At 45.4% G+C, this 144,179-nt stretch overlaps 1 protein-coding gene and 2 long non-coding RNA genes across 4 annotated transcripts; 1 reads left to right on the forward strand and 2 right to left on the reverse strand.

Annotated features, from left to right (window-relative positions):
- Positions 1 to 9,494: 9,494 nt before the first annotated feature.
- Positions 9,495 to 33,013, reverse strand: LOC137571700 (uncharacterized). The gene is made up of 3 exons (XR_011031410.1): positions 32,810 to 33,013; positions 31,903 to 31,974; positions 9,495 to 10,788 (listed from the first exon to the last, which is right to left on the reverse strand). It is a non-coding gene; the product is annotated as an uncharacterized lncRNA (long non-coding RNA).
- Positions 31,296 to 112,403, forward strand: LOC137571701 (uncharacterized). Of its 2 annotated transcripts, none has more exons than XR_011031411.1 (4): positions 31,296 to 31,395; positions 98,496 to 98,598; positions 109,017 to 109,277; positions 111,804 to 112,403. It is a non-coding gene; the product is annotated as an uncharacterized lncRNA (long non-coding RNA). The 2 variants fall into 2 exon arrangements; XR_011031412.1 differs by having other exon boundaries at positions 98,531 to 98,598.
- On the reverse strand, positions 79,212 to 113,270 carry PDCD1 (programmed cell death 1). Its single transcript, XM_068281229.1, has 5 exons — positions 113,008 to 113,270; positions 98,233 to 98,565; positions 86,239 to 86,403; positions 82,776 to 82,810; positions 79,212 to 79,943 (listed from the first exon to the last, which is right to left on the reverse strand). Exons 1-5 carry the CDS (start codon positions 113,078 to 113,080, stop codon positions 79,764 to 79,766), a joined length of 786 nt encoding a protein of 261 aa, XP_068137330.1. The 5' UTR covers positions 113,081 to 113,270; the 3' UTR covers positions 79,212 to 79,763.
- Positions 113,271 to 144,179: the final 30,909 nt, after the last annotated feature.

The following is a 144,179-nucleotide window of genomic DNA, read 5'->3' on the forward strand; positions in this document are numbered from 1 at the left end:
TAGGTGCCTCCAGTATAGGTAGCCAGTATAGTTGCCCCCAGTATAGGTTAGATAGGCAGGCAGGCGCCCCTGGTATAAGTTAGATAGGTGCCCCCAGTACAGGTTAGCTAGGTGGGTGCCTCTAATATAGGTAGCCAGAATAGTTTCCCCCAGCATAGGTTAGATAGGTTGGCGCCTCCAGTATAGGTTAGGTAGGTGCCACCAATATAGGTAGCTAGTATAGTTGCCACCTGTATAGGCTATCTCGGTAGGTAGGTGCCCCCAATACAGGTTAGATAACTAAGTGCCCCCAGTATAGGATAGATAGGTAGCTGCCCCCCAGTATAGGTTACATTGGTAGCTGCCCCCCAGTATAGGTTAGATAGGTAGCTGCCCCCCAGTATAGGTTAGATTAGGTAGGTGCCCCCCAGTATATGTTAGATTAGGTAACTGCCTTCCACAGTATAGGGTAGATTAGGTAGGTGCCCCCCCAGTATAGGTTAGATAGGTATCTGCCCCCCCAGTATAAGTTAGATTAGGTAGCTGCCCCCAGTATAGGTTAGATTAGGTAGCTGCCCCCCCCCCCCCCAGTATAGGTTAGATTAGGTAGGTGCTCCCCCAGTATAGGTTAGATTAGGTAGCTGCCCCCCAGTATATGTGAGGTAGGTAGGTGCCCGGCCCCCAGTATAGGTGAGGTAGGTAGGTGCCCCCCAGTATAGGTTAGATTAGGTAGCTGCCCCCCCAGTATAGGTTAGATTAGGTAGCTGCACCCAGTATAGGTAAGATTAGGTAGGTTCCCCCAACCAGTATAGATTAGATTAGGTAGCAGCCCCCAGTATAGGTTAGATTAGGTAGGTGCCCCCCAGTATAGGTTAGATTAAAGGTAGCTGCCCCCCAGTATAGGTGAGGTAGGTAGCTGCCCCTCAGTATAGGTGAGATAGGTAGGTTCCGTTCCCCCCAGTATAGGTTAGGTAGGTAGGTAGGTAGGTGCCCCCCCATAATGGAGGAGGGAGCCGCAGCCGCGGGGAGAGCAGCCCGACCTCTCCCTCCCTGTCCCCAGGCCGCCCTACGTGCTCCCCCCTCGGAGTGCAGAGTGAGCGCGCAGGGAAGCGCTACACACAGCTACTCACCTCCCTGGTTCCAATCGCCGCTCACACGCCGCTGGTCTCCTCCTCTGCCCAGACGCTGATACACACACTGCTTCCTGTTTAGCAGGAAGCAGCGTGTGTATCAGCGGCTATGCAGAGAGGAGACCGGCGGCTAGTGAGCGGCGATTGAAACCAGGGAGGTGAGTAGCTGTGTATAGCACTTCCCTGCGTGCTCACTCTGCACTCCAAGGGGGAAGCACGGAGGGGGGAGGGCGGCCCGGCCGGGGAGAGGGAGGGAGGGAGAGGTCGGGCTGCTCTCCCTGTGGCTGCTGCCCTCCCCCTCCATTACAGTGCCCCCCTCCCAATAGTGCTCAGGGCGGCCGCCCGGCCCCTAAAAATGGTCCTGGCACCCGTATTGGAAGATATAATTGCAGAGTCAATGAAATCCATAAGTAAGCCAATGGTGACATCTACAGGTGATAGAAAATGTAGCACACTCAGGGAAATTATGGTTCATCATTTATCGGATACACATACCTAGTTAAGGTAATCTACAGGGCAGGTTTATAGATACGGTAATGATGGGACATGAAAACAGCATAGCCTGATCATCAAAAAAAAAGAAACGACACCTAGGGAGAACACCTGAACAACACCTGAAACAACACCCTTACGAGACTCTCACACTTAAGAGGGGAGACAGCTTGAGATACAGAAACACGCCCAAGGCATACATTTGGTAAATATAAAGGTTTTAATTATATTGATATTATTTAAAGAGACACTGAAGCGAAAAAAAATGATGATATTATGATTTGTATGTGTAGTACAGCTAAGAAAAAAAACATTAAGATCAGATACATCAGTCTAATTGTTTCCAGTACAGGAAGAGTTGAGAAACTCCAGTTGTTATCTCTATGCAAAAAAGCTATTAAGCTCTCCGACTAACTTAAGGTGCCCATACACTCGTCAGATTGGCAGCAGATAGATAAGAAATGCATCTGATGGTCTATCTGATGCGTTTTTAGAACATTTTTTACCAGGATAGAATTCCAACAGATTTCAGTTTGAAATCTATTGAAATTCGATCTGATGGCATTTTTTTGCCATCAGATTTCCATTAAGGCCAATGCAAACTGATAAGCAATCTCTTCAGATCGACCTAAATTTTCCACCCTGCAAGTTCGATGGAAATCCATCGAAATCGATCGAAATCGGCCATCGATCGGTCGATTGGCCAACCGATTTGCAATCGATCGATCGATCGATCGATCGATCGGGATCAATCGGTCGGCCAGAAAATCGGCTGAGTGTATGGGCTGCTTTAGTCGTGGAGAGGGCTGTTATCTGACTTTTATTATCTCAACTGTAATTGAACTGTTTACTTTTCCTCTGCTAGAGGAGAGTTCATTACTTCACAGACTGCTCTGAAAGACTCATTTTGAATGCAGAGTGTTGTGTAATCTGCACATATTATAGAGTGATGCAATGTTAGAAAAAACACTATATACCTGAAAATAAAAATGTGAGGATATTTTCTTTGCTGCTAATCTTCTAGTAATTATTCATAGTACACAACCAATTCATTATATCATATTTTTTTTTTCGCTTCAGTGTCTCTTTAAAGGGATACTGTAGGGGGTCGGGGGAAAATGAGCTGAACTTACCCAGGGCTTCTAATGGTCCCCCGCAGACATCCTGTGTTGGCGCAGCCACTCACCGATGCTCCGGCCCCGCCTCCAGTTTACTTCTGGAATTTCTGACTTTAAAGTCAGAAAACCACTGCGCCTGCACGCCCGTGTCCTCGCTCCCGCTGATGTCACCAGGAGTGTACTGCGCAGACACAGACCATACTGGGCCTGCGCTGTGCGCTCTTGATGACATCAGCGGGATCGAGGACACGGCAATGCAGACGCAGTGGTTTTCAGACTTTAAAGTCTGAAATTCCAGAAGTGAACCGGAGGCGGGGCAGGAGCATCGGTGAGTGGCTGCGCCAACACAGGATGTCTGCGGGGGACTGTTAGAAGCCCCGGGTAAGTTCAACTCATTTTCCCCTGACCCCCCTACAGTATCCCTTTAAGTAGCAGCTTGGATATTTGATTATGATATTCATTATAATTATAATACAGCCACTGAAAGGGGTGGGTTCCTTCAAAGTGCATGTTGAAAAAAACACATTTATATTGGATATTATTTTTCCTTAGATTTTTCTTTATCGTCAAAATAAAATGACATCCAAGCTGCAACTTAAGAGGAAACATAGAACATCTTAAATCGACCAGGTTTTTCTTTTCTCCTATTCGTTTTGCTTTTAAAATAGATTTTGCTTTTCTCTTATGAGGAGCCACCCCCAGGTATAACATATGTTGCCCTATGATTATTAATTGTAGTTCAAATAGGCTAGAGTGCTTCCAGCTTGTCCTTTATATTTAGGCTAGATCATACAATTGAATCTAAGTAAAAGTATTTTGTATGTTAACTTTTGGTTGCCTTAAATATCCATAATTCTATTGGTTTAAGATTTTGTTGTTTGTGGTCAATTTGTAGGAACCTGTTGAACTCAGCACATATCAAGAAATATCTTGTGAGTTTTTTATGAATCAGAGGTGCAAATTGCAATTGTTCTAATGTACTTTTGTATTTATTGATATTAAATTATTTTTTTTATATTACTGTACGTGATTTTCACTTTTATACCAGTATCTTGAGAAATACTTGATATTGAACTTATAGTTGGGCGTGTGCTATAAATAAAACTCCTCCTACTTTTATAGGAGCCTTAAATTTTTAATTTTCCATTTCTGGTTATAGTGTAAAAAACCGTTGCATAATTCGCCCTACAGGATGGGTGGTGCCAGCACTACTATTCTATATGCAGGCCGCCGATATTTAAAGGTACAGTGAGCTGCATCTATTAGTTATACAATTTTTGTTTGGGGGGCCAGTGAAAGCCTCAGCGGGCCGCTTTTGGCCCACGGGCCATAGTTTGAGGACCACTGGTGTAGACGGTGTGCAGCATAATGGGACACTTCTGCCCTTCAGCTGTTTTGTGCTTCATAGTAAGCAAAAACCTCCACTGATGTGGCGGACACAGCGTGTGCAAAGAAGCACAGTGACAGAAGTGCAGGTCTGGAGTAAGAGAAGGGAGAGATGCTCTCCCTTCTCTTACATCCTATTGGCGGGCATCACAGCAATTACTGCGGCGGCCATGTGAGTTAAAACTTGCATTGGGGAGGAGGCATAAAAGGAGCTAGGGCAGTTCTCTCATTCCTCAAACCATCTTTGCAAGTATGGGGGGGGGGGGGAGGAAGGAAGCATCAGAGGAATCACCTACAAAAGTGGACTATTCCTCTATCCCGACACTGTCAGTGTCCTCAGGGGACACTGACTTACAGGTACCTAGGAAATAAAAAGCACTATAGAGCAAGATATATGCAACGTTGCCTACATTCTTTGATTGTGTTCCTTTAATGTGAATTCCAATTTAATTGCAACAGTGAAAGGCTATTTTAGTAATATGCCTCTCTTTAGCTTCCAATAGCTTTTTGACACGATTTGGCATAGAGTCAATAAGTATACCACATATGTTTTTGATATCAGGATCATAATACCACACTAGGGGGTTGATCCACTATAACAAATAGCAAGCGTTACCTCCTGTAATGCTCGCTATCTCCTTTTGCTCCCCTTACTGTACGCTTAGCATGCCTTAACAGAGTTAATGTGCCTTATCAGAGTTAACGTGCCTTATCAGATATAGCGTGCCTTACCAGAGTAGCATAGCGAGTGTTACAAACTTATGCCTGCTAATTGGCAATGACGGGAGCTCCACTCGTCCTGCCCTGAGCCTCTGCGGGTCCAATCACTTTAACCTCTTGCTGTCTGCATAACGCCAATGGGCCAGAACGTGGCGGCAGCCCCAGGACCGTTCCACGCCAATTAGCGTGAAGTCCTGGGGCGGGGGTTTGCAGGAGATTGTGCGCGCATCTCTGCTTGAATGATGGAGCTCCGCTTTGTCATCAGTCTCCTAGCGCTGATCGCCGATAGCAGACTGTTAGATGGCGAAACCCCCATCTATTTACTCTGTACAGTGCTGCGATCTACGGCAGCGCTGTACTGGGAAAACGGCTGTCCCCCTGGGTGGCAAATAAGTGATCTCCGTCATAGGCTGAAGCCTATGACAGCCAATTGCACTGATAGGCTGGCAGCCTATGACAGCCAATTGCGCTGATAGGCTGGCGGGGGGGGGGGGGGAGGGTTAAAAAAAGGGAAATTTATTATTAAATAAAAGAAATAAATGTTTGTAAAAAATAAATAAATAAATAAACATGGGGGGAGCAATCACAGTCCACCAACAGAAAGCTCTGTTGGTAGGCAGAAAAGAGGGGGGGAAATCACTTGTGTGCTGAGTTGTATGTCCCTGCAGCGAGCCCTTAAAACTCCAGTGGCCTAATTTGTAAAAAATGGCCTGATCACTAGGGGGGTTTAAGTCTGTGGTCCTTAAGTGGTTAAAAGACATTATCCCCGCACTTTGATTGGCCCAATAGGCTGCCTGTCACTTGACAGGAAACTTGACAGGCAGCTGTAATGATCCGCTCAGCTGGCTGCACAGGCAGACAGCTGTTTGACCATTCCTTAAGTCTGTGGGATGCAGGTCTCTGGATAAGAGACCTGTCTTTGCTTTGCAAGCTTCAGACCTGCTCTGCTGCTGAGGAGTTTGCATATACTGATTATGCAAATTGCCTAGTCGCCTCCCTTGAAGGCTTGCAGCATAAATACCATGTGATCCCACAATCCTTTGCTGGTCATCATGGTTTGTTACTACTAAAACACTCCTGGAGTGCCAGCCTTGCTATTGTTTGCTAAAGATATCTTAGAGCAGGGGTCTCAAACTCGCGGCCCGCGGGCCATTTGCGGCCCTCGATACAATATTTTGTGGCCCTCGCTGGCAAAAGCTTCCTTATAGTTCGCTTAAGTGCTCCCAAGTAATCCGCCGCATCCCCGCCGCTAAACGAGGGCTGCAGAGTCCCCAAATCGCCCGGGGGGCAATCCGCCGGCATTTCCTGGAAGGGGCAGAGCTATCAGCTTCAGCTCTGCCCCTCCTGATGTCAATCGCCGCACGGATAGCCACCTCTCCCCGTCCCTCTCTGTGAAGGAAGAGTGAGAGGGGCAGGCAGAGGCGGCGATGCACCGCGATTGTGAAATTCCTTATGCGGCCCAGCCTCATCCTGACTTTGCCTCCTGCGGCCCCCAGGTAAATTGAGTTTGAGACCCCTGTCTTAGAGTATTCCTGGGGACTGCATTAGGCATCCCTCTAGTACAGTCAGGTTGTATTATTTGTATTGCCTGTTCTGTCTTCTGTTGTCTTTGCAATTGCACTGTCGCCAGCGGTTGGCGATGGTGAATCGTTTGGTCCAGTACCTGGATCGCACTTGCCCTAGCGTTAGTGGCAGTGGATCTCTCTAGTCTATGTCTTGGAGTTTTACCATAGCAGCGGTTGCTACTGGTTACTCCTTTTGTCTGTTTTGCCATGGGGATCACACTCGCTCTGGCGGAAAGAGCTGTGGATCCTGCTAAGCTCTGTTTCTGTACTTGGATCACACTTGCTCTGATGGAAAAGAGCAGTGGATCTTGCTAGCCCTGTTTCTCTGCTTGAATCACACTTGCTCTGGTGGAAAAGAGCAGTGGATCCTGCTAACTCTGTTTCCCTACTTGGTTCACACTCGCTCTGGCGGAAAGAGCAGTGGATCCTCCCTGTCCTGTCCCTGAACCCGGATTGTACTCGCTATGGTGGAAGAGCGGTAGATCTTATCTGACCTATTCCTGTTTCTATTCGTTTGTCTGTCCGGATCGCACTCGCTCTAGCGGTAGCAGGGGTGGTTCCTTTTGTACTCTGTCTGGGAGTGTAGGCCAGAGCTGCGGTTGCTGGCTGCTCCTTCTCTCTGTCTTGTCTGATACGAATGCTTGCTGTAGGCTCGGTGGGGTAACCGTTAAGCAAGCGTTCGTGTTCTCTATTTCGTGTTTGTGTGTCGTTGGTTACTTAGGGTGGCGTGCTTGTCTCTGTTGCGCTTAACGTGCGGAGACCGCGCCGTAAACGCGTTCGCTGTTGCGAATGAGTGCGGTGTTCACGTTTAGTTAGCGTTTGTTATTTTCTTTGTCATTCTCATTGTATGATTTGCTGTGCCTTTGCTCTGCTCCTGTGTTTAACCTCTGCTCTGTCTTTTGTCACTTTTGGCAATCGCCACTCTTGCGATTGCGTTCCTACTTTGTTTCTGCTGTTGTGTGTTCACCGTTGCTGGTTGGCGACTAGATTGGTGCACACACATACATTCTGTCCCTGTGCTCATTCTCATTGGCAATCGCATCTCTTGCGATTGCGTTCTCACTTGGTTTCTACTGTTGTGTGTTCGCTGTCGCTGGCTGGCGACTAGATTGGTGGACATACATACATTCCTTCTCTGTGCTTATTCAGTCTTGTGTCGCTGTTAGCAATCGCCATCTCTTGCGATTGCTTTCCCACCTGGTCTTCACGGTTGTGTGTTCATCGTCGCTCTGGCGACTAGATTGGTGGACGCACATACACCCTGTCTCAGTGCTCTCTCTCTTTAAGGGCTATCTTGCCCTGCATTGCTTCCCCTCGTACAATTCCTATCTGGCATCTGTGGCTGTGCAAAGGATCTGTTCCTCTGCACTCCACAGCTCCATCTGCCAGCAGGAATTCCCCTCTACAGGTGCATAGCACCATTGCTGGGTTCTCTCAGATTATACGCTTGTGGAGGATTTCCGCAGTGTCAGCGCGCATCCTGTGCGCTGACCACGGGAATAATTCCACAATCGTTACAGCAGCCTATTGAGCTAGTGGGTTCCAGCTCTTAACGTGCTTTTCAGCCAGTGCTGTGATATCACAAATACTTGTTTCTTTAGTATACCTTACTTACTAACGGAATGCCAAATCGAACTGAAAAAACATTTAATAGTTAAAGAGTGTCATATTATATAACTTGGAATTGACAGAAAATTATAGTCTGTGCTTTTTTTCACTGTTGCAATTAATTTGCACAAGACTGTAACTATAGTGTTCCTAAGAGTACACAGGGGGTGTATAAAAGACTATACATTCCTTCTAATTTTTACATTTCACATTAGGGAATCCTTTTAATCATAAAAATGACAAACACATAATTTATCATATTTAGTGATGTTTTCGGCAGACTGATATAATGTTATTTTTTACCACTTAAGTACCAGTGGTCTCTGCCCCCTTAAGGATCAGAGACGGCTGACTACAAGCAGGGACGGATCTAGGGGGGAGCAAGCGGGTCTCTTGCCCCAGGCGCAGTTTGTTAAATTCTTAAAAAGGCGGCAAAATGTGGATGGGGAATGGCAGTTTAGGCGCCAAAACCTGACCTTGCCCCAGGCGCAACTTGGGGCAACTTGGTCTAGATCCGTCCCTGACTACAAGAAATGGCGAAATAACGATGGAATACCAACGAATTGCCACACATACCCACTGCAACCTCTGTCGACGCTACACGCCGGAAACCTAAGGCCACCCACTCTGCTGTCTCTTATGACTGCAGAGTTCCTGTGAGTTGCTCAGGAGCCGCTTTCATTGGCTCCTGACCATGTCTATCAATGTAAGCCAATGGGAGTTGGGAAAATCGGCTCCTGACTGGTTTACAGGGCTCTGCCGTTGTAGAGACAGCAGAGCGAGTAAGCGTCAGTGGGTAGACAGCGGCAAGATCGGCAGGAGCAACGAAAGTGGCGAGAATGGGTGGCGTCAGTGAGCTGAAACCTATGCCCTGGCAGCCACATCAGCATCAAAACAGGGCATAGATTTCAACTAGTGTCGTCCTTAAAGAGAGTTTGAAGCCTAAAATATTACCTGTTTTTAATGCTTCCATCTGAAAATGGCGCCTGTGAATAATGGCGCACAGTGTTGCCGCTAATCCGTTTGCCGCTTATCGCTATTTAACGTTAAAGCCTTATTGTTATTTAGCGTTAAAGCCTTATCGTTATTTAGCGTTAACACACAGAACCCTCTCTGTACCTATCCCTAACCCATAACCCCCCCCCCCCCTGGTGGTGCCTAACCCTAACCACCCCCCTGGTGGTGCCTAACCCTAACCACCCCCTGGTGGTGTATATTGTACTGTATACCTAACCCTACTCTCACACAGAACCCTCCCTGTACCTATCCCTAACCCTAACCACCCCCCTGGTGTTGCCTAACCCTAACCACCCCCTGGTGTTGCCTAACCCTAAGACCCCTCCTGGTGGTGCCTAACCCTAACCACCCCGCTGGTGGTGCCTAACCCTAACCACCCCCCTGGTGGTGCCTAACCCTAAGACCCCCCTAGTGGTGCCTAACCCCAAGACCCCCCCTGGTGGTGCCTAACCCTAAGACCCCCCCCCCCCCAGTGCCTAACCCTAACCTTGACAGTGTTACATTAAATCCATTCACCGTTTTGCTGTTAAATAACGTCTGCAGTTTGACTTATGTAGGGCACTATTGATAAATAACGTTAGTGTGTGCCACTATTGATAAATAACGTTAGTGTGTGCCACTATTGATAAATAACGTTAGTGTGTGCCGTTTTTCTTCTTTTTTCCCTGTGCGCCATTATTATGCAGTACTAACGATAAATAGCGATAAGTGTATCTTTTTAATGCGGCGCCATTTTTATGCATCGGCACTGTGCGCCATTATTCACTGATCCCGTTTTTAATAGCCAGTCCTCTTCAGCATTAATGCCATAGCTGAAACGCTGCATTCCTGTGGCAGAATGAGGCCTTAATCCCCGGGACAAAATTTGGGGCTCCTTCCGGGTAGAGGCAGAGCTTTGTGCAGTAGCTCTGCCTCTACTCGTGTCAATCTTCGCCTCTCCCCTGTCAGTCTTCTTTCACTGAGAGGGGAGGGGAGAGGCGAAGATCCGCGGAGATTGATGCGACTGGAGGGGGAGCTACAGAGCAAAGCTCTGCCTCCCTCGGGCAGCAAAATACACGACCTGGAAAGTTGTGGGTTTTTGCCCCGGGATTTTGGGGTGATAAAACCTCATTCTGCCGCAGGGATGTGGTGTTTCAGCTATGGCATTAATGCTGAAGAGGACTGGCTAATAAAAAGAGGTAATTTGTTAGGCTTCAGTCTCTCTTTAACCAGTTAAAAATGGTATCCCACCAACTTGCAGGTTTTTCCTCCTTGATGTTCCACATATACCACATGATCGCTGCTAGTATAACAAGTGAAACTGCAGTGATAAATAAACTTCTGGTCATATCCCCATCTCTTTCCAAAGGTTCAGCCCAGTAGCTTGGATAGTGAGGTCGCAAGACGTTTTGCTGAGCGATGCTTGTATTTACTTGTTGAGTCATTTGCATTTCTGTATTATTGTCTGTGGAATTATTATGGATTCCCATTAAGCAGGCTTCACAGTTGTGTTTTTGATGAGGACCTTCCTCCCTTGTATCTCTCTCAAAGTCCCTCAGAGGACTGGATCTAGGCAAGCCATACATTTTCCTGCACATCCAATTAACCAAGTGGCTTATAACAACCTCAATATTATGTTCTTTAAATATAGGGTTCTCAAATTTCTCAGCATGGTATTTGCACTTTTGCCTTAAGATGTGCATCTTTACTCTTCCGGTTCCTCTGTGCAGGCAGAATTTAATGTGCACCTTTGAAGAGCTCCAGGAATGATTTTCACAAAATGAGCAAACAAACCTAAAAAAAATAACACTTTTATCAAACCTTTTTCAGGAAAACAAACACTTATGTGGCTGTAAAACTCATCTTTACTACATACAGGTTGGTAGCTGAATTAACCATTACATTAAATAAAAAGCTTCTTCAGAGATAGGGAAAATTGGAGCTGGCTTACTGCTATACATTAGGGATGGTCAATGAGATGCAAAATCCTGTACTTCTGAGTAAAATTTATTTCATGCAAATTTATGCACCTTAAAATGGACCAATCAAATCTCACCTTAGCTACACTTGATTAGTCCATTTTCAAGCTGCATCCATTTGCTTACATAAATTGCATAATCCTGCATCAAAACAAGGAAACACAAGGCAGGGCTTTAAAGAACCACGCCAGCAAAAAAAGTAAGCAGTTAAAATCTGACAGAACCGAAAGGTTTTGGACTAGTCCATCTCTTCATGGGGGATTCTCAGGGCTTGTTCAGTCTGCAAGAGCTTTTCTAAGTGCTTGGTGATTTTAAAAGCTCTTGCTAATGTAATGCTATGTGTGTGTTCTCACTACAGCTATGTGATTTTGTAAAAATCCTCCATAGCAGTGCATTAGCAAGAGCTTTTCAAAATCACTAGCGCTTAAAAATCTCTTGCAGTGTGAACAAGCTCTCAGGGCTCGTTCAAACTAAGGGCGTTTTTGCCCTTTTTTCCAGCGCAGGTGATTTTTAAAATTGCCCACAAAACGCTTGTGCAATGAATCTCTATGAGAAGCACGTTGCGTCCACTTTGCGCTTTCTGCTAAGCGGTGCCTGTACCATTTTTGGGGCATTTTTGCTATAACGGAAGGTATAGAAAGAGCAATTTATGCAGCGATTGCGTTCGCGTTTTTTAGAATGAATACATTGTATTTATTCTTTTCCGCGTCAAAGAGTTCACTTCCTGACTTGCGGCAGGGAGTAAATGACAAAACCGTTCTGGGAAAGCGCTTAGAAATGCGCCTTTACCAAAAATCCAGCATGCAGTGGAGTGCCGAGAGGAGGAAAAAAACACGCAGAAAATCTCGAAACGTTTGTATTTGCCGTCACGCCTCAGGCTCCGTTTACACTTAATCAGTTGACCTTTCAGTTATAACTGAGAGCAACTGATAAGTGTAAACAGGGCCTCAGGGTTTTCTTTGTTTTCAAAAGCATTTCCTGAATGGCAGTTTAACTGCCAAAGTGGTAAGATACCAGCCAGCTAGTGTTGGGCGAACAGTGTTCGCCACTGTTCGGGTTCTGCAGAACATCACCCTGTTCGGGTGATGTTCGAGTTCGGCCGAACACCTGATGGTGCTCAGCCAAACCGTTCGGCCACATGGCCGAACTAAGAGCGCATGGCCGAACGTTCCCCGAACGTTCGGCTAGCGCTGTGATTGGCCGAACGGGTCACGTGGTTCGGACCCCGAACGCGCTCTGATTGGCCGAACGGGTCACGTGGTTTGGCCCGAACGCGCTCTGATTGGCCGAACGGTCACGTGGTTCGGGTAAATAAATACCCGAACCACGTCATATCTCCGCCATTTGTCTGTGGGTTTAGCTTTGGGTAGGCAGGCAGGGTAGTTCGCGCTCCAGCCACGCTAGCCAGGGTCCCCCCAGTCATTGTGTGTCGCTGCTGGGAACAGTAGTACACCGCTCGCTCAGCCACACTATATAGCATTGTGTGTACTGCCACTGTGTACCTCGCTCAGCCACGCTATATATAGCATTGTTTACTGCCACTCTGTGTACACGGCTCAGCCAGACTATATAGCATTGTGTGTACTGTCACTCTGTGTACACCGCTCAGCCAGACTATATAGCATTGTTTACTGCCACTCTGTGTACACCGCTCAGCCAGACTATATAGCATTGTTTACTGCCACTGTGTGTACACGGCTCAGCCAGACTATATAGCATTGTGTGTACTGCCACTCTGTGTACACCGCTCAGCCAGACTATATAGCATTGTTTACTGCCACTCTGTGTACACCGCTCAGCCAGACTATATAGCATTGTTTACTGCCACTGTGTGTACACGGCTCAGCCAGACTATATAGCATTGTTTACTGCCACTGTGTGTACACCGCTCAGCCAGACTATATAGCATTGTGTGTACTGCCACTCTGTGTACACCGCTCAGCCAGACTATATAGCATTGTTTACTGCCACTCTGTGTACACCGCTCAGCCAGACTATATAGCATTGTTTACTGCCACTGTGTGTACACGGCTCAGCCAGACTATATAGCATTGTGTGTACTGCCACTCTGTGTACACCGCTCAGCCAGACTATATAGCATTGTGTGTACTGCCACTGTGTGTACACCGCTCAGCCAGACTATAAAGCATTGTTTACTGCCACTGTGTGTACACCGCTCAGCCAGACTATATAGCATTGTGTGTACTGCCACTCTGTGTACACCGCTCAGCCAGACTATATAGCATTGTGTACTGCCACTGTGTGTACACCGCTCAGCCAGACTATATAGCATTGTTTACTGCCACTGTGTGTACACGGCTCAGCCAGACTATATAGCATTGTGTGTACTGCCACTCTGTGTACACCGCTCAGTCAGACTATATAGCATTGTTTACTGCCACTGTGTGTACACGCTCAGCCAGACTATATAGCATTGTGTGTACTGCCACTCTGTGTACACCGCTCAGCCAGACTATATAGCATTGTGTGTACTGCCACTGTGTGTACACCGCTCAGCCAGACTATATAGCATTGTTTACTGCCACTCTGTGTACACCGCTCAGCCAGACTATATAGCATTGTGTGTACTGCCACTCTATGTACACCGCTCAGCCAGACTATATAGCATTGTTTACTGCCACTGTGTGTACACGGCTCAGCCAGACTATATAGCATTGTGTGTACTGCCACTCTGTGTACACCGCTCAGCCAGACTATATAGCATTGTGTGTACTGCCACTCTGTGTACACCGCTCAGCCAGACTATATAGCATTGTTCACTGCCACTCTGTGTACACGGCTCAGCCAGACTATATAGCATTGTTTACTGCCACTCTGTGTACATGGCTCAGCCAGACTATATAGCATTGTTTACTGCCACTCTGTGTACATGGCTTAGCCAGACTATATAGCATTGTTCACTGCCACTCTGTGTACACGGCTCAGCCAGACTATATAGCATTGTTCACTGCCACTCTGTGTACATGGCTCAGCCAGACTATATAGCATTGTGTTTACTGCCACTCTGTGTCTGCTGGGAACAGTAGTACACCGCTCACCCGCCACTGTATAGCATTGTGCTCTGTGTCGCTGCTGGCAATAGTGGTACACCGCTCACCCACCACTGTATAGCATTTCTGTACTGCCACTGTACTGCTGCCAGTCAGCGTGTACTGTAAGGATAAGTGAAATGAGGAAGAAATCCGGTGAAAGAGGGAGGGGCAAGGGAAGAGGTGTTTCCCCTGACGGTTCAAGTACAGGCCACAGGGGAGCACCCAAGAAAACCCACTCAATACCGCCCATGTTGTCCAGGACAACAACCCTCACAGATCCAAAAGAACAGGACCAGATAATTACTTGGATGACCTCTCAAGCGTCCAGCAGCGGGTTAAGCAGCACCAGCACATCACGCACGAGGTCCGAGTCCTCAGCCAGTTACAAGGAGCCAGCGGGCACAAAGCTGACACAACCGGCAGCGACACCACGCACACAACTGCCAGATAACCAGACGACGTTGGAGTGAGCTGCGCAGAGGTTGTTCTGGGGAGCTCTACTTCACGGCGGCGGCCCCCCACAATGACATATGACGAGTTTGAGGAGATGGAAGAGGAGGGTATGGACAATGCGGACATAGACCCAGATTTTGTTTGTGAACGAGAACATCGCCGTCGTAGCAGCAGCACAGATGAGTCTGTTGAAGAACCCACTGCTGCATGAGTTTGCCTTGTGCCACAAGGTAGGCGGCGCGCAATTTCAGGCACCACAAGCGTGGAAGTTCAAGTGAAAGGCAAAAGAGGCGCAAACAGAAATCGCCAGCAAGGCAGGTGCTCCAAAGTCTGGGCTTTCTTTGAAGACTGCACTGAGGATGTTACCATGGCGATTTGCAAGGTGTGCAAGACCCGCCTGAGCAGGGGGAAAAGTATTAACAACCTCTCCACCACCAGCATGAGCCGCCACATGCTATCCAAACATCCCACTCTGTGGGCAAACGCGGCAGGACAGGGTACCACCAGCAACACTGCCTCCCTTGGGTTCACCAGACTCACCACCAGACCCACCTCAGCAGCAGCAGTAGCCCAGCCATTGCGTGGTTCACAACATTCAAAAAAATCAGATGACGCTGACACTGTCACTTTCCGGAGTAGTGCTCTTGAGGTCTCCCAGTGTTCATCAAACACAACAACCAACAGCCCTTCGGTGTGCAGCCCTACGGTTCAGTTGTCTGTCTCGGAGATGTTTGAGCGCAAGAGGAAATTGCCAGCAAATGACCCCCGGGCCGTGGCAGTAACAGCCAGCATAGCCAAGCTTCTGGCCTGCGAAATGCTGCCATATCGAGTGGTGGAGACAAACAGCTTCAAGGGCATGATGTCAGTGGCCATCCCACGTTACGTGGTTCCCAGCCGCTACCACTTTGCGCGCTTTGCAGTGCCTGAGTTGCATGAGCACGTGGTCAGCAAAATAACCCGAAGCTTGAAGAATGCCGTTGCCTGCAAGGATCACCTCACCACTGACACCTGGACGAGTGCGTTCGGCCAGGGTCGATACATCTCCCTTACCGCGCACTGGGTGAACCTTGTGGAGCCTGGCAGCGATTCCTCACCTGCTACGGCGCGGGTGTTGCCCACGCCGCAAACACCTGCACCGCCGTCCCTCCCACTGGATAACAGCAGCACCTACCTCTCTGACTCCTTCTCCTCAAACGCATCTCAAAGCTGTACCTCATCCGGAAACGCGAACCCAGCACCAGCAGCAGTAGGATCGTGGAAGCAGTGCAGCACAGCTGTTGGCATGCGTCAGCAAACGTTGCTGAAGCTGATCTGCCTTGGGGATAAGCAGCACACAGGGGAGGAAATTTAAAGGGGAATAAAGGAACAGATGGATTTGTGGCTGGCACCGCTGGACCTGAAACCGGCCATGGTTGTGTGTGATAATGGGAGTAATCTCATTCGCGCTTTAAGGTTGGCTAAGCTGACACATGACGAAGAAGAGGAGGAGGAACAGCTGGAGTTGGAGCAGGAATTTCCTGCCACCACTGACGAGGGCCAGAGCGGTGCACGTTGGACTTCCACAATTCAGCGCGAATGGTCAGCAGAAGCAGACCAGGAAGAAGGTGACGACTATGATGCATCACAACAACTATCACAACGCTCACAAGAGGATGATGAGGATTCTGGTAGGACTCTGGCACACATGGCTCAATTCATGCTAGACTGCATTGAACGTGACCCACGCATTGTGCGCATTCGGGACAACACCAATTACTGGGTTTATATACCCTTCTGGATCCACGGTACAAACACAATGTTCCAAAACTGCTTGAAGAAAGAGTCAGACAGGTCAAAATGGAAGAATACCAGCAGGCCCTTGTGGAGACTTTAGAGAGGAGATTGACATCCTCCCCCTCCTCTAGCCAGTTGTACGCCGACAGACTGACTTCCGCAAACCCAGGACGACCAGGAGGGCAGCAAACAACACAAGCCGCAGCTAGTGCCCAAAAGGGAATGGTATCGGCAGTGTCCTTGGAGTGGGAAAATTTTCTGACACCCATGCAGCAGCAGCCCACTGAACAGCAAGCGTGCAGATCCACCTCCAACACCGATCGCCTGGAGAAGATGGTCAAGGACTACATGTCAGATGGCGTAGCTGTGTCTAACAATCCATCTGCACCCTTCAACTATTGGGTATCGAAGCTAGACACCTGGCACGAACTGGCAATGTACGCAATAGAGGTGCTGGCTTGCCCGGCAGCCAGCGTTATGTCGGAACGCTGTTTCAGTGCTGCCGGAGGCATCGTCACAGATCGGCGTATCCGCCTCTCCACAGAAAATGCAGACCGTCTGACTCAAATTAAAATGAATCAATCCTGGATTGGAAACGACTACGCAACACTCCAGGACCCCAACCAAGTAACATGACCAATGAACATCTGGGATGGTTTAGCGTTTCCGGTCCCTGTTTATTGAACCTCTCATCTGTATTACATTTATGACTGCATGGCGGCAAAAGCATTGCTGCTATATCCGCACGCTTTTTGTCCTCATGCAAGGCCTGGGTGTTGTGTCTCAAAAAGCATGGCCTTCTCCTCCTGCGCCTGCTCCTGTTCCATCACGTGTGCTGCTGCTGCTGGGTTAGCGTTGCCGGTCCCTGTTTATGGAACCTCTTATCTTTATTACATTTATGACTGCATGGCGGTAAAAAGCATGCTATCCGCACGCTTCTTGTCCTCATGCAAGGCCTGGGTTGTTGTGTCTGAAAAAGCGTGGCCTTCTCCTCCTGCGCCTCCTCCTGTTCCATCACGTGTGCTGCTGCTGCTGCTGGGTTAGCGTTACCGGTCCCTGTTTATGGAACCTCTTCTCTTTATTACATTTATGACTGCATGGCGGTAAAAAGCATGCTATCCGCACGCTTCTTGTCCTCATGCAAGGCATGGGTTGTTGTGTCTGAAAAAGCGTGGCCTTCTCCTCCTGCGCCTCCTCCTGTTCCATCACGTGTGCTGCTGCTGCTGCTGGGTTAGCGTTACCGGTCCCTGTTTATGGAACCTCTTCTCTTTATTACATTTATGACTGCATGGCGGTAAAAAGCATGCTATCCGCACGCTTCTTGTCCTCATGCAAGGCCTGGGTTGTTGTGTCTGAAAAAGCGTGGCCTTCTCCTCCTGCGCCTCCTCCTGTTCCATCACGTGTGCTGCTGCTGGTGCTGGGTTAGCGTTACCGGTCCCTTTTCCTAGAACCTCTTCTCTGTATTACATTTATGACTGCATGGCAACAAAAAGCATGTTACCTGTGCAAAGAAACATGACATTTTCCACATTTAAAAGACAGTTTTTCCTTCGAAACTTTACAATCAATTTTCTCAAAAACTATAAGCTCTTTTTCAAATATTTTTTTTCCTCTTGTACCCACTCCCAAGGTGCACATACCCTGCTAATTTGGGGTATGTAGCATGTAAGGAAGCTTTACAAAGCACGAAAGTTCGGGTCCCCATTGACTTCCATTATGTTCGGAGTTCGGCGCGAACACCCGAACATCGCGGCGATGTTCGGCGAACGTTCTCGAACCCGAACATCTAGGTGTTCGCCCAACACTACAGCCAGCCTCCCTACTCACTTTCTTTTTATTTTATTTTGGCAGTTAGGGCCCATTGACACCTAAAACCGCAAAACGCCTAGCGATTACTGCTAGCGTTTTGCGGGAGTGATTTTTCCACTATTAACGCTAAAAAAATCACTGAACACTGTAGTGGTTTGGGAGCGGTCGCAATTAGTGGTTCTATACATGCTAATCGCGATCGCCCTAGAATCGCAGGCAAACCGCAGCATGTAACACGTTTGCGGTTAGCGCTAACCGCAAACAACACTGCCATAGTGTTACATGTGTTAGCGGTTTTTAAAAACCGCTAGCGGTTTGCTTTGAGCGGAAACCGCGAGATTCCCGCTCTAGTGTGAATGGACCCTTAGGCTTGGCAACTGCTCCTTAGGAAAACACTGAAAATCCCCTATGGGCAGATGGACTAGTCCAAAGCCTGTTGATTCAGATTTTAACTGCTTACTTTTTTTCGCTGGAGTGGTCCTTTAAGATATAAACCTTTGATGCTTCTAGAAGGCATATTTATTGCTACTGGCCAGTAACTAAATAGCAGTAAAATATTCGTGCACACAAAACGCATGTACATTTTACCAGGCTTTATGCAAAACTCACCTTTTACACACTATGTAAGTTGCTTGTGTAACTCGCATTACCCACATAAACCAGTGCACCTTATACATGCAATGTGTGTATAAAATGCATTATACAAACTGTATAACAAGTAGTTTGCATACTACTTAAAAAGATTTACGTGCGATGTTGTACTGTATGTGCATTTAGATTTGACTGCTGTTTAGTGATTGTGCCCCATAATTAGGGTGTGTCAGGCAAAATACAGGTGAAACTTGAAAACTTAGAATATCGTGGAAAAAGTTCATTTATTTCAGTTAATTCAGCTTAATAGGTGAAACTAATATATAAAATAGACTCATTACATGCAAAGACAGAGATTTCAGGCCTTTATTTGTTATAATTTTGATGATTATTGTTTACAGCTCATGAAAACTCTGAGGCTGCTGTCAGAGTGGGACATTACAGGCGCATGTTAGAGCAGCCTGTAACGCAGCCCAACTCACAGTAATGAAAAATCAATGGGCTGTTCACAGTGCCCACGTTGCGTTACAGTGTAACACTGCACGTTCAAAGAAAGTGCAGCATGCTGTGCGTTATATGTGGTTTTAGCTGCGTTAGACTGTTTGCACATGCTCAGTAAGGGGAGAGTCCTCTATTGTTCCTAGCCACATGGCGAATTAATATTCACTGCACTGTAGTGTTGTCCAGATCATGAATGATTCGGATCTTTGATCCGGATCCTTTTTGTGAGTCAAATCATCCAGATCATCACAATGAAGGATTCGGTTCACAGTGGATGTCTGGAAGAAACAGGAACTGCAGCTTCTGTGCACAAACACAATCTTCCTGCTGAATCTCTCCCTTCCCCATTAGCACCATCAATGTGCCTTCATTCTCCTGCACCTCTTATTCTGCTGCACCCCTGCTTCCTACTTCCCTAGTAAAATGATTCAAAGATCCGAATCTTTTCAATGATCCGATTTGAATCATCCGAATCATTGAAAAGATCCGGACTTCCCAGGATAGCACCAAGAGCCTCATAACGCGGCTCAATCTGATGTCCAACTTCAACACCACCATGTGTTGCGTTAGGGGCACGTTATGCGACCTTAACATCCCCTAAAATGCAACGTCTTGGTGTGAAAGAGGCCTAAAATCAAAATATTAGAATATTACATGAAATCAATAAAACCAAAATTCTTGGCAATGCCCCATAGATTCACTATGGAGTTCAGGTCAGGCAAGTTTTCTGGCCAATCATCAAGCACAGTAATCCCATGATCCTCGAACCAGGTTTTGGAACGTTTGGCAGTGTGGGCAGGTGCCAAGTCCTGCTGGAAAAGTCAGAATCTCCATAAAGCTCATCTGTGAAAGAAATGATAAGGTGCTCCAAAATCTCCTGATAGACGGCTGTGTTGACTCTGGACTAAAAGAGAACCCGAGGCGGAATTTTTAAATCTTAATAAGACCCAGAGGCATGTCATGTGCACAATGTCATGCCTCCGTGTCCTTTTATCGTCGCTGCTATTGCCTCTAGAGACAGCCCGAACGGTTCACCGGCGAACTTCCGGGGTTCGCGATCGCGGAGAACCGCAAACTTTTCCGGAAGTTCGGTTCTCCCCCATAGTGCCTCATTAGGGTCAACTTTGACCCTCTACATCACAGTCAGCAGGAACATTGTAGCCAATCAGGCTACACTCCCTCCTGGAGCCACTCCCCGCCTTATAAAAGGCAGGTAGCGCCGGCCATCCTACTTACTCGTGTGCCTGCAATAGTGAGAGAAGGTAAAGCTGCTGCAGACTCTCATAGGGAAAGATTAGTTAGGCTCTTGTAGGCTTCTTAGCTCGCTCCATGCTGATTCTTATTGCTAAAAAAGCACCCCACAACACCTCTTTTGAGAGCTAATCTTGTTCTTGTGATCTATTTTTTTTTCTGTGTGTCCCACTGACACTTGTGTTGCATAGACAGCCTTGATAATTCATACTGTGTGTGTGCCACTGCCAGGCCCAGCACATTCAGTGACTACCTGTGTGTGTGACAGGTGCATATTGTAATACCCATTACTGCATATACCTACCCACCTGTTGTTCACAGTGCACCCACCTACCTACGTGAGTGCATGCAGAGTCACTCTGCCTGTCCGGTATCTGTCTGTGTGTGACAGGTGCACATTGTAATACTCATCACTGCATATACCTACCTACCTGTTGTTCACAGTGCACCCACCTACCTACGTGTGCGCACACAGAGTCAATGTGCCTGTCCGGTATCTGTCTGTGTGTGACAAGTGCACATTGTAATACTCATCACTGCATATACAGTACCTACCTGTTGTGCTCAGTGCACCCACCTACCTACGTGTGTGCATGCAGAGTCACTCTGCCTGTCCGGTATCTGTCTGTGTGTGACAGGTGCACATTGTAATACTCATCACTGCATATACCTACCTGTTGTGTTCAGTGCACCCACCTCATCACTGCATATACCTACCTGTTGTGTTGAGTGCATCCACCTTATCACTGCATATACCTACCTGTTGTGTTGAGTGCACCCACCTCATCACTGCATATACCTACCTGTTGTGTTGAGTGCACCCACCTCATCACTTCATATACCTACCTGTTGTGTTGAGTGCACCCACCTTATCACTGCATATACCTACCTGTTGTGCTGAGTGAACCCACCTCATCACTGCATATACCTACCTGTTGTGATGAGTGCACCCACCTCATCACTGCATATACCTACCTGTTGTGTTGAGTGCACCCACCTCATCACTGCATATACCTACTTGCTGTGTTGAGTGCACCCACCTCATCACTGCATATACCTACATGTTGTGTTGAGTGCACCCACCTCATCACTGCATATACCTACCTGTTGTGTTCAGTGCACCCACCTCATCACTGCATATAACTACCTGCTGTGTTGAGTGCACCCACCTCATCACTGCATATACCTACATGTTGTGTTGTGAGCACCCAACTCATCACTGCATATACCTACCTGTTGTGTTCAGTGCCCCCACCTACCAACGGGAGGGCACGCAGTGTGATATACCACTCCGTGCATACCTGTTAACTGCACCTGTGTGACTGCACATTGTATTAGTCAAGTCAGTGCATACCTTTCACTTCATCCCCCCGATATGGACAAAATGGACAAACCAGGTAGAGGAAGAGGTAGAGGCAGACCCAGAGGAAAGTCACCAGACAGGTCTGTGCGAGGTCGTGTTGATGTGATTTCGTGCAGCCCTGGCCCAAAGTACAGTGCTCAGAAGAAGGCACATGCCATCAACTCCCAAGATTCTCGTTAAAGGATTTAAAGTTAATTCATCTCATATACAGCAGGGCCTCGAAAGTCCTCCTGTATTGTTATTTTTGGTCACTACCTCGGGACGTGCATGCCATGCCTGCTGCCTTCCTTGGATGTGTGGTGGTAGCCGTTTCTCAGGCTCCAACTCCGGACCAGAATCGAACCCTGATTACCATTACCTGTGGTCACAATGACAGACTTGCCCTCCATAATAGATTCTCGTTGAAGGTACTGAACAGCAAGTAGAAAATGTAATTTAAAAAAAAAATAGATGTAAGCTTTAACAATGGTAGAGAAAGAACCATCGAAAGTTGATAAGGCAGTCAGACATTGCCTGATATCACTGAGTGAGGAAGAGCAATCTCGCCATGGTGCGCAGTAGTCCAGCACGGCCATCACTACACAAACAGCTGTTTGCGGTGCATTACACAGTGAGTTTGGTCTGTCAGTGTGAAGCAGTACACTAATTACACTCCCTGATTGATGTATACACATACAAGATGTTTTAAAGGACTTTAGGCCTGCAATTTAGCATTCAATGTGATTTCTGCCCATAAAACGCTGCTTTGCGTCAAATCCAGATTTTTCCCCCGGGACTTTTGGCATGTATCCCACTCCTCCATGCCCCCCTCCAGGTGTTAGACCACTTGAAACATCTTTTCCATCACTTTTCTGGCCAGCATAAGTGTTTCTAGTTTTCCAAGTTCGTCTCCCTATTGAAGTCTATTGCGGTTCGCGCAGGTTCGCGCATACCGAACCTTTCGTTGAAGTTTTGCGAACCCAAAATCGGAGGTTCGGGCCATCTGTAATTGCCCCCTGCGCTTTACTGTCCCCCCAGAAAATATCACCAGGCTAGCGACAGTCTGCTTGTCGCTAGCCTGCTTTGTTTACCTGAGGCTTGTCAATCATGCTCCTGCGCATTCCCGCCTCTGCTAGCTTCCTCCAATCAGAAGCCAAGCCGCGAACCAGGAAGTACTCCTGGCTCATGGCTTGGCTTCCAATTGGAGGAAGCTATCAGAGGCGGGGAGCGGCGGGTGGAGCCTGTAATGTAGGCGGCAATGCACAGGAGCATCTTTGACAAGCCTCAGGTAAAAAAAGCAGGTTAGCGACAAGCAGATTGTTGCTAGCCTGGTGATATTTTTTGGGGGGACAGCAGAGCACAGGGGGCACTAGCAGCGGTGATAGAAGGATAAAGAGGCATGTCATTGTGCACATGACATGCCTCTGGGTCCTATTAAGATTTGAAAATTCCGCCTCGGGTTTTCTTTAATGAAGCACAGTGGACCAACACCAGCAGATGGCATCGTTCCCCAACTCAACACAGACTGTGAAAACTTCCCACTGGACTTCAAGCATCTTGCATACTATGTCTCTCAGTTCTTCCTCCAGACTCTGGGTCCTTGGTTTCCAAATGAGATGAAAAATTTGCTCTCATCAGTAAAAAGAACCTTGGACCACTAAACAACAGACCAGTTCTTTTTCTTCACCCCAGGTAAGACGCTTCTGACGTTGTTTGTTGTTCAGGAGCAGCTTGACAAGAGGAATACAACATTTGAAGCTCACATCCAACATCCATTTATGTGTGGTAGCTTTTGATGCACTAACTCCAGCCTCATGTCCACTCCTTGTGAAAGTCTACAACACTTTTGAATGGCTAATTCCTGACAATCCTCTCCAGGCTGTGGTCAGCCTTGCTGATTATGCACCTTTTTCTTCCACACTTTTCCCTTCTACATAACTTTCTATTAATGTGCTTTAAAGAGACTCCATAACAAAAATGGCATCCTGTTTTTTATCATCCTACATGTTCCAAAAGCTATTCTAATGTGTTCTGGCTAACTGCAGCACTTTCTACTATGACAGTCTCTGTAATAAATCAATGTATCTTTCCCCTATCAGACTTGTCGGCCTGTGTCTGGAAGGCTGCCAAGTTCTTCAGTGTTGTGGTTCTGCTATGAACTCACCCTTTCTGGCCCCTCTATGCACACTGCCTGTGTGTTATTTAGATAAGAGAGAAGAGAGAAGCTGCTCTAATCAGCTGGATAAATCGTCCTCTGAGCTGGCTGGGCTTTCACATACTGAGGAATTACAAACAAGGGCAAAGCTGTTTGCAGGAAGAAAAGAGCAGCCTGAAACTTCAGTGCATGAGAGATGCAGGGGGAAAGAAACACACAAATGATCTCTTGAGATTCAAAAGGAAGGCTGTATACAGCCTGCTTATGTATGGATGTATTTTCTATGTGTGGACATACAGTACATCAACCTACTTCCTGTTTTGGTGGCCATTTTGTTTGTTTACAAACAAACTTTTAAAAACTGTTTTTAACCACTTTTAATGCGGCGAGGAGCGGCGAAATTGTGACAGAGGGTAATAGGAGATGTCCCCTAACGCACTGGTATGTTTACTTTTGTGCGATTTTAACAATACAGATTCTCTTTAATACAGCACTTTGGGAACATTCAACTTCTTTGCAATTGAGGCTTTCATTGCCAACCTTTCACGTTATTTTATACTGACAAATACCTAAAAATTTACTGACAAAAGATTGTTTTTACTGACAGAAAATGGGCATGGTCACGCAACAGAATGTGGGAGTGGTCATGGGTGGGGCCAAATATACATGATTTTAGTAGTGCTGTAAAAGGTCTGGCAGGGAAGTTTGAGCTCTGCCATAGTGTTTCCCCCCCTTCCCCCAAAATACATGTAATCTTACAGCATTTCACCAAAAATCCATGTAATCTGGCAGAGGTTCTTCCAAAATACAGATATATATATGGCAGTGGCTCCCTAAAAGTAGATGTAATCTGGCAGCAGCGATTCCCCCAACATACACATAATCTGGCAGCAGTTCCCCAAAATACACTTAATCAGACAGCAGTGGTTCTCCAAAAATAGGTAGCCCCAGGTCTATAGGTGTCCCCAGAATAGGTGGCCAGCGGTATAGATGTCCCCAGAACAGGTAGCCAGGGGTAGAGATGTCCCCAGAACAGGTAGCCAGGTGTAGAGATGTCCCCAGAACAGGTAGCCAGGGGTATATGTCCCCAGTATATGTAGCCAGAGGTATATGTGCCCAGTATATGTAGTCAGGGGTATATGTGCCTAGAGGTATATGTCCCCAGTATATGTAGGCAGGGGTATACTGTATGTCCCCAAAAAATGTAGGCAGGTGTATATGTGCCCAGTATATGTAGGCAGGTGTATATGTGCCCAGTATTTGTAGGCTAGGGTAAATGTCCCCAGTAAATGTAGGCAGGTGTATATGTACCCAGTATATGTAGTCGGGGGTATATGTTCTCAGTATATGTAGGCTGGGGTATACGTCCCCATAATAGGTAGCCAGGTGTCCCCCAGCAGGAGAGAAGCAGTGCAGAGAAGGAGAGCTGTGGGCACAGTGGGGAAGGTGGGGCCATCTCCCCCCTCCTTCCCTCACCTTAGGGCTCTCCCTCCCTCGCTCTCCCCTCCAGAACTAAGTGTTGTGCGGCTGTTGGCAGCGGGCGGAACTTACCTCCATCTTGTTGGCTGATGGTGTAATGGTTAAGGGCTCTGCCTCTGACACAGGAGACCAGGGTTCGAATCTCGGCTCTGCCTGTTCAGTAAGCCAGCACTAATTCAGTAGGAGACCTTTGGCAAGTCTCCCTTACACTGCTACTGCCAATAGAGCGCGCCCTAGTGGCTGCTGCTCTGCTCTGGCGCTTTGAGTCCGCAAGGAGAAAAGCACAATATAAATGTTATTTGTCTTGTCTTGTCTCGTTGCAGGCGAGGGATGGTGTAATGGATTTTGCTGCTTGTCTGATCTGGTTCAGAGCAGCGGCACCAGAACTTCCAGCGCTTGGAACGAGATGGAGGTAAGTTCCACCAGCTGCCAGCCGCTGCACAACACTTAGTTCTGGAGGGGAGAGCAAGGGAGGGAGAGCCCTAAGGTGAGGGAAGGAGGGGGGAGATGCCCCCCCCCCTTTCCCCACTGTGCCCACAGCTCTCCTTCGCTGCGCTGCTCCCCTCCTGCTCACAGGGCGGCCGATTGGCCACCCTTACGGATGGTGCTGAATTCCTTATGGAATTCACGGGTACCAAAATTTACAGTATGCCCGTAAATTTACGGGCGGTTGGCAACACTGCCTACTTCTAGAGGTTGTCAATGATGGTTTTCTGCACAACTGTCAGGTCAGCAGTCTTTCCAACAATTGTGATTCCTACTGAACCAGACTGAGAGACAATTTAAAGGTTCAGGAGCAATTTGCAGGTGTTTTGAATTAATTAGCTGATTAGAGTCTGACACTTTGAGCCTAGAATAATGAACCTTTTCACAATATTCTAATCTTCTGAGATTTTGATTTCAGGGTTTTCATAAACTGTAAGCCATACACTTCAAAATTTTAACAAATAAAAGCTTGAAATATCTTGTTTTGAATGTAGTAATGAGTCTAATTAATGTATTCGTTTCACCTTTTAAGTTGAATTACAGAAATAAATAAACTTTTTCACAATACTCTAATTTTCAAGTTTCATCTGTACGTCAAGAAGAGTTGGAGTCGACTGAACGAATGCGGAGGAGGCAAAATAAAAAAATAAATGTTGGCATTCAGCAAATACAACACGAGTAAGCAGAGCTACACAAGCACTGCATTACATTTACAAGGGACCAAGAAATCGAAGGAAATAAATCAAAATATGTGTGCTCACATTATATGCGTGCAGACATCCTACTGTAAATTAAAGGATACATTAACTGAACACAGCATACATTTTTTTTACTTACCTGGAGCTTCTTCTAGGCCCTAGAAGTCACTGTGCCCTTTGCTGCAGTTCCGCTGTCATCCAGTCTTCTGCTTTCACCTCCGTAACAGTCTATGACACGGCCAGGTTGGTGGCTTCTGCACATGCACGGGTCACAATTGCTCTCCTGTATCTGGGAGAATTCTGCACAGGCGCAATAGTGCTGCGTCTGCACACAATACTCCTGACCAGAGGAGCACGACCACCAGTGGCACGTATGCGCACCTGTGTATGTGCAGAAGCTGGTCTTTACAGAGGTGACAACAGATGACTGGATGACAGCAGAACTGCTGCAAGGGATACAGAGACTTCTAGAAGTCCCAGGTAAGTAAACTTTATATGCTGCATTCAGCTAAGGTATCCTTTCAGGCTGAGTTAACATCATGTGCACTGTGTAATGCCTATGCTACAATGTGAGCATAACAAAAGACATGCTGTACATGCTCATTAGTTTCATAGAATTAGCAGTTGTGAGATAGGATAACATCATCCATTACAACACAGAGATGTACAGAGCACACATGTGGTGGGGGCAGGAAAGACCAGTGAGCCGGGGATGAGAGAGAGAGAAACACCCACCCAGGGCCGGGACAAGGTTCTCCAGCACTAGAGGCAGAGATCTCGAGTTGTGCTCCAATCCCCCTATGGCTGGCTAACCTATACAGGAGGCACCTATGGCTGGCTAACCTATACTGAAGGCACCTATGGCTGATAACCTATACAGGAGGATCCTATGGCTGGCTAACCTATGTTGAAGGCACCTATGGCTGGCAAACCTATACTGAAGGCACCTATGGCTGGCTAACCTGTACTGAAGGCACCTATGGCTGGCTAACCTATACGGAAGGCACCTGTGGCTGGCTAACCTATACTACAAGCACCAATGGCTGGCTAACCTATACTGAAGGCACCTATGGCTGGCTAACCTGTACTGAAGGCACCTATGGCTGGCTAACCTATACGGAAGGCACCTGTGGCTGGCTAACCTATACTAGAAGCACCAATGGCTGGCTAACCTATACTGAAGGTTCCTATGGCTGGCTAACCTATACTGAAGCCACCTATGGCTGGGTAACCAATACTAAAGGCACCTATAGCTGGCTAACCTATAGTGGAGGCACCTATGGCTGGCTAACCAATAGTGGAGGCATCGATGGCTGGCTAACCTATACTGAATGCACCTATGGCTGGCTAATCTATACTGAATGCACCTATGCAGGGGCGTAACTAGGAATCGGCGGGCCCCCCTGCAGAAATTCTGAGCGGGCCCCCCCTCCCCCCTGGGGCCCGCTCAGGACCGGTTTTGGGGGGATGGAGGGCTTGCAGCATGAGGGGAGAGCTTGGTGGCACGTCAGTGTGGAGGGAGGATGGTCCCCCCCCCCCTCCCTCACCTCGAGTTCTCCCCTCTGTGCTCCCCTCCAGCATTGAATAAAGTGTATGCAGGCGGCGGGGCAGCGGCAGATACATACCTTCCGTGCGCTCCACAGATGTTCCTATCTCTAGCTTCTGACGCGACTTCCTGTATAAACAAGAAGTTGCGTCAGACACTAGAGGGAGAAACGTCCGCGCTGGAGCGCACGAAAGGTATGTACCTGCCGCTGCCCTGCCGCCTGCATACACTTTATTCAATGCTGGAGGGGAGCGCAGAGGGGAGAGCCCGAGGTGAGGGAGGGGGGGACCATCCCCCTCCCCACCGATGTGCCACCAAGCTCTCCCCTCATGCTGCGACCCCTCCAGCCCCCCAAAAATGGCCCTGAACGGGCCCCATGGGGGGCCTGGGCCCCCCGTGAGAGCATGGGCTGCATCCCCTATTGTTACGCCCGTGCACCTATAGCTGGCTAACCTATACTTGAGGCACCTACAGCTGCCTAACCTATACTGGAGGCACCTACAGCTGCCTAATCTATACTGGAGGCACCTACAGCTGCCTAACCTATACTGGGGCACCTACAGCTGCCTAACCTATACTGGGTCACCTATAGCTGTACTGGAGGGCTAAATATCGCAAATAACATTTTTGAGCCCACCGATGGGGCCGCAATTTTAACACCCTCGCCCTGGGAGCAATTTAGCTTATAAACTGCCCTGCCACTACCGCAATATAGGGAGCCAAATAAGACCCCAGTATTAGGTAGGTTACCTCCCAGAATAGGTAGCAAGATGTGCCCCCAGTATTAGGCAGTCCCAATAGTCAGATGTATCCCCCTATTAGGTAGTCCCCTCCCCAGTATTTTTAGCCACATGTAGCCCTGTATTAGCTAGCCCCCTTCCCAGTATATTAGCAGATGTGCCCCTTAGTATTAGGTAGTCCCCCCAGTAATGGCCAGATGTTCCTAAAGTAGTAACCCCTTCCCAGTAATAGTCAGATGTGCCTAGGTTAGCCCCACCCCAATAATAACCAGATATAACTCAGATGTGCCTGTGGTAGCCCTTCCCCCACCTATAGCCATATGTTCCATAAGTAGCCCCCACCTTCCCCAGTAATGGCCACATGTGCCCCTCTGGTAGCCCCCCTCCCCAGTAATAGCCAGATGTGCCTCTTGTGCTCCCCAGTTATAGCCAGATGTGCCTCTGATAGCCCCCCTCCAAACCTATAGCCAGATATGCCTCATGAAGCCCCTGTAATAGCCAAATGTGCCTTAGATAGAATCCCCAGCTATAACCAGATGGGACTCTGGTAGCCCCACCAAACAGTTATAGCCGGATGTTTCTCTGGTAGCCTCCCACCTACAACTAGGTGTGCCCCACATGGCCTCTTGCTCCTTACCCCAGTAATATTCAGATATACCTCCGTTAATCCCCCCCCCCCCCCCCCCTCATGGCCAGATGCACCTCTGTAACTCTGTAATCCTCCCGCTAATAGCCAGACGCGAGAGCATGTACACCCCCCTCCCGCCATTGAAGTACAGAGCACAGATTAAAATGCAATCCTCTCACACCCTGACCTGTGGCCTACAGTCCAGGGACTAGAGGTCTAGGCAACAGGTCTCTTCTGTCTGTTCTGTAGTGCCGCCACTCACGTACTTCCTGTATCAGTGTATCAGGAAGTACATAAGCGGGGGTGCTTCTCAGCAGACAGAAGCGAGACCTGTCGCCTGGACTGGATGCCGCAGATCAGGGTGAGAATGAATTGCATTTAAATCTTTGCCCGCTGTCCGCTGTGCTCTGTACTTCAGTGATGGAGTGGGGTAATAGAGTACAGTGACAGGAGGGGGGCCGTGGAGAGGGAGATCACGCCCTCCTCCCCACGCTCTCATAGCCATGTGCACAGAGGCTGGAGCCTGTCCAGCCTCTGCCTCGGCCCGGCACTGCACCCACCTAGCAGTATAGCAGATCCAATAGAGTTGGGGGTAGGACAAGGTGGCTTCTCCCATTGGCTGTCTCCAGTGTCTGTTAATGTTACCGCATGTCTGTTTGGCAGTTATCAACAAATCAAAGCAGGTGTTAAAGAAAACCTGAACTGAAAATTAAAAGTCGAAATAAGCATACACAAGTCATACTTACCTTCCATGTAGTCTACTTCTCAGTGTCTTTCTCCTGTCCTGCATCCTGTTTGTTTACTGTGATCAAGGGAATTTTCCGTCCTCCATTTTGAAAATGGCCATTACCCATAACAGCTTTCTGGTCAGCACACAGTTAAACTGTAACATCGCCCACTTGAGCCATAGGGAAACATGGACATTACCTGGTACATCAGCAACTGATATATTTCAGATCTGACAAAATATTGTCAGAACTGGAAGGGATTATTGTCAGAAGAAAATGGTGAGCTTCTGAGAGGAACTGATGGCAAGGTAACTATGTAATGTTCATTTGAAGTTACCTCATGTGTTTATTTTAAATATTTTTACTCAGTACAGGTTCTCTTTAAAGAGGAACTGTGGTGAAAATAACATAATTAATAAAACTGCTTATTTTTTAAATATTAATGTTTAGCTAATTTAGTCAGTGTTTTACTATTGAAAATCTTTCCTCTCCATGATTTACACTCTGAAATGTATTACTGGTGATGACATCTTTAGTTCTGCCAGGTGATCTGTACTGAATGTTAATTTACTGTGAGAGATATTGCTTGTTTGACAGTTGGAAAAAAAAAACATTGGTTCCCCCAATGCAGCAGGGTTCATGGACAGCAAACTGTCAGAACCATGGTCATGACATCACACAGTGGGAGGGGTTTTACCACAATATCAGCCTCACAAACCCCCCTGATGATCTATTCAAGAAAAGGTAAAGATTTTTCAAGGAAAATGTATCAACTACTGATTGGGATGAAGTTCAATCCTGGGTTAAAGTTCCTCTTTAAGTACCAAACTTTTTTTCTTGTGTTACCAAATGCAGAAAATGTTGTAAATGGACAAATATATATATATATATTTTACTGGAAAAAGGCGGTAATTGAAGCATACAGAATTACAGTTAGTTTAGACCCTGGATATTCTGGCAAGCAGATGCAATTTGTGTATCCTGTGCCTTTAAATTTGCCAAGAGACATTTCTGCAGCCGTTACAAGCCAGGTGCTGCCTGGTATGAGCACACACCCACTTTGTTTCTCCTTTGCAGTCCAGATTGTACATTGACCTTGAGGAATGGTGGGAAGGGGACGGAGTACTTAATTTTCTCTGCAAAGCTCAAATAAACAAGAAACACAAGTAATGCCTGGATGACAAATGAGGTAGGAACTGTAGGTCTGTTCTTAACCTGAATTTGTTTGTAAGACAGAACACTGTCCCATTGTGTCACCAGTGTCTCTACTGCCCCTTCTGTGCTCTCACTGTTCCTCTGCGCCTTCAGTGTCCCCCTCCTGTCCTTCTGTGCCCTCTCATGTCACCCAGTGCTTCCTCTTTACCCTCTCATGTTTGTGTGTCCATTGCCCCCCTTTGTGCCACCTGTGCCCCCTTCCTGTCTCCTCTGCCCCCTTTGTGTCTCCACATCTCTCTCTTTTGTCTCTACTTTGCCCCCCTTAGTGCCACCTGTGCCCCCTTAGTGCCAGTTGTGTCCCCTTAGTGCAATCTGTACACCCTTAGTGCATCACCTGTGTCCCCTTAGTAGGTCTCTTCTCCCCCTTAGTGCATCTCCTCTGCCCTCTCCCCCTGCTCCTTTAGTGAGTCTCCTCTGCCCCCTTAGTGCGTTTCCTCTACCCCCTCTGTATCTCCACAGCTGTCCTGCACTTATTACTCACCTCCAAGATAGTCCCATGCTGCTCTGAACTCATTGTGGTCGCCGTCGCACCACCACACAAACCAAGGACTACCTGTAGTGATCATAAACAGAACACTCTAAATTGAAAATCAATATCAATGATCTAGTAACTAATATATTTAATCTGTACTGTTTGAACAAATCCATTCCATTAATCTCCAATAATTTTGTCGTGACTAATTTACATCTTTTAGAAGTCTAAATCAATCATTTTAAGTCATTATTGCCATTTTGCGTCATCAAATTAGCCAATCTATTAACAGATGTGTCCCACGTAGTTTATTTTATGTGTAGCTTCAATAAGTGCCACAAAATACAGTAAATACAAATAATAGGCAGGGAAAGTTTACCTGTCAGTACTTGTACACATTTACAGCATTTACATTTCAGCATCTGTTGTTTTTAAATACTGGTGTTAAAAGAAAATGTATGAAAATTAAACTGGTTTACTGAATATATATTTGTATGTGACATTTGTATTATTTGCTTGCATGGTATATTATTGAAAGCCCAGGATTTTCCCTGGAAATTAAGGTCCATTGACTAGCATAACGGTAAATTCCCATTGTATCCGTTGCAATGCATGCAGCACGTGAGTTTACATTTGAAAGCGCAAATTTGTGGGTTTCAGTAATGCGTGCATGGTACCTTTAGTAACACAGGCAAAACATGCGCATTGTCCTAGTGCACAGCTGTGCCTGCGTTGTTACGATGGAACCTGACGCACTTCAGAGACAATGCAGATCTGAATTTGCTGATTGTGGGATCATTGAAGCACTTTGCTGTAACTTAACTTATAAAGCACCACAACTACTGTATATGGTGTAATGCACCACAACGTGCATAGTGTGAGTGCAACCTCAACCTGGCATTATGCATGGACTTACTTTGCAAAGCTATCCATGGAGTACATCAGCCATCCATCTTGTCTTTGGAAATTTTCATTCACCCAGAAGCTCCAAGCATCACTGATTCCTCTCTGCTTTAATTCTTCTTCAAATATGCGTCTCCATTTGACTACATCCATTTTTGATGTCCTTACTGAGGGAAGTTTTTCCGTCTAATGTTGGTAGGGTAGGCGGGACAGATTATGTCTATCTTCAGTCTAGTGTAGAAAGAGGAGGGACAGATTTTATTACTGTAGCTTTAGTCTATTGCTGGCAGAGGAGGAGGGACACAGTTGTTCTATATGTCTACAGAGATGAATGTGAAACGTGAGGTTTTTTTGTTTTTTTGGGGGGGGAATAGTGAAACTATTGATTGGAGAAAAGTGTTGCATTTATAACAGTAAGACACTCAGAAGCTGAGTTTATCTCAATCCCTAAGTATATTGTACAATCTACAATGAAGCCTGTTGCACTGTTTTAAAACAGAACTCCAGCAAAAAAGATTTAAGTCAGTTTAACCACTTCAGCCCGCAGGTGTTTTCACCTCTAGGACAGAAGCAATTTTCTCCTGTCAGTGCTCCTTCCATTCATTCGCCAATAACTTTATTACTACTTATCACAAGGAAACAATCTATATCTTGCTTTTTTTGCCACCAATTAGACTTTCTTTCGATGGTACATTTTGCTAAGAGTTATTTTATTCTAAATGCACTTTTAACTGGAATAATAAGAAAAAAAATGGGGAAAAAAATCCTTATTTCTCAGTTTTCGGCCATTATTAAAAAAAATCGTCCTACTGTGCATAAAACCAACACATTTTATTTGCCCATTTGTCCCGGTAATTGCAACATTTAAAATTTTTTAAATATGTATGTCGCCAATATTTTATTTGGAATTAAAGGTGCATTTTTTTCAGTTTTGCATCCATCACTAGTTACAAGCCCATATAGGCAAAATAAAACAGTAATATACCCTAGCAACATACATATTAAAAAAATATTAAAAAAAAAGTTTAGTCCCTAAGGTAACTATTTGTGTATCTTTTTAAAAACGGACATTTTTTTTTTAATTTTTTTTTTTTTAACATTTTGTGACGTTCAATTTTTATGAATCAACATGCCTCATGATTGGAGGCATGTTGATTCATTCAAAGGGGATCATTTTCCTCGAGGGGACACTCGTTCCCCTACCCCAGTCACTCCACTGTAATAGCGGTGGGGAACGACCGTGCACCCGCCGGCTACAAGCGCACACCCGCCACAACAATGCTGGACAAATACAGTATATTGGTCCAGATTACCGCTGAGCGGCCCCTGCTGGACGAATATATTCATCCAGTTAGGCTTAGGTGGTTGAAGCGGACACAAACCAAACATTTTTCTAATTCAAAATATTTAGTTGCACCACTCTGACACATACAAAGATAAATAAACACTCCTTCAAGCCTATGAGCATTTCAGTGCATGCTTTTCACCCTTCTCTTGTCATAACTAGGGTTATACAGGTGGAAGCCATTAGCAATTCCTCCTTTGCTGCACACCATCTACTTCACCAGTTTGCCGGATTCTGTCCCGGCAATATGAAAGGAAGGGAGGCGTTCCTCCAATAAATGTAAAATATTTTATATTTGTCATCATGCAGCTGAAAAAAGGCTGCTATTTATTATTACAATTAAGAAAATAGATTTTATGTCTGAAATCTTGTATTTTTAATTTGAGTCCACTTTAAGGATAAGTTCACATTGAGGACCGATTCACAATGGCATTAAAAAACGGTCCACTCGCGGATCGGAACATATGCTTTACAAATGGAATGGATGCGTACGGAACCAATGTTAACCTTATGGATCCGTTCCTATTCATCCATTAAAACGGATCCACAAGGGCACGTCACTTATTGCTTGGACAGATGCCAGATGGGGAATACCATGTTTTGGTGGTGTGGTGTGGCTGCTGCACCGCCAGTTTGCAGTCTAAAACCGGCCAAAGGCTAGTCTTACAAGTAGCAAGTATAGCATGGAGGAGTAAGTAAATCTGATGTAATTGGAATTTTATTAATTTTCAGTTTGACCTTAAAGAGACACTGAAGCCACTTTAACAACTTGATTTTACCTGTTATTTAGCTTAAAGGGAACCTAAAGCGAGTAAAATTATTTAAAATAAACACATGACGTAGCTGCAAATTAATATTACATACTAACCTCACCGTCAGTTCCTCTCAGAAGCTCACTATTTTCTTCTTACAGTGATCCCTTCCAGTTCTGACAAGATTTTGTCAGAACTGAAATATACCAGTTGCTATCAGTTATATATCAGCAGCTGTCATTTATTACTGAAGGTGCAAGGTAATGTCCATGTTTCTCTATGGCTCAAGTGGGTGATATTACAGTTTAACAGTGTGCTGACCAGGATGCTGTTATGGGGTAATGGCCATTTTTAAAATGGAGGACGGAAAATTCCATTGATCACAGTGGACAAATGGGATGCAGGAGAGGAGAAAGAAATTGAGGAGTAGACTACACAGGAGGTAAGTATGACCTGTGTATGGTTATTTTGACTTTTTATTTTCAGTTCAGGTTCTCTTTAAGGAATATGGCCAGTGCTAAAACGCCTTAGGGCATGTACACACTTTTAAAATCGCAAGCCTTCATGAGAATAGAAAAAGCGCATTGCACCAGTGTGTACAGGTCTTCACGACTTTCATTATTTTTCAAAAGACCTTGCGATTAGAAAACGTATGTGATTTGAAAAGCGCAGCGCAAGCGCAGCAGTGTGTACAGGCCCTAAAAAATTACCTGTTTTTAATAGCCAGTCCTCTTCGGCATTAATGCCATAGCTGAAATGCTGCATTCCAGCGTCAAAACAAGGGTTTTATAACCCCCAAATCCCCAGGGCAAAAACCAGGGAGCATTTCCTTGTAGAGGCAGAGCCTAGCGCTGTAGCTCTGCCTCTACTCGTGTCAATACCTGCTGATCGCCGCCCCTCTCAGTCTTCTTTTACTGAGAAGGGCGGGCAGAGGTGGTGATCAGCGGGGGATTGAAGCTAATGGAGGCAAGGCTACAGGGCTAAGCTTTGAAAGTCGTGGTTTCTTGCCCCAGGATTTGGGGGTTATAAAACCCTTGTTCTGCCGTGGGAATGTAGGGTTTTAGCACTGGCCATATTCCTTAAGCTAAATAACAGGTAAAATCAAGTTTTTAAAGTGGCTTCAGTGTCTCCTTAATGAGTTAAGGTTTTCTTTAAAAAGGTATATTGGTACATGACAGCAAAAAACAGCGGCAAAAAGGGGGCTCACATTGGGCCTCATAGAGACCAGCAAAGGGCCCCATGAATAGCACTGTGGCAAACAGGAAGGGGCATTTGGCTACTTAAGTATTTTCCGACTGCTCCACGACTGAGCAGTGCGGCAGCCCCAGGATCGCTCCACGCCGATTGGAGTGAACGGTCTTCTATGGGGCTAGCAGGAGATCGCACTCAGGCTGCGCGAGCATCTCCTGCTTGGGGGGCGGAGCTCGGAAGCTGTTAGACGGTGGTTTCGTCGTCTAATTACTTTGTACAGTGCTGCGATCTGCAGCAGCGCTGTACTGGGGATACAGCTGATCGTGTGATTGGCTGGCTGGTGGGAGGGACGGGAATGAAAAAAAAATAGTAAAATTTATTTAAAAATAAATGAAGCAGTAGAGTGTTGTACCGTGTTAGCCATCAGTAAAAGCAAGGTGTAAGAAAACGCGGAAGAGCCGCCGCCATGAGCCAGCGGCAGGCGGCTCTTTCCGCGCACGGTGGCGCCACACACGGAGAGGCAGCCGCCTTCTCTCAGCATGAGGTGGCTGTCTCTGTGCAGGGACCCATGGAGCGCGTTGGACGCGGCGGTTAGCGTGCATACCCCCGCTGCGGAGACACCGCAGAGCGGGGTTGCTGTGGCTGGGACTCGTAGTCCCCCTGGTTTCAGAGTGACGCGCGCGCGCGCACTCAGACAGAAGATTTATGATAGCCAGAAAGGAGTCAGCTGACCAGGCTGGTCAGCTGACTCTGGCTCCACTCGTGATTGGTCCAGCACTTGGGGAGGTGCTGGGGGGTCATCTGTGTATATATACTGCTGCCTGGTCATTCCTCTGGTGTCTGGCGTGCGATCACATACGTGGGAGCACCCAGATCCGTAGTCAGATCCGCAAGTGTGCCGGGACCAGCTGGAGCTGTAATCCTACACTTAGCTAGATTCTGTTGATAGCTAAAGTACTAGTTTGATTGTGATTATCTGTTATGACCTATTTGCCTGCCTGACTATCCTCCTGAACCTTGATCTTGTACCTCGATATTTCTGATACTCTGTTGCCGAACCCCGGCTCGTCCTTAGACTCTGCTTCTGCCTCCTGATATTGTACCTCGATATTTCTGATACCCTGTTGCCGAACCCTGCCTGTACCTTGACTCCGCCTTTGCCTTACGATACTGTACCTTATCTGTCCTTGTGTGTATGACCTGGCTTGTCCGACCTCGAGAGCCGACCTTACTGTAAGAGGCGGTTCTCTGTCTGGTTAGTGACACTTCCTCCAGAGTGTCACTCTCTGTTATCCTTCCTTCTCTCAGCCTGACTCTTCCCGTCTTGGAGAGTTCAGGCCTCGGAAGGAATCTGAGCAGTACTACTTACTGCTCTGAGGCCTAGTCCTCTAAGTGTTACTGTTACACCAAACACTACACTACTCAGGTGAGCAGAGGTTAGCAAGTATATCGGATTATCGGTGATACTGCAGATCACTTATAATCTGGTATACATCTGCATTCCCCGTGATTCTCTGTGCTTCACCGATCGTTACACAAGGAGTTTTGAATCAGGATGATACCATTTATTGGCTAACTTAGAGATGAGTAAACAGTGAGCAGGCCAAGCTGCAGGGCCACACAACACAGCACACAAGTGATTCCCCCCCCCCCCCCTTTTCCCACCACCAACAGAGCTCTCTGCTGGTGGGGTTTGATCGCTCCCCTTATGTTTATTTTATTTGTTTTAACAAATATTATTGTTGTTTATTTTGTAATAAAAAATACTGTTTTTTTAATCATTTATTTCCGCTCCCTCCCGCAGCCAGCCAGTCACGGCGAGTGGCTGTCATAGGTTTCTGCCTATGAGAGCCGATCACTCTCTAGTCCCCCAGGGGGACAGCCGTACCACGCGGCTGCCCCCAGTACAGCGCTGCTGCTGATTGCAGCGCTGTACTATATGTAAAGATGCCGCTCGGAGACTGAAGGCGGGGCAGAGCTCCGCCTCCCGAGCAGGAGATGCGCGCGCAGCCTGCGCATGATCACCTGCAAAACAGGGCCCCAGGACTTGACGCCAATTGCCGTTAGGCGGTCCTGGGGTTGTCGCTGCGGCCACGTCCATTGGTGTGGGGCAGGCTGCAGATAGTTAATTCAGGTATCTGAGGACCTGCAGAGAAAAGCTAGATGACATCTGTGGCAGTATAAATAATTGCGGTATCTCATTGCTTGTTGGGTTGAGATCTTGTGTGAAGAAACATTTGTGAAGTACCTGTAAACACATTTTCTTATATGTTTAAAGCTGTGTAATGTGCATTTTGGCATTTTGTGCAAATTTACAAATGAAATTATTTATAAATATGTCCCTTAACAGACCAATGGGAATCCTCCTTCTCAGGGGTTAAAGGGGACGCCCAGATGCCACCATAAACCCCCCTCCAGAGCCTGCACTCACAGGTGTGGAGGTAATTACCCCCACTCTCCTCCTGGGCACCAGAGGCAGGGATGAGCCACTTGCCCATGGACTGGACAAGGGCTTTGTGCTTTGCTGCTCCTCTTTTCCAGAACCCCTCCCCCCCCCATACCATGGTCCGCTAGCTAGTATAGTTTAGGCTGCGGAGCCCCACGCATTCCAGGCTCCACATTCTTGCTATACCAGCCTTCATGGGTGACGTGGGATTAAAGAGGCTTCATAGGGGGGACCCCACATCATTATTTATTAAAAAAATTTGTTGATCGGTGCAAACTATTTTCCAGGGATCCTTATACAGGGATATTGCGGCTGTACAGCGATCCCTAGCCAAAGCATTGCCATTTCTACAAGGCTTCCAGGCAGTCATAACGCTCTTGCACTGACCACTTGGAAACCCCATCATGAAATTAATTGCTCTTTCTTTTGATACATGTAAATTCTCACTACCGATAGTTAGATACATTTTCTGTTATTCAACTGCATTAAAAAAAATTCTTATCGTAACTTTAAAATTGAATTTTAAACTACAAGATATTTTTGTTTCCCCTTGTTCTCACTGTTCTCCTTAACATACCTAGCAAATGTGGTGATTCTAGCATATGTGGGGGCTTTGCTATTAACTGCTTAAGTTGGCAGTATTGACTTTAATGTATTCGTGAGAAAGTTTCTGTGAAATTTGCAGAACAATCGTATTCTTAATGAAATGTTTGCGATAATGTCAAAGGTGTTCTCACTCATCCCTAATAAATCCTAAACTACAGTGGGATGTGAAAGTTTGGGCAACGTTTTCATCGGTAAGGAATAGATTGTGAACACTTCTGACGACAGTCTCCAATAGGGATATGTACACATGCGGCGCGTGCAGCGCGCCACAGCAAAAATAAATGGGTGTCAGCGCGCCCCGGAACATCGGCGTGGTCATGATGAGTCATGGGCAGACTTAAAAAAAAAAACAAAAAACAAAACACAAAATAAGTAGCGGTGTTATTCACAGAGATTAGGTCCGACCAGATACATTTTAGATAAAATATTCAAGTAGTTACATGCCTCATGATAATGCATCAAGTAGTCAAATGGCAGCAGATTTTCCGACAAAATGCAATCAGGTTGGCAGCAGATACCCCCACAAAATGCAATCAGGTTGGCGGCAGATGCCCCCACAAAATGCAATCAGGTTGGCGGCAGATACCCCCACAAAATGCAATCAGGTTGGCGGCAGATACCCCCACAAAATGCAATCAGGTTGGTGGCAGATACCCCCACAAAATGCAATCAGGTTGGTGGCAGATACCCCCACAAAATGCAAGTTCCCCCCAGCTTGGAAGGGGGGGGGGGCAGCGGGCACAGATCGGCGTTGAAGCCTCCACCCCCCTTCACCTAGGCCCCCCTCAAGTTAGGTAGGCAGCCGCAGGTCTCAGCCCCCCATGCTGGAAGGGGGGGCAGCGGGCACAGAGTGGTGGGGAGGGGGGGAAGCCTCCTCCCCCCTCCCTCACCTAGGGGCCCGTTCTTCCGCGCACCCCCCTGTCCAAAATAGCAGCCAGCAGCGGCAGCGAGCGCAGGAATGACTTACCATCCGAGAGTCAGATCCATAGCTCTGCGTGCCGCTGGCTGGTCTGGCCTTCTGCACTGCCCTGTCCAATCACGCTCTCACAGGAAGTACTGTGAGAGCGTGATTGGACAGTCAGTGCAGAAGCCCAGACCAGCCAGCGGCACGCAGAGCTATGGATTTGACTCTCGGTCGGTAATCTATTCCCCGCTGCTGCTGCCGCTGCTGGCTGCAATTTTGGAGGGAGGGGGAGCGCGGAAGGGGGGGCCCCTAGGTGAGGGAGGGGGGAGGCTTCCCCCCCTCCCCGCCACTCTGTGCACAATTTCCCCCCTTCCTGCGCTTAGCCCCCTCCTTTTCAGCATTGGGGCCCCCAGGAGGCGGGGTGGCCGGGGCCCACCGATGGGACCATCGGCACTTTGGTGGCTCAGTACAAGCCTGCACACAGTGATATTTGAGAAGTGAAATGAAGTTTATTGGATTCACAGAAAGTTAGCAGTAATTGTTTAAACAAAATTAGGCAGGTGTATAAATTTGGGTACCACAAAAAATAAATGAAATCAATATTTGGTAGATCCTCCTTTTGCAGAAACTACAACCTAAATGCTTCCTGTAGGTTCCACTGAGAGTCTGGAATCTAGTTGAAGGTATTTTGGACCATTCCTCTTTACAAAACATCTCTAGTTCATTCAGGTTTGATGGCTTCCGAGCATCCACAGACACACCACAGACTTTCAAGTCTCACACCACAGACTTTCAATTATATTCAGGTCTGGGGACTGAGATGGCCATTCCAGAACGTTGTTCTTTTTCCTCTGCATGAATGCCTTAGTGGATTTTGAGCAGTGTTCAGGGTCGTTGTCTTGTTGAAAGATCCAACCCCTGCGCAGCTTCAGCTTTGTCACTGATTCATGGACATTGGTCTCCAGAATCTGCTGATACTGAGTGAAATCCATGCGCCTTCAACTTTGACAAGATTCCCAGTCCCTGCACTGGCCACACAGCCCCACATCATGATGGAGCCACCACCATATTTTACTGTAGGTAGCAGGGGTTTTTCTTGAAATGCTGTGTTGTTTTTCCCCCATATATAACGCCCCTTATTATGCACAAATAACTCAATTGTAGTTTCAGTAGTCCACAGCACCTTATTCCAAAATTAAGGTGGCTTGTCCAAATGTGCTTTAGCATACCTCAAGCGGCCCTGTTTGTGCTGTGGGTGGAGAAAAGGCTTCCTCTGCATACAGCATCTCCTTGTGTAAAGTGTGCCGAATGGTTGAACGATGCACAGTGACTCCATCTGCAGTAAGATGATGTTGTAGGTCTTTGGTGCTGGTCTGTGGGTTGACTCTGACTGTTCTCACCATTCGTCACTTCTGTTTATCCGAGATTTTTCTTGGTTTGCCACTTTAAGCTTAACTTGAACTGAGCTTTTGGTCTTCCATTTCCTCAATATGTTCCTGTATGTTCCAATATGTTTCTGTAAATGCAATAAACTTAATTTCGCTTCTCAAATATCACTGTGTGTGTCTCCTATATTATATATTTAACTGACATTTTTTATCAACACAACCAACGATTTATACAGGAAAATCATGATGATTAACAACGTTGCCTAAACTTTCGCATCCCACTGTATCTTCCTACACTACTTCAAACTGTTTTTATTCCTGTTAGTAGAGATGGTCAATTAAATGCAAATAATTGTTTATTTTATAATAAGTATATTGTTTATTGTATAATAAGTTGATGCAGGATTATGCAGATTTTGTATGCAAATATATGCAGCTAGAAAATGCACCAATCAAATTCCAACTTAATGGGATGCAATTTTTAACCCTGCATCAACTCAGATTTATGTGCCTCTCATTGACCATCCCTAACTGTGTGAGTATGGCCATTACAGAATGCCACTCAATGCTTCATCCTTTCTTTGGCAACAGTGATTTCTCCATCAGGGGCACAGACAGCAAGACAACCTAAAAAAAAAAACACAAAATCCAGGCTCCTCACCTCAAGCTAGGTCATTTAAACACTTGCAGATCAGTGTTACAAGCCCTACAGCATAGAGCCAAATTAATCCATGCCATGCACTGATGAGGATCAAACAATCCGAAACAGTCTGTATGCATGTTGGATTATTATGGCTCTGTACAAATTAACAAGCTGACACATCATTACATTCCAGCGGTTCTGGAGGTGTGTTTAGCTTCTAAGGGTACAATGGTTAATTTGCATATATTCAGCAGTGTTGCACTGGGAGACATCTCAAGCTCACTCCAACCTGAATTATCGCAAATTCTTTCTGTTTTAAGAAAGCAAACTTTTGTTTTTCAGATTTTATAAGGAGGTGCTGGAAGGGGTGTGGCAAGCAAAACAGCAAAGTCAAAGTGAACTTCTGCACACTGAAAATCCTCATGCGAATCCATTCACAAAGATCATGCAGCAGTCAATGCTGTCCCTACAGCTAAGTTAAAGGGGAACTTCAGTCTAAACAAACATACTGTCATCAAGTTACATTAGTTATGTTAATTAGAATAGATAGGTAATATAATCTCTTACCCACCCTGTTTTAAAAGAACAGGCAAATGTTTGTGATTCATGGGGGCTGCCATCTTTGTCATGGGGGCAGCCATCTTTTTGGTTGAAAGGAGGTGACAAGGAGCAGGAGACACAGTTCCAACTGTCCTGTGTCCTGATAACCCCTCCCAGCTGCATGCGCTAGGCTTCAAATGTCAAATTCAAAATGTAAAAAAAAAAATTGCACCAAAACAGCAGAACAAGAACAACAACATCAGAAATCCCATCATGCTTTGCACAGCATCAGGGGGAAAAAGCCCGGGCAGTTTTCTTCTGTGCAGCTAAAAATGAGGCTTGTGTAAGAGAAACAAAGTTCTGATGCTGTGAAACTGTTAAAGAAACACCGAGTCTTTTCAGTGCTGCTGAGTCGTTTTTTAGTCCGGAGGTTCACTTTAAATACCATTCACATACACCGCGTAGAGGTAGCCCAGGGTCGTATGTGTCCTAACTCTGGCCTAGTAACATGCATAGCACAAACATGCACGCATTCAGCACATCAAAACCTATCTAAGGAAAAGGAGCACATATCCTTTCCGTCTTCCCTGGAACAGATAGTGCATCTAACTAAGCCTGCAAGCTCACTGATATGTGCGCATGGTACATATGTAGGTATTAGCAGCTCCCTTGCAAGATTAGTTAGATGCACTATCTGTCCCACTCCCACCCAGTTTGGCAAGGCTCAGATTTTTCCCATCCGTCCAGGCAGAAGTAGGGAAGATGATCATTTTGCTTAAACACACATTGCATTGCAATATTGAGGGGACAGAACATTTAGCATCTGTTCTATTTTAGTCAGTTATGTAGGTTATCAGCACAGGCAAAGGATAACCCTATGTTGTAATAGGAGCTAAACTGAAACCTAACTCCCACCACCACCTAAGGAGCACCTGCCTCTCTCAGTATACAGCCTTCCTTTCCTAAACCTGTGTGCGGCTATGAAGCCTTCATCAGACCGATTCCTGTATCTGAAAAAGGCTTCATAGCTGGAAGTTTACTACTTTTCTTCTAAGTTAGCCAATAAATGGTTTCATCCTGATTCAAAATTTATGGCTTTTACTGATGGCTAACAAGGTACAACACTCTACTGCTACTCCTCTGCGAAAAAGAGAAGTTGCAATAATGCCGGTTTGTTTTTATTGGGGGGTTGTATAGTTTGGTTTATTATCACAAATACCGTAACTTATCTTACATTTGGTTGTTCCTCGTTTTGCAGTACTTGTCATACAGGTAAACAAATAATATTGAATGCCTCTACATGCTGCATGCACAACAGATGTGTATTCATCATAGGTTTCTAAGGGAAATGCTCCGCTTGTCTGGAATAATTATGCAGGTTGGGACTTTGCATTACATTGACTGTAACAGGCTCACAAATCTGAACAGATCCTATTTATAACATAGGATCCATCAACTGTTTGTTTTTTTTTCTGATCCAGCAAAACAGACAAAAAATAAATATCCATTTTGCACTCTATGTGAACCGAGCATGAAACTACAGATAACTGTGTGACAAAATCAAGAGCAACTGATTTGACTAGGGTGACATCCAGTCAGACCATGCTACCAGCCAGATCCCTCAAGAGAATTATTCATTAGGGCCTGTTTCCACTACACGCAAATTGGATGCAGAAAAACTGACTCCAATGAATGTCTATGGGCCTGTTTCCACTAAACGCGATTTTTCTAATGCAGATTTTCCCCCGCATCCAATCTGCGTGTTGTGGAAACTGGCCCTTAAAGTGAATGGGAACCGCATTTAAAAAAATAAGACAGATACTTACCCAAGGAGAGGAAAGGCTCTGGGTCCTATAGAGCCTTCCCGCTCCTCTCCTGGTCCCCTCGTTCCAGTGCTGGCTCGCCCGCTAGCAGTATTTGACTAATTTAGTCAAATACTGCTTTACTCGGCCGAAGGAGGCTTCAGAAGTCTTCAGGAAGCCCGAGTGCTCCTGAAGAAGGGCGGCCCTGTACTGCACCTGCGCAAGCACGCTCTCTTGCACGCTCACGCCTGTGCAGTATGGAGCCGCACGTCTTCGGGTGGACACGGCTCCCGAAGACTTACAAATACCCTTTCGGTAGGGGATTGAAATGGTGGAGGGGGGGAGCCAGCACAGGATAGAGGGCACCGAGAGAGGAGACAGAAGGCTCTATATGACCCAGAGCCTTCCCTCTCCTTAGGTAAGTATTTGCTTCATTTTTTTTTAAATGCGGTTCCCATTCACTTTAAACCAATGTCTATATCCCTGGAGTAGTGGAGCAGGCTATTCTGTTATTGTTGCTCTAAAATGAGGAGTCAAGGAAACAGCATAGCTTGGAGCCAAGGGGTTTACTAACTCCCAACTCACACAACGTCTCTTCCATACATGTTTACTGTTAAGCTGAATCAAAAGCAGTTTTTACAGGTTAGCATTTGGCTTTATGACAATGCAAGTAAATCAATAAAGGCTAGGTTTCTGTGACTGGATAAACTGCTTTTATTGTTCTATCATACCAAATGTAAGTGTAAGGTTACCAGACCTGAAATACTGGAACCTTTTTCATCACAAGATCATTGTTTTTACTGAGCTGCAGTATTGGCCAAGCTGATCCCCATGTTACTGAAAGTACTTGTATCTATTACAGCAGGTTTCCACAATCTTTTTCAGCCCGAGGACCGCTATCTAGACTTGGTTGGGGGAACAGTGGGTTGTGGGCGTGGTGTGGGGGCATGCGCGGTGGGATCCCTGGGGGGGGGGGCGGCGGCCAAACGATTTGGAGTGTATAGGTATGTAGGTAGCCAGGCACAGTATTGGTAGCCAGTATAGTTGCCCCAGTATAGGGAGTATAGTTCCCCCAGTATAGGGAGTATAGGTGCCCCAGTATAGTTGCCCCAGTATAGGTAGTATAGTTGCCCCAGTATAGGGAGTTTAGTTGCCCCAGTATAGGGAGTTTAGTTGCCACAGTATATGGATTATAGTTGCCCCAGTATAGGTAGTATATTTGCCCTTAGTGCCCTCCCCTCTAACCCTGCGGCCGCCACTCGTGCTACTTTATCTGGCGGCCGCTTCCTCTCTTATATTCCCCGGTCTGCCCCTTTCCTCCATTCACCATCTTCTATTACAGCAGTGCGTCCCGCGGCTGATGTGAATAGGCAGGAAGAAGGAGAGAGGTTCCCATGGTAACAGCGATATACATCGCCGCTACAAGAAGCCGCTCTACTGCCTATTCACAGCAGTAGGACATGCTGCTGTAATAGAAGATGGTGAATGGAGGAGTGGGGCAGACCGGGAGTATAAGAGGGGAAGTGGCCGCCAGGTAGGGTAGCACGAGTGGCGGTCGCAGGGGGAGAGGGAGCGAGAGGCCAGACCCGTAGATCGGGAGGAAACGGCCCACGAACTGGCAATGGGCCGTGGACTGGGGGTTGAGGGCCTCTGTATTACAGTAAATTAACTTGCAAATGTGCAAAGTCACAGGCACAGTCTTCCAACTAAAGCTAGTTACAAATCCTTTAATAATAATAAGAAAATAAAATACATTGGCCGTGAAGCATACTGTTAAAGCTGCAGTGTGCTGAATTGTAAAAAATAGCCTGGTCACTAGGGGGGTGTAAGCCTGTGGTCCTTAAGTGGTTAGGGTGCACATTATCTTGGTGGTAGTACAATACCTACCTAATGATTATATCTTATGTGGTTTTATTAAAGTGTTACTCCCTGTGCAATTAAGTATGTACTGACAGTGGTCTATATACCTTGGTGGCGGCCACATTAGTGATTACAGGCACCACAGAGGAGAGGTTTACACAGCCCAAGTGCCGAGGCATATAGATATTGGGCTTGATTCACTAAACCGTGATAACTCAAATATCACACCTTATCAAAGATATCACACCTTATCAAAGTTAACACGCTTTATCAGAGTAGCATAGCGAGCGCTACAAACCCGCAGGACGAGTGTCATTGCCAATTAGCAGGCATAAGTTCATGGCGCTCGCTATGCTGATAAGTTGTGTTAACTTTGATAAGGTGTGATATCTTTAATAATGTGTGATATTTGAGTTATCACCGTTTGGTGAATCAAGCCCATTCTGTGCTGTTGATCCATTGTGAAGTGGGACCTCTGGCAGCTGTTTATCTGGTTCAGCGCTTATATCATCACCTACATAGTAGGGAACTCATTTACAGTCATAAGGAACCACATACAAATGTGCATTGCATACGCTTATACGGCTGGTTTAAATGTTCTTCCTATATTTGTTTTATTTCACTTGTGAAATGTCAGTTCCATGAGTGAAACAGCTGCAACCCACACATCACACAGAATAGGGATGGGCTTATGAGTATGACTATGCAGTGAAAACTGTATCAACTGTGTCAGCATTTTGCTTATTTCACTTTCCTGTAAAATGCGACAAAGTGAGACACTCATAATTCAACAACTCAACATTTCCATTTTGATAGAACACAGAAATTGTATAATGAATGCATGTACTGACATTGTCAGATGTGGTTAATAGGCAAGTGAATGCAAATTTTACTGCAAAAAGTGTTAATCCTTTTATCCACCCCTGCAAATATTAAAGCATATGTTTTTCTACACAGAGGGTTCTGATTATAACAGGGACCATCAGCTGATCACTAGAACTGTTGCATTGTTTGCATAAAAATAACATCACATTCTGGCAATCAGCTGACCATCATATTCAAAAAAAAGTCATTATGATCTTAAATTATTTTCACCACTTTTATAACAGTTCATTTTTTGCCTAATAGGAATCTATACTATGTGGTAGAAAATACAGTTGGCTTCAATTAACCAGTTCACAAACAGTGGACATTCCAACATCCATAAACCACATTTACTGTGGCTCCGCAGCACTTTAAAAAAGTAGTGGATCCATTCTTACAATTGTGATCAACGTGAGCCTCTTTTTCTTTTTTCCTAGGTGAGCGGCCATTCAGCATGTTGGATCCAAGCTCCATTCAAATGAGTGAGGCTGGGGATCGACACTTTAGGGTAATTCTGATAGGTGATCAAAGCACTGATCCTCACTGTAATAAAACAAAAATGTTCCTTTCTTCATGTAGAAAAAAGGAAGAGGCAATTTGTAGCCAATCTGTAACTAGATCCCCTGCCGGATTTGAGACAAGGCCACAAAGGCCCGGGCCTACAGCAGCAGGAAAGCAAGAGGTGGTCTGGCACTGAGGCAGTTAACCTGCCAAAACAATTATGTGTCCAACACAGCAGGCGGCTGCCTACTAGACATTCCGAAGGCAGCCAACACACCCTACATTGTGCATTATACACTCACCCAGACCTGGCTCTTGGCCATTCTGCTTTATCAAATCCTGCACATAGTGGCAAGAGTCTATGGACTCTGCAGTCCCCTTCAACAGCAGAGGTGCAAGCAGAGGAGAAGCGATTCACCTCTTCTCCTCTTCAAGCTCCACTCCAGCACCACATCTTTAACCTCCCTGGCGGTACGCAGTTTTAGAGGCTGCGTCCACGGGAGGATTTTTTTAAATAAGTTTCGCTATATAGCAAGGAAATGAACAGCGCTACTTAAAAACAGGCAAGTGCCTACCTGCAAAAGAGTGCAAGCCCCACTTGTGGGATATAATACACACCGAGCATACACATGACCTGTCTACCACTGGAGGATGTTTGTTTCCTGTAACAGCTTGCATGCAACCTATTAAGTACTCGTCCCTCCCACTGCGAAGAAGTCAATCCTCCATGAGAGCGGCCTAACACTAACTAAATCCTAACCTATGTATATGCATAGCCTGGGTGCGGCTAATCAAGTAAAACCGAAAATTGAAAATTGCGCAAAAGGTGGATCAGCGCAACACCAGGCCGCCTCCGAATGGCCTCCATCAGAGATGCGCTGAGCCCCCCCAGGAACTACAAACGCACCTTGAACCCAAACAGAAGCTCTGCATATACACCAAAAGCTTAACACTTAACACTTAACCTCTTAACAGCCATGCTTTTGGTGTATATGCAGAGCTTCTGTTTGGGTTCAAGGTGCGTTTGTAGTTCCTGGGGGGGCTCAACGCATCTCTGATGGAGGCCATTCGGAGGCGGCCTGGTGTTGCGCTGATCCACCTTTTGTGCAATTTTCAAGTTTCGCTATATGCCTAAGCTAGCACTTTGCTAGCTAATTAAGTCCCCCAAGCCCCCCGCCACCCAACTAAACCCCCCGATCGCCGCCGGTAATATTTACCCCTCCACAATCTCGCAAGAACCGCAGCTTCACGATCCAGCTTCATTCGTCGCTATGGCGACGATCGGACATGACGTCATGATGGGGACTGACGTCATGACGGGGAGGATCGGAACTGATCCTCCCCATAGTGAAGCCTGGAGGCTGTGCCATCGCGGGATCCCTGGGGGGTACGTATTACGGCGGTGATCGGGGGCGATCGGTGGGGACCGGAGGGACTTGGGGGACATAATTAGCTAGTGAAGTGCTAGCTGAAGCCTATTGCACAACTTTTATTGAAAAAAATCCTCCCGGGGCCATGTGATCCCCTGTGGCGGCTAGCCCGACCCTAGGCCAGGCTTACCGCCAGGGAGGTTAACATCCCTTTCTCAGCCAGCCACTTTGCAACTGGTCTGATAACATCCCAATGAGTTACATGATGAGAGATGCTGTCTAGAGAGTGACAGACTGGGCGCAGAGCTGCTGACTGAGGAAAGGAATATGGAGATGCAGCGCTGTTGTTTCGAGAGGTAAGTCACTTATCTACTCATCTCTCCAGGAGGGCCACCAATGCTGGGGAGGTGTAATCTAGCTACCTATACTGAGGGGTAATATGGCCACTTATACTGAAGGGGGGTCATTGAGCTACTTATACTGAAGGTACATGGCTACATAATTTTTGTATATAGGGGGATCATGTGAAGCATCAATTCTTGAGAGACTTACAAGAACAAGAAAAAGTTGAATTGCAGTTTTGTCCAACTGAAGACATGATTGCTGACTAAATTTATATTTATTTATTTAAGTATTTATATAGCGCTGACATATTACGCAGCATTGTACAGAGTATATTGTTTTGTCACTCACTAACTGTCCCTCAGAGGGCCTCACAATCTACTCCCTACCATAGTCATATGTCTATATCATGTAGTGCATGTATAATCTAGGGCCAATTTTAGGGGGAAGCCACTTAACTTACCTGTATGTTTTTTGGGGCATGGGAGGAAACTGGAGTGCCCGGAAGAAACCCACGCAGACACGGGGAGAACATACAAACTCCATACAGATGTTGACCTGGCTGGGATTTTGAACCGGGTACTCAGCTCTGCAAGGTGAGAGCGCTAACCACTAGGCCACCGTGCTGCCCAAATGTATGTTTGTCTGTTATAAGGTGTACAGCAGTTTAATGGGAAAAGTGGCAAGTGGAATTTATGTAGCTAGCACCTAGGTTAACATATTTTGTAAATGAAAGCTCCAGTTAAAGACAAGTTTGTTTGTTTTGTTTTCTTTAACTTCTCAAGTTCTTTCAAACCAACAGGTATAGCCTGCACACCTGAAGCAATCGTTCCAATCCTTGTGGTTTATTGAAAGTCCATGGTAATGAACCCTAACAATTGTTTCATAGCTGTCCAGGGTCCCCTTTGTCAAGGCAGGATCACCATTTAGAAAAAGAATGTAAACCAGACGACATATAAATGATACATGCACCAATCAGGAAATCCCAAAAGTGATAATGACACTAATTCCTGCTAAATGCATTAAAATCAGTGTGCAATACCTCAGTGTAGAATATAAGCATGAATCAAGCAAATAACTTACTCCTATGTATATGTCTTTAGTAAGTTTGCTGCAGAGAAAAAAAAAAACAGAAATGTATTGAGAGCCAGGCCAGGGTTGCCAACCCAATTTCTAATTTTTCCTGGACAAAATGGTCAAAAAATCTGGACACCCCACGTTTTGGACGGACAGGGGGCGGAGTCAGGGGCGGAGTCAGTAGCAGGCTTTTTAGGGAACTTATTTTAAATTTCAGGAGGAAAGAAACATACTGTAGCTGAAGCAGGTGATTAATGCATGTGGCTCATGTGAAACAGCCCTCCTGAACTGAGAAGACTTGTTTCCCGATAAAAGAACATGTCATTAGGACATTATGACAATGGTAGGATTAGATTGTGAGCTCCTCTGAGGACAGTCAGTGACATGAATATGTACTCTGTACAGTGCTGCAGATGTCAGCGCTATATAAATACATAATAATTATAATAATTTGGTAGGACATTATGACTGACTATGGTATGATTAGATTGTGAGCTCCATTAAGGACAGCCAGTGACATGACTCTGTAAAGTGCTGCAGAAGATGCTGCAGTGCTATATAAATACATAATATGGGAGGACATTTAGCTATGACTATGGCAGGGATTAGATTGTGAGCTCCATTGAGGGCAGCCAAGGACATGACTGTGTACTCTGTAAAGTGCTGTAGAACATGTCAGATCCTCTGGTCCCCTGCAGCCAGGGCCGGCGCTACAATAGAGGCAGCTGCCCCAGGGCCCCAGAGCTTATAGAGGCCCCCAGTTGCTACAAGAGGAAAACAAAATTTTCAAATCGGCCTTATAGTTTTTGAGAAAATCGTTTTAAAGTTTCAAAGGAAAAAAAATACACATTTAAAAACCTGCCGACTTTAATGGTTAATAGCAAATCCACCTAAAATGCTAGAAACCCTAAATTTGCAGGATATGTTAAGGAGATCATTGGGAATAAGAGGAAAAAACAATTTTTCAAAAAGACCTTAAAGTTTTTGAGAAAATCGATTTTAAAGTTTAGAAGGAAAAAAGTTTACTTTTAAATGCGGTAACTGACACTTTTAGTAGCAAACCTAACGGTAGTGTAATTTTACATGCATCAAACGAAAGCGCAATACATTTCCTGACGGGGTTTCCAGGGGGTTCATACGCAGCCGCAGCGCTTTGGCCAGGGATCACTATACAGCCGCAATACGGCTGTATGTAGATCCCTGCCATTTTTTCCTATTTTCCCAATTTTTTTTTTATGTTTAGAGTGTGGGAATTTAAAAAAAAAAAAATTATGTGGGGTCCCCCCTCCTGAAACTTTTTAACCCCTTGTCCCCCATGCAGGCTGGGATAGCCAGAATGTGGAGCTCCGACCGATTGGGGCTTCACACCCTGACTATACCAGCTGCAACGAAGGTCCCTTAATGCCAATTTTAATTCCGGGGTATATGTTGGGGGGGCCCCCAGGTTTATTTTGCCCTGGGGCCCCATTGTTGCTTAAACCAGCCCTGCCTGCAGCATCCCACTTTTGGTTCCGGCACTCAGGGTTGCACAGGTACAGTCAGTGGCTGTTAACTTGCTATCTGGCTGCACAGGTGCAGTGGCCCATTAACTTGTGGAGTCGCTGGAACCTAAAGTGGGGTGCTGCAAGGGACCAGAGGATCCGTTTGTCACTGTGCGGAGTTTGTCGGACACAGGGCAGCTGGGGGGGGGGGGGGGGCTGGGGGGTTGTAGAATCCCCAGATAAGTTATTCTTGCTTTTTTTAAAAAATCACTTTAGGTTCCCTTTCAAGCAGACCTGAACTCTGAACACAAACACACAAACACTTTTAGGAATGAAAGAACTAGGTTGCCCTCCTCAGGGCCGCGCCTGGGCGGGTGCTGCGGGTGCATTGCACCCAGGCGCCTGTCTTAGACAGGCGCCGCCTGGCCGCCGCTCACCCCCTCTGGCCGCCGCTGCCGCCACTAACTCCCTCCCTCGCCGCCGCCGCCGCTAACTCCCTCCCTCCCTCTAGCCGCCGCCACGTCAGACCTCGATCAGGCGGCGACCAATAGTGCGGGCGCTAGGAACCAGCGCCCACACTGATATGCGGAAGTGACATCACTTCCGCATATAGAGCGGGTGCGTCCGGCGCCCGCTCTTACTGGTCGGGTCGCCGCTGATCCTGAGGTCTGACGCTGGGCTGCTGCTGGCTGCAAGGTAAGGGGGGAGGCTCCCTGTCACTCACTAGCTATACGGGGGGGGGGGCTCCCTGTCACTCACTAGCTATACGGGGGGGGCTCCCTGTCACTCACTAGCTATACGGGGGGGGGCTCCCTGTCACTCACTAGCTATACGGGGGGGCTCCCTGTCACTCACTAGCTATATGGGGGGGGGCTCCCTGTCACTCACTAGCTATACGGGGGGGGCTCCCTGTCACTCACTAGCTATACGGGGGGGCTCCCTGTCACTCACTAGTGTAGCCCTGCTACAAATAGTGCAGCTTCTTTAATTAAAAAAAAACAACAAAACATGTATTTTTATTTCTGGCCAGCATCAGCTATGAGAATTAGTGCTGGCACAGGCTGTATTTACACAGAGCAAGCAGCCAGCACTCAAGATGGCTGTTCTGCTCTCAGTCAGGGGGCGGGTGTCAGTTACACAGGTTGGGAACGCCCCTCCAGCTGAAGAGGCAAGCCCTCTCTGATTTTTACCTCAGAAGGTGACACAGGCAGCGTGAGGAGAGATGACAAAGACCAGAGGGGGAGAAACTGAGCTGACAGAGAGAGAAAGGGCATTCAGTAGCAGAGGAATTTAGCTCACTGATGACACACAGAAAGGGGACCATGAGAGACAGCTCCCTGAGTCAAAACAGGGAGACACCTCATCCACAGAGGAGTGAGAGATAGCTCAGCAAGGCCAAGGAGACCACTTCAGGAAAAATTGACAGATAAGTGAAATTTCACCACACAGAAACACAGAAAGAAAATGACAGGAGTTTTCCTAATAGTAATGACACAAAAATCAGACTGTCAAATCAAATCAGCTAAATATTCTTCGTCTGATTCTCTACAGTTAGATAATATATATACAGTGTGTGTGAGGAGAAGAAATGTTGTCATAGCAACACCAGAGTACTATATAATGTGAATCAATGACTGTGCTTCCCTACCTGTCACCACAGAGCTGATCAGTGAGAGAATCTGTGTGTGCACTCACTGGTACTGATTATTAATCTGTCTCTCCACAGTAAAGCCAGTCAGCTTGTGTTTGAATGCATTTGCTCTGTACATTGACTGTGCATATGCCTCAAGAATAATCCCCAGTGTGGCTCTGCCTGATATGAGTGGAAAAGACACTTACCTGACGATATTTTTGGAGTGTTAATCTCTCTGTGTGGAGAAAAGAGAATAACACATTAGTAAAGAAATTTATCAATTCATGGGAGAAAAAATAGGAACTTACTCGTGAACAGATCTGTTGCTGTGTTCTGTGTGTTCTGCAAGTGAAGTGATTGCATTTAGAGCTTAAACCAACCTGCAGTGAGAAGTAATAAAAGGAGAGAATTGATACTTACATATGTGACATACAGGAAAAAGAAAAACTTTGATAACAATAAAGGGAAGAAACTTACTTCAGAATTATTGAACTGGCATCTTGGAGTGTGCTGCATGTAAAGTAAAGTAAGGTTATTATAAGCCATCATCTGCTTCAGGAAAAGATCTTTCATCAGCAACTTATCATCAGTTCTTTTAAAGGGGTACCCCTACTCCATGATCATATACAGGTTTAAGTGTGAATATGAATTCATAGCCACTGTATGGTTAGATAAGACTTTTGCAAGGAACTGAAGACTGTTAGGGTCATTACCATACAGTAAGGACTACTTCTAATCAGTCACTACTTATCTACCCAACCAGAAGCATTAGTCCATTTCCTATTTGGTTTCTCTCAGGTGTATTTGTTCACATACATGTATGCATACATATTTTTAGATAGGAAAGAGAAAACTGTATCGCTATAGAGGTATTGAGAGTGAGATGAAGAAAAAGGTCTGATGAAGATTTGTGAAATGTGTATTTGCTGTGTTTTGTTCTTTGTTTTTCCTACAGGTGCAGGAACTTCAAGCAAGGTCCAAGTGCAGTAGCCTCTAATGATATTTCAGGAAGTAACCTTTTTCTTTTCAGGTGCTAGATCTTCAAGCAAGAAGTGTTAACTCTGAATTTGTTGCTTATTTTACCTCATTAATTTAGTGTATTTCAAGGGTGGTCTTGATATTGAGGATTTCAATTGGGGGTTTGTATTCTTGTTCTGCATGTTAGTGGACATTATTTCTTTGTTTGCCAAATAAAATCAATTGTTATTTTTCACCAATTTATCCTCCTGGTCAGTCGCTGTCCTTCCGCTTTAAGAGTAATAAGGGAACTCTCTCCTTGTGATAGTAATCGATTGGTCGGTTACATTTTGGCGCAGTCGGCAGGATGGACTCTGACATCAATAGACCAGGAGAGAACCTGGGGTCAGACGTACCAGCTATGGGTGAGGGATCCGCTGAGAGAGCTCTATCAAGGGAGAATGTGGATTTTACCATGTCTATGACTATGACTCCTATTGGTATTTTAGCTACCTACTTACCTAAATTTACTGGCAATAATATGCCTCTGAGAGATTGGGCAGAGCGTATTCAAAGTGCTATCAAAGCATATAAAGTTCCAGTTGATATGCATCGGGAAGTAGCCATTTTAGCTTCTGAGGGTGATGCACGGAAAACAATAATTAATGCCAGTCGGGATCTTCCTGTGAGTTTAGAAGACATTTTGGAGATACTTGAAGAAATATATGGGGACCCCTCTGACCTACACGTAGTGCGGAAGAGGTTCATGGATCGAACCCAGCGGGAGCAGGAGAGCATACCTCAGTTTGCTAATGCCCTACAAGAACTGATGAGAGCTATACAAAAAAAGGAAGATGCGGAGGATCCTTACCAGAACAACGGGATGTCTTCCTGGCTGAAAGACCAGTTTGTGCTGGGATTACGGAGCCATGTAGTAAGAAGGGCAGTAAAGAATAAGTTAGAACTAGACCCTGCAATTTCCTTTCAATCAATCCAACGACTAGCTATTAAATATCAACAAGAGGAGGAAATTACTCAATTGGCTATGCGACAACTAAATTCTGATGCAAAGGAAAAGGAAAGTGAGAATAGACATACCGCCCATACCTCTGCCAGTAAAAAGGGGGAAGAGGCCATCGAGTTAGGTCACATTTTGAAGCAGATGCAAGAAGATATTGCTAAATTAAGATTACGCCAAGAAGTCAGACGAGAAGAATACCATGGGCCCAGGGAATCTACTCAGAATAGAAATGACCAACCATTCACCTGCTGGAACTGCCGAAGAGAGGGACATTTTGCACGTAATTGTCCTAGACCTCAACGATATGCTCGCAATGGAAGCAATCAGAATTTAAACTAGAGCCTCCTAGGGTTGAAGGTCGGACGTTGGGAATGGCTACTCAGACCTATGTGCAGCAGGAGACAGGGCCAGTAGTAGGAAATTGTCCTTTGATTAAAATTAAGTTAGAAGGGAAAGAGGTTAATGGCTTGTTAGACACAGGATCCCAAGTGACTACCATTTCAGAGGCGTATTTTGCAAGGAATTTTCCTGGAAAAATTCAGGATTTGGAGATGTCTTGGATTGAGCTGGCAGCAGCCAATAATTTGCCCATCCCAGTCAAAGGAATTATTTGGATGGATGTGGAAATTGGTGAGGAACAGTTGGGAAAAAGGGGTATAATGGTGGTAAAGGGACAGCCATCCTCAGAAACCCCAATAATTGTTGGAATGAATATTCTGCAGGATCTGGATGGACGATTATTTTCGCAATATGGACATCGGTATTGGCAAAAGGTTTCCCGGCAACAAGAAGAGAGACGAGTGTTTCAAAATTTGATAAAAACATGTAGTGCTATTCGAAATGCCAAGCGTTGTAAGGGGAGGATTGGAGTGATAAGAGCACCCTGTGAGAAGGGTTTGTCTGTTCCCCCTAGGTCTGAGGTAGTCATGCAGGTGGCTGTGGGTTCCAACTGTCAAATTGCAGGTCTGACGGTGATGGTAGAACCAGTGAATCCGAGATTAGATATTACTGTAGCAAAGACAGTAGCCACGGTGAAAAATGGGCAAGTTCCTATCCGAATGTCAAATTGGGGAAAAGACACTGTACATATACCTTCGGGTGCTTGGTTGGCCGATGTGTTTCCGGTGGAAAGTGTAGGTGGTAAGGAAGTGCAAGTGGAAGAGAAAGGAAAAAATCTTTGCTCATGTCGGATAATGTCAACGGACTCTGATACTAAAGCGCAAGAATGGAATGGAGAGAAAATTTCCCAAACAGTAGTATTGGATGTTGAACAACTGAATGATAATGAGAAGTCTGCATTGAATCAGTTGTTTGAGAGAAATAAAGAAGTTTTTTCTATTGATGAAAGTGATCTTGGATGCTCTGATAAGATTCGTCATGCGATTAGAACAGATACAGCTGGCCCCATCAGAGAAAGATATAGATATATCCCTCCTAATTTGTTCCAAGAAGTTAAGCAGATGTTAGAACAGATGTTGGCGGCTAATGTAATAGAACCTAGCAGTAGTCCCTGGGCAGCTCCCATTGTGTTAGTGAAGAAAAAGGATGGTAGTCTGAGGTTTTGTGTAGATTACAGAAAGTTAAATTCAGTGACTATTAAGGATGCCTATCCCCTTCCGAGGATAGAGGACTCATTACTGGCTTTGGGGAAAGCTAAAGTGTTCTCTACTCTAGATCTTTGTAGTGGTTACTGGCAAATTTTAGTTGACAAAAAAGATCAGGAAAAGACCGCTTTTACTACACCCATGGGACTATATCAATTCAAGAGAATGCCGTTTGGATTGACGAACGCCCCAGCTACATTCCAAAGACTGATGGAGAGCTGTTTGAGCGAGTTTAATTTTGAACATGTGCTGATCTATTTGGATGACATCATCGTATATTCCACTGATTTTCATCAACATATTCAGCACCTGGATGTGGTATTCCAGAAGCTCAGGTCATATGGACTGAAGTTGAAGCCTAGTAAGTGTCATCTATTCAAGCCGGAGGTTAATTTCTTGGGGCATGTTATTTCCAAAGAAGGCGTCAAGCCAAACCCAGAAAAAGTGAAATTGATTAAGGAATGGCCAGTTCCTACTACTATCCGAGAGGTACGAGCATTTTTAGGGATAGCAAGTTACTATCGAAGATTTATACCGCATTTTGCACAGAAGGCTCGTCCTTTGCATTTTATTCTAAAAGGGGCTCAACTGAGAAAAAAAAATGATACTGTCTGCTGGAACACTGAACAGCAAAAAGCTTTTGATGAATTAAAAGCCGAAATCGAATCTTCTCTGATACTGGCCTTCGCGGATTTCCACCTTCCTTTTCGTTTGTATACTGATGCTAGTAATCAGGGCTTAGGTGCAGTACTGACTCAGGAAAAAGGAGGAAAAGAACGAGTAATAGCTTTTGCGAGTCGTAGTCTCAGAGAGACTGAGAAAAATCCAGCAAATTACAGTTCTTTCCGGCTAGAATTGTTGGCAGTGGTATGGGCCGTCACGGAGAAATTCAGTGAGTACTTGAATGGAGTAAAATTTACCATTTACACCGACAATAACCCCGTAGCATACCTTCAAACAGCTAAATTAGGAGCGATGGAACAACGGTGGGTAGCCAGATTAGCCAAGTTCCAATTTACTATTAAGTACAGACCAGGAAGAATCAATGGCTGTGCAGATGCATTATCGAGATTCCCATATGAACCTGCTGGAAGGGAGAGAGATGAAGATCTGGAAGAAGTTGAAGTACCCCTGTTTGGGATTAAGGAAAAAGCTAGTCACATGTCGAAAGAAAATGAGGATGAGTTGATGGTGAACATGATGGAAGTTATTGAGTCCTCCTCAGCAGAGTGGCAAAAATTGCAGGAAGAAGATCATATTCTCAAACCATTGAAAGAAAAGGTCAGAGCACAAGTATGGCCAAAGAGAATACAAAGAGTCAATTGGACGGTGGAGGGCCAAAAACTGCTTAGGCAGTGGGATCGCTTAAGAGTGGAGAACAATTTGCTGGTCAGAAAGGTGCGGTTGAAAAATTGGCAGAATGTGCGAAGTCAGATAGTGTTGACTCGGGATGTAGCAAGCAAAGTTATCACTACTCTGCATGAAAAATTAGGGCACCCAGGGCCTGAGAAAATAGCCTGGTGTTTCCGAAAGAGATTTTACTGTCTACAGATGGATGGGGTAATTAAGAAAGTATGCAGAGAATGTCTGACATGCAACACCAATCAAGGCACTGAGCCAAAACTCCCTTTGGTAAAATGGAGGACCAGCGCACCGTTGGAAGTGGTGGCAGTTGATTTTTTTGTCTCTGGATACTGCTCAAGACGGACGAAGTAGCGTGTTGGTCATGATTGACCATTTCACAAAATTTGCTGTAGCCGTACCAACTAGAGACCAAACAGCAGTAACAGCTGCCAAGCACCTCTGGAATGACTTTATACAAACTTATGGCTGTCCTCAGCGGATCCATTCGGACCAGGGTCCGTGTTTTGAAAGTCGTTTGATGCAGGAGTTATGTCAGCTCTATAACATAAAAAAATCGCATACTACACCGTATCATCCTCAAGGGAATGGAGTCTGTGAACGTTTCAACCGCACCCTGATACAGAAGATACGGTCCCTGGAACAAGAAAAGAAACAACGTTGGCCGGTATACATTAAAGAGTTAGTCTGGGCCTATAATCACACTGTGCATGACGCTACTGGTTATGCTCCTTTCCATTTGTTCTTTGGAAGGGAAGATGGAGGACCTCTGGATGTTTTGTGTGGAAGGTTAGAGGGGGATCAAACTTCAAGGACTATGCAAGAATGGGTTGAGAACCACAAAAATAGAGTACAAGAGATGTATGACTTGGTACGGCGTAGTAATGAAAAAGAATCTGAAACTTTTGAAAGGAGGTGGAATTTTCAGGTCGGAGACATTGTCTTACTGCGAAACAAAGGAACACATGAGAAAGGAAAGTTGACATCAAGATGGGGTGCTGATTTGTGGAAAATAGTAAATCAGCCTTCAACAGACATTCCAGTGTATGATGTTCAGAAGATGGATGGCACGGGCCCCATTAAAAGAGTGAATGGGGCTCTGTTAAAATTGATGTCAGAACCTAAGCCTTTTGGAAAATCTAAGAATTGTGAAATGGAACTGGAAGAAATGGTCCCTTGTTGGGTCCCAGTGGAGCTCTCCAGTGGTCTTACACCCCAGGCTCAGAGAAATAGAGACCAAAATTTGGCTCATCCTGTTGATGAGTGGCAAGATGTTTCGGGTCTCAGGGAGGAGAGTTCTGGAAGCTCAGTAGAGAGTGAGAGGGGGAGTGATGCTGACCAGCAGGTTGAGGGTTCTCCTGAGTTAGAACCTGAGGGTTCCTTAAGGAGATCGTCCAGAGAGAATATTGGACTTCCTCCTAAACGCTATCTGCAAGAAGAATTTATATGGCAACAGAGGAGATAAAGTCTTCCTTACTGTATTTGAGCGATGTATTGTGTTATGCGAAGTGATTTCTTAGAGAATTGTAAGGGACTACAATTTAAAAAAAAGGAGAAAAATGTAGCCCTGCTACAAATAGTGCAGCTTCTTTAATTAAAAAAAAACAACAAAACATGTATTTTTATTTCTGGCCAGCATCAGCTATGAGAATTAGTGCTGGCACAGGCTGTATTTACACAGAGCAAGCAGCCAGCACTCAAGATGGCTGTTCTGCTCTCAGTCAGGGGGCGGGTGTCAGTTACACAGGTTGGGAACGCCCCTCCAGCTGAAGAGGCAAGCCCTCTCTGATTTTTACCTCAGAAGGTGACACAGGCAGCGTGAGGAGAGATGACAAAGACCAGAGGGGGAGAAACTGAGCTGACAGAGAGAGAAAGGGCATTCAGTAGCAGAGGAATTTAGCTCACTGATGACACACAGAAAGGGGACCATGAGAGACAGCTCCCTGAGTCAAAACAGGGAGACACCTCATCCACAGAGGAGTGAGAGATAGCTCAGCAAGGCCAAGGAGACCACTTCAGGAAAAATTGACAGATAAGTGAAATTTCACCACACAGAAACACAGAAAGAAAATGACAGGAGTTTTCCTAATAGTAATGACACAAAAATCAGACTGTCAAATCAAATCAGCTAAATATTCTTCGTCTGATTCTCTACAGTTAGATAATATATATACAGTGTGTGTGAGGAGAAGAAATGTTGTCATAGCAACACCAGAGTACTGTATAATGTGAATCAATGACTGTGCTTCCCTACCTGTCACCACAGAGCTGATCAGTGAGAGAATCTGTGTGTGCACTCACTGGTACTGATTATTAATCTGTCTCTCCACAGTAAAGCCAGTCAGCTTGTGTTTGAATGCATTTGCTCTGTACATTGACTGTGCATATGCCTCAAGAATAATCCCCAGTGTGGCTCTGCCTGATATGAGTGGAAAAGACACTTACCTGACGATATTTTTGGAGTGTTAATCTCTCTGTGTGGAGAAAAGAGAATAACACATTAGTAAAGAAATTTATCAATTCATGGGAGAAAAAATAGGAACTTACTCGTGAACAGATCTGTTGCTGTGTTCTGTGTGTTCTGCAAGTGAAGTGATTGCATTTAGAGCTTAAACCAACCTGCAGTGAGAAGTAATAAAAGGAGAGAATTGATACTTACATATGTGACATACAGGAAAAAGAAAAACTTTGATAACAATAAAGGGAAGAAACTTACTTCAGAATTATTGAACTGGCATCTTGGAGTGTGCTGCATGTAAAGTAAAGTAAGGTTATTATAAGCTACCATCTGCTTCAGGAAAAGATCTTTCATCAGCAACTTATCATCAGTTCTTTTAAAGGGGTACCCCTACTCCATGATCATATACAGGTTTAAGTGTGAATATGAATTCATAGCCACTGTATGGTTAGATAAGACTTTTGCAAGGAACTGAAGACTGTTAGGGTCATTACCATACAGTAAGGACTACTTCTAATCAGTCACTACTTATCTACCCAACCAGAAGCATTAGTCCATTTCCTATTTGGTTTCTCTCAGGTGTATTTGTTCACATACATGTATGCATACATATTTTTAGATAGGAAAGAGAAAACTGTATCGCTATAGAGGTATTGAGAGTGAGATGAAGAAAAAGGTCTGATGAAGATTTGTGAAATGTGTATTTGCTGTGTTTTGTTCTTTGTTTTTCCTACAGGTGCAGGAACTTCAAGCAAGGTCCAAGTGCAGTAGCCTCTAATGATATTTCAGGAAGTAACCTTTTTCTTTTCAGGTGCTAGATCTTCAAGCAAGAAGTGTTAACTCTGAATTTGTTGCTTATTTTACCTCATTAATTTAGTGTATTTCAAGGGTGGTCTTGATATTGAGGATTTCAATTGGGGGTTTGTATTCTTGTTCTGCATGTTAGTGGACATTATTTCTTTGTTTGCCAAATAAAATCAATTGTTATTTTTCACCAATTTATCCTCCTGGTCAGTCGCTGTCCTTCCGCTTTAAGAGTAATAAGGGAACTCTCTCCTTGTGATAGTAATCGATTGGTCGGTTACACTAGCTGTACGGGGGGGGCTCCCTGTCACTCACTAGCTTTACGGGGGGGCTCCCTGTCACTCACTAGCTATACGGGGGGGGCTCCCTGTCACTCACTAGCTATACGGGGGGGCTCCCTGTCACTCACTAGCTATACGGGGGGGCTCCCTGTCACTCACTAGCTATACGGGGGGGGGCCTCCCTGTCACTCACTAGCTATACTGGGAGGCTCCCTGTCACTCACTAGCTATACGGGGGGGGGGGGCTCCCTGTCACTCACTAGCTATACTGGGAGGCTCCCTGTCACTCACTAGCTATGCGGGGGGGCTCCCTGTCACTCACTAGCTATACCCGGGGGGGGCTCCCTGTCACTCACTAGCTATACTGGGAGGCTCCCTGCCACTCACTAGCTATACGGGGGGGGGCTCCCTGTCACTCACCAGCTATACTGGGAGGCTCCCCTGTCACTCACTTGCTATACGGGGGGGCTCCCTGTCACTCACTAGCTATACGGGGGGGGGGGGTTCCTGTCACTCACTAGCTATACGGGGGGCTCCCTGTCACTCACTAGCTATACGGGGGGGCTCCCTGTCACTCACTAGCTATACGGGGGGGGCTCCCTGTCACTCACTAGCTATACTGGGAGGCTCCCTGTCACTCACTAGCTATACTGGGAGGCTCCCTGTCACTCACTAGCTATATGGGGGGGCTCCCGGTCACTCACTAGCTATACGGGGGGGCTCCCTGTCACTCACTATCTATACTGGGAGGCTCCCTGTCACTCACTAGCTATACAGGGGGGGGGCTCCCTGTCACTCACTAGTTATACTGGGAGGCTCCCTGTCACTCACTAGCTATACGGGGGGGCTCCCTGTCACTCACTAGCTATACGAGGGGGCTCCCTGTCACTCACTAGCTATCCCTGTCACTCACTAGCTATATGGGGGTCCCTGTCACTCACTAGCTATATGGGGGTCCCTGTCACTAAATAGATACAAATGAGAAATAAATTATCTAAATACATACAGGGTGCATTTCTCCATACTTCCCTTCTGTCCTGTTTATGTTCAGGTCACACAAACACTTTAAGGAATGAAAGAACTAGGTTGCCCTCCTCAGGGCCGCGCCTGGGCGGGTGCTGCGGGTGCATTGCACCCAGGCGCCTGTCTTAGACAGGCGCCGCCTGGCCGCCGCTCACCCCCTCTGGCCGCCGCTGCCGCCACTAACTCCCTCCCTCGCCGCCGCCGCCGCTAACTCCCTCCCTCCCTCTAGCCGCCGCCACCGCCACGTCAGACCTCGATCAGGCGGCGACCAATAGTGCGGGCGCTAGGAACCAGCGCCCACACTGATATGCGGAAGTGACATCACTTCCGCATATAGAGCGGGTGCGTCCGGCGCCCGCTCTTACTGGTCGGGTCGCCGCTGATCCTGAGGTCTGACGCTGGGCTGCTGCTGGCTGCAAGGTAAGGGGGGAGGCTCCCTGTCACTTACTAGCTATACGGGGGGGGCTCCCTGTCACTCACTAGCTATACGGGGGGGGGCTCCCTGTCACTCACTAGCTATACGGGGGGGGGGCTCCCTGTCACTCACTAGCTTTACGGGGGGGCTCCCTGTCACTCACTAGCTATACGGGGGGGGCTCCCTGTCACTCACTAGCTATACTGGGAGGCTCCCTGTCACTCACTAGCTATACGGGGGGGGCTCCCTGTCACTCACTAGCTATACTGGGAGGCTCCCTGTCACTCACTAGCTATACGGGGGGGCTCCCTGTCACTCACTAGCTATACGGGAGGGCTCCCTGTCACTCACTAGCTATACGGGGAGGGCTCCCTGTCACTCACTATCTATACTGGGAGGCTCCCTGTCACTTACTAGCTATACAGGGGGGGGGGGGGCTCCCTGTCACTCACTAGTTATACTGGGAGGCTCCCTGTCACTCACTAGCTATATGGGGGTCCCTGTCACTCACTAGCTATATGGGGGTCCCTGTCACTCACTAGCTATATAGGGGTCCCTGTCACTCACTAGCTATACGGGGGGGCTCCCTGTCACTCACTATCTATACTGGGAGGCTCCCTGTCACTCACTAGCTATACAGGGGGGGGGGGCTCCCTGTCACTCACTAGTTATACTGGGAGGCTCCCTGTCACTCACTAGCTATACGGGGGGCTCCCTGTCACTCACTAGCTATACGAGGGGGCTCCCTGTCACTCACTAGCTATCCCTGTCACTCACTAGCTATATGGGGGTCCCTGTCACTCACTAGCTATATGGGGGTCCCTGTTACTCACTAGCTATATGGGGGTCCCTGTCACTCACTAGCTATATGGGGGTCCCTGTCACTCACTAGCTCTCTTATTATGTGCATTTACTGGTGAAAAGCGGTCTCTTATTATGTGCATTTACTGGTGAAAAGCGGTCTCTTATTATGTGCATTTACTGGTGAAAAGCGGTCTCTTATTATGTGCATTTACTGGGGAAAAGCAGTCTCTTATTATGTGCATTTACTGGGGAAAAGCGGTCTCTTATTATGTGCATTTACTGGGGAAAAGCGGTCTCTTATTACGTGCATTTACTGGGGAAAAGAGGTCTTTTATGTGCATTTAGTGGAGAAATTTTGTCAGTAAAAATCTTTTGTCAGTAAATTTTTAGGTATTTGTCAGTAAAAAAATAACGTGAAAGGTTGGCAACACTGGCAGGCTGCGCGGCGCAACGGGAAAGATAAAGGCAGCCCACCTCCTGCTTGGGCTTGGCGGGAAGAGGAGCCGACGACAGCGAGCGAGAGTAGGGTGGCCGCAGGCAGCCGTAAATACGCAGTGTGTGACTGTGTCGCACTCGCAGAGCCTCTCAGCCTGAGTCAGTCCAGAGACTAGCAGACTTGCAGGCAGGAGCAAGCCCATGGAAGAAGGGTAGGAATGGGGTATCACATGCATGCGTAAAGAGGTGGAAGGTGTGGGTGTGATTAGGCAGGACATGGGTGTGGTTATGTGGTTGGGCATGGTTAATTTAAGCACTCCCATAGGCGCCAGAGAAAATCTTGCACCCAAGTGCCAGGCACCCCAGGCTCACCCCTGGCCCTCCTCACCTCACACAGTGTAGTAGAAAACTGAGGAATTCCCTTTCCTCTGCATCGCCTGCTGAATACAGGCATGATGCATGAATGAACTTTGTGACCTGGCCAGTGGTCACAATCAGCCAGCTATCAGACCGGAGCGAGGCAAGCCCTAATGAAATATGAGATGAGGGACAGCGAGCCTGCTGCTGCCAAGGAGTTCAGCAAGCCTGTGTCTTTTCCTCACTCTTTAGGTGTCCATGCCTCCCAACTATCAGAACGCTACAGGGGGTGAAGGCAGCTGAAGCTGGAACCTGACACACTAGAGGAAGAGGAGTCTTGAAGGGAGAGAAGGGATCTGGCGGGTGGCGGCAAGGAGAAGCAGTGAAGGCTGACGTCGGATGTTTTATGGCAAGAGAGGGAGGAACTGCAGTTTAAAGGACGCGGCCACAGATAATGAATTGAACGGACACAAGGGGCAAATATACGGACTGTACGGACAGGGCAATTTTGCCTCATTTTTACTGACTGTCCGTGAATTGACGGACGCTTGGCAACACTGAGCCAGGCCATTAGCTAATGCCAGAAAGTAGTCACCAAGCTGTGCTGAGGGTGGAGCTATTTACAATAACAGACCGGCAAACCCGGAGGGGCACGGCTGACATGGGTGTCGGTATGGAGAATGCTGACATGGGTTTCAGTATGAAGAATACAATGGGCCGACATGGGAAAGGAGTGTCACTCAAGTGGCAGACCAAATGTCTGCACAGGGACAGAGCAACACTGATGTCAGAGATTGACATCGGGGTGACATCAGGTAGGGTGGAACTGCAATACCACTATCCCTGGGTATAATGCAAGACAGGAGTTTACACACCTTCCTTAGTAGTGTAGGGTGATTGGCTAGGGAACACCGGAATGATGTCCCACTATTCAGGCAAACAAACAGGTATAGCCCATACATCTCAATCCTTGTGATTTATTGAATGTCCTCGTTAATAAACCAAGATTTTGATGAGCAAGCACAGACTACACTGCCAGCAGTCTCTGCCAATCCAAAAGACTTTGCATCATTTTCTTTATTATTATTTTGTACTGTGGGCCATATTATCACATACTAACAAGGAAGATACAGTACACATATAATATATTTTGATGTGGAATATCCATTTAATAAATCTACTGCTTCTATAAATATACATTATACATATTTTACAAATACAGAATTACATTGCAAACAATCCTACTGCAGCGTTGTGCTTTCTGTTTCCTAGAAGAAAAGGTTGCCAGCATTTTTTGGGAGAAGGACATCAGCTAAGCTCGAAAAAAGGTATATGTTTATTCTAATTAATTTTTGTTTGGATATACGCCTATATTAACTAAAATATAAATGTTTATGCTATCTAAAATATTGCCCATATCCTATTAACTTTTCTACAGGGGGATGTTTCAAGCCTTCTCAATAAAATATCTTTACAAAGGGCAATTTCTTGGGCAGTACGGACAGGGCAGCCGACCAGTAGTGGTACTGCAGGCTGTCAGTGCGCGGCACCCATGGAGGAGTCGGCTTTCCGGGCTCTCTTCCCCTGTGTGTTTTCCTGGTTCCTGCTTCCTCCTGGATGAGCAGCTGGTTACTAGGAAGTAGGCAGATCTACTTGTGACCTGTGGCTGTGTGAGTGTCTTTAAAGAGTAAGGGTTCGCGAGTCCACAGAGGGGGGGGGGGGGCAGGGGTCGAAATTTTTATACCCTCGCCCTGGATGCAGTTTAGCCTAGAAACTGCTCTACCTTTACAGGAAACCCAAAGGGAGAGGGATATGGAGGCTGTCATATTTATTTCTTTTTAAGCAACACCAGTTGGCTGGCTGTCCTCCTGATGCCTAAAACTTTTATCCATAGACCCTGAACAAGCATGCAGCAGATCAGGTACTCTGACTCACCTGGCTCAGGTTTTACTGGATTAGCCATATGATTGTTCCAGGGTTTTGACTCCGACACTACTTATGGCAGAAGATCAACAGGGCTGCCAGGCAACTGGAATTGTTTACAAGGAAATAAATATGGCAGCCTCCATATGCCTCTCACCTTGGGTTCCCTTTAAAGCTCCTACCAAGCAAAACATACTTAAAGAGGAACTGTAGTGAAAATAACATATTGCAATATAGACCTCCTTGATGATCTATTCGAGAAAAGGTAAAGATTTCTTGTGGGAAAGGCGGTATCATCTACTGATTGGAATTAAGTTCAATACTTGATTAAAGTTCCTCTTTAAAATAACCGTGATATTACTTTATTAAAGGGACTCCGAGCAGTGCAAAAACTATGGAAAGATGCATATCATTTTAAAGCTCCCTTTCTAATGATATATAAACCGCCACCCTACGCCTTTTAGTTTTCGCTATTTTCGTGCTTGAAATTGCCACGGCCGCGATTTCGATCGCGAAAATAGAGAAATCTAAGAGGCGTAGGGCGACGATTTAGGGGTCGTCAGAAAGAGGAGAAAGAGAGCTTTAAAATGATATCCATCTTTCCATAGCTACATTGTACTACTCAGGGCGGCTTTTTCTCAAATTCAGCAGCTTCTGCTGAATGGAGCTGCTGAATTTGAGAAAAAGTCGCCCTGTGTAATACAATGTAACTAAGGAAAGATGGATATCATTTTAAAGCTCTTTCTCCTCTTTCTGATGACCCCTAAATCGTCGCCCTACGCCTTTTAGATTTCTCTATTTTCGCGATCGAAATCGCAGCCGCGGCAATTTCAAGCGCGGAAATAGCGAAAACTAAAAGCGTAGGGTGGTCGTTTATATATCATTGGAAAGAGGAGAAAGAGAGCTTTCAAATTATATGCATCTTTCCATAGTTTTTGCACTGCTCGGAGTCCCTTTAACCACTTTTTAGTACTCTTTCTATTGCTAAGTGCTGAAAAGTAATTTTTAAGATAAGATGAAAAACTATCTCCTGGGAGAGAACGCAGGAGAAAAGTTAATTGAATAAGGGCCATTATGTTTGTTCAAGTGGATTGTTTATGTCATGCTGGATCATTAATTATACTGATAATCATGTGATGTGTAGGCCTGCTTACTCTTCCACCCCTTCCTGGCTCTTGTGGTTGATCCAGTGGAGCACTATGCTAAGTTATGAATTGTAATAAGGAGCATTATCTATTCACAGTGCCCATTTGTTTATTTTTAATTCTACCACATGTGCACAGCTACTAGCACCTTGAAGGTTTCAGAAGGACTACATTTCTTTCCGCAGAAAGGGATGCTTTGTTAAGGAAAATAACAGCACCTTTGTCGTGTCAGATAGTGTTGGGCGAACATCTAGATGTTCGGGTTCGGGCCGAACAGGCCGAACATGGCCGCGATGTTCGGGTGTTCGACCCGAACTCCGAACATAATGGAAGTCAATGGGGACCCGAACTTTTGTGCTTTGTAAAGCCTCCTTACATGCTACATACCCCAAATTTACAGGGTATGTGCACCTTGGGAGTGGGTACAAGAGGAAAAAAAAATTAGCAAAAAGAGCTTATAGTTTTTGAGAAAATCGATTTTAAAGTTTCAAAGGGAAAACTGTCTTTTAAATGCGGGAAATGTCTGTTTTCTTTGCACAGGTAACATGCTTTTTGTCGGCATGCAGTCATAAATGTAATACATATAAGAGGTTCCAGGAAAAGGGACCGGTAACGCTAACCCAGCAGCAGCACACGTGATGGAACAGGAGGAGGGTGGCGCAGGAGGAGAAGGCCACGCTTTGAGACACAACAACCCAGGCCTTGCATGAGGACAAGAAGCGTGCGGATAGCAATTTGCATTTTGTCGCCATGCAGTCATAAATGTAATACAGATGAGAGGTTCAATAAACAGGGACCGGAAACGCTAACCCATCACAGATGTTCATTGTTCATGTTACTTGGTTGGGGTCCGGGAGTGTTGCGTAGTCGTTTCCAATCCAGGATTGATTCATTTTAATTTGAGTCAGACGGTCTGCATTTTCTGTGGAGAGGCGGATACGCCGCCGATCTGTGACGATGCCTCCGGCAGCACTGAAACAGCGTTCTGACATAACGCTGGCTGCCGGGCAAGCCAGCACCTCTATTGCGTACATTGCCAGTTTGTGCCAGGTGTCTAGCTTCGATACCCAATAGTTGAAGGGTGCAGATGGATTGTTCAACACAGCTACGCCATCTGACATGTAGTCCTTGACCATCTTCTCCAGGCGATCGGTGTTGGAGGTGTATCTGCACGCTTGCTGTTCTGTGTGCTGCTGCATGGGTGTCAGAAAATTTTCCCACTCCAAGGACACTGCCGATACCATTCCCTTTTGGGCACTAGCTGCGGCTTGTGTTGTTTGCTGCCCTCCTGGTCGTCCTGGGTTTGTGGAAGTCAGTCTGTCGGCGTACAACTGGCTAGAGGAGGGTGAGGATGTCAATCTCCTCTCTAAAGTCTCCACAAGGGCCTGCTGGTATTCTTCCATTTTGACCTGTCTGGCTCTTTCTTCAAGCAGTTTTGGAACATTGTGTTTGTACCGTGGATCCAGAAGGGTATAAACCCAGTAATTGGTGTTGTCCAGAATGCGCACAATGCGTGGGTCGCGTTCAATGCAGTCCTAGGCCGAAGAGGTCATAGCCTAGGGTCACAAAACCTGTTTATTTGGGCAATTTCAATGGTGGCGAGTCTGACGTACATAAATCGCAGCAATGGCCGTTAGCAACGTCTGAATCTCACGAAATGTCTCATGCAGGTAGAAGACATATTGTTAGACTTGGGCTCCAAAGATGGGTTCCCTACATCTCTGCAAACCAGAGTTACAGGGCTCCAAATTTGGTAAAATCCCCCATAGGCTTTCATTGGGCCTCCTATTTACAGTTCCAAAATCTCACATCTTTTCAAAGGGCAATTACTCAGCAGTACCAAATTTTCTAGCATTGTAGGGACCCTTAGGGGGAACATGACTGGTGAGTTTCGGGCCCCTAGGCCAAAGAGGTCATAGCCTAGGGTCACAAAAACCTGTTTATTTGGGCTATTTCAATGGTAGTGATGGTGGCGTACATAAATCTCAGCAATGGCCGTTAGCAAAGTCTGAATCTCACGAAATGTCTCATGCAGGTAGAAGACATATTGTTAGACTTGGATTCCAAAGATGGGGTCCCTACATCTCTGCAAACCAGAGTTACAGGGGTCCAAAATTGGTAAAATCCCCCATAGGATTTCATTGCCTCCCTATTTCACTTTCCAAAATCTCACATCTTTTCAAAGGGCAATGGCTCAGCAGTACCAAATTTTCTAGCATTGTAGGGACCCTTAGGGGGAACATGACTGGTGAGTTTCGGGCCCCTAGGCCGAAGAGGTCATAGCCTAGGGTCACAAAAACCTGTTTATTTGGGCTATTTCAATGGTAGTGATGGTGGCGTACATAAATCTCAGCAATGGCCGTTAGCAAAGTCTGAATCTCACGAAATGTCTCATGCAGGTAGAAGACATATTGTTAGACTTGGATTCCAAAGATGGGGTCCCTACATCTCTGCAAACCAGAGTTACAGGGGTCCAAAATTGGTAAAATCCCCCATAGGATTTCATTGCCTCCCTATTTCACTTTCCAAAATCTCACATCTTTTCAAAGGGCAATGGCTCAGCAGTACCAAATTTTCTAGCATTGTAGGGACCCTTAGGGGGAACATGACTGGTGAGTTTCGGGCCCCTAGGCCGAAGAGGTCATAGCCTAGGGTCACAAAAACCTGTTTATTTGGGCTATTTCAATGGTAGTGATGGTGACGTACATAAGTCGCAGCAATGGCCGTTAGCAAAGTCTGAATCTCACGAAATGTCTCATGCAGGTAGAAGACATATTGTTAGACTTGGATTCCAAAGATGGGGTCCCTACATCTCTGCAAACCAGAGTTACAGGGGTCCAAAATTGGTAAAATCCCCTATAGGATTTCATTGGGCCTCCTATTTACCGTTCCAAAATCTCACACCATTTCAAAGGGCAATGGCTCAGCAGTGGCAAAACTCACCAGTCATGATCCCCCTAAGGGTCCCTACAATGCTAGAAAATTTGGTACTGCTGAGCCATTGCCCTTTGAAAAGATGTGAGATTTTGGAAAGTGAAATAGGGAGGCAATGAAATCCTATGGGTGATTTTACCAATTTTGGACCCCTGTAACTCTGGTTTGCAGAGATGTAGGGACCCCATCTTTGGAATCCAAGTCTAACAATATGTCTGGTACTTGAAAGAAAAAGCTGTGCACCTTCCTCACAAACTGCTTTTATTTAGGCCTTCAAACAACAGCCAGCGTATGCAGCATACATATGAAACAGAAATTGTCAATGTTTGTCAAACCTGGATTCCATGGAGGTGTGGAGGTGGTTGGGGAAGAGGTGACCAGGGGATGTAAGGACGGCACTACAGCCGTTTCACGCCGTCTGGCGCTTGCTCACGTGCGTGTGTCCTAAACGGGGCAGCGCTGTACGGCTTCCTGTGTAAGATCCTGAAGCCGCGCCTCCAGCGCTGCCCCATTGGTGTAGAGTGCCTGGGAGTGAAGGTCGGAGGTGAGGGGGCGGAGACTTGCCGCTCAGCGGCGAGAAACTGGTGTCTTATTGGTGTCATAGCAACCTGTTAACATAGTGAAGTAGTGATCGGCTGCGCAGCCATATGTGGGTGAAAAAGTGCCTTCATATTTACTTTGTGCATTACCCATCAGGATATGGGAACCTGAACATACGAAAAAATCACTATTTGGCATAGTGCAAAGCGGGGTGCAGAAGCGGGGTGCCAACCCAGACCCAAAGGCGAAGCCAACTCCTGTGGCACCATGTGCATCCATCCCTTTAGGCGGAGAGTCCGCCGAGGAGGAAGAAACAGACACTGGGAGAAGTGTAACCTGGGACTCTCCGGTAGTAACCAGGAACCGATACGGCAGCAACAGCACCAAGAGAAGGAGAACGAGAGAGTAGGGACTTGCCCTGAATGGAGGGAACAATCACAACCTGAGGGGGAACTTCAGGTGGTCAATTTGACCAATGAGACCATTCCCGAGCATTGTTCTTCACTATTGAAGAAAGGGTTGGGGTTTTCACCCACTCGGAGTTTTGATTATGTAGACTTCTTTGTGGATCTTTACAAAACCACCAGAAAGATGATGATCAACCAGATATACCGGAGCGGGGAGGGGGAGGAGGGGCTCCAAGGACAGAGTGATGGAGGCCCGACCTCGGCTGTGAGTCCCTTGTCTACCATAGGGTTTAGTCCCAAGGTGGACTGGGACGTCGCTGAAATAGAGGCACTCCGGATGCTAGAGGAGCTGTGGGAGGAGGGAGGCTCCTGTGACACAGGAGATGTAGATGCATCCCCACGGGCCCTGTCCTTGGGTAACCCCAGAGATTTTCGAGCCTGTAGATCAACCCGGCCGATACCCATTCCCCCCGGTTCCCCGATTGACCAGTTTCTTCACCAGGTCGCTGCAGACATGAAGGCGGTATGTTACAGCCGGGCTCCTGACAATCTGTGCGGAGCTGACAAGGCCGCCCTCAGGTGGCTTAAGTGTCGCCGCGACCTGGTGATCAAGCAGGCGGACAAAGGGGGGAGTGTGGTGATCATGTCGAGTGACTTCTACACGAAGGAGGCCTATAGGCAGTTAAACAATTCCGAGTTTTATCAGAAGTTGGATGGCAACCCAACATACAAGTACCAATCAACTCTTCGCACTTTGTTAAGGCGAGGAGTTGAAAGTGGGTACATGTCACAGAGATTGGCAGTTGACCTACTTCCCATGTCCCCTCGGCATCCTGTGTGGTACCACCTTCCCAAATTGCACAAGTCCACGGAAAGCCCCCCAGGAAGACCTATCGTCTCAGGGTGTGGCTCACTAACAGAACGCCTGTCCAGGTTCCTAGACCATCTGTTACGCCCCCTGCTCGTGGGGATCCCGGCCTATTTGGCCGACACGCTTGACACGATCAATTTGGTCGAAAGCGTTGTGTGGGATCCAGGCTGTGTACTAGCCACAATTGATGTGGAGAGCCTATATAGCAGGATACCCCACGAGGGGGGCCTGAGGGCGGTTCGAAGGTTCCTGGACAGGACCAGTAAGGACGAAGGGTACAAGGATTTCATTTGTGACTGCTTGAAGTTTATCTTGACACACAATGCATTTCAGTTTGATGGAAGGTGGTATCACCAAACGTCCGGGACGGCCATGGGAACCTCTGTGGCTTGTACCTACGCAGGCCTCTTCCTCGGAGCATGGGAGGAGGACTATGTGGCAACCTCCGGGAACCCCTACAGGCACAACATCAAAGTTTGGGCCAGGTATGTGGACGACGTGCTGGTCGTGTGGCAGGGGGACACAGAGGGATTTGAGGCCTTCATGGGGTATCTTAATGACAACCGAGTGAACATGCGCTTCACCTCTGAAGTAAGCAAAGACTCCATCAGTTTTCTAGACCTTAAGATAAGGCCCGATGGAGAAAACTTGGTGTGCGAAGGCTATAGGAAGGCCACGGCTGTGAATTCCCTGTTACACAGGAACAGCTTTCATCCAAAGCACGTCAAAACCTCCCTGCCATACGGCCAGTACCTTCGTCTGAGACGGAACAACTCCAGTCTAGATACCTTTGAGGTACAGGCACAGGAGTTGACCGCACGTTTGGAGGCAAGAAAATACGATAAACGCTCCCTTGTAGCAGCCCAGGACAGGGCAAGAAAAGCAGACAGGAGCTCACTCCTCACTAGAGGCTCTAAAAGTGGGGAGAGAGGTACATTCACGTTCACCTTCGACTACACCCCAATGTCTGGGAGGTTGACTAAAGTTATCAAGAAAAATTGGGGGATAATAGTGAGAGATCCCACACTTCAGAAAGTGTTTCCGAATTCCCCCAGAGTAGCTTTCAGGAGGGCCCCAACTTTGGGTGACACCCTAACTCGCAGTGAGTTTTGTACGCCTCCCATCCAGAATTGGCTAACATGCAGACGCCCTAAGGGAAACCACAAGTGTGGCAACTGCAAGTTTTGTGGGAACATGTGGGAGGGTACCAACTACAGACTGGGTGGTTTGCAGTGGGAGGTAAGAACCTTCATTACATGTCAAACCAAGTTTGTCTCCTACGTGTTATTTTGCCCTTGCCTTTTTTACTACGTAGGCAAAACCACCCGTCCTCTAAAAGAGAGGATAGGGGAGCATTTTGCATCGATCAAATCGGGCAAAGGATGTACGAGGTTGATCGAACATGTAAGAGAGGTACACGGTGGTAGAGCTAGATGCCTGAGATTTGCGGGCCTCCTGCATGTCTCTTCTTCACGTAGGGGAGGTGACCGCGACCGAGAGCTCACCAGACGAGAGTCGCGGGTTATATTGCGCGCAGAGGCCCTGGGACCCTTAGGCTTAAATGACAGACTGGAGCTTTCATGCTTCTTGGATCCCTAGGGATCCCATAACAGACCAAAGCAAATCTTCCCCCCCTCACCCGCCTCCTCCCTTGTTCTGCTATCTGGACCTGTGGTCTCCCATTTTGGTGGCATCTCCTCCCCCCTCTCCTTCCTCCTCTCACCTTCTGGACTGGCCAGATGTGTTCTTAATTCAAACCCCTTTCTCAACGGTGCTTTGGGCAGGTTCCACATGGATTGGCTTCTCCATCTTTGACCCTAGGTCGGGATAGGAATTGCAATATGCAATGGTCAGGTCCCCAATAGTGGACTAGACCCCCCACTAATTTCTATTTTAAGTAACTGATACTTGTTGTCAGCTTATTTCGCTGCAACAGTTTCTGTACCTAGTAACACTGAATACCAGTAGTTCAAACGTATCCCTCCCTGCCCGCTCGTTTTTGGAGTGAGGCAAACAATGGTATAGGATATCACGGGGTCGCCCTTAGAAGCCGACCTTGGGTCTTGGAGACGCCTTCTGCTTAGGGACGTCGGGATGCCTCTGTTGTCCCCTCTTGATTATCTGAACTGTTCGGTCCATTTTGGACCCATCTTTGGGTGGCACCTTGGGGGTCTCACATCTTAAGATTCCCCTAATCTTGGTTTTCTGTATGGTGTTCCCCTCACTCTTCACGTGGTGTGACCTCTGAACCTCGTTGTTCAAAGCAAGGTTTACTTTGGCTCTTCTCCCTAATAGACAACGCAACTAAATTAAGGGAGTTTATGCATCCAGCTTTGTAGGCGAATACGCCCCAAAAGGTCTCAATGTTCATAGTTTTACCTCCTGGTCTTTTTTAAATGGGAGCCCCTTGGGTTTGGTATAGGGGGGGAATCCCCCCTTTTTATGTGATAAGGGGACAATGAAATAAAACATAGGGTTTTTAACTGGGGTGTCCAGGCTTGGACACGGCCATGCCACAATGTCAGCAACTTTATATGCACCTTGTTTATGCACATTTGCGATTTAAAACACATTGTTTTGTTTGCACTATGCCAAATAGTGATTTTTTCGTATGTTCAGGTTCCCATATCCTGATGGGTAATGCACAAAGTAAATATGAAGGCACTTTTTCACCCACATATGGCTGCGCAGCCGATCACTACTTCACTATGTTAACAGGTTGCTATGACACCAGTAAGACACCAGTTTCTCGCCGCTGAGCGGCAAGTCTCCGCCCCCTCACCTCCGACCTTCACTCCCAGGCACTCTACACCAATGGGGCAGCGCTGGAGGCGCGGCTTCAGGATCTTACACAGGAAGCCGTACAGCGCTGCCCCGTTTAGGACACACGCACGTGAGCAAGCGCCAGACGGCGTGAAACGGCTGTAGTGCCGTCCTTACATCCCCTGGTCACCTCTTCCCCAACCACCTCCACACCTCCATGGAATCCAGGTTTGACAAACATTGACAATTTCTGTTTCATATGTATGCTGCATACGCTGGCTGTTGTTTGAAGGCCTAAATAAAAGCAGTTTGTGAGGAAGGTGCACAGCTTTTTCTTTCAAGTACCAGTGTGTTCCATTTGTGCCCTGCACTAACCAACGCTTGATGCACTTCCCCCTGCCAAAATAGAAGCCCAACAACATGGGGTGTCAACAAACGGTGTGAAGCTATCGCAGATTCCAAGGAGCTAGTCCCACCCCCAGACTGAACAGCTGAGTGCCGAGCGATTTTTTCTTCTCAAAGTGTACTAACAATATGTCTTCTACCTGCATGAGACATTTCGTGAGATTCAGACTTTGCTAACGGCCATTGCTGCGACTTATGTACGTCACCATCACTACCATTGAAATAGCCCAAATAAACAGGTTTTTGTGACCCTAGGCTATGACCTCTTCGGCCTAGGGGCCCGAAACTCACCAGTCATGTTCCCCCTAAGGGTCCCTACAATGCTAGAAAATTTGGTACTGCTGAGCCATTGCCCTTTGAAAAGATGTGAGATTTTGGAAAGTGAAATAGGGAGGCAATGAAATCCTATGGGGGATTTTACCAATTTTGGACCCCTGTAACTCTGGTTTGCAGAGATGTAGGGACCCCATCTTTGGAATCCAAGTCTAACAATATGTCTTCTACCTGCATGAGACATTTCGTGAGATTCAGACTTTGCTAACGGCCATTGCTGAGATTTATGTACGCCACCATCACTACCATTGAAATAGCCCAAATAAACAGGTTTTTGTGACCCTAGGCTATGACCTCTTTGGCCTAGGGGCCCGAAACTCACCAGTCATGTTCCCCCTAAGGGTCCCTACAATGCTAGAAAATTTGGTACTGCTGAGTAATTGCCCTTTGAAAAGATGTGAGATTTTGGAACTGTAAATAGGAGGCCCAATGAAAGCCTATGGGGGATTTTACCAAATTTGGAGCCCCGTAACTCTGGTTTGCAGAGATGTAGGGAACCCATCTTTGGAGCCCAAGTCTAACAATATGTCTTTTACCTGCATGAGACATTTCGTGAGATTCAGACGTTGCTAACGGCCATTGCTGCGATTTATGTACGTCAGACTCGCCACCATTGAAATTGCCCAAATAAACAGGTTTTGTGACCCTAGGCTATGACCTCTTCGGCCTAGGACTGCATTGAACGCGACCCACGCATTGTGCGCATTCTGGACAACACCAATTACTGGGTTTATACCCTTCTGGATCCACGGTACAAACACAATGTTCCAAAACTGCTTGAAGAAAGAGCCAGACAGGTCAAAATGGAAGAATACCAGCAGGCCCTTGTGGAGACTTTAGAGAGGAGATTGACATCCTCACCCTCCTCTAGCTAGTTGTACGCCGACAGACTGACTTCCGCAAACCCAGGACGACCAGGAGGGCAGCAAACAACACAAGCCGCAGCTAGTGCCCAAAAGGGAATGGTATCGGCAGTGTCCTTGGAGTGGGAAAATTTTCTGACACCCATGCAGCAGCACACAGAACAGCAAGCGTGCAGATACACCTCCAACACCGATCGCCTGGAGAAGATGGTCAAGGACTACATGTCAGATGGCGTAGCTGTGTTGAACAATCCATCTGCACCCTTCAACTATTGGGTATCGAAGCTAGACACCTGGCACAAACTGGCAATGTACGCAATAGAGGTGCTGGCTTGCCCGGCAGCCAGCGTTATGTCGGAACGCTGTTTCAGTGCTGCCGGAGGCATTGTCACAGATCGGCGGCGTATCCGCCTCTCCACAGAAAATGCAGACCGTCTGACTCAAATTAAAATGAATCAATCCTGGATTGGAAACGACTACGCAACACTCCCGGACCCCAACCAAGTAACATGAACAATGAACATCTGTGATGGGTTAGCGTTTCCGGTCCCTGTTTATTGAACCTCTCATCTGTATTACATTTATGACTGCATGGCGACAAAATGCAAATTGCTATCCGCACGCTTCTTGTCCTCATGCAAGGCCTGGGTTGTTGTGTCTCAAAGCGTGGCCTTCTCCTCCTGCGCCACCCTCCTCCTGTTCCATCACGTGTGCTGCTGCTGGGTTAGCGTTACCGGTCCCTTTTCCTGGAACCTCTTATATGTATTACATTTATGACTGCATGCCGACAAAAAGCATGTTACCTGTGCAAAGAAAACAGACATTTCCCGCATTTAAAAGACAGTTTTCCCTTTGAAACTTTAAAATCGATTTTCTCAAAAACTATAAGCTCTTTTTGCTAATTTTTTTTCCTCTTGTACCCACTCCCAAGGTGCACATACCCTGTAAATTTGGGGTATGTAGCATGTAAGGAGGCTTTACAAAGCACAAAAGTTCGGGTCCCCATTGACTTCCATTATGTTCGGAGTTCGGGTCGAACACCCGAACATCGCGGCCATGTTCGGCCCGAACCCGAACATCTAGATGTTCGCCCAACACTATCTGACACGACAAAGGTGCTGTTATTTTCCTTAACAAAGCATCCCTTTCTGCGGAAAGAAATGTAGTCCTTCTGAAACCTTCAAGGTGCTAGTAGCTGTGCACATGTGGTAGAATTAAAAATAATTTCGGGTCCTCATTGACTTCCATTATGTTCGGAGTTCGGCCATGTTCGGCCCGAACCCGAACATTTAGATGTTTGCCCAACACTACACGTGACCCGTTCGGCCAATCACAGCGCTAGCCGAACGTTCGGGTAACGTTCGGCCATGCGCTCTTAGTTCGGCCATATGGCCGAACAGTTTGGCCGAACACCATCAGGTGTTCGGCCGAACCCGAACATCACCCGAACGGGGTGATGTTCTGCAGAACCCGAACAGTGGCGAACACTGTTCGCCCAACACTAGTGTCAGACACTCAGTTCATATGCAAACAGTGCTTCTCCCAATATTTTTGCACTTAAAGAAAACTTGTAACAAAAAAAGAGCCCCTGGAGGGTACTTACCTCGGTAGGGGGAAGCCTCTGGATGATATCGAGGCTTCCCCGTGCTACTCCGTCCCACGGTGGTCTTACTGTGCCCCTCCAAACAGAGAGTATTTTAATATTTACCTTACCGGCTCCAGCGCAGGCACAGTAGTGGCTCTCGGCTCAGGATAAGGTGGAAATAGCCGATCCCAGTCGGGTCCGCTCTACTGCACAGACGCAAGTCGCCTGCAGATCGATAGGTTTCAGAGGCTACCCGCTCCTGAGGTAAGTACCCCCCAAGGGCACTTTTTTGGGGGTTACAGGGTCTCTTTAAATGTATGGCATTGGCAGATTAAATCATTAATTCCTTTATGTTCTTGAACGTTCAGAGGTAGTGCTCGCTCACGTTCCGAAACTCCAGTAACCATTGTGACCAACAACATTATGTACAATAAATAAATAACTGTATAAAAATAAACTTAAAAAGAAAATCTGTAAAGTTGCAGGCAGGGACTGAGGTGCTATAATCTCATCTACTGAGCTCATGAGGAATATGACAAGGAGTTGTGTGATCTAGTTTGATAGCCTGTGTTCAAAACTAAAATATCATTTGGACTGATTTTTTTATGCTTCGCTCTGATTCGCCCTAATTATGGTTATACTGTTTATGGGGCTGGAATATCCAATAATCCCCAAATAATTAATGAGCTTTGGAGATTAGAGCATTGGATAAATGGGTCTCCAGAATAAAAATCACATTGCTCATGTTGTAAGTCCCTGCCGAAGGTTTGTTACACAGTCTGTTCAGTTTGTTGTAGTAAAATGTACTGTATGTGAAGCATGATTGATTGGCAGATCAAGTTCACATTTTAATAGGTTGTTGCCAAAGTAGTCTATAGTTCAGACAAGTCCATGTTCACAGCAGAGTTTCCGGTCAGCATTGTAATATGACTTCAGACAGCTCTTTCCCTGCGCTCTCCCATACATGGTGTTCCTTGGGGGAACATGATTGTAGCATATTCCACTTGTTCCGATACAGATACTTCTGCTGATTTCCTGCAAGGTTGATTGTTTCCAAATTCTATCACTCCGTAGTCTACGGTGTAAACTTCAGTGTCCTGTGGAGGCTTTTCCTGCAAATACACATCGAAAATCATAATTATTCCTGATGTAAAGCGTGCTGGAAAGAGTAGACGGAGCTTATACAGCTAATACATGTACCCACTTATAAGTGCTTCTTTAGGAAAGATGTATTTAAAGTGAACTGGATCCAAAACGTCTAAATTATATTTTACTTGTGCACATTATATAAAGTAATAATTCATTATAAATGCCAGTATAAGTAAGTACCATATCTACAATCAAATAATTACTTGTGGGAAGGCCCCAAAGGCGCAGGAATTGGATGGTGGGCTGGGTCAGTGTAGCAGAGTTGGCAGTGGATCACCATAGTTATGTGCCCTCACAGCTTTTCCTGGCCCATATGCAATTCATTTTTTCTCCCGAGTTTCCTCCTAGGAGACAATTTTTCAACTCCTTTTTAAAATAACTTTTCAGCACTTTGCAATTGAAAAAGGACCGAAAAGTAGGAAAAGTACTATCAAAATTATTTTGAATATGTTCTCTCTAGCTGGTGGTTTAAAAGGCATTTGAGGGAGTATGACGTAACACCTCACTTAGGGAGACCTGCTTTTTTAGATCGGGCCGGGGGTCGTGTGCAGGGATGCTCATCCAGATTCCAGATACCCGAACTATGCAGATATCCGAACGTTTTTTCTGGTATCCGAACTCAGATACGGATTCCAGATAGCTGGATAAATCCGGAATGCACTATCCGAGCGAATCCGGATACGTATGAGGTATCCGGAAATCCGTCCAGATACCTAATTCAAGTACCCGATCCAGATAGCGTAACCATGGAGATGACGTCCATGACGTCATTGAGCCAATCAGAGGGCTCCCAGCCGAAGCCCTAGCAACTAATCACAGAGGGGAACCCTGGCCAGCCCCTTCTGTATATAAGCAGGTGCCATGATGAGAATCTCATCCTTGCTTGTGACTGCTCACTGAGAGACATCTCCAGTACTGTTTGGCTAAGCAAGTGCTGTATTACTGTGCTACACCTAGTGTTTTTGCACCTAAACACCTCTACTACACCAGTATTTTATTGTTTTTTAGTTAGCTAGCTTGTATTTTGATTTTAGTCAGTGTGACAGTCAGACTCAGTGCTGCAGCTGCTAGGCTAGGTTAGGGCCTGCTCAGTGTGCACAGGCTAGGCCTGCTGCCAGCCTTAGCTACAGTATAGCTTGCAGGTTATTAGGGATTAGATTACTGTACTACTAACTTTTTTTTTGTATTATACCTCCCCACATAAACAATTGCTGTTTTTCTTTAAAAAAAAAAAACCATGATGCTTCATGCATCATTTACTATAAAAGATGTTTTGGAAGAAATTTAAAGGCCAGTTCTGGATTTCAGTCCGGATTCCGGATTTCCCGGATAATGAGTTTGGATATCTGGATAGACTCGGATTTCTGAACTGTTTGAATCCAGATATCTGAATTTATCCAGATTTCTTGCTATCCGGTGTGTGTGTGTGTGTGTGTGTGTGTGTGTGTGTATGTGTGGGGGCCACTCTTGAGGGTGGGAGGGTGATCCACTTTTCCCCTTTTTTCTTATCTCCTTCCCCTCTTCCCTTTTTGATTTTTTTTCTTTCAATGTTGGTTTTATTAGTATAAGAGAAGTATGGGTTGTGAGATGTGATTGGTGTGCATGGTTTGTGGTCAGAGCCTAGATGCCCTCTTTTAGTACCTTTGGGGAAGGGAACTAGGATTCAAGGAATTAGCTTATGTTTGGGTTAGTGGAAGAGAATAGGGGAAATGTGTGGGTTGTTTATTGTTTCATTTGGGATTCTAATGGAATATGAAATTTGTATTAAGGTGATTGAACTCTGCTTACTTGTTGATAATGAATAGGTGGTTGTAGCTACTAATTTTGCTTTTAATGTTCATAAAATAAAATTATATACAGTATGTATATTTTTTATATTTTTTATTTTTTTTAAATAAAGGTTATAGTCTTTTAAAAAAGAATCAAGTATAGAGAGTAAAAGACGAAACAAAATGGGTACAGCAGATTTGGTGACTGAAATGAAACATTGGACATACAGCTTTTAAATGTACAGCAAGTTCCTTTTGTAACCCCCCCCCCCCCCCCCTTTCCTGGTGGCAGCAGCTCCACTATGCCAGGCATGTGTCTACAGCTATGCATAGTAGAGACCCTTTTTTCTACTGTCCCAAATTCACTTACATAGTCTTTGGAGAAATCTGGTCCTTAGTAGAGTGTGTGCATGTGTGTTAAACACAGTGGGACAAGGACACAATAACAACTGCTTGTAGCATAGCAAGGCCCTGATTTACTAACACTGAAGAAACTGTGTGATCCAGTAAACCTGGATTAGATATTTTTTGCACAAATGTTTGTTATAGGGTGGCAAGAGTTTGCAAATCTCACCTGCGTCATATCAGATCATTGTAGGATTGCTGAAATAGTGGTAAAATAGCAGTCATGTGATTACGGAAGTGTACCTGTATATGCAACTGCAGTGTAAAAGTTTATGTGAGAAATGAGGGCTATACTAGACATACTATTGAAAATTGTCATTGGAGGTGTGTGCATGCTTTTGCCATTATATAAGTGTTGCTTTAATCACCTTTTATCATTCTCTCCAACCTTAGTAAATCAGGACCCAAGTGTATAAGAGGGAGGGCCAATGTTTTTTTTTTCCACTCAGCACTCATACAAATCAAATACAGTCATGATTCACCTGCGACCATTGCCCTGAATAGCAATGCAGTTCTGCACATTTTCACAGTTTGCACACTTTGCACACTTAATACATGCAAATATGTCACCCTTTATACATATCTTATACATATCTTGCTTCTTACATATAGAGGTCTTACCAGATGTCTTAGTTGAGGCTGTGGTGACATATTTCCTGAAATAAAAAAAATAGCCACATGAAACAACTGTGGTGAATATGATGAAACAACCTTTTCATCCAACAAAAAAGTTACAACTTTTTATATAACTGTTTTAGGCCATATTGCAAGATGTGCACATAACCCTTAAGATTATTTAATTATAAAAGGGAACTTGAGGTGAGAGTTATATGGAGGCTGCCATATTTATTTCCTTATAAAAATTGCCACCAGTCAGTGTCAGACTGGGAGGTAGTAAAGCTGAGGAGAGACACAGGCTGGCCAAGCAGCAGTAATCATGTGTTTTTTCCACCTCCCAGTCTTAAACTGCCTCCAGTTGCCTGGCAGTTCTGTTGATCTTCTGGCATACAGAGTGTCTGAGTCAAACCTTACAACAAGCATATGGCTAATCCAATAAAACCTGAGTCAGCTGAGTCAGAATACTTATAATAATAATCCGAACATTTGTAGCACTTGATCTGCATATATTTGTTCAGGGTCTATATCTAAAAGTATTAGAGGCAGATGATCAACAGGATAGCCAGGCAATTGGTATTGTTTAAAAGTAAATCAATATGGCAGCCTCCATATCTCTCTCACCTTGAGTTCCCTTTAAAACCAAGTGATACCACACACAGAACTGCATTGTGGGAGAATATGTTCACTTTGTTCTCAGCTACAATGGCTGATGCTACAAACAGCATGATGATAGTTCTTTCTAGGTTTGATATAGGTTCCATTTGATAGATCTCTTGGCTGAGTGTCAGCACTGTAGCTGGAAGGCACATGGGGTCATGGGTATTGGAAGCAGTGATAGACTGTGACAGTGTTTCTCAAACCTGTCCTTGTGACTCTGCAATGGTGCATGTTTTGCAGGCTGCCTCACCTATGCAAAGGTGGGATAATTAGTGTCTCAGCTACATGAATCCACATGAGACACTAATTAACCCACCTGTGCACATAGGTGAGGTTGTCTGCAAAAAATGCACTGCTGGGGAGTCACAAGGGCCAGTTTGAGAAACACTGGTCTATGGGTTGCTTTACATATGTGAATTACACTGATATATCAACATATTATATTTCTAGCACTCCACTCCATTGGGCATGGAAGTGAATGTATGCTATTAACCATTTAAACCTTCTAGACGTAGAAGCTACGTCCAGAAGGCCATGTGCGCGTGTGTACACGCTCCCGGCCGCGGATCGTTAGCCCAAGAATCAATTAATCGGGACATGGTGCCCAACGATTGATTTCCTCACCCCGGCAGAAAAAGTGACTGCTTCTCTCGGAAGCCTCACTTTTTCTGCCTCTTACGTCCCCCTACGTCACTATAAGCGTACATGTAAAAAAATGAAAAATAATCACCTTTTTACATGAAAAAAAATACTATTTACATCCACCCTCCCAAAAATACCCAAACAAAACATTTAAAAACAAAAACAAAAAACATTACAATAAAAACAAAAACACGTAAATATTTACCTAAGGGTCTACATTTTTTAAATATCAATGTAAAGATGAAATACTTCTATTTTTTTTTAATTATAGGCTTGTAAATAGTGATGGATGCAAAACGGAAAAAATGCACTTTTATTTCCAAATAAAATATTGTCGCCATACATTGTGATAGGGACATAATTTAAATGGTGTAATACCCGGGACTATTAGGCAAATACAATACGTGGGTTTTAATTATGGAGGCATGTATTATTTTAAAACTATAATGGCCGAAGACTGAGAAATAATGATTTTTTTCCGCTTTTTTTCTTATTCTTCCTGTTAAAATGCATTTACAGTAAAGTGGCTCTTAGCAAAATGTACCACCCAAAGAAAGCCTAATTGACGGCAGAAAAAACAAGATATAGATCAGTTCATTGTGATAAGTAGTGATAAAGTTATAGGCTAATGAATGGCAGGTGATAATTGCTCGGATGCATAAAGTGAAAACTACTGAAGGCTGAAGTGGTTGATCAAATGTGCAGTGCTGTAGCATATTATGGAAGACACATCCACAACCGACAAATGTGAACAGGTCAAAAGGTAGCCAAACTCTGTACAACTGTTTTGCCCAATCAAATATTCGATTACAAAAAAAAAATTGGTACTTTTCCGTTAGCCGGGCGCATCCGGCAGGTGGTGGAAATTACATTAATACTTCATGTAACAAAAAGTGTTAATGTAACCGATTGTATCCGGCAGGTGGCGCTAATTACATTAACTCTTTACGTAACAAAAGTGTTAATGTAACCGATTGTATTGTGTTTGAAGTGGCCGTCTCGCTGCGGCCAAATGTATTGGAATAAGTGAGTTAATGGAATTGAAATGAAGCCTGCGGCAATGTAACAGATGAAGCCGCCGGCTTCGGCTCTCGCTCTCCTCCCCCTTGCCCTCTCTCCTATACAATACTGGCATTCATGACAGACTGCAGTGGGGCAATTCGGATCATTGGGAGACCAGACAGAAGGGCATTGCAGAAGTGAAGGCGGGAAATTATGAGGGCATGGATGATGAGTTTGGTGGTGACAGAGGTTAGGAAAGGGCGGATCTTGCAGATGTTATGGAGGTGGAAGTTGCAGGACTTTGTAAGGTTTTGGATGCGCAGGGTGAAGTTGAGTGCAGAGTCCAGGGTGACAACCAGACATTGGGCTTGAGAGGTAGGGCAAATGGTAGTGTGGTTAACAGTGACATTCACATCTGGGAGGGTCAGGGATGGCCGGGGTGGAAAGATCTTAATTTCCGTTTTGTAGAGGTTTCATTTCAGGAACCTAGCGGGACATCCAAGAGGAGATGGCTGATAGGCAGGAGGAGACCTTGTCCATGGTAATGGTGGATAGGTCAGGGGTGTGGAGGGAGATCTGGGTGTCATCTGCATACAGATGATAGCTAAAACCCATGGAGGAGATAACCTTGCCAATGGAGGATGTGTATAGGGAGAACAGTAGGGGGCCAAGGACAGAGCCTTGGGAGACTCCCACCGAGAGGTGGTTGGGGGTGGATGAGGACTCATTGAAGGAGGTCGTGAAGGAGTGGTTGGAGAGCAAGGATGAGAGCCAGGCTAGGGCAAGGTCATGAATGCCCATGGACTGGAAGGACTAGAGGAGTAAGGGATGGTCCACTGTGTCAAATGCTGCTGAAAGGTCAAAGAGGAGGAGAATGGAGTATTTGCCTTCAGCTTTAGCTAAGGCGAGGTCATTGACCACTTTTGGTGAGAACTGTTTCAGTTGAGTGGGCAGGCCAAAATCCAGATTGGCATTGAGGTACTAGGTCAGGCGTTTGTTAACCAGACTCTCAAGGAGTTTTTAGAGCAGAGAGGAAGTTTTGAGTTCAGAGTAAGTTCTGAGTTCAGGTGCACTTTAAATGCAGAGACCATTCTTACAATACTATGCTATGTAAATACTGTATATCTATTTCCACTATATTAAGACTTAGATTTTCAGTACATACGTTGTTTATGCCACACTAGAATAATGGTGATTCCAATCAGTAGCAGCAGAAGGACAAACATGAGGACAGAAATACTAATAGTGATCACTTTTGTTCTGTCCTTGTGGTCTGGTGATGTTTCCTGAGTAGTTTGGTTAGTCACTGTCGGAGTTGTATGCCCGATATCTAAAAATACAAACAGATTTGAATTATTTCTGCTTAACTGTACAAAATATTTTACTCATCAGCAACTTTTAAAAACCAGCTAGGTTGCACCATCAGCCAATCAGCTGATATACTTCATTATTTAAGTTATATGAAGCAGTACACTGATGTTTCATGATGAGGGAAATGCCTCTCTGCCTATGAGCATGTAAAAGGCCATAGTGTGAAGTGTACCTGTAGGTTAAAAATGGGCCCAAGGCAGATACCCACCTTATAAGAGGGTCACCTCAGGATTATAATGCAGAAGCTTCTCGCATCCCCCTTGAGCTCACCATTCTATCACTGGGACCCTCCTAACTTTTTCAACATGGGCTTGTCAAAGAGGTTTGCATCAACACACTCCTGTCCATGTATGTGCGTGGCCATGCTGTCAGCCCACGACTGCGCAGTAACGCAAAGCTGCTCGTAAGTGGCTTTTTCTGCACAAGTGGCTCCATGGCGCTGCGCAGACAAGAGTTGTCCCATGCCTGTGCAGTGTTACCATGCTCCTTCACAGATAGGAGCATGGGCAAGAACCTTCAGAGGGTCCTGGGCAGTGGCGGTGGTCTGCAGGAGGACATGGGAAGCCTCGGGAGGATCCTGGGACTTCCCTCTACCGAGGTAAGCAGTGGTGTAGCAATAGGGTATGCAGAAGTTGTGACCACATCAGGGCCCGTGGGATAGAAGGGTCCCACGGGACCGTCCCTCAACCACAGTGTTAACTCTGTATTGGTTGTGCTGATAGTAATCACTTCTATAGATGCTTCAATAGCAGTCCTTTATTGGTTTTGTGCCATATTAATTGTTATGTATAGAGTGCTTGGGGGCCCCAATGTAAAACACTGGAATGGGGCCCACAGCTTCTTAGCTACGCCACTGGAGGTAAGTATCTATTTTCCCCCTAAAATCAAAAGCTTGGTTAAAAATTAAAAACTAAGAGCATCAGACTTCTGCATGCGATAAAAAGGGAGTCCGGAATGATACCAGGGTCACCAGGGTGGCGAGACTACCAGTATTACTTGCATATCTATTGTAATTATTGTAAATATAGGAATGTGATAAGGTTTGTCAAGTTCTTCTTACAGTGAGATAAAATGAACAACGTTATTACTAAAAAGGATCGTCAGTCATCTTCCATTAAGCTTACTTAAAGAAAACCTGAACTGAAAATTAAAAGTCAAAATAAGCATACACGAGTCATACTTACCTTCCATGTAGTCTACTCCTCAGTGTCTTTCTCCTGTCTCGCGTCCTGTTTGTCCACTGTGATCAAGGGAATTTTCCGTCCTCCATTTTGAAAATGGCCATTTCCCATAACAGCTTTCTGGTCAGCACACAGTTAAACTGTAACATCGCCCACTTCAGCCATTGGGAAACATGGGCATTACCTGGTACATCAGTTTTCCTCTCAGCTATAACTGACAGCAACTGATATTTTACTGACAGCAACTGATATATTTCAGATCTGACAAAATATTGTCAGAACTGGAAAGGATTGTTGTCAGAAGAAAATGGTGAGCTTCTGAGAGGAACTGATGGCAAGGTAACTCTGTAATGTTCATTTGAAGTTAGCTCATGTGTTTATTTTAAAGATTTTTACTCAGTACAGGTTCTCTTTAAAGGGTGCCTGAAGTGACGTAACATTATGAGATACAAACACAATATGTATACACAGTTCCAGTCTTACTTAGTGCAAGGCTGTATTTCTTTTTTCTTACTAGACGGGGTTAATCCAAGGCTCTAAATAACAGTTTCTCTCAGGTGGGAATTGCAGTCACACTGTAGCATAACTATTTCTGATAACTAATAATAAGTATACAATTCTGTGGGGCTGAGAAACACACATCAGTAGTTTAAAGAGGAACTTAAACATAAATCTCTGTTGGTGGGCAGAAAAGGGGGGGGGGGGGGAATCACTTGTGTGCTGAGTTGTACAGCCCTGCAGTGAGGCCTTAATGCTGCAGTGGCGTAATTGGTGAAAAAAATTGCCTGGTCACGAGGTGGGTGTATGCCTACGGTCCTCAAGTGGTTAAAGTTCCTGTTTAAGATTTAAGTGTGTGGGAGCTGAGTAACATTAAAAAACTTCCCTCATATACTCAAGGCAGTCAAAAGTTTAACCCCTTCCCAGCTGCCTAATGCCGATAGGCGTCAGGAAGATGACAGCCCCAGGACCGCCTAACACCGAAAAGCGTCAAGTCCTGGGTCGCGGTTTTGTAGGGAATGGCGCACGCCAATGCGTGTGCATCCCCGCTTCAACGATGGAGCTCCGCTCTGTCATCAGTCTACCAGCTGTGATTGTCGCTAGCAGACTATTAGAGGGCGAAAGCACTGTCTATTTACATTGTACAGCGCTGCAATCTACAACAGCGATGTACTAGGGACAGCCGTGTCACTTGGCTGTCCCATAGAGAGGCTCGCAGAGCGATCCCCTCTCATAGGCTGATGCCTAATGCCTAATCTACACGTAGCGATCCGGCAGCTCGATTAACCGCCGGATCGCCTCCTCCGCATCCCCGCGCGTACCCGCTGCGTCCCCGCTCGCCCTCGCGTGCGTCAGATTTTATCCGCCCTCGTTCCCACCGGCACTGCTTATCCTCCGCTCGTTTCCCTGCCATTGTCCCCTTGTGGGGAACGAGCAGGGAATCGGCGGCGGCGAGATCCGACCTGTCAGCGGCTCGATTGATAAGCCGGAGCGCTACGTGTAGACATAGCTTAAGAGAGAGGATCACTGGGATTGGCTAGCGGGGGAGGGAGGGAGGAAGCAAAAACAAAAAAACTAATAAAAATAAATCAGAGCCCACCAACAGAAAGTTCTGTTGGTGGGCAGAAAAGTGGGTGGGGATAATTCACTTGTGTGCTCAGTGTTACTGCTCTGCAGCGAAATTTTAAAGCTGCAGAGCACTATAAATTGTAAAAAAATAGCCTGGTCACTAGGGGGGTGTAAGCCTATGGTTCTCAAGCGGTTAAAGGACACATCTGAGTAAAAAAAAAGGGTGCAGTAGATGCCGACGGAGCAACGGAGGGGATCCTGGGACACTGGAGCATAGGGACTTCTTGGCTGCCAAGGGTAAGTAGATCTTTTTTTTTTCTTTACTCTGGCCTCTCCTTTAAAGGTAGAGTGTACCCTTCAAAGCAAACCTTTGACTTTAAAAGGAAAGAATGTCACATACTTCAGTAGAGATAGTGGGAGACCAGACCACAGCAATGACACAGCAGTCCTGCTGCCACAAGTCAGTAGAAGCACAAGTCTGATATCATCACTGGAGCTTCAGTGGTTCACATAAGTATAACAGAAAGGGGTGGGTTCACTCAGTAGTGTTAGGGGAAACAGGAGGGGGATCAAAAACCAAATTAGACATGTTAGAAAATGGAGCATTACAGCAGTCTGCTAAATGTAACAACCCAGATTTCCTTTTGATACAGCGTATATACGTCAAACCCTTTTAGGACACAGATTACTAAGCTCTGTAATGTATTTCCAATGGGTGATTTTGACAGTAGGGAACTATTTCAACAAGGCGTATCATACTATGTTCAGCCTAAAGTAAAATGCCAATTTTCTAGGCAAAAAGAGTAATCAGCTCCAAGTCAGCTGTATATAATGCACGAGTTTTAGCAAATGTTTCCATTTCTTACATTACATATCTACGCAACATCATTCCAAAAGGTAGGTAACACAAAATGATTAACTGGAGTATCAGCACAAAGTAATTATTTGCTAAGTCTTGGGTGTGGAAAGTGAGAATGAGGTTTCCCTATGGGTAGGAAAATACTAGGCAGAATTGTATATGCATTTTCCCCTATGTGCTATGGAAAACGCATATGCGATTCTGCTTAGTGTGTGTCCTACCCTATTTGTTCAGCTAGTTACTTATAATTTAAGGGTGGGTAAACACGTGCAATTTTAATTGGCCAATCAATGGTCAATTTGATCACTTCCATGTACAGTAGTATGAAAACCAACAGATGTTGAAAGCTATGAGAAGGTTTTGTAGGAAAGTGTAACGATCGGTGTAACACAGAGAGGGTCTGATTACCGGTGATCTGCAGTATCACCGAGAATGCAGAATATACCCGATTATTGATGATCTGCAGTATCACCGATAATCAGATATATCTTCTAACCTCTGGACACCTGAGAGAGAAGTGAGTGTTTGGGTGTAACAGTAACACTAGTGGACTGTACCTAAGGAGTAGGTACAGAGGCAGTAAGGAATACTGCACAGAAGTAAGCTCCTTCCGTAAACCTAGACTCTCCCGGGGGAGGAGCTAAGCAGAATGTGGGAAGGACAGAGCGTGAGTGACACCAATGAGAGGGTGTCACTAACAGATCTGGGAACTGCCTCTAACAGTAAGGCTAGTTCTCAAGGTCGGCCAAGCCAGGTCGTCAACACACAGACAGATAAACTACAGAATCAGAAGGCAGATACGGAATCCAATAACAGGCAGGGTTAGGCAACGGAGAATCAGAATAACGAGGTACAGAATCAGGAGGCAGGTACAGAGTCCAGGAACGAGCAGAGATTGGCAACAGGATATCAGAAATAGCAAGGTACAGAATCAGAGTTCAGGAGGATTAGTCAGGCAAGCAGAAGGTCATAACAAATAATACAGTTCAATATTCCTAACGCTAAGGTGTGAGCTCCGTGATCATCAACACCTTTGGAAACTATGCTAGAACACAGATACTGACAAGGTCTGAGTGCTACCACGTAGTGATCGCAACGCCAGACACCAGAGAAATGACCAGTACCCAGTATATATACATCAGCGCTTCCAGCGCCTCCCCTAAGTGCTGGACCAATGAAAAGTGGTGGAAATGTCAGCTGACCAGCTTGGTCAGCTGACCTTCTTCTGGCTGTCATATAAACTCTGCCTCTCAGCGCGCGCGCGCGTCATTCTGAACCTGTGTGGACTATCAGTCCCAGCCACACCAGTCACGCTTTGCGATGTCTCTGCTGGCCTGCACGCGGGGTGAGACGCACCGCTATCTGCACATGCGGTGGCCTCCCCGCGCCTGGTCAGACTGTCAGTAGCAGGCCTGTGCGCGCAAACCGCCGCGTTTTTCTGCGTTCCGCTATGCCAGCCGCAGAAACAGCCGCCTCATCCTGCATCCATGCGGCGGCTTTTCCGCGTTTCTTCACAGAAAGCTCTTAAGGTTCATACACACCTGCCAACTATCTGCCAAACTTGTCTGCTAAGCCCCATACAACTTTCTGCCTAGTACACACCATACAATTTTCTGTATGATTTTCTGTTAGATTTAGCTGCCAGATAGATAATTTCCATCTGTCTGCCTAGCAATTAAGCATTGTTCTACTCAGCAGGAGATAACTAGAAGACAATGCACCAGAGACCAGTCTCTACCAGTACTTAAAGCGGATCCGAGATGAAAAACTAACTATAACCAGTAACTTGTCTATATATCTTATCTAAAGTTTAGCTAGTTTACACAGCAAATCTAGCTGCAAACAGCTTCAATAGAATGTGATTATTTCTTCATGTGATACAATGACAACAGCCATGTTGTTTGTAAACATTACACACAGCAAGCTTATCTGCATCTTTAGCACTCAGCCTGTGAAAAAAAACCTAATCTCCCCTCCTCCTTCCTCCTCCCCTCTGCCTCTGTAATCTCTGGCTAGTAATACCTCCCCCTCCTCCTACCCAGACTGAGCTCCCATGAGCCCTTGCTACTGTCTGAAAATGCCAAGGCTCTCTGAAATGCTGTGGGCAAGGCTTGTTTAGTTTATAGGGAATTAGAGTATTAAATCAAAAACAAAAAAGTATTTGGCTTGAGGAATGCCCTATAAACAATAGAAAAGGAATACAATTATGCAATGAGTAAAAGTTCATCTCAGATCCACTTTAACAGAAAATAATCTAATTACAGAAAATCTTACAGAAAATCTAACAGAAAATGGTATGGTGTGTACTAGGCATTATTAGTTGTGAAACAAGTTGAAACAACTAAAAAAAGTATTTTGCTGTTCATTTGGTAAGACTGATAAGAAGTCAATGAAAGTGTTGGAGTGACGTCTTATCAGTCTTATCAGCTTTTTGAACAATAGCAAAATACTTTTTTTAGTTGTTTCAACTTGTTTCACAATAAAAGCTGTTTGACAATGTGTTGCATGAAAGACCGCTGTTGAGCGTGTGAATGGGGCTTAAAGTGGACCAGAACTCAGAACATCCTTTCTGCTTTAAAAGATGCATAATAACCTTTAAACAAAAAAAACATTTCTTTGTTACAGCTAATACAAATCCTAAAATAAATCTGCAGTGTGTCTAATTCCTGATCCATGGAAGCAGACATATTGTTAACAGCCTGCGCTTTCAAATGAGCTTATCTGCCATCTCTGCCTTGGCAGGCATGTGACACAGGGGAGAGATCAAATTAAAACTTGTGATTAGACACAAATGAGGGGGGATTAAACAGGCCTATCTCTCTAAATACATTCAGGGTTCATTTCTCTATGTTTTCCTTCTGTCCTGTGCAAGAGTTCAGGTCCACTTTAACAGACAAGTTTGGCAGATAGTTGGACAGATTGTTGGTAGGTGTGTATGAGCCTTAAAGAGGAACTTCAGCCTAAAAAAACATACAGTCATTAAGTTACATTAGTTATGTTAATTAAAATAGATAGGTAATATAATTTCTTACCCACTCTGTTTTAAAAGAACAGGCAAATGTTTGTGATTACATGGGGGCAGCCATCTTTTTGGTTGAAAGGAGGTGACAGAGAGCATGAGGCACAGTTCCAACTGTCCTGTGTCCTAATCACTCCTCCCAGCTGCTAGGCAATGAGAACAACATCAGAAATCCCATCATGCTTTGCGCAGCATCAGAGGGAAAATGCCCGGGCAGTTTTCTTTGATGGGGCGGAGCTTAGCTTCTGTACAGCTAAAAATTAGGCTTTGGTAAGAAAAACAAAGTTCTGATGCTGTGAAACTGTTAAAGAAACACCAAGCCTTTTCAGTGCTGCTGAGTCGATTTTTAGTCTGGAGGTTCACTTTAAACTACATGGAAGTGGTAAAGTTGGCAAATCATTAACAAATCAAAATTGGATGTGTATCTGTACCCTAAGATGGAAATTTGGGCTAGTCTGTCCACCAACAAATACATTAAAAGGTATTCTGTTGCCGTGGTTGCTAAGAAGGGCTGCCGGAGAGATACATAGAGAGCGCACTTCTCTTGCGCAGACTGGCCGCGACTTGCAGAAGTTACGGGACCCGGTACCGGCAACAAAGAAGACTGAGGACAGCGGCGTGGGAGCGATCCGTGCACATGGGGCTGGAGGAAGCCCCAGGTATGTATAAAACTTTTAGTTTGTTTAGTCTCTGGTACACTTTTAAGTGTACCAGTCCAGAGCTGAATAAAGAAGAAAATCGATACTTACCCAACGCTTCCTCCAGCATCATAAACACGTGTGAGCCCCTCTGTGTCCCCTCGCAAACTGCCATTCAGCCACGATCAGCCCCGGTAACTGTCTCAGTCGCGTCCAGTCTGGGTCATGTGCAGAAGACCCAGACTGAATGTGACTGAGACAGTTACAGGGGATAACTGCGGCTGATAGACAATTCGCAGGAGGATGCCGAGGAACTCACACATGTTTATGCTGCTGGAGGAAGCAGCGGGTAAGTATTGATTTTTCTTCTTTTTTCACTTTAAAGATCTAGTCAAATAAGTAAATAAGTTAACCTTGAAGTGGAATAAAACTCTGACATAACATTATGTTCTGTGCAGTAAGGAATACTGCACAGAAGTAAGCTCCTTCCGTAAACCTAGACTCTCCCGGGGGAGGAGCTAAGCAGAATGTGGGAAGGACAGAGCGTGAGTGACACCAATGAGAGGGTGTCACTAACAGATCTGGGAACTGCCTCTAACAGTAAGGCTAGTTCTCGAGGTCGGCCAAGCCAGGTCGTCAACACACAGACAGATAAACTACAGAATCAGAAGGCAGATACGGAATCCAATAACAGGCAGGGTTAGGCAACGGAGAATCAGAATAACGAGGTACAGAATCAGGAGGCAGGTACAGAGTCCAGGAACGAGCAGAGATTGGCAACAGGATATCAGAAATAGCAAGGTACAGAATCAGAGTTCAGGAGGATTAGTCAGGCAAGCAGAAGGTCATAACAAATAATACAGTTCAATATTCCTAACGCTAAGGTGTGAGCTCCGTGATCATCAACACCTTTGGAAACTATGCTAGAACACAGATACTGACAAGGTCTGAGTGCTACCACGTAGTGATCGCAACGCCAGACACCAGAGAAATGACCAGTACCCAGTATATATACATCAGCGCTTCCAGCGCCTCCCCTAAGTGCTGGACCAATGAAAAGTGGTGGAAATGTCAGCTGACCAGCTTGGTCAGCTGACCTTCTTCTGGCTGTCATATAAACTCTGCCTCTCAGCGCGCGCGCGCGTCATTCTGAACCTGTGTGGACTATCAGTCCCAGCCACACCAGTCACGCTTTGCGATGTCTCTGCTGGCCTGCACGCGGGGTGAGACGCACCGCTATCTGCACATGCGGTGGCCTCCCCGCGCCTGGTCAGACTGTCAGTAGCAGGCCTGTGCGCGCAAACCGCCGCGTTTTTCTGCGTTCCGCTATGCCAGCCGCGGAAACAGCCGCCTCATCCTGCATCCATGCGGCGGCTTTTCCGCGTTTCTTCACAGAAAGCTCTTAAGGTTCATACACACCTGCCAACTATCTGCCAAACTTGTCTGCTAAGCCCCATACAACTTTCTGCCTAGTACACACCATACAATTTTCTGTATGATTTTCTGTTAGATTTAGCTGCCAGATAGATAATTTCCATCTGTCTGCCTAGCAATTAAGCATTGTTCTACTCAGCAGGAGATAACTAGAAGACAATGCACCAGAGACCAGTCTCTACCAGTACTTAAAGCGGATCCGAGATGAAAAACTAACTATAACCAGTAACTTGTCTATATATCTTATCTAAAGTTTAGCTAGTTTACACAGCAAATCTAGCTGCAAACAGCTTCAATAGAATGTGATTATTTCTTCATGTGATACAATGACAACAGCCATGTTGTTTGTAAACATTACACACAGCAAGCTTATCTGCATCTTTAGCACTCAGCCTGTGAAAAAAAACCTAATCTCCCCTCCTCCTTCCTCCTCCCCTCTGCCTCTGTAATCTCTGGCTAGTAATACCTCCCCCTCCTCCTACCCAGACTGAGCTCCCATGAGCCCTTGCTACTGTCTGAAAATGCCAAGGCTCTCTGAAATGCTGTGGGCAAGGCTTGTTTAGTTTATAGGGAATTAGAGTATTAAATCAAAAACAAAAAAGTATTTGACTTGAGGAATGCCCTATAAACAATAGAAAAGGAATACAATTATGCAATGAGTAAAAGTTCATCTCAGATCCACTTTAACAGAAAATAATCTAATTACAGAAAATCTTACAGAAAATCTAACAGAAAATGGTATGGTGTGTACTAGGCATTATTAGTTGTGAAACAAGTTGAAACAACTAAAAAAAGTATTTTGCTGTTCATTTGGTAAGACTGATAAGAAGTCAATGAAAGTGTTGGAGTGACGTCTTATCAGTCTTATCAGCTTTTTGAACAATAGCAAAATACTTTTTTTAGTTGTTTCAACTTGTTTCACAATAAAAGCTGTTTGACAATGTGTTGCATGAAAGACCGCTGTTGAGCGTGTGAATGGGGCTTAAAGTGGACCAGAACTCAGAACATCCTTTCTGCTTTAAAAGATGCATAATAACCTTTAAACAAAAAAAACATTTCTTTGTTACAGCTAATACAAATCCTAAAATAAATCTGCAGTGTGTCTAATTCCTGATCCATGGAAGCAGACATATTGTTAACAGCCTGCGCTTTCAAATGAGCTTATCTGCCATCTCTGCCTTGGCAGGCATGTGACACAGGGGAGAGATCAAATTAAAACTTGTGATTAGACACAAATGAGGGGGGATTAAACAGGCCTATCTCTCTAAATACATTCAGGGTTCATTTCTCTATGTTTTCCTTCTGTCCTGTGCAAGAGTTCAGGTCCACTTTAACAGACAAGTTTGGCAGATAGTTGGACAGATTGTTGGTAGGTGTGTATGAGCCTTAAAGAGGAACTTCAGCCTAAAAAAACATACAGTCATTAAGTTACATTAGTTATGTTAATTAAAATAGATAGGTAATATAATTTCTTACCCACTCTGTTTTAAAAGAACAGGCAAATGTTTGTGATTACATGGGGGCAGCCATCTTTTTGGTTGAAAGGAGGTGACAGAGAGCATGAGGCACAGTTCCAACTGTCCTGTGTCCTAATCACTCCTCCCAGCTGCTAGGCAATGAGAACAACATCAGAAATCCCATCATGCTTTGCGCAGCATCAGGGGGAAAATGCCCGGGCAGTTTTCTTTGATGGGGCGGAGCTTAGCTTCTGTACAGCTAAAAATTAGGCTTTGGTAAGAAAAACAAAGTTCTGATGCTGTGAAACTGTTAAAGAAACACCAAGCCTTTTCAGTGCTGCTGAGTCGATTTTTAGTCTGGAGGTTCACTTTAAACTACATGGAAGTGGTAAAGTTGGCAAATCATTAACAAATCAAAATTGGATGTGTATCTGTACCCTAAGATGGAAATTTGGGCTAGTCTGTCCACCAACAAATACATTAAAAGGTATTCTGTTGCCGTGGTTGCTAAGAAGGGCTGCCGGAGAGATACATAGAGAGCGCACTTCTCTTGCGCAGACTGGCCGCGACTTGCAGAAGTTACGGGACCCGGTACCGGCAACAAAGAAGACTGAGGACAGCGGCGTGGGAGCGATCCGTGCACATGGGGCTGGAGGAAGCCCCAGGTATGTATAAAACTTTTAGTTTGTTTAGTCTCTGGTACACTTTTAAGTGTACCAGTCCAGAGCTGAATAAAGAAGAAAATCGATACTTACCCAACGCTTCCTCCAGCATCATAAACACGTGTGAGCCCCTCTGTGTCCTCTCGCAAACTGCCATTCAGCCACGATCAGCCCCGGTAACTGTCTCAGTCGCGTCCAGTCTGGGTCATGTGCAGAAGACCCAGACTGAATGTGACTGAGACAGTTACAGGGGATAACTGCGGCTGATAGACAATTCGCAGGAGGATGCCGAGGAACTCACACATGTTTATGCTGCTGGAGGAAGCAGCGGGTAAGTATTGATTTTTCTTCTTTTTTCACTTTAAAGATCTAGTCAAATAAGTAAATAAGTTAACCTTGAAGTGGAATAAAACTCTGACATAACATTCAATAAAAATGTGTTTTCCTACTTTTTATTACCCATATAGTTATCATATTTGCTTTTGTACAAAAAGTAATATTGCCTGTTTACAAATTACAAGGTCCCAAAGTACAGTTTGTCTGCTATGAAAGCTGCCATTGCATTTTATTCATAGATTTTAATATAGAAATTCAACAGCTATCTAGTGAAAATTTCTCATCCGTCTCTGTTTGTCAGCTCAGTCCAGTTCCATTTCACAACGTGGCTGGTTGTAACTAATTGTAATAAAATAGGAATGTAAACAAAAGAAAGCTGAAGGAGCTTGCCACACTGAACAAAGTGCTGTGTTTAACTATATGAATGCTGTTCTACTACAAAACATTTTTTATAGTAGGTATAAGGCTGTAAATAATCTTTTAGAGCAAAGAAAAAATGCTACGTTTCCGACCACTTTAAGGCAGTTAAACAAATGCTTGCACAAGAAACTTACCTTAAAAAAAATACTAATCTAATTAAAATCGAATACTAATGAATACTAGATGTAAAAAAAAAATACAAATATTACTACTTACGTAATAGAATTAGTTCAGATGAGTTGCTGCCAATGATCAAACCGTTGTTGAAAACATCTACATGCTCACAGTGATATTTTCCACTGTCATTCTGCGTTACGTTTCTTATATGCAGCACAGCCTTTCTCTCGTTCCAGTATGTAGTGATATTAAGTCTTTTATCTTTCAGGCTTTGTACATCTGCAACTTTACTTGCTATGCCATTCTTATCTAAATACCAGTTGATATCACTAGGATTGTAATTCAGATATGTAATATTGCAGGTAAATACTGCTGTATCCCCTTCTTTTACTCGCAGCTCAGGAGGAGAATGGATGAACTTCACAAGACCTTCTGAAGAAAACAAAAATACAGATATTAAAAAAGGTAACTGAGCAAATCTGTTAGTTTCCAACATATTTTTTTTACATTTTTTTTTTACATGAAGGTCATCATCAGACTTTTAGAAATAAACCAAAATATCTCGGCTTACTGGCCCTGCTTATATGTAAAAGATAATGGCCCATATGCAATTACCTTTTTCTCCTGTGTTTTCTCCTAGGAGATAATTTTTTTCAATTTTTTTTCGAATTACTTTTCAGGATTTTTCAATTGAAAAAGTACAAAAAAGTAGGTGAGAAAGTATTTTTACGCTTGCTGGTGGTTTAAAAGGCATTTTATTGACATGTCATATACAGTACGCATAGAACCGCTATAAGGAATGACAATGAATACTCTTAATCACTACATTTACCACTATATAGACAAACACAGTGGGTTGCAAAAGTTTGGGCAACCTTGTTAATCATCATGATTTTCCTGTATAAATCGTTGGTAGTTATGATAAAAAATGTTAGTTAAATATGTCATATAGGAGACACACACAGTGATATTTGAAAAGTAAAATTAAGTTTGTTGAATTTACCCAAAGTGCGCAATAATTGTTTAAATAAAATTAGGCAGGTGCATAAATTTGGGCATTGTTGTCATTTTATTGATTCCAAAATCTTTAGAACTAATTATTGGAACTCAAATTGGCTTGGTAAGCTCAGTGACCCCTGACCTACATACACAGGTGAATACAATTATAAGAAAGAGTACTTAAGGGGGTCAACTGTAACTTTACCTCCTCTTTTAAATTTCTATGAAGAATAGCAACATTGGGGTCTCAAACAAAACTCACAAATGACCTGAAGACAAAGATTGTTCACCATCATGGTTTAGGGGAAGGATACAGAAAGCTGTCTCAGAGATTTCAGCTGTCTGTTTCCACAGTTAGGAACATATTGAGGAAATGGAAGACTACAGGCTCAGTTAAAGTTAAGGCTCAAAGTGGTAAACCAAGAAAAATCTTGGACAAACAGAAGCGATGAATGGTGAGAACAGTCAGAGTCAACCCACAGACCAGCACCAAAGACCTACAACATCATCTTGCTGCAGATGTAGTCACTATGCATCGTTCAACCATTCAGCGCACTTTACACAAGGAGATGCTGTATGCAGAGGAAGCCTTTTCTCCGCCCACAGCACAAACTGAGCCGCTTGAGGTATGCTAAAGCACATTTGGACAAGCCAGCTTCATTTTGGAATAAGGTGTTGTGGACTGCTGAAACTAAAATTAAGTTATTTGGGCATAACAAGGGGTGTTATGCATGAAGGAAAAACAAGACAGCATTTCAAGAAAAACACCTGCTACCTGTAGTAAAATATGGTGGTGGTTCCATCATGCTGTGGGGCTGTGTGGCCAGTGCAAGGACTGGGAATCTTGCCAAAGTTGAGGGACGCATGGATTCCACTCAGTATCAGTAGATTCTGGAGACCAATGTCCAGGAATCAGTGACAAAGCTGAAGCTGCGCCGGGGCTGGATCTTTCAACAACACAACCCTAAACACTGCTCAAAATCCACTAAGGCATTTATGCAGAGGAACAAGTACAACATTGTGGAATGGCTATCTCAGTCCCCAGGCCTGAATATAATTGAAAATCTGTGGTGTGAGTTAAAGAGAGCTGTCCATGTTCGGAAGCCATCAAACCTGAATGAACTAGAGATGTTTTGTAAAGAGTAATGGTCCGAAATACCTTAAACCAGAATCCAGACTCTCATTGGAACCTACAGGAAGCGTTTAGAGGCTGTAATTTCTTCAACAGCAGGATCTACTAAATAATGATTTCATTTCTTTTTTGTGGTGCCAAAATGTATGCACCTGCCTAATTTTGTTTAAACAATTATTGCACACTTTCAGTAAATCCAATAAACTTCATTTTACTTCTCAAATATCACTATGTGTGTCTCCTATATTATATATTTAACTGACATTTTTTATCGTAACAGCCAACGATTTATACAGGAAAATCATTACAATTAACAACGTTGCCCAAACTTTCGCATCTCACTGTAGGTGTAATCTGTTGCTTGAGTTCAAATTGCACACTCACAGTTCTAAAACTGTCCAGGGGAATAATTTGCAAAACATGATTAATGAGGGTTAAAAATCCCCACTGGCAACTAAAACCTAACCTTTATTAATACCTCTGGAAAATGCTTTGTGGCATGATGTAATTTTAAGGTAATTGAAAAAGATATTGAGGTGGTGATGTTTATCACAAACTATTGATACGGGAAGTTTCTTGGAATTTCCACTTGGGAACACAGATTCCAGGTGGTCTAAATGCTAGATAGGATCTTAATTTATTATTTTGATGTGATTGCACCTAATTCTGCTCCGCTTTTTTGGGTATATTGCTCAATTTTGGTGGGAAGGTTGGCTTCTGGGGGGAAAGTATTTTTTGTATATACAGCATGTTGAATATGTTTGTAAACCCCAGGATATGATTTAGGGTCCTTTTAAACTTAATCGGTTGTGCTCAGTTATAACTGAAAAAAAAACTTATTTTCGAAGTAATGTCCATGTTTCCCTATGGCTCAGTTCACACTGTACGCATTTTAACTGAAAGCTTTTTCACAATGCACTGCTATGGAAAAATACCAACACGTACTAACACATACTCACGCATTAAGTGTAAAAGGGTCCTAAGGATACATGGCTGTCTATGTGTTAGCATTTGTTTTGTATGCTCTTGATGCATTCCAGATCTTTGTACATACAATTTCTGAGTCATCATTTTTAGTGTTAAAGTTATAACATTAATTTTTACTCCAGCTAAAACGTTTTTCTTTATGTTTAGATTGCAAAACTCCAACCTCATCGCTGTTTCCCTCCTTAGGGTTAATACACACAAATGATCAGTAGAGATGTCGCAAACATAGAATTTTCCGTTTGTGGCGAACACGAACTTCTGCAAATGTTCACAAAAATGCAAACCACTATAGACTTCAATGGGCAGGCAAATTTTAAAACCACACAGACAGTGTCTGGCCACAAAAGTGATGGAAAAGTTGGTTTAAGGGGTCTAACACCTGGACAGGAGCATGCCAGAGGGGGATCCATGTCCAATGTCCCGCCAAAAATTCCGGAGTTGATGCACAGTCGGGTTTTAATCCCCAAAGGGCAGAAATCACATTATGCCCAGCTCTGGGTGTCAGTGGGCTGTGGAGAATGCAATAGTACTATCAGAATACAGTGAAATAATAATGCACTAGAGTGGTTCTGTAACAAAGAAAAAACAAATAATTGCTCCAAATTTCAATAATCACATCTCCCAGGTGCTAGCACTGGTAAAAAACATATCAAGACAAAATGGACCCCAAACCAGTATAGCTGCACTCAAAAATAGAATTTTTATTGCACTAATAAGCTACAAATTGTGATTAAATAGAGCAAAAAAAACCAAAAAACAATTAAGGGTAAAATTCCATGTGCCTTAAATTGAGCAATAAAGAAAAACCATACATCACAGTCACACTTGCCCCCAACATGAATCAAATAGTCCCTTCATAAGAAAAAGGTGCTGAGCTAGTGATCACTAGATTCAAAAAAAATTTTTTTTTACTGGCCAGAAAAAAAACACAAATAGTGCACTATTCAGTCCAGAGACTCAAAAGTCCATGTACATGTGACCTCTTGCAAAAAATGATCCGTAGCTTCCTAAAAATGAGCACAAGATCCATGTATAGCAAGTCCCATCAGCCATTTATTATGGATTTAACCGCTGTAAAATTTTTGAATCTAGTGATCACTAGCTCAGCACCTTATTCCTATGAAGGAACTATTTGATGCATGTTGTGGGCAAGTGTGACTGTGATGTATGGTGTTTCTTTATTGCTCAATTTAAGGCACACAAAAAAAACACAGGAGACCGATGTGCTAGCCCTCAAAAGGGCTGTTTGGGGTGCTTTCACAGCAAGTGAGGAACAAGAACACAGGCCTAGCTAAAGCTTTCCTCACCTATCTGCAGCAAGTCTGACCCTGCTCTCACTAACAGTCAGCAGCCAGCAGAGAATGAATCCAATATGGCCACTGCAGCTGCTTTATAATAGGGGGGGGGGGGGCGAGGGGGCCAGCAGGGGATGCTAGCTGATTGGCTGCCATGTGTCTGCTGACTGTAAAGTAAGGGGTCAAAGTTTGACTCCATGATGATGTATAGTGGGCGGGTCGAACACGCCACATGTTCGCAGTTCACGTACACAAACAGCGGAAATTCGCTGGTAACTGTCCGCTGGCGAACCGCCCGGGCCATCTGTAATGATCAGATCAATATAATTGGATATGACCCTAAATGGAAGTGAAGTCTTTCACCAACCGATTGAATATGACAGCTGCATAATCCTTTTTTTTTTTGGGAGGGGGGGTGTGTCTACCTCTTATGTCATAGCCCAAGATTCTACCATCTGTAAGGAGCTGCAGACATTTATTATCTGTCTGCAGAAGGAAAACAGTTTGCTCATGATTGCCCAGGCACGCAACAGCATTCAGAATGCACCAGGCTTTCTAAGCATTTCTCAGCAAGTACAGGTGCAAAGCACGCACATTTCCTTTTGCTTTACCTATGCTATTGAAAGGCTTTGAAATCAATGCACCAAACAGGTATTAACTATTAGGATTTATTCAGAATAATAGAACTAAAAAAAATAAATTAAATAGACAAACGTTTAAAGCAAAAATAAAAAAAAGTATGAGATAATGAATTCTATGTGTAGTATGGATAAGTAAAAGAACATTAGTAGCAAAGAAAACAGTCTCATATTTTTATTTTCAGTTATATAGCTTTTTTTTTTATAACATTGCATTATTCTGTCTTATTTGCAGTTTACAAACCACACTCTGTATTTTAAACTATAAAACAGAGCAGAGCTAATGACCCTTTGAACTTTCCTGCAGTAAAACCTTATCTCAAGTCGTCTCTCACGGTTTCATAGTTGTTTAAGTGTTTCAGAATACAGGACGGTCTTCAACCCAAGTTTGGTCGAAGAGCTCAGAGAAGCTATTTTGCATAGATAACAACTGAAGTTTCTTAAATCTTCCTGTCCTGGAAAACAATATAAGACTCTTTCCTTTGCTACTAATGTTTTATTTCTTAGCTGTACTACACATATAACTCATTACATCATAGGTTCATTTTTGCTTGAGGTTTGCTTTAAGCATGCAGAGAGAAGTTCTATGTTAGGTACACACAATGCAATTTTATGACAGATTTACTGTCAGATCAATTACTTCCAACATGTCCTATCTGATCAGAGATGTTGGAAATAATCGATCTGACAGTAAATCTGTCAGAAAATTGCATTGTGAGTACCAGGCATTATGTAGGGTAAATCAAAAAACGTGTGATTAAAAAATGCTGCCAATTAAAAACATTTGTAATACACCATTTTAAAATGATCTGCGCAAAAAAAAGAAAAAAAAAAGAAAGAAAAATGTATGAAGATAAGTCTCATTTTACATTTCAAAGGCAACATGGGAAGGACAAAAATCATTTGGTGTACATCTTTGTGTGGTTCTCTGAAGGTACACACACACGCACACACAAGTACACATACACACACAGGTACACGCACGTACTGTTGACTGCAGGGGTAGGTTCTCGATACCATGGGTGCCCTCTTGGAACAGAATGTTATATTGATGTGTCGCTTGCCTGCAAGAGGGTGATACGCACTGTTGCTAAAGAGACACTCGAGGGACTATGAGGTTGATTCACAAAATTGCAGTAATACTGCCATCTACAGACAGTGCAGAGCAGTATTACCCTCATTTCTGTCCGCAAGTACAGCAAATTACAATATTAGCATGACCCGTGGTACTCAACTAGAATGACCGTTACTACTGTAATTCACATTACTCTGTTTGTGAACGGCAGTGCTAACGCAGCTTTGTGAATTGACCCCAATGTGTGGCACACAATAGAGCGGGAGGTGTAAGAAGGAGAACAATGCCCACAGCCTCTGCCAGGCTGAGATGATCTGCCATTCTGGATCTTTTGGCAACATGTCAGAATATGGCCAACTCTGCCAAGAATCTAGAGTGTGTACAGCGGCCCCAAACAGCTATCTCTATGAGGCTTTAGGTTGTACAAGCTGTTATGGAATCACTGGTGCTCATTTCTAGGACATTTCTAGTACTCCCGGCAATTACATTGTATATTTCCAGCACATACTTGCTTCTCTATATGTCAGCCTTATTTTAATAAGCTTTAGTTGTGTACAACATTCAATTCACAGCACTAAAAACCTATGCAGATCCAGATAATGGGGACAAAAAAAAACTACCACCATGGTCTGATTTCAGGTAATCACTAAAGAAGGTATCCTAGATATCCTCTTAAACTTTCGCCAGACTACCTGCGACCTAGACCCTGGCCCAACTAAGTTTATGTTGAAATGCCCTTCGCTAATTAGACCAGCATTACACAAAATAGTTAACTGTTCCTTACAAGCAGGGAGGTTTTCCACCTGTCTGAAAGAAGCAATCATCAGATCGCTACTTAGTACACTATTCTTAGACCCAGAAGCTCTAAACAGCTACAGACCTGTCTCCAAACTCTCCTCCCTGAGGAAAGTTATAGAAAAGGCTATCTCCAACTTGAAGCCAAGCTCTCAAGAAACAACATCCTCAACCCTATTAAATCTGGCTTCAGAAAACATCACAGCTGTGAAACAGCCCTCACCCAGATCTGCAACAATCTGCTCAGGGCAAGAGACAGAGGCTAAAGTTCTATCCTGATTTTGCTTAACCTCTCAGCGACTCTTGACACAGTGGATCATGAAATTTTGCTTAACAGGCTACAAGAGTACTGTGGCATATATGGCTTAGTTCTCCAGTGGTTCGACTCCTTCCTGACTGGCAGAACACAAAGGTGATCCTTGGGGCCCTTCCTCTACAACCCTGTACCACTAAAATATGGTGTACCCCAGCAGGGTCGGACTGGGCCGCAGTAGTACAGTTTTTTCCCTCGGTGGGCCCCGCCTCCGGGTCTCTGGTGGGCCCCCCCCCCTCATTGTCTGACAAAGCTCCAATTGCAGCCTGCAGCACAAAAATTCTCTTCTCAGTGCTGTAATCACTCATGCTGAGAGCAGTGGTGTAGCTAAGGAGCTGTAGCCCTCCATGCAAATTTTACAATAGGGCCCCCCAAGCACTCTATACATAACAATTGATACGATTCACCAAAACCTGCCAATGGCAACTACAGTGTCAGAGGTGCAAGAAGGGGATGGGAAATAGCTTGTTAATGATTACCACTGTTCAAAGTATCTATAGAAGTGATTATTATGAGCACAGGACCAATAAAAAGGTAATACTGTAGTTGAGGGAGGGCCCTTCGGGGACCCTTTGGCCCAAGGGCCCCGATGCGGTTGCAACCTTTGCAAAGTAGGACATTACTTTATATTGAAGGAGAGGACTCTATGCAAAGTTGTGCTGGGCAGCGGTGTCTCTGAATGACAATGCTGCTAAGATCATGTACATTCGGCCCTTTCCATAATACATCATGACCACGCCCACCTTCTGGTGCATGGTCACACCCTTTTTTCACTGCAATCATGGGATGTGTGGGCCCCAGGTTGAAATTTCTTTGGTGGGCCCCCAGTGTCCCAGTCGGACCCTGCTAGGGTGCGATACTGTCACCTTTGCTGCCCATATAGATGCTGCCACTTGGAAAAATTGTTCAAAAACATGGCCTGACATATATTTGCTATGCTGATGACACATAGCTATATTTATCATTCAGACCCTACTTCACAAATAAACGTGCTTAGCTGAGCTTCAGGAGTGGATGAATGATAACTGGCTAAAACTAAATGCTGACAAAACTGAGGCTGTTACTATCAAACATCTTTATTGAAAGTAAAGATAAACAATACATAGTTGTTGAAGCTTCACTACAGTCATAACAATGGAGAACTGGAGTGAAGAGTGAATATAAATTGAGTAAACAATAGGATGTGCAAAGTAGAATATAGAAAATATAATCCTAAAATAATACAATACAAAATAGCCAGAGAAGGTAAAAACGTAGGTTCTTGTTATAGGGGGGTCAGCGCTTGACAGCAAAGCAGCTCCAGTCTCAGCCAGCACCACTTAGGATAGGGAGCTCAGACCTGATTAACTCTTAACCTGACTTTGTGCACAGCCTGGGTGTGCTGATTGATGTGGAATTAAGTTTCAGGAATAAAATCTCAGCTGTTGTGAAACATTCCTTCTTTCACCTAAGGAACATTGCAAAAATTAAGCACCTCATACCTCCAGCAGATCCCTAGTTCATGCCTACATTACAGTTGGACTACTGCAATGTTCTCTATACAGGCCTTCCAAAGTCCTGTACTGCCTGCAACTAGAACAGAATTCCGTTACAAGGCTGTTAACAAGCCAACCCTGCCCATTGCCACATAACACCAGCCCTTCACTCATTCCGCTGGCAACAGATAAAATTGAGAATTCTGTTCAAGATTGGCTTATTGACATTCAAATCCTTGCACAATCTAGGCCCTGGATACCTGAAGGATTTGTTGCAACTGCATCACACTCCCCACAATCTTAGATAAACAAGATCTAATAACTTGATCACCCCCAGAGTCCATTTTAAAACCTTTGAAGACAGAGTCTTCTGTCATGCTGCACTTACACTTTGGAACTCCGTGCCACACCCAATCAAAATCAGGACATTTCCAGCCCTGGAAACATTTAGGTCCAAACTGAAAAGCCCCATTTAATCTGGCATTTATAAACACCTGTCTCCTCTGTAACACAGTCCAGCCTGCAACCCTGTACAGATCTTAAACATATCTGCGTGCTTTGAGTCCTATGGGAGAAAAACACTTCACAAATGTTATTGTATATATTGTATAACATTTGCATCACCACAAAAAAATATTTAAGGGGATGTCAATCATATTTGAAGGTTTTTCTCATGCAGTATGGACCTCTCTGGTGTCAGTTTAGCTCACAGTACTAGTTATGTATTGAATTGCTTCTAAAATATCATTAGTTTAACAATGTCAGTGGGCAAAAGGGTTGTTGTTTATTTAGAAGCTGTAAGGATAGTGAGCTAGCAGCCATCATGGTCTTCATAATGCATGTCTCTTATAGTAGCCAAGATTAGGAGTTTTAACTTTCTGGGGTTGTGAGCGTTGCAAAGGACAAATACCTACAATCAGAATATATTAGTACTGTAAATGTTTTTAAGGATGCCAATGGATAAAAGAAAGATTTCTGGTACATTGGCTTTCCCCCATTGTTTTGTTTGCTTGATAACATAGTCAACTTTATAGATCTGAAGCATTTTTACACCGTCTTTAGCTGATTGACAAGGTGAAGGTCCATACCTTGTATATTTTATTTGTGTATACAATAATATACATTAACATTTATTAAATTGGTATTCTTTGCATTGATATTGTTACTATAATAAGGTGGCAGTGTTCTTTTTGATTGTTAATAAAATGTAATGTTTTATACAAACCATAATTGTGATTGTTTTTTAAATTCTGTAAGGTCTGTATCCATGTATTTGAATGTAATATCACTCGAGGTCTCGTGCACAACCCCCTCCCCTCCAGATTTTCTTTGCGTAATTGTAAGTGGAAGTTTACTGGTTTATAATACTGTTTGTTTTTTGGTTTACATATTTTCAGTTAGGCTTTAGTAGCACATCTGGACTGACTGGACAGCAGTACTGACAAACCTTGAAGTCAGGCAAAAATCCTTTCCTTTGGAAGGTGATCTTAAAGGGAACTTAATACTAAAGGGTACTTAAACAAGAGGGATATATAGGCTACCATGTTTATTTCCTTGTAAACAATGCATATTGCCTGGCTATCCTGCTGATCCTCTATGTTTAATACTTTTATGCTGGGCATACACGGCAGCTTCTTCCTTATCAATCGAGCCGCTGATGGCTTGATTAATAATATCCGACGTGTCCGATCACCGCGGCGGATCGATTCTGTGCTTGATCCCCGCGGGCGGACAATAGAAAAAAACGAGCGGCAGATAAGAAGTGCCCCGCGGGGACGAGCGGGAATCGATCCACGCGCCCGCGTGGACGAGTGGGGATGCGCTGGCATCGAGTCATCGGCTCGATTCCGGCGCATAAACGCACCATGTATGCCCAGCATTAGCCATAGACCCTGAACAAGCATGCAGACCAATTGCTTTGACTGAAATCTGACTGGCTTAGCTGCATGCTTGTTTCTGGTGTGTGATTCAGACACTACTGCAGCCAAAGAGATCAGCAGGACAGCCAGGCAACTGGTATTAGTTAAAAGGAAATAAATATGGAAGCCTTGCTTTAGGTTACCTTTAGCAAAACAGGTGCAATGCCCCATGCCTGGACATCCACTTTTAATGTTCCTGCTGCTTCAGGAGATTCACACACATCTTGCAAGAATGTTGTATTTGTATTATTTTAGGACAGCGTGGCTTGGCGTCCTGAGGCTGTCCGCACCTGCCTGCCATATCACCATGCGCTGCCTGACCACCTCATCCCCAGGCTGGACCCTGCTCTCCCCAGCATGTCTTTCTATCTTGGAGTGGGATCCTAGGCATTGTGCATGCAAACCACTCGAGGAGCAACGTCATACACCGGCTGTTTGTTACAGGACTGAGCTGCCCTTATCTTCCACATCTTCCTCTGCATATCCAGATTGGAGCTGATGAGACACCACTACCTGGTACTGTATGCAATGCCTTAGTTTGGAGTATATGTCATGCTCACGCTTTGCTCCGTATGTTGGCAGCTTACAGTGTCTCGCTCCTGCTCATGCTGTGATGAACTCTGTTCTGTGCTTTGCTCTTTCGCAATTTTGCAGCTCATCGTTGCTTCCTGTTAGTGCATTTTGGAACTGTTTGCCATAATAGGAGTATTGGATAAGAACTGTCCTGTTCTGGCTAACCACTCCCCTCCTTACACTTGCTTGTCTGCTGTGCTGGGCTCGGCTAATCTTTTGCCTTGTATTTACCAACTACTGATATTGAATGGACTTTCCGTCTAGGAACCTTTATTGGAACCATCCAATTCGAATTAGCCGACATTTAGTCTCTAAGTCGGAGCTATCATTGTCATCATCATTAGGGGACCAGGAATGTTTGGGTATGTGCAAATGTTGTTATGAGTGGGCAGTGTGTTGACAGCCAGTGGGCTGTTGTTGCTATTTTAAATGTGTGATCTTTTATTGTGTATTCAACTTTGATAATTAATAAAATATTTTTGATACTTTTCTTTAAAACAATTGTCTTGGTTGCTTGGAGCATATGCCCCGCAGTAGTACCTCCTAAGTTGTTTCGCTAATTTGTATTATTTTATAATAAAATTGTCATCTACTTAATAGTTTTAATGGTTTAGTATTTTTTTTAATATTGTTATATTTTGTTAGAAGAAGAGTGATGGCAGAAAAGCGTGACAAGGGTCCTATGCAAAACCATCTGTCCGTGGGTTGCAGCTGTTCCTCAGTGTAACTTCTATGCATCCTGATGTCAGTTCAAAATATCAACTAAATCAGTTCATATTCCATTCAAACAGTTCAGTTAGACCACAGGTGTAGAACTCCAGTCCTTGAGGGACAAATCCATGCCAGTGTTTAGGACAGACAGACATGGGGAAATGTGTTCTACATGATGAACCAAGCCTTTCCTTAATCAGTCCCATCAATTAATTTGAGCTGTGCCAAAAATGTGTGAGAACCTCGGCCCTTGAGTTTGACATCTCTGAGTTAGACTATACTTGCTTAGGGCTGGTGCACACCGAGCGGCTTTTTCAGAGTTTCTGCAGCCGCTTGCGGCTGTGGATCCGCTTGGTCAATGTATCTCAATGGGGTGGTGCACACCAGAGCGGGAGGAGTTTTGCAGAAACGAAAAATGCCTGGGTGAGGCATTTTTTGGATTGTGGATGCGTTTCTGCCTCAATGTTAAGTATAGGAAAATTGCAAACCGCTCTGAAAAACGCCTGTTCAGAGCGGTTTTGCCGGCGTTTTTGTTACAGAAGCTGTTCAGTAACAGCTTTACTGTAACAATATATGAAATCTACTATACTGAAAACCGCAGCAACAATCCGCAAAATGCCATAGAAAAATTTAAAAAAGCGTTTCAAAATCTGCTAGCATTTTGCGGATCTGCTAGCGGTTTTTGGTGTGCACCGGGCCACATAAAGACTTTTAATTTAATGGTTCAAAACATACTTTCCCACACTTTTTTTAGGATTAAGATTTTGGATGTAACAACATTCGAATACCCATATGTAATTACTATTTAAATTTAAAATGATGTTAGATAAGTGAAGTCCTCAGTAGAAAATAATACAGTGCATGCCACATGGTGTTACTCTATATAGATTAAGGGCCCAGTTTCAATTTTGTGTTGCTATGCAATGCAGGTGTCCATGTTTTATAGACGTGCATGGCACCTGTGTTTCTCTGTATTAGAGTGCTGACACCGTTCAATGACGTTGAACAACGCTTGGCAGCAAAATGCATGCAGCAGTGTGTTCTCAGAATAGGCTACTCTGCAGGGCCTAAAGGATACATGAGACAAAGCTAAGGAAGAAAAGTTTAACTCACCTGGGGTTTCTTCCAGCCCCTAGAAGTCTATCAGATCCCATGCCGAAGTTCCGCTCTGCTCAAGGCCGCCGATGTCCCCTCTGTAAGATCACGACACACAGCTGTGTGGTGGTCTTCTGTGCAAACGCACTGCTGGGCGCCTCTTGTGATCACAATGCCGTAGCCAGGAGCACTAATCGCAGAAGACCATGACCCAGCCGCTGGTCATGATCTTACGGAGGGGACAGGAGCAGCCTGGAGCAAAGCAGAACTTTGGAGTGGGATCTGATAGACTTCTAGGGGCTGAAGGCAGACCAAGGTGAGTAAAACTTTTCTACCTTAGCTTTGTCCCATGTATTCTTTAAGTGTGCCCTTTAGAGAGTGCTCAGCAATGCGTAAGTGTGCTCAGGCCCTAACACTTCATTCCTGTTTTTTTTTTTGTGTGCAGCTTTGTAAATACTGATTTCACAGTCCTGAACACATCCTAAATTCCTTCAAGATTTGAGACAGATTTGAAAGTTTAAAAACAACAGATTTTATTTGCACTGACATAACAAATGTGTCTTGCACGATTTTTTTTATAATCCTTTGTGCACTTCAATGCTTTGTGACAGTTTTGATAAACCTTCTACTATGTCTCTTTTGACCATAACCATTGTCCTTTAGCCTGCAGATGGTCGGCCATCAAGCACCTATTGACAACCTGCCATATACAGACTATCTCACATACAGTGCAGAGTAACAAGTGCAGAAACAGAGCAACATCTGCTAAAAGAGTACCTACTGCCAATATCTCAGCAGACAAACTTCAGAACACCACCTGAATAGATATTAATGTCTTTTCATCCAACCAAAATATATCTATAGGCACTCGTGGAACCTTCTTCAGGATTTTATCACTGTATTTACCTCCTCTAAGGACATTTTCCTTACTTCCAATTTCAGTGAACAAATGTGACATTAAAAGAAATCCTCAAGAGGAAAGGTTAATCTCCCCTTGGACAGTTGTCACAGTAATAGGAGTCCCCATTTGTGAGTTAATCCTAGTTATTTTTCCGATATCAACTATAATTTTAATCTCTTCTATGCTGGTGTTGAGCGTAACAGGTACAGGAATCTAACAGAGGTTCCAATTCTTTCTTGCAAAATTTAAAATTAGGGAGAAAGTTATGGCTTGAAGGGGAATTGTGGCAAAAACGTGTAAAAAGGTAAAATATGAATCTACACATACACACAGAATAAATACATAACTTGTTTTGCTTCCTATGTAGCCGTCATTTACAATTGGTATTATTAAGCTGACAGTTCTGAGCCTCAGGTTTTGGACTAGTCCTCCTCATGAGGAATTTTTAAGGTTTTCTCAATTTTTTAAAAGGCACTCCCTGACTAGGACTTATAAAGAAGATGCCAGTTGCACCCCCGACTTGAATGCACACTATTCTGGAAGGGCAGTTGGGTTGCTCCACTGCCTTTTAGGAAGTGCTATTGTAAAAAAAGAAATCTTGAGAATGCCACATGAGAAAATGCACTACTCCAAAAACTGCTGGTAAAAAGTTCAGAGGTTACTGTAGATACATAGTAAAAAAAAATGAGTATTTTACTTTGGGCCAAATGTAATGTATATACAGTATGTGTACATATTTTAGACCAAATATTGAGCTTACAAGTACACAACTAATCATTCATTTTATTTACTCTAACTTTGTAAAAAAAAACATAGTTACGTTAACTAAATACTGTAGGAGGCAATATATTTAGCTGAAATACGTTTGTGCCAATATATATATATATATATATATATATATATATATATATATATATATATATATACATAGGAAAAACAAACAGAAAAAAAAGATACCATTCTTACCAGCGGTAACAGATTTTAGTAGACTGCTGACACAGATACTGCAGAAGATAAGGCACAGGCGCTCCATTGACATCAAACAAGAGAGCAGCGGGGGAGTCTTGTTTCCCCCTCTCTTGTTCAGCTTGAATGGGGTGAATGTGAAACTGAAGCAGCACCTGTGTAATGTGTAGGGCTGTGAGAACAAATGGTTAACTGAAGAAAGTCTTTTTTGGTGCTTATAATTTAAAGCCGTATATAGAGAATAAGGAGTTTGCCTGTGGAAATTGGTGGTCTCTGTGGTTTGTGGTCTCCCCTGACTTGAGCAGCGTTGCTCTCTTCATACTTCAGTTATTCAGCAATTATATGACCGCTTCCAATATGGATGATGAGCTGTGAGCTGCGTTGTAGCAGGCAAGTGATGTAAGTCTTTGGAAATATGAATACAGAAGGAAACCAAAGTTTTAGTATCCAAAAGAAAGAAAGTTAAATTCTTTGTCCTAGGTGAACATGGCAGGGATCTCAGTCCATATGTCTTCAAGAGCATTTGGCTGTACTCCTTCCACTACGCAGATATCTCTAATACTTAAATTCTGCCGCCAGAAATATAAATATATCTTTCATTCAAAGATATAAAAGAAGAAAGTGAAGAAGACCTAAAGCTCCTCAACTACAGAGCACCATATGACATCTGTGTGATTTTGCAAACTCAGTTATAAACGTAAGTCTCTCAGTAGGAGGTGCTTTGCAGGTGTCTTACCACTCTACATCACGTGATGATAACCAGTTTCTAGCCTGGAGAGGAAGCAAGAAATAATATAGCAACACCCCAAAACAAAAGGCATGTTAATAAACTGTGTGTGTTAGAGTGTGTATATACTATATATACATAAATATATATATATATATATATACTGTATATATATCACACCTTTCACATTTTTGAAAATATTTTATTACATCTTTTAATGAGACAACACTGCAGAAAAGACGCTTTGGGGTAGATGCCCGAAATCACAGTAATATTGCCATGCTTATTGCCATGCCACGTTACACAAGCTGTACACTGACTACTTTACGTTGTATCAAAGTGTGATATCTTTCGTGTTGTCCCTTGAAAAAGTATAATGAAACTTTTACTCAGGCCCGGCCCTAGACTTTTTGCCGCCTGAGGCAAACTTTGAAGAAATCGCCTCAAGCCCCCCCCGTAGGTGTGGGGGGCCGCCCGAGCTGGAGGGGATATCGGGCAGGAGGGGTATTGGCCTGGGTCCCCCGTCCTCCGCTCCCCTCCAGCTTTAAAAAGTTAAGTTGCCGCAGCTATTGTAAGAGGTACGGGCGGGGATCACTCACCTTTTCCGCGTTCCAACGTGCGCTCCACTGACGTCACTTCCTGTAGCGCCGTCCACTTACAATACAGTGGGCATCGTGGCATAAAGCGGCGACAACTTAACTCATCAAAGCTTGGAGGGGAGTGGAGGACGGGGGATCCAGGTGAGGGAGGGGGGGTCCGACCCCCTTCCTGCCCGCTATCCCCTCCAGCTCGGGCGGCCCCCCACACCCACGGACGGGCGGGTGCCGCCCCCCCAGAAGTGCCGCCTGAAGCAAAAGTTTTACCCCGCCTCATGGGCGGGCCGGCCCTGCTTTTACTCATACATAGAGATGTTGCGAACGTACAATTTTAAGTTCGTGAACGCGAACTTTAGCAAATCTTCACGAACATGTAAACCCCATGTAAGTACTATGAAACCAAAAAAATCGGACAAGCACCATCAACAATATTCAGTGTATATAACAGGCTAACAAAATAACACAGATGTAAACACACGTGTGTGCAGAAAAGCCAAGCAACCACTGAATGAAACTACAAAAAGAGAAAAGTATGGCCCTGCAATGACCGCACCACAAGTATAGGGGAAGTACAAAATAGCCTTTATTGATCCATAACAGCCATTTAAAACCATAAAAACAATGGCACAATACGAATAAATAATAAATGCCCTCATGATATACAGTACAACAATAACATTGATATACATGGACAATAGTGTGACCACAAATCTGCACTCGGACAGCTAAAAAGGTGAAGAATCAGCGATGGAGTACAAGACATAAAAAATGTCTGAAAGTGCAAATAGACACCCTGCACAGAACAATCCAGGGTGATGTATATGATGAAGGAGGGGTCCGTGAGTGAAGACCGGCATGTAAACAACGCGAACCACCATAGAATTCAATGGGCAGGCGAATTATAAAACTTACAATGACTGTTTCTGTCCACAAAAGTGATGGAAAAGTTGTTTCAAGGGGTCTAACACCTGAACTGTGGCATGCCAGAGGGGATCCTTGCCAAAAGTCCCACCAAAAATTACAGAGTTGGCGCAAAGTCAGGTTTTAATCCCTAAAGGGCAGAAATCACATTATGCACAGCTCTGGGTGTCAGTGGGCTGTGGAGTGTCACACACAGAGAAATGCAATAGTACTATCAGAACACAGTGAAATGATAATGCACTGGAGTGGTACTGTGCGTGCAACTTAATGTAATAATTGCGCGCAACTTAATGTAATAATTACCACTGTGTACAAATTGTTTAAATATCTGTAATACCTGGCATACTTGTATAATTTCTTGTCTTTCTACCTTTGTTACTATCACTATGTTCCCTATATGCACCGTGGGGTTGTCATGAAAAGTAATTTCGTTGTGTTACACAATGACAATAAAGTGCTTGAATCTTGAATGTAACAACAGCAGAAGTGTGCACACAGCTCTGGGTGTCAGTGGGCTGTGGAGTGTCACACACAAAAAGAAAACACAGGAGACCGATGTGCTAGCCCTCGAAAGGGCTGTTTGGGGTGCTTTCACAGCAACTGAGGAACAAGAACACAGGCCTAGCTAATGCTTTCCTTACCTATCTGCAGCAAGTCTGACCCTGCTCTCACTAACAGTCAGCAGCCAGCAGAGAATGAATCCAATATGGCCACCGCAACTGCTTTCTGATAGGGGGTGGGGGGTCCAGGAGGGGGGGCTAACTGATTGGCTGCCATGTGTCTGCTGATTGTGAGGTAAGGGGTAAAAGTTTGACTCCATGTTGATGTATAGGGGGCAGGTCGAACACGCCATATGTTCACAGTTCGCAGAGAACGCAAACAGCTGAAATTTGCCAGGAACTGTCCACTGGTGAACCGTTCAGGCCATCTCTACTCATACAGTATAACCTCAAATGAGCTTTGTGGAAATGAGCTTTGTGACTATTGTTTTGAGCCTATTTATAAAGAGTGATAACCTTAGATCAAATTTGTCTTTCAGGACAGAGTACGTAGCTAGGGACACACAAAATGGTAGACAGGTCTTTTTCTTCTGGCAGCATGCTATCTATGACATATCCACCCTGTCTGGAAATGTCATCCAAGATGGCACTTTGCATTCCCCCACAGGAACAGATACAACGGACACCCTATATTGAACATAGGATTGATCTAAATGTATATTTGTCTCTTGCAGTTCGCTGCAGAATCCATTCCAATTTGTGTTGTATTGTGAACCAAGCCTAAGGACCGAATTCCTTATTGTTCCCTTTTGTGCTGTAGTTTTTAGCGATCGTTATGTCTAGGAGAACTCATGGAGAAGCATGTGATCAGTTTGGTCAGGTGATAGAAATGTAAGTCTCTGATTTGCTAGTCATGGTCATGTGCTAAAGCAGGTGGCGTGATCACAGAAAAACAGAGCTTTGCACATCAGCTGATCAAACAAATCACATGCTTTTCCATGAGCAGTTTTTATCTTATCCCAATGTTGTTCAGTTCTTATAACACCCAGTTTGTGTTCCAGTAGGTGGTGGAAGTCAATATGGAGGTCCTAGTGTATTTAGGTAGATGAGGTAGATTAGGTAGATTACCTAGCAACATCTACATTAAAGTATCCTCCCGCTTTAAATTTACCTTTTTTCGGTGTCTTCACATTTGAACTTAAAGTACAGTATTTTCTGCTGAATGTATGGATTTCTATGTATTCCATAAATGGTTGCTTTTCACGTTTTGATTTTGACCCATTTGTCATCCCTATAACTGAATTAGTGACTAGGAGTTAAGCTCTTATGACATTAAAAATGAAGAGGTTAAACACTTAACTTTTCAGCACCCTGCAATTGAAAAAGTACCAAAAAAATAGGTGAAGAGTAATATCAAAACTATTTTTGAGTATTCCCTTGCTTGCTGGTGGTTTGAAAAGCACTATCTACAAGTTTAAAAATATCACCTAGGAGAAAACTCAGGAGAAAAAGTGAATTGCATATGGGCCAGTGTGTGCAAAAAGTAAAGATTAACTTGTTTTCCATCTCACACTATGAAATGCAGGTTAAGAAAAGTAATAGACAAGCTTATGTTGTATGAGGTTCATAGTAATTGTTCTTAAAACTAGTAAAATGACAGAAACCACAACCACTAGCCTTCCTCAGACAAACCCCAAAAACAAATACCATGTTGCGCAGGAATATTTCATGAATGTCTTGTCTGTAGAGGAGTTAAGATACTGCTGACTCAACCCTTCCAAAGTAAGGTAGTAATCTCATCTCCCAAAGGTCACTATGGCCTTAATTCACTAAGATCATGCTAGAGATAACAAGGCAAGAGAAAACTTACCTCCACACGTGAGAGAGTTATCTTACCTCTTCATTCCTTAAGTTACCTCTCCTGTAGTTAATTTACCTCCTCTGTAGTTAATTTACCTCCTCTGTAGTTATTTTCACATGCAGCTAATTAACAGCCTGTCTTTAACTCTGGAGTTATTTTAAGGATTGGAGAGTTAATTTAAAGACAGAAGAGTTAACTTTAGGCTTGCCTGAGGTAAAATGTTTCCTGAATACTACATGCCTTATCACCATGGTAACAACTCTAGAAGAGTTATTAAAGACAGGAGATAAGTTTAGTGAATTGAGGCCTATATGTATGGTTTGTTTTTTTTAGAACCTTTATTTATAGTTTTAATATAAAATTACAGTCACAAGGAAAACATGTCAGATAGGAAGAACAGAACAGTAACAAAGTACCATATTCTCAGCAATTGTGGAAAAACAGCGGGTTTAACGAGCATCAGCCCAAACACAGTATATCATACATATTCGATACAGACAATTACATCAACCAACCCATTTCAATGGATAAGATACGGACAATTACATCCACCAACCCGTTCTGGTTGGATAACACATAAAAGGTCTGCTGGGAGGTAGAGAATAGCAAAGATCCCGAAACAGTGAAGGAAATATGAAAGGAAGAGAAGAGAAAAAAAAGAAATATAAAAGACAAGAAGGAAGGAAAAGGGGTGAGAGCCCAGAAACCATTCACAAAGCATTCAAAATGCCAGAGGAAATAAGGCAAGGGCCCATATGCAATAAGCTTTTACTCCTAGTTGATATGTTCACACCTTGTCAAAAAAAATGCCTTTTAAACCATGCACAAGCAGGAAAAATAATTAAAAATATGCAAAATAACTTTGATAATACCTTTTCACCTACTTTTTGGTACTTGTTTAATAGTAGAATGCTTAAATGTTATTTTAAACAGAAAATGAAAAATTATTTACTAGGAGAAAACTCAGGAGAAAAAGTGAATTTCCTATTGGCCCAGAAGGTATCCTTATTATTGCACCCTACTGGGAGGGAGTGTATGGTTCTATGCGATATGAGATATGCATATTGAGGTCACTCTTTATACTCAAACCAACTGAACCACATCTTCCAGAATTGCTCCTATCTCCCCACGATGCAATTTTTTTTATAGTTTTCTTCTCATTTATTCAGGTCATGGTATTCCTCAAGAAAATGGGCAGCTTTATTTTTTCTAGAAAATGTTTCATCACTCCTATATTACTCCACAAGATCCGCACCATCAAGTTTCCATCTTTATTGTTCCATAAAAACAGGTTAAAAACTGTGTGGGTAAGTATAAGGTACTTATACTTACCCACACAGTTTCTTTATTGTTCCATAAAAAACAGGTTAAAAACTGTGTGGGTAAGTATAAAGTACTTATACTTACCCACACAGTTTTTAACCTGTTTTTTATGGAACAATAAAGATGGAAACTTGATGGTGCGGATCTTGTGGAGTGTTTGCAAGCACTTGTTACTCCAGAGTTGATCGCTGCACGTCCTTTTACCATTGGTGCGGAAGCATTTACTACAAAGTGTATCACTCCTATATCAGTAAAGATGTGTGCACACACACAATTATTGTGGCCCACAGGGATTGAGACTTGATCCCTCGGTTGACAGTTCAGGCTTAAGTGCTGTACAGATGCATCATCAGCTTAAAGGCTAGTGATGTGTTCTGTTGCTGAGGATGGGGCAGCAGGAACGATGGTGAGGTGCACAACGGAACTGAAGGTAAGTGGAACAAAATGTTTGTCCAGCTTTTGGCCAAGATTATCTGGCATGCCAGAGCTCTCAATGATGCATTGGACCACCGTACACATGCTATATTCAAAATCAGAATTTATTTTGTCAAGTACAACAGGGGATGTACCCAGAACTATTTTCAGCACATACAGGGCCAATTGGTGTTACAATAAAGAGTAGACTATACATAGAGTAGGCATATACACACATCATATCAAGCATATAAAGGGCATAGAGCAAGTGGAGAGGGACTATAGGGGTAGTCTGAGTGGTATGTGAGCGGAGCTGCCACATATACCACAGCCCTCAACTGCTCTGCAGCAATTCAGAGAAAGAGAGGAGGAGGAAAAAGAGAGAAACACCCAGGGATTGCATCGGGGACCCACTAGTTGTATAGTTACCTGTCCAGAGATTTAGTCCCCAAAGACCAGCTATCACTGGATGACTATTAATATTCAGGAAAATTGGAAGGAGCCGACAAAAGCCAAACAAAATTCACCTATTGATTTTCAAGGGAAATATTTAAATTGCTGCCATTCTTACACTGTTAGGCCCCGTTCACACTTGCGGTTTTGCGAAAACCGCACCGGATGTCCGGACCGCACCGGAGCCGGATCGGACCTGAACCGTACGGTTCCTGTCCGGATCCGGTCCGGATCCGGTCCGGTTGCATACGGTTTCCGTGCGGTATGAACACGGTTGCGGTCCGGATCCGGATTCTTAAAGAGATAACAACCTGTATAAATACCTGGGGTTCTGGGAGGTCAGCAGAAGCTCTGGGGTCATTGTTGGAGACAGCTGGACGTGTGGAGACCATCCTTGGATACAGAGACAGCAGTTGGGACCATGGATCCAGTCATTTTTTACGCTTATTACCTGGGAATTCTCTCCTTCCTGTTGTTTACCTACTACTATGTGGGGAGAAGGCGTGCTCCTCGCAGGAGATGGTGGGTGCACCCTCTACTAGCCAGGAGGCAGAGGAAGGGAGAGTTCCAGGCCCTCTAACGGGACCTCAGACGACACCCACAGAAGTTCTACAGCTACACTCGGATGTCTATTCCCCTGTAAGTATATAGGCCTAAATACACCAACCCCCACCATTCCTAAACACCCCACCCTCACCCCCACAACACCTCATCCCTGTATACCTAGCTAAACACACCACCCTGACCCCCACACCCCTGTATACCTAGCTATACACTACACCCCCACCCTCCACAACACTCCCAAACCTCTGTAAACACACCTCCCCCATCCTCCACCCAACACCTTGTCCCACAACATACTTTACAGCTTCTTCCTTTACATCTCCTGACAGGTTTGATACCCTTTTGGAGATGGTGAAGGATGACCTTAGGAAGAAGGATACCACGTTCAGGAGAGCAGTCACACCACAAGAACAACTACTCATCACACTGAGGTATGTAAAAACAAATTTTTTTATTGCAAAAACAACCACTTTCCAACATGGAAACATTCTTCCAACATGGAAGACAAAAAAATAACATATCTATGGTATAGCCCGGTCAGTTTTAAGGAACACCAACCACCAACTTTGTGCTGGAAGAGTTGCAGGGCATAGCTGCCCAAGTGTCTTTCGGGGACACCAGGCCCTAATAAATTGAAGTGCTTCAAAAACCTAACCACTGGCACAGGACCCTCTGAGCCATGGATGAAGGACACAGGTCAGTGAAAAGGCTAGGCCTCTCACCGACCAGTGTAGGTGTCCTTCATCCATGGTTTCAAGGGTCTTGTGCAAGTGATTAGGAACAAGAACAAAGTGAGGAGCAAGAGGAACCGATGGCAGAGGAGCAGGACTACAGGTAGTGTCTTTCGGGGACACCAGGCCCTAAATTATTAGTGCTTCTAAAACCTAACCACTGGCACAGGACCCTCTGAGCCATGGATGAAGGACACAGGTCCGTGAAAAGGCTAGGCCTCTCAACGACCAGTCAAGGTGTCCTTCATCCATGGTTCAAAGGGTCTTGTGCAAGTGGTTAGGAACAAGAACAAAGTGAGGAGCAAGAGGAACCGATGGCAGAGGTGCATGACTACAGGTGCAGTGCAACAGGCACAAGGTTGTGACCCAGGTAGTGTCTTTCGGGGACACCAGGCCCTAAAATTGAAGTGCTTTAAAAACCTAACCACTGGCACAGGACCCTCTGAGCCATGGATGAAGGACACAGGTCAGTGAAAAGGCTAGGCCTCTCACCGACCAGTGTAGGTGTCCTTCATCCATGGTTTCAAGGGTCTTGTGCAAGTGATTAGGAACAAGAACAAAGTGAGGAGCAAGAGGAACCGATGGCAGAGGAGCAGGACTACAGGTAGTGTCTTTCGGGGACACCAGGCCCTAAATTATTAGTGCTTCAAAAACCTAACCACTGGCACAGGACCCTCTGAGCCATGGATGAAGGACACAGGTCAGTGAAAAGGCTAGGCCTCTCACCGACCAGTGTAGGTGTCCTTCATCCATGGTTTCAAGGGTCTTGTGCAAGTGATTAGGAACAAGAACAAAGTGAGGAGCAAGAGGAACCGATGGCAGAGGAGCAGGACTACAGGTAGTGTCTTTTGGGGACAAAAGGCCCTAAATTATTAGTGCTTCAAAAACCTAACCACTGGCACAGGACCCTCTGAGCCATGGATGAAGGACAGAGGTCAGTGAAAAGGCTAGGCCTCTCACCGACCAGTGTAGGTGTCATATATCCATGGTTTCAAGGGTCTTGTGCAAGTGATTAGGAACAAGAACAAAGTGAGGAGCAAGAGGAACCGATGGCAGAGGAGCAGGACTACAGGTAGTGTCTTTCGGGGACACCAGGCCCTAAATTATTAGTGCTTCTAAAACCTAACCACTGGCACAGGACCCTCTGAGCCATGGATGAAGGACACAGGTCAGTGAAAAGGCTAGGCCTCTCACCGACCAGTCAAGGTGTCCTTCATCCATGGTTCAAAGGGTCTTGTGCAAGTGGTTAGGAACAAGAACAAAGTGAGGAGCAAGAGGAACCGATGGCAGAGGTGCATGACTACAGGTGCAGTGCAACAGGCACAAGGTTGTGACCCAGGTAGTGTCTTTCGGGGACACCAGGCCCTAATAAATTGAAGTGCTTCAAAAACCTAACCACTGGCACATGACCCTCTGAGCCATGGATGAAGGACACAGGTCAGTGAAAAGGCTAGGCCTCTCACCGACCAGTGAAGGTGTCCTTCACCCATGGCTCCAAGGGTCTTGTGCAAGTGATTAGGAACAACAAAGTAAGGAACAAGAGGAATCAAAGGCACAGGTGCAGGACTACAGGTGCAGTGCAACAGGCACAAGGTTGTGACCCAGGTAGTGTCTTTCGGGGACACCAGGCCCTAAATTATTAGTGCTTCTAAAACCTAACCACTGGCAAAGGACCCTCTGAGCCATGGATGAAGGACACAGGTCAGTGAAAAGGCTAGGCCTCTCACCGACCAGTGAAGGTGTCCTTCACCCATGGCTCCAAGGGTCTTGTGCAAGTGATTAGGAACAACAAAGTAAGGAACAAGAGGAATCAAAGGCACAGGTGCAGGACTACAGGTGCAGTGCAACAGGCACAAGGTTGTGAACCAGGTAGTGTCTTTCGGGGACACCAGGCCCTAAATTATTAGTGCTTCTAAAACCTAACCACTGGCACAGGACCCTCTGAGCCATGGATGAAGGACACAGGTCAGTGAAAAGGCTAGGCCTCTCACCGACCAGTGAAGGTGTCCTTCACCCATGGCTCCAAGGGTCTTGTGCAAGTGATTAGGAACAACAAAGTAAGGAACAAGAGGAATCAAAGGCACAGGTGCAGGACTACAGGTGCAGTGCAACAGGCACAAGGTTGTGACCCAGGTAGTGTCTTTCGGGGACACCAGGCCCTAAATTATTAGTGCTTCTAAAACCTAACCACTGGCACAGGACCCTCTGAGCCATGGATGAAGGACACAGGTCAGTGAAAAGGCTAGGCCTCTCACCGACCAGTGAAGGTGTCCTTCACCCATGGCTCCAAGGGTCTTGTGCAAGTGATTAGGAACAACAAAGTAAGGAACAAGAGGAATCAAAGGCACAGGTGCAGGACTACAGGTGCAGTGCAACAGGCACAAGGTTGTGACCCAGGTAGTGTCTTTCGGGGACACCAGGCCCTAAAGTTCAAGTCCAGCAAAACCAAAAGTTCCCTGACATGGTCATCTGAACACCTCTGAACCTTGGTTGAAGGAGATGGGGCAGGGAAAAGGTTGGGCTAAAAAGCCCTGTGATGGTATCCTTCCTCCGAGGATCGGAGGTATTCAGAGGAGCATGTCCAGGAACAATTTGACTTTTTTTTTCAAATTGTATCGGCACCACTACTAGAAAAGGTGGGAGTTGCTGCCTGGAAATCTGGACTCTCTTGGGTGCTGGTCGTGGATGAGCTGGACCCTGACAGCGGTGGCCCATATTGACTGCCTCTGTAGCTGGTGTACATCTGTGATGATTGCCAGGTGGGCACCGCTGTTGGTTGTGGGGGTCTAAAAATTGGTGGTTGCAATAATGGCGTGTCCATGTGCTGTTTGATCACCTCCAGCAAAGTGGAATGGCACGCCATCATGTTTTGGGAAGGCACCTTTTCCAAATATGGTATTAGAGACATCACAGTGTGAAAACACGGGTGTGCCTGCAATTTCAGTAGTTCCTTGCTTTGTTGATGCATTTGCTGCATCATGTTCTGCAGCTGGCCCACCGACTGATGATGCTGCGCACGCAGTTGGTCGATTTCTCCTCTGTGCATCTCATGCATCATTTTAAGCTCGTCCCTGTAGTGCCCATGTACAGCGTCGAGCTCACATTGCAGTGAAGTGATGTGGGACTTGTACTGCTCCATGATATGGCCCCTGTCCTCATCTTGCAACTGCCGGGTTATGAGAGTTTGGTGGCTCTGAAGAATCCCGAGAAGTCCGGAGACAGCCCCGGACATCTCGGACTCTGTCTCTCTCCTTGTTGGGGGGAGGGTACCTCGACGCCTCACTTGTGTGGTGGTCCTCACTGGTGGTGTGGCAGCATCTTCCCGTCCTCTGGCCTGTGTCGGGGTTGCCCTGCGCGCTGGTTGTGCTGCAGTCTCTCGGTGCTCCTCACTTTGTTCTTGTTCCCCTGGAGCTTCCATAGCGGTCGATTGTGGAGGTGCAGCTTCTTCCACACTCGGTCCTGCAACCTCAACATCCAAGCTCTCTTCTCCCAAGTCATCATCAAAGGAGAGAGCTGGGATAGCTAAGGACTCCCTCCTCCTACTCCTCTCCTCGGGGAAATAGGTTACATCGGCGACGTCATCATCCACCAAGCTCTCCTCACTGCTGAACCGTGCCTCCTGGGTCGGTTCCTCTTGCTCCAAATTGTCTTCAGTCCTGTAGATAAAAACAATATTTATTGGTGTGCCAAACAGCATGTGGCGTCAATTCACAGAGCTAGCAAACACTAGCAAACACTTTATCAACCGTTTCTACCAAACATTTGATAAAACTTGTGAGAAAAGTTCGCTAGCCATGGGAATTGAGGCCAGTTTATAGCAATACATGGCCGAAGTCATGGTAGTTGTCTGCTAAAATGAGCTCTCAGTTCCTGCCCACAGTAGTGGTACTTACAGTCTAGGTTCCAGGCTTGCATTGATGAAAGACAATTGCTTGGCAAATTGGTAGTCTTTTTGTCGCTTTCCCCCGCCACTGCCACTTCGTTCGGCAAGTTTTTTCTTCCGTAGCCATTTCACGTATGCATCACGTATATTGCGCCACCTTATCTTGAACCTTTCTCCTGTAACGACATGAAAAATTGATTTCGATTATTTCTCTTGTAGGTACATCGCAACTGGACAAACATATACATCGCTACATGTCACATTTCGTATTGGGAAGAGCACGGTGGCAGGCATCGTCGTGAGGACTTCGAGGATCCTTTGGACGCGACTGAGGGCCAGATACATGCCTGTGCCGGACACCACGAAATGGGAGGAGATCGCCCAGGGCTTCTGGACCGAGTGCAAGTTTCCTAATTGTGTTGGCGCACTGGATGGGAAACACATCCGGATTCAGAAACCCGTGGGGAGTGGCAGCCATTATTTCAACTATAAAAAATACTTCAGCATTGTTCTAATGGCAGTGGCAGATGCGGACTACAAGTTTGTGTACGTGGACGTGGGGTCGTACGGTAGTTCCAATGACTCTGGAATTTTCCAGCGTACGAACCTTTGCCGGCTGATGGAGGAAGGCAGACTGCGTCTCCCCCGTGACAGACCCTGGCCTGGGACAAGGGCACCAGCCTACCCCTATGTGTTTGTGGGGGACGAGGCCTTCGCCCTGTCCGACCATGTAATGCGTCCGTACCCAGACAGGGGACTTGATGCCAGCCAGCTACACTTCAATGCTCGGTTGAGCCGTGCAAGGAGAATGGTGGAGTGCACATTTGGGATCCTGGTGTCAAAGTGGAGGGTGTTCCACACGCCCATGCTGCTGAAACCGGGCAACGCAGTTGTCGTGGTGAAGGCAGCATGCATCCTCCACAACTTTGTGCGGCAGGAGGAAAGAGAGACTCCGGAACCCCCGAATGTGCTTCCACTAATGCCCCTGCGGAGGTATGCAACCAGGCCAAGGGTAGTGTCACTGCGGAACAGGGACCAACTGAGACTTTATTTTACCACACCACCAGGACGAGGGTGAATGTTTGGTTTTTAATGTTTTGTTGAAATGTGTTTATTTTGGAGTTTCAAGTTTTTAAGTGATTTTAAATGTCTTAATTTTTTACAATAAATTGATGTTTAATAATTGGTCATTGTGTATGTTTTATGTGCACAGGTGGGGTACATCGCAGGTGGGTGGGAGACATCACAGGTGGGTGGGATACATCAAAGGTGGGTGGGATACATCACAGGTGGGTGGGATACATCACAGGTGGGGTACAGGTGGGTGGGATACATCACAGGTGGGTGGGATACATCACAGGTGGGTGGGATACATCACAGGTGGGTTACAGGTGGGTGGGATACATCACAGGTGGGTGGGATACATCACAGGTGGGTGGGATACATCACAGGTGGGGTACAGGTGGGTGGGATACATCACAGGTGGGTGGGATACATCACAGGTGGGTGGGATACATCACAGGTGGGGTACAGGTGGGTGGGATACATCACAGGTGGGTGGGATACATCACAGGTGGGGTACAGGTGGGTGGGATACATCACAGGTGGGGTACAGGTGGGTGGGATACATCACAGGTGGGTGGGATACATCACAGGTGGGTGGGATACATCACAGGTGGGGTACAGGTGGGTGGGATACATCACAGGTGGGTGGGATACATCACAGGTGGGGTACAGGTGGGTGGGATACATCACAGGTGGGGTACAGGTGGGTGGGATACATCACAGGTGGGTGGGATACATCGCAGGTGGGTGGGATACATCACAGGTGGGGTACAGGTGGGTGGGATACATCACAGGTGGGGTACAGGTGGGTGGGATACATCACAGGTGGGGTACAGGTGGGTGGGATACATCACAGGTGGGTGGGATACATCACAGGTGGGGTACAGGTGGGTGGGATACATCACAGGTGGGGTACAGGTGGGTGGGATACATCACAGGTGGGTGGGATACATCACAGGTGGGGTACAGGTGGGTGGGATACATCACAGGTGGGGTACAGGTGGGTGGGATACATCACAGGTGGGTGGGATACATCGCAGGTGGGTGGGATACATCACAGGTGGGGTACAGGTGGGTGGGATACATCACAGGTGGGTGGGATACATCACAGGTGGGGTACAGGTGGGTGGGGAACAGGTGGGTGGGCCACGGGTGGGTGGGCAACACGTGGGTGACACAAATCCATAGCAAAAGTGGAATACATCACAAGCTAACCACAAGCCCCCCCAAAAACTTCTAGTCAACATACCCTCTGTGCCTTGCTGTCTCTTGCTCAAGTGCTCAAAGTCCTCCACATACAGCTTGGCAATTTTTTTCCACAGGCCTCTGCATTTTTTGATGTTGCTGTGGTCCGCATCCCCCTTGTCCCACAGGGCTGGTACCTGCTGCACCTGTAGGATGAGGTCTTCTGATGTGTAGGGCCTCACCCCCTCGTTATCAGACATATCGTCAGACATGTTGCTGCCAAACAGCTCCAGCATGAAGTCACTGCTGCTCCACTCTGTGAACGCTGGTGCCATGTGGTCCCCATCCAAAATGGCCACCATACCATAGAGTCAGCATAGGAAGTGTGGTATAACATCCGGTTTTTATAGCCAGTGTGTTGTGCGCTCTCCGGTTCTCATTGGTTTCCATTGGCCGGATGCAACATTCCGGCTCCGGTCCGGATACGTCAGCCGGACCTGCCGGACCAAAAAATAGCGCATGTTGGAACGGACGCCGGAGTCCGGATCCGGTCCGGCTCCGGTCCGGACGAAACGGACGCATGTGAACGGTCGCATAGACTTTCATTGCTATGCCGTGCGTCCGTTTCGTCCGGTCCGCATGCGGTCCGGCTCCGGCACGGCTCCGGCACGGCGATTCCGGATAGCAACCGCTAATGTGAACCGGGCCTTAGTGGCAGAGGCCTCAATCCTGCTACAGTCGGTCATTGGGTGACTGGGAGTCAAACTCAAAAAAAATGGGCTGGAGCCATAAACAGCCAATCAAATTTGTTTAATAAACTGCTTCCATTCTCACATTATTGATGCCAAGGACCCCAAAGCTCACAAACTTGGTCACTGAGTGACTGTATGTCAAGTCTGTAGCCAAAAAGTGGTTAAAGAGTATACAGTCTTGTCACTAAGGAATAGCTTACAATTTAATTCCTACCACAACCATATGTCCAAGTTTCCTCTGGGGAGAAGCCAATTACCTTACCAGTTTGTTTTTGGGATGTGGGAGGAAACGGGAGTGCCCAGAGGAACCCAATGAAAACACAGAGAGAACATACAAATTCAATGGCCAAGATTTGAATTAGGCACCCAGTGTTGCAAGGAGATAGTGATATCCACTACACAACCATGCTGCCAATAGAGTTCTTATAACAACTAAATTGTGTTTCAGTAGATGGTGAGAGTCAAAAAGGAGGTCCTGGTTTGTGTGTGTGGATTTCCTAAAGACTTCTATGTCTAATGCTGGAAATACACAATGTTTTTTTACGGGTGATTTTCCGTCCAATCGATTTTCGATTCATTTTTCTGCTCGATTCTCTTTTATTTTCTTATTAATTTCCATTCACTTGTATGAGAAATCATGCTGTAAAACGATCAAAAGTAAGATCGGAAATGATCTATCGAACCATCTATATGCCGAAATAATGCATGGTGTATTCCCAGCCAAGAGTCCAAGAAGGCTAATTTGTTGCTTTCTGTGTCTTCCCATGTGAAAATTGTTTTCTCCACTATGAGGGATCTCAGGACTCACAGTAGGGCAAGCAAAACGATTGCATAAAAATGTGAGGAAACTAAAGCATTTTTTAACACAATTCATTTCAGAGGCTCAAAAGTAATTAGACAATTGACTCAAAGGCTATTTCATGGACAGGTGTGAGCAAGTTCATTGTTATGTCATTAACCCTTGTCATCAGTCCCTGGAGGTGAGAGAGCCAGGGCTCGCCCACATTTCCCTCTGGGTATCGCATGGTGGTTTGGGGGCCCCAGCAAGTTAGAGAGGCTGGGGCCCCTGGCTGTCGTGCGAACCAGTGTTGGTGATTTTAAATTTCTGTTTTTGCAGCTACCAGGATGCGGTTGACAGGTGAGTGGTTAGGGAGGGGACTGTGTGGGAGATGCCTACACGCGGAGGTCCCTGTAAAAGATGTAATCAATGATTACGTCCAACCAAGCCTCCCACCTGAATGCTTATTTATGCAGATCCTTCTAGATCGGTATGGCAGGCAAAGGGTGCATGACCGTGCACCTGATTGGCTGACTGGCGCCTGCTGGCCAGATAGAGGTAGGAAAATGCCTGAACTGGTAGTAAGCAATTGTGTGTATTGCAGTTTTCATTCAGTTTGGAGGTGATAGGGGTGAAGTCCCTGGAGGTGAGAGAGCCAGGACTCGCCCACATTTCCCTCTGGGTATCGCATGGTGGTTTGGGGGCCCTTAGCAAGTGAGAGAGGCTGGGGCCCCCGGCTGTCGTGCAAACCAGTGTTGGTGATTTTAAATTTCTGTTTTTGCTGCTACCAGGATGCGGTTGACAGGTGAGTGTTTAGGGAGGGGACTGTGTGGGAGATGCCTACACGCGGCGGTCCCTGTAAAAGATGTAATCAATGATTACGTCCAACCAAGCCTCCCACCTGAATGCTAATTTGTGCAGATCCTGCTAGATCGGTATGGCAGGCAGAGGGTGTATGACAGTGCACCTGATTGGCTGACTGGCGCCTGCTGGCCAGATAGGGGTAGGAAAATGCCTGAACTGGTAGTAAGCATTTGTGTGTGTTGCAGTTTGCATTCAGTTTGGAGGTGATGGGGGTGAAGTCCCTGGAGGTGAGAGAGCCAGGGCTCGCCCACATTTCCCTCTGGGTATTGCATGGTGGTTTGGGGGCCCCAGCAAGTGAGAGAGGCTGGGGCCCCCGGCTGTCGTGCGAGCCAGTGTTTGTGATTTTAAATTTCTGTTTTTGCAGCTACCAGGATGCGGTTGACAGGTGAGTGGTTAGGGAGGGGACTGTGTGGGAGATGCCTACACGCGGCGGTCCCTGTAAAAGATGTAATCAATGATTACGTCCAACCAAGCCTCCCACCTGAATGCTAATTTGTGCAGATCCTGCTAGATCGGTATGGCAGGCAAAGGGTGTATAACTGTGCACCTGATTGGCTGACTGGCGCCTGCTGGCCAGATAGAGGTAGGAAAATGCCTGAACTGGTAGTAAGCAATTGTGTGTGTTGCAGTTTGCATTCAGTTTGGAGGTGATGGGGGTGAAGTCCCTGGAGGTGAGAGAGCCAGGGCTCGCCCACATTTCCCTCTGGGTATCGCATGGTGGTTTGGGGGCCCCAGCAAGTGAGAGAGCGGGGGCCCCCGGCTGTCGTGCGAACCAGTGTTGGCAATCGTTTTGTTCACTGCACTGATTTAATGCTGAAAATATGCACTTAAACTACTGAGTTGTTTCTTTTAAAATTAATTGTGTAATGTACAGAACCAAAATTAGAAAAAAGTTGTCTCTGTCCAAATATTTATAGACCTAACTTATTGTAACCTAATCATATTCAATGCCAAGCCGCTGCAGCTAAAGCTAATACAATTTTGGGATGCATTAAAATGGAAATAAAAACTCGAGATGTTAACATAATATTGCCCGTTTAACTCTCTAGTAAGGCCACATCTGGAATATGGAATTCAGTTCTGGGCACCACATTACAGGAAGGATATTGCAGTTTTAGGCCTCTTTCACAGTAGGACGTTGCGTTTTGATGCAACGTTAAAGTCACAACGCAAATTACAATGAAACGCCCCCAAAAAGTCGCAGTGCAACTTAGTGCCCTGTTATCGTCGCATACAGTAGAGCATACAGACAATGAAAAGTATGCTTCCAAGTCATTACTGAGCATGTGCAAACAGTCCAACGCAGCTAATAAGGTGTATAACGCGCAGCATGCAGCACTGTCTAATAACGCTACACGTTACACACAAACGCAACATGTGCACTGTGAATGTCGCACAGACTTACTATTGCTGTGCGTTAATCTGCGTTGAAACATTTTCTAACGTGCGACTTTAATGTCGCACTGTGAAAGAGGCCTTAGAGCAGGTGCAGAGACGAGCAACAAATTGATACAAAGGATGGACGGTCTCACTTATCAAGAAAGGTTAGACTGGGTTTATTTAGTCTAGAGAAAAGACACCTTAGAGGGGATCTAATAAACATGTATAAATAGTACATCAGAGGGCAATACAAAAGCTTGGCGGATGAGCGTTTTGTCCCTAGGCCTTCTCAAAGGACTAGAGGACATGATCCGCGCATTGAGGGAAAATGTTTCAGCCTTTTATTTAGGAAAGGGTTCTTTACAGTAAGAGTGATTAAGATGTGGAATGCATTGCCACAGGAAGTAGTTATGATAAAATTCTTTATCTGCATTTAAAGGGGGCTTAGATGCTTTCCTTGCGTTGAAAGACATCCATGGCTATAATTACTAGGTAATGCCCAGTGATGTTGATCTAGGGATTTTACCTGATTGCCATCTGGAGTCGGGAAGGAATTATTTTCCCTTTTGGGGCTAATTGGACCATGCCTTGTAAAGGTTTTTTCGCCTTCCTCTGGATCAACAGGAATATGTGAGGGAGCAGGCTGGAGTTGTACTTTGTTTTCTGGTTGAACTCGATGGACGTATGTCTTTTTTCAACGCAAATAACTATGCAACTGTAAGTAGATATGCGTGTATTACTTTCAGATTACCTCTTACTTTTATTTTGTTTGTGTAGTTTGAATCATATACAGTAAATGCTTAGTTATCAGTAGTGTTGGGCGAACAGTGTTCGCCACTGTTCGGGTTCTGCAGAACATCACCCTGTTCGGGTGATGTTCGAGTTCGGCCGAACACCATCAGGTGTTCGGCCAAACCGTTCGGCCACATGGCCGAACTAAGAGCGCATGGCCGAACGTTCCCCGAACGTTCGGCTAGCACTGTGATTGGCCGAACGGGTCACGTGGTTCGGACCGAACGCGCTCTGATTGGCCGAACGGTCACGTGGTTCGGGTAAATAAATACCCGAACCACGTCATATCTCCGCCATTTGTCTGTGGGTTTAGCTTTGGGTAGGCAGGCAGGGTAGTTCGCTCTCCAGCCACGCTAGCCAGGGTCCCCCCCAGTCATTGTGTGTCGCTGCTGGGAACAGTAGTACACCGCTCGCTCAGCCACACTATATATAGCATTGTTTACTGCCACTGTGTACCTCGCTCAGCCACACTATATATAGCATTGTGTTTACTGCCACTCTGTGTACACGGCTCAGCCAGACTATATAGCATTGTGTGTACTGCCACTGTGTACCTCGCTCAGCCACGCTATATATAGCATTGTGTTTACTGCCACTCTGTGTACACGGCTCAGCCAGACTATATAGCATTGTGTGTACTGCCACTGTGTACCTCGCTCAGCCACACTATATATAGCATTGTGTTTACTGCCACTCTGTGTACACCGCTCAGCCAGACTATATCTCATTGTGTGTACTGCCACTCTGTGTACACGGCTCAGCCAGACTATATAGCATTGTGTGTACTGCCACTCTGTGTACACCGCTCAGCCAGACTATATAGCATTGTGTGTACTGCCACTCTGTGTACACGGCTCAGCCAGACTATATAGCATTGTTTACTGCCACTCTGTGTACACCGCTCAGCCAGACTATATAGCATTGTGTGTACTGCCACTCTGTGTACACCGCTCAGCCAGACTATATAGCATTGCGTACTCTGCCAGTCAGTGTGTATATTGCTGGGATCAGTAATACTCCACTCACCGCCAACCACTATATGAGCTCACCATGAGTTCCTCAGAGACCTTCGCTGTGAGCAGCACTCCCAACAACAGCAACAGCCAACGCCCCACGCAAGCTATAACATCCACCCCAGCAGCCAGTGGTCAGCAGCAGCCCTCCCCGGAGGAGAACGTTGTGTCCATCGGTCCGTCGCCAGAGCGATTAATCAGGGCTGCCATTGAGGAGATGATGGGGCCTGATGTGGAGGAGGAGGTCTGGCTCAGGCCAGCATCCCAAGTTAATGTTGAGGACGATGAGGGGTCTGTGTCTGGGGATGTTGGGGTGGCAGAGGTGGTGGGTGGGTCAGACTCAGTAGAAGAGTTGTATGATGAGGATGATGATCGGGACCATCTGTATGTGCCTCAGAGTCCGACCCCGGAAAACATGTTGTATCGTGTGTTTAGGTACTAAAATCTGCGTTCCCACTTCCCAGTACTGCCCGCAGTGCCCGGGTCCATGGATCCATATAATTTTTTGGGCAGCACTATCAAACTGTGGTACTATGAGTGAGTTGCCATGGTCCTTCTGTGCTGCCTGTCACACTCACCGTCTGTCTGCAGATGGATTGTTCAACACAGCTACGCCATCTGACATGTAGTCCTGGACCTTGACCATCTTCTCCAGGCGATTGGTGTTGGAGGACGTGGAACTGCCCGATTGCTGTTCTGTGGGCTGCTGCATGGGTGTCAGAAAATGTTCCCACTCCAAGGACACTGCCAATACCATTCCCTTTTCGGCACTAGCAGCAGCTTGTGTTCTTTGCTGCCCTCCTGGTCCTCCTGGGTTTGCTGAAGTCAGTCTGTCGGCGTACAACTGGCTAGAGAAGGAGGAGGATGTCAATCTCCTCTCTAAAGTCTCCATCCTCAAGGGCCTGCTGGAATTGTTCCATTTTTGACCTGTCTGACACCTTCTTCAATCAGTTTTTTAACATTGTGTTTGTATAAACTGGGTATAAACCCAGTAATTGGTGTTGTCCAGATTCCAGAATAATGAATAATAATGAATAGTGAATAATGCGCGGGCCGCGTTCAATGCAGTCTAGCATGAATTGAGCCATGTGTGCCAGAGAGTCCTGCCAGACTCCTCTGTCTTCATGTTCTTGTGAGCGTTGTGATTGTTGTGATGCACCATATTCGTCACCAGCATCACTTTCTTCCTCTTCTGCTGTCCATTCCCGCTAAATTGTGGAAGTCCAACGTGCACCGCTCTGTCCCTCGGCAGTGGGGGCATCCAATTCCTGCTCCAACTCCAGCTGTTCCTCGTCCTGTTCTTTGTCATAGCTGGGACCAGCGTTTCCTGAGGCAGGTTGCCTGATGTTGGTATCATCACGCTGATCGTTTTCATCTTCAGAATCCCCCACTTGCATCATGCCAGCGGTTTCCATCTTCAACATTGATTTCTTCAGTAAACACAGCAGTGGTATTGTAATGCTGACTGTAGAGTTGTCACTGCTCAGTCACGCAACGTGGATTGCTCAAAATTTTGGAGGACTTGGCAGAGATCCAACATGGTGGCCCAATCAGATCCACAGAAGCTTGGTAGCTAGCTGCTGGAATGCGCCTCGGCACTGCGCAAAAGCGTGCTAGCATGTGCAGCGTAGAATTCCAGCGCGTAGGGAGGGACATCACCCAGCGAGCGATGGTGTGCTAGATTAAAGCGCTCCTGCATCTCTTGGTGAGTCCTTCAGAAGCGGTACTGGACTTTTAACAATGTTTTTTTTTTTTTCCTTCAACAGAAGATCTGCCACGTTGGAGTGAGGAGGACGCCGCCGACACCACCAACCTGAACCCCGGCGAACTCCAAGCAGAGGATCTTCAGGAACCCTCAAGGCTTTGAGCAAGCTGAGGAGGATCAGCAGTCCCGACGAGACCTCTCCTCATATGCGACTGAGTGCAGTGGAGCTCCCCAGAACAACCTCTCAGTTGTCACTTTGTCACTGGTCACTTTGTCACTTTGTCATTTTGTCACTTGTCACTTTGTCACTTGTCACTTTGTCATTTTGTCACTTTGTCACTTGTCACTTTGTCACTTGTCACTTTGTCACTTGTCACTTGTCACTTTGTCACTTTGTCACTTTTCACTTGGTCACTTGTCACTTGGTCACTTGTCCAGATGATCTCGGTACACCTCCTGCGATTCAAATTCCTGCACACATTGCTCTGGGATTTGGGTGTGATGAATGATGCATCTAACTGGCCACCGGAGGCAATTAAGGCCTTCAAAACATTGAAAGCAGCTTTCTGTTCCGCCCCCATTTTGCGTCATGTTGAGTTGTTGATGTCATGTTCATGCTCGGCCTCGCCTTGCATTTCAGTGCGAGGTGCATTTTCCACAGAAAAAGGTTGTGAATCCGGGCACAACATTTGTGGCTGTTCCATTGACCTTTCACAGGTAGAAGATTGTGGGGGTGGGAATAGCTCCTCCGAATAGCCCATTGTGTCCTGAAAACTACTCATTGCATTGCTTTGCGCACACATTTTTTTGTCCTCATGCAAGGCCTGAGTTGCACCTGAAAGCGTGGCCTTCTCCTCCTGCGCCTCCTCCTGTTCCATCACGTCTGCTGCTGCTGGGTTAGCGTTGACGCCCGGTCCCTGTTTATTGAACCTCTTATCTTTATTACATTTACGACTGCATGGCGGTAAAAAGCATGCTATCCGCACGCTTCTTGTCCTCTTGCAAGGCCTGGGTTGTTGTGTCTCAAAAAGCATGGCCTTCTCCTCCTGCGCCTGCTCCTGTTCCATCACGTGTGCTGCTGCTGCTGGGTTAGCGTTACCGGTCCCTTTTCCTGGAAGCTCTTCTCTGTATTACATTTATGACTGCATGGCGACAAAAAGCATGTTACCTGTGCAAAGAAACATGACATTTTCCACATTTAAAAGACAGTTTTTCCTTTGAAACTTTACAATCAATTTTCTCAAAAACTATAAGCTCTTTTTCAAATATTTTTTCCCTCTTGTACCCACTCCCAAGGTGCACATACCCTGCTAATTTGGGGTATGTAGCATGTAAGGAAGCTTTACAAAGCACGAAAGTTCGGGTCCCCATTGACTTCCATTATGTTCGGAGTTCGGCGCGAACACCCGAACATCGCGGCGATGTTCGGCGAACGTTCGCGAACCCGAACATCTAGGTGTTCGCCCAACACTAGTGACTACACAATGCAGATTTCAGCTCCAAAAACGCTTTTTCTGTCTCTGCCGTCCACTGTATCATCACTGACTTCCGGCCCTTGGTCAAGTCAGTTAAGGGAGCTGCTAGGGTAGAAAAATTGGGAATGAACCGTCGGTAGTAGCCCACTATCCCCAGGAAAGCTCGAACCTGTTTCTTACTGAGGGGGCGGGGCCATTCCTGGATTGCCTCAATTTTATTAATTTGGGGTTTTACCAACCCCCTTCCGACAATGTACCCCAAGTATTTTGCTTCCTCCATACCTAGGGCACATTTCTCGGGGTTCACTGTAAAACCCGCCTTCCTTAATGCATCCAGGACTGCTTGAACCTTTGGATGGTGAGACTCCCAGTCTGAACTAAAAATTACGATGTCGTTTAAATAGACCGACGCATATCTTTGGTGTGGACGCAACAATCTGTCCATGACTCTTTGAAATGTGGCAGGGGCAGTCTGTAACCCAAACGGCATTCTCTTGTACTGAAAATGGCCCTCAGGTGTGGAAAATTCCGTTTTCTCTCTGGCTTCTTTGGCCAAGGGTATTTGCCAATATCCTTTGGTCAGGTCTAACGTGGTTATGTAGCGGGCTGCGCCTAACCTTTCTATCAGTTCATCCACACGTGGCATGGGATAGCCATCAAATTTGGAAATTTTATTTAATTTCTGGAAATCATTACAGAATCGCAAAGTTCCGTTTGGCTTGGGTACCAACACAATCGGGCTTGACCATTCACTCTGCGATTCTTCAATGACGTCCAATTCCAACATGCGTTTTACTTCCTCTGAAACAGCCTTTCTGCGGGCCTCTGGGATGCGATAGGGCCTGACAAACACTTTAGCCCTGGGCTCAGTAATAATGTTGTGTTCAACCATATTAGTGATTCCAGGCAAATCAGAAAATATCCCCTTGTTTCTCTGGAGAAACTCTTTTACCTATTGGACCTGTGATTTGGAAAGAGTGGGGGATACTTTCACATCCTCAATGCTGATTTGGGGTACAACACTCACACCCACCATAACTGGAGCGGTCTCTCTCTCTTTCCAGGGCTTTAACAGATTGACATGATAAAGTTGATAGGGTTTCCGTCTCCCTGGCTGATGTACCTTATAATTCACTTCCCCCACTTTTTCAATGATATCGAAGGGACCGTGCCACCTGGCCAAGAATTTACTCTCCACGGTGGGGATCAATACTGCCACTCTATCGCCCACCTGAAACTGCCTGATTTTTGCGGAGCGCTTATATACCCGACTCTGCGCTTCTTGGGCTGCCCGTAAGTGTTCCTTGACAAGGGGCATCACCTTGGCAATGCGTTCTTGCAACTGGGAAACGTGTTCCACCACACTTTTGTGGGGACTGGACTCACTTTCCCATGTTTCTTTTACCAAGTCAAGCAACCCTCGAGGTCTGCGCCCATATACCAGTTCAAATGGTGAAAAACCTGTGGAAGCTTGAGGTACCTCCCGAACAGCAAACATCACCGCAGGCAATAAACAATCCCAATCTTTTCCGTTCCTTTGAACCACTCTTTTTAACATCATTTTTAAGGTCTTATTAAACCGTTCAACCAGCCCATCTGTCTGAGGGTGATAAACAGAGGTTCTCATCTGCTTGATCTGGAACAGTTTACACACATCAGCCATAACTTTAGACATAAACGGGGTTTCTTGGTCCGTAAGCATTTCCTTAGGAAAACCCGTCCGAGTGAACATATTAAATAATTCTCGGGCGATAGCTTTGGACGTAGGTTTTCTTAACGGAAAGGCTTCCAGGTAGCGAGTAGCATAGTCGAATATGACAAGGATATATTGGTGCCCCCTGGCAGACTTTACCAATGGCCCCACGATATCCATGGCAATGCGCTCGAATGCCACCTTGATTATTGGCAAGGGCACCAAAGGGTTTCGAAAATGAGACACTGGCGCGGTTAACTGACAGGTGGGGCAAGAAGCGCAGTAATTCTTTACTTCGGCCTTTAACCCAGGCCAGTTAAACCTATCAGTTATCCGCGCCTCCGTTTTCTCGGCACCCAGGTGACCTCCCAATGCTTCATTGTGAGCCAAGTCTAGTACCATCCTCCGAAACTCCTGAGGCACTAGCAGCTGTTCAACAACCTCTTCTCTGACCTTTGCAACCCGATATAACACATCCCCATGAACTGAAAAATGAGGGAATCTCTCCTCTGCCCCAGGTTCCTGGGAAACTCCATTTACAACAGATACCTGTTGTCTCGCATGGGATAACGTTGGATCCCGCATCTGCGCAGTGATGAAAATCCCTTTTGACACATCCAGGACAGGGAGCATAGATTGGGGGGAAGATTCCTCATCATCCTCGCCCAACATAACCTGTAATGGGGAATCATCCCCCCCCCTCAGTAACCTGCTCAGGGTCCCGACAAGGATGGTCAGTCACATTTTCATCCATTTGCAACATTACATCATCCTTTTGTAATAATACATCATCATTTTGCAATAATACATTATCATTTTGCAATAAATTTTCTGCAACATCTTTGTCCAGATTTGGAGCATCAAGTTCTCTGGTAGGGGGAGGAGGGGCTAAGTTATTATCAGAATCCTTAAATAACTTCCCTTTTACATTCTCCCATAGTTCCCAAAACAGTGGAAAGTCTCGACCCAATATTACTTGACACATTAGGTTTCTTACCACTCCGACAGCGTGAGTAATTGTCCCACAGTCAGTTGAAATCGACACTGGCACCACATGATAAGTCTTTGTGTCTCCATTAATACACACCACCTTAAGCGGCTTTAGCACAGTGTCAATTGTTCCAATCAGATCAGCGTGCACCATGGTTACCATACTGCCTGAGTCCAGCAAGGCTTTAGCAGGTACCTGGTTCACAATAACGGGGCACACAAAGCTCTCCTGGCACTCTGCCTATACCTCCTGGGCAAAAAAGGACACCCTCCGTAGCACGTCACACTGCATGGGTTCCTCCTGCAGCGGACACTGGGCTCTGGTATGGCCCCAGGCAGAACATCTCCAACACTGGATCGCAACTCCCTTCCGAGGTGTAGCAATAGCAGGTGGCAACCCCTGAGCGGCTGTTGGGAATACTTCCCTATTGCTGGTAATGCTGGTTGCGGGGTTCCGTGAAGCACCCTTTCCAGAGTCAGGGAACCTTGCAACACGGGATAGGGGGGGGCCCGCCTGGCCCTTTGGAGAGAGTAGATCTTCCACTACGGTATATCTCTCCACCATCTCCACCAGCTGCTCCGCTTTTTTGGGGTCTGCATGACTGACCCATCGCTGTAGTCCCACTGGCAGGGCACGCAGAAAACGATCCAGCACGAATCGCTCCACCATCTCATGCCCGGTAAGTACCTCTGGTTGCAGCCACTTTGTCGCCAGTTGGATGAGGTCATACATCTGCGATCTGGCTGGACGATCCACCCGGTATTGCCAGCTGTACACCCTCTGTGCCCGGACCGCTGTGGTTACACCTAGTCAGGCCAGGATCTTTGCCTTTAGCCGATCATAGTTGAGGGCGTCTGCAGGGTTGAGATCGTAGTAGGCCTTCTGGGGTTCTCCCGTCAGGAACGGTGCAAGGATACCAGCCCATTTGTCTTTCGGCCATCCTTCCCGCTCTGCTGTCCTTTCGAACGTTTTTAGAAAGGCTTCCACATCATCTGTGGGTGTCAGTTTCTGCAGAAAGTGACTGGCTCTCACCATCGCCTGGTTGCTAGGGGCAGCTCCTGCTGTCTCTCTCCCCTGGGCCAGCTTCTGCACCGCCTCAAGCAGTATTTTGGCTTGCGCTTCTGAGGCCTCTCGCACGGCTTCCGTGGCTTGCTGTTGAGTCACCATACTCGCCTGCTGAGTCACCATGCTCTGCTGCAGCTGCACAGTTGCTAAGGCCATTTGTTTCACCAATTCCTCCATCATGCAGACAAGGAGACTGGCCCTTTAAATGTCACTTTTTAAACGGAACTTTTTCCTGCAGTGCTGCGCTGCCCGCATCCGAGCACCAGTTGTGAAGTTTAGAGGGGTCGCAGCCAGCACGCAGTACACAGATGTATAATATAAAGTCCATTTATTGTGCAGTAGAAGAAAAACAGCTTCAGTTCAGCAGTAACAAGTGGAAAACAAACAGTCAGCTTACTTCAGCTTTGTAATATAAAGTCCAGCAGGTTCAAACAAAGTTCATTTTTCCTCAGGCCAATACCATACTAACAACAGACCAGGGTATGGTTTGACTTCCATCAAGTTCTCCAATATTCCTTGTCAGGAGATTCCGTAGCAGACATGCTACTCCTCCAACACCTCTCCTCAGACTGTCTGTGAGGCTGCTTCTTATGCATAAATTTGCATCTCATCAATACCATATTAGTGAGGCTCTCAACCCCACTGACAACCAGGTGTGTACCTAGGTGGGATGGGAAGGCCCGCCCTTCCTTCCCTCCCATCCCAGGAGTCCGGCCCTGAAAAGAAAAAAAACCAAGCAGCAACTGCTTGCTGCCAAAATCCGGACTCCTTTCCTAGGACCACACAAGGTTTTAAAGTGACCATAGTCCAAATACCGGGGAAATGTACCTCCCATCTACTACCCAGCCCTGATGGCCCCTACAGTACGTACACCTGTGGTGGTTGTACTATGTGTAGATACATACAAGTCGGTCGGGATGTCAGACTACCGGATGGTAGGGATTGGACACTTGCACATTATGTGAATTGTAACACCATTCTAGTAGTTCATTTGTTGTTATGCCCGTGTGGTGCATTTTATATAAGTAAAACTAAACGTGAGCTGCGCTCCAGAATTTCTGATCACGTGACTAATGTAAAGAGTAAAAATACATCCAATCTTACCCCGGTGGCCAGACATTTCAAGACCATGCATGCAGGGAATCCTACTAAAATGCGTTTCATTGGCCTGGATCGTATCCATGCCTCTCCAAGAGCACAACACATCCGTCACTCGCCAACCTTTGTTACCTTTAAACGCTCTCTAAAAACACACTTGTTCCGACAAGCATATGCTCTACCTTAGGCCACTTCCCTTTGTACTAAGACCAAATTGCACTCCTACTAGGTATCCTAAAACACAAAGCCTCTATATATTTGCTGCATACTACCCCTCCTCCTCCCCCCCCCCCCCCCGCATTCCCTTTAGATTGTAAGCTCGCAAGGGCAGGGCTCTCTCCCCCTTTTGTGTCTTGGTAACCATTATACATTTTATTCATCATGTTAATTTTATCACTGTCATTACCAATGCGATAATTTGTATTTTGTATCATTCTTTGTATTTTGTCACTAATTATGTATCTTGTAAATTGGTGTACACCATTGTCTGTATTATTATGTACCCCATGTTTGTTTCTTACTTTGTACAGCGCCACCGAATATGTTGGCGCTTTATAAATCAATAATAATAATAATAATAATAATAGATGCTGTTGCATCTTTATCCTGAGGGTGATATTTGTATGTTCACTTTAATTAGTGGTTCATGGTCATTGACCTTGTTTAGCCCGCTTAGGTTATGCATATACTGTAGATATACGCTGTTATTCACCATCAACCTTATCTGATATGGTTAAGCTGTCTTAATTATGCTTTTGGATTCGTTGTATACATGCTGCATTTAAGCAGATTAGTTGTGTTTACCTGGGGTGGGTTTTTTTTCTCCCTGTCTGGCCGGTGGTTGCTGTTGTGTCCGGCCTCGCCTGCCCCCTCCGGTGGTGCCGCCTGGTGTGGGTGGGGTTTGGCGGACGCAGCGTGTGGGGGTCCGTGGGGCTTTTTTGTCCTGCTGTTCTCCTCCGTGGTGTCCACCTGCCCTGCCCGCTCCGTGTGCGGTGTTCAGGCGGGTGGGTGGGGTTTGGCGGGCTTGGTGGGCGCGCCGGCAGGTTGCGCCGTCGCGCCTGCCTGCCCTGCCCACTCGCCTGGCATTGGCCGCTGGTGGGGGCGGGCGTGGCCGGCCTTTTTGTGACGTCCGGCCAGCGTGGAGATAAGATCCCCGGAGGGGAAGCTTGAGAAGTGATGCACACCTCTAGTAGAAGCCGGAAGTCCAGCGAAACCGGTCGAGGACACGTGCTGCGTCCCGACCTCCATCTTCCTCCCGAGCATGGACCTGGCATAGCCTCTGGCCTTTGACCTCCGCCTGGACACCAGCACATCAGCCTGATTCAGCCACGATCAGCTTATCGCAGCACAGCAACATTGGGTGCACGTAAACAAGCCCTTTGGGCATGGATTCTGCTTTACAATACCTGCCTATTGCCATCTCCTTGAGCGGTTGGCTTGCTTTCCACCTCATGTTATCCTATAGCCTTTCTGCATGTAAGCACAGCAATATGGATCTTCTTTTCCAACTGTGAATTTTGCTGACTGGCAAGTTGTTCTCTTCATAGAGGCTGGATTGCTTTTGTGTCTGCTGGACACTAACATGGAACTGCTTCCTCATTATGCTTTTTGCTGATGGCTAGCACTGCTTTATATGGAACAGTCTTCCTGCTATGCTTTCTGCTGTCGGCTAACCCGGCTTCATGTCACACAGGCAGAAATATACAGATGCTGAATGATCATTATACCTGCTGGGGCTGTGCTGTTACATTGCATTGATACGAAATAACATATGATCTGCTGATCTCAGTCTTAGGATTGTCGTTGAACATTTCACTTCAATCAAGTACTGGTGTCCTGTTACCAATATTGATCTATCTGCGTTTCCCTGCTTCCATTAGCTCATGTGAACTAAGACTTTTGCCTGAAACCAGTGAATCAGTCACTGGATTGCTGGAAAAATATCCTACAGTGGCCCCAGAGGGCCTATTAATTGCAAATAGTGGAGGTTGAGATTCAACAGTGGCGGTTTTTGTAGGGGTGTCCGGGGTCCACCAGGGGGAGGCTGTTGGGGGTGCGGGGTGGGCACATTTTTAATGGGATATTTTTTAATAATGTTATATATTTGGATTAATAAAGTATGTTTTGATATAGTGATTAATTATCTTTTGTGATTTGTGCTCAACCGGGTCATACCCAATCTTATTTCTATCTCACTATTTTCTGATTTATTTAGTTTAATGCAGTACACAATGAATAGCTCCACATTTGCATTTACATAAAAGATACTTTTATACACAGATCATTTTAACAGTTTATACAATCATTCTGTAAAAGTGAAAGTGATTCAGGCCCAGACAAAAAACGATACCTGAAAATAGAATGATAGATTCCATCAGCGTAAACTGCTGTTAGTAAGAAGCGGAAGACTATTAATGCTGACTAGCACAGTGATGGTATCATAATGCCAGTCAAACCACCATAAAGCTGTATTCCGTTGAGTGTAGAACGGGTAATATTCCATGTACTACCATGTCACGGCTGCCTGCCAGTGGAAACTGTTGTACAGGAAATGTTTTCTGTGCATATCTGTTTCCTCTGTTAAAAATCTGTGCTTTAATACCTTCCATAGCGCTTCTTTAAACAGTTTGTTGCACTGCTTACTGGAACTGCAGGTTACCCTATCATTTTCTTTTCTTTAAAGTAAGACTCACTACTGGCAAATTAGTCATTAACACGGATATGTGTTTTTGAGAACAATGTATTGCTACGCTGGTGTCTATTCCTATGGAATGCACAGGGGAGGTCACCAATGCGATCAGTGGTAACGCATCTGCTGTCCACAAAATGCTTACAGCAGTGCACTGTCCAGTGTCCACTCCAATGAGTACAGTGACCCAGTTATCACAATGGGTCTATTCTGCCGTGTTTCTCTCTGTACCATACACTGGACATGGACATTATTAATCTACAATGTACACAGTGTATACATAGCTTGAACAAGCACAGTGAGAAAAACAGACACAATTCATGAGGAAGAAAAAATGCAATGGTCATTTTTGCTGCTTTGTACAGTCCTGAATAATAGAAGGATATCAGGCGCCATCTGCTGACCAGCATGAACAGTGCAATACAAAACTGCACATTTTCACTTCAAGACACACTATACAGTATATTATTATTATTTGTAGCACCAGAATCTTCCATGACTATGTATGGTACAATTAAATATTTTTCAGTACAGGTGAAACACACTTGTGCATTACACCTTATATACTGTCTATTGATGGGGCAGTTATTAAACACAGCAATACCACTATTAAATATGAAAGAAAGGGCATTACCCATATGAGCTAATAGTCCA

Source organism: Hyperolius riggenbachi, chromosome 4 (genome assembly GCF_040937935.1).
Source record: "Hyperolius riggenbachi isolate aHypRig1 chromosome 4, aHypRig1.pri, whole genome shotgun sequence".
Lineage (NCBI taxonomy): Eukaryota > Metazoa > Chordata > Amphibia > Anura > Hyperoliidae > Hyperolius > Hyperolius riggenbachi.

What these genes read in the sequence shown, in the direction of transcription:
- PDCD1 (XM_068281229.1), bottom strand. Translation starts at nt 113,080, where the DNA reads ATGTCAATGGAGCGCCTGTGCCTTATCTTCTGCAGTATCTGTGTCAGC. An exon ending in ACTAAAATCTGTTACCGCTG is followed by an intron (nt 98,566 to 113,007) that starts GTAAGAATGGTA and finishes TGTTTTCTTCAG; the next exon opens with AAGGTCTTGTGAAGTTCATC. An exon ending in AGCCTCAACTAAGACATCTG is followed by an intron (nt 79,944 to 82,775) that starts GTAAGACCTCTA and finishes GTGTATTTGCAG; the next exon opens with GAAAAGCCTCCACAGGACAC.